General features: G+C 33.1%; 2 protein-coding genes and 1 long non-coding RNA gene across 8 annotated transcripts; 2 read left to right on the top strand and 1 right to left on the bottom strand.

Annotated features, from left to right (window-relative positions):
• The first annotated feature begins 19,631 nt into the window (after positions 1 to 19,631).
• On the top strand, positions 19,632 to 77,846 carry LOC118183297 (carbonic anhydrase 7-like). Its single transcript, XM_035352783.2, has 7 exons — positions 19,632 to 19,773; positions 35,405 to 35,476; positions 44,198 to 44,365; positions 56,865 to 57,019; positions 62,795 to 62,887; positions 68,857 to 69,081; positions 75,082 to 77,846. The coding sequence occupies exons 1-7, from the start codon at positions 19,716 to 19,718 to the stop codon at positions 75,268 to 75,270; spliced, it is 960 nt and encodes a 319-aa protein (XP_035208674.1). The 5' UTR covers positions 19,632 to 19,715; the 3' UTR covers positions 75,271 to 77,846.
• A 12,230-nt stretch (positions 77,847 to 90,076) lies between these two features.
• Positions 90,077 to 122,193, bottom strand: holn1 (CD2 antigen cytoplasmic tail-binding protein 2 homolog holn1). Of its 6 annotated transcripts, none has more exons than XM_035352737.2 (6): positions 122,133 to 122,193; positions 113,960 to 114,097; positions 113,512 to 113,723; positions 100,800 to 100,966; positions 94,251 to 94,761; positions 90,077 to 92,081 (listed from the first exon to the last, which is right to left on the bottom strand). In XM_035352737.2, exons 3-6 carry the CDS (start codon positions 113,705 to 113,707, stop codon positions 91,873 to 91,875), a joined length of 1,083 nt encoding a protein of 360 aa, XP_035208628.1. In that variant the 5' UTR covers positions 113,708 to 113,723; positions 113,960 to 114,097; positions 122,133 to 122,193; the 3' UTR covers positions 90,077 to 91,872. The 6 variants fall into 6 exon arrangements, with proteins under 6 accessions (XP_035208628.1, XP_035208663.1, XP_035208643.1 ...); XM_035352772.2 differs by having other exon boundaries at positions 94,251 to 94,746; XM_035352752.2 differs by lacking the exon at positions 122,133 to 122,193 and adding an exon at positions 122,029 to 122,047.
• LOC146997744 (uncharacterized) lies at positions 114,038 to 118,631 on the top strand. The gene is made up of 2 exons (XR_015040819.1): positions 114,038 to 114,175; positions 118,247 to 118,631. It is a non-coding gene; the product is annotated as an uncharacterized LOC146997744 (long non-coding RNA).
• Positions 122,194 to 132,882: the final 10,689 nt, after the last annotated feature.

The raw sequence follows: 132,882 nt of genomic DNA, 5'->3' as shown, positions 1-132,882 counted from the left end.
GCAAATCATAAGAGTTCTTTTACAAGAGTTCTAATTTGACCAGAGCGGTCACATGATATGTACATTAAATAAAATCTTGAATAACATAAAATAAGCTTGAGTAATTGAATTCTAGGATAAAATAGAAAATATATACACTATTTACAAAGTTAAAATCACCATCTTGGATTATGATGAATAGAACGTGGTCGTTTGACCGTGTATTCAATAGTAGGATCGTAATTTATAATGTTCTGGATAGCCTGATATTCACTATTTCTAATTTTTTCAAAGAAGTTGTGTGAAAGTATAAGAATATGATCCATGAGATCAGGGATTTTAAGGTCTTTTTGAATGTCTCTATTCCTGACAAACCAAGGCGCATTTGTGATAGATCGTAAAATTTTGTTTTGTAGAATCCCAATCTTCTTTCTTTCGTTCTTATTTCCGATAGCCCATGCAGGGGCGGCATATGTGAGGATCGGACGGATGAGAGAAGTATAAAGCACCTTTTTGGTGTGCAAATTTAATTTAGAGTTTCGCCCAATAAGTGGGTAAATAGCCATATATGCAGCATTCCCCTTATTTGCTATGTACTGAAGATGGTTTTTGAAATTAAGTTGTTTATCGATATAAACACCCAGATATTTATATGCGTCAACATGCAGGATAGGGATGTTATTGATTTTGATTTCTGTGTTAACATTTTGCAATTTCTTATATCTTCTATAAAGAACAGTGTTGCATTTATGAGCATTGAGATTGATTTTCCAAACAGAACACCAGTGTGCAATATTATTTACGTACATCTGCAGATTATTTATGGCAAGTTGGGGTTTTATTGATTCCGAGAGGATTACTGCATTGTCGGCATATTTAAGCACTTTGGCATTAAGTGGTTGTGGTAAATCATTTATATAGATGTTGAAAAGTTTTGGGCTCAAAACACTACCTTGAGCGACGCCGCAAAACATCCTTTTCTTTTTTGAGAGAGTATTACCAATGCGGACTTGGAAGGTTCTGTTTTGCATGAAAGAGAAAATACTTTTGACCAAATTTTTGGGTATTTCAAGATTAATGAGCTTATGAATTAGCCCAGCATGCCACACTCGATCAAAGGCTTTCTCAAAATCGAGGTAGCATGCAGCAACTGCGCTTTTTTTCTGAAAAGCAAGAGCAATAATTTCAACTAAGTTAAGGATTTGGTGGGTAGTCAAATGACCTTTCCTGAATCCAAATTGCATACTATTTATAATGTCACTGTTTTCGAGAAAGTCATTTAGTCTATTGTTAAGAAATTTTTCATAGATTTTTCCCATAGCAGGCAGAAGGCTGATGGGACGGTAACTATTGACATTCTTAGGATTTTTGCCAGGTTTGAGAATAAAGATGACAATAGAATGTTTCCATTGTTGTGGGAAGTAAGAAAGTCTGATGCATCCATTAATGATGTTACAGAGATTAATTATACATTTATTAGGCAGGGCTTTTAGTGCTTCGTTATTTATTTGATCAAAACCTTTCGCTTTCTTCGGCTTAAGTGTCTTGATTATGCTTTTAATTTCCTTCGGGGAAGTGAACTGGATGTGCCTTTGTGGAGTAAAGTTACGTATAAAGTTGATTGCTTCGTTTGCTTCATCTTCAGTGTCCAAATTGGTAGAAGGAAGGGGTTGATAGATTTTTTCTTGCTCTTCGGCCGTGAGGTCGGCAATGTCTTGATCAGAATAGTAATTAATTCCGGAGTGTTCTATTGCATGTTGAGTATAGGTGTTGTTGTTTTTGATAGAGCGTGCAATTTTCCAGACGTTTTCATGATTTGGCTCCAAATTTTCAAGGAGGTGATCCCATTTTTGAGTTCTGTACTCTTGGATATCCGACTTAATTTTGCGATTAAGATAATTAAGATGTCTTTTATCAGTGGGATTTCTTGACTGATGCCAAGTCTTGATAGCTTCATTTCTAAGTTTGATTGTGTTTCTAATCTGAGTAGAAAGAGTTTGAGAATTTGTTTCTTTAACAGAGTAAGAAGCGTTGGAAATAGCGTTTTGTATATTAGTTGTGAATTTATGAATTTCCTTTTCAATTGCATAGCTGTGCGGGTAATGGTTATTGCAGTTGTAATTTTGAAGTAAATTGTTAACCAAGGTCCAATTGGTCTTGATGAGGTGTTTTTTAATGGATGATAAAATCCGTTGAAGTCAAAAGTGACTGGCAGGTGATCAGAGTTTAAATCGTGTGTAACTTCCAAATGTGGTGTTTGATCAATATTTTTGAGTAGTAACACATCCAGGATGTCTCCGGTGCCATCGTGGTGAATTCTAGTAGGGGTAAATGGAGCGACTATTTTAAGGTCTTGATTTAAGAGGTAATTATTAAGAAAATTTCCGTTGGTATTATTAAATCTGGAGTTCCATGCTTGATTTTTAGCATTGAGGTCACCCGCAATTATAGTTGGGAAATTGGCAGCAGTGAGGTTGTTTAAATCAGTATCGTTAGGTCTATTGCCGGGGGGGTTGTAAACAGAAATGAATAGATATGCTTCGTTCAGTCCACTATAGATAATGGCAGCAGTTTTTTCAATATTGCCAGTGTTAGGGATTTCAAATTTAGCAAAACGGAGGTAATTTTTAATTATGATTGCAGTGCCGCCGCCTCTGTTATGATTTCTGTCATCGCGGATAGTCTTATACCCGGGAAAGTTGATTCGATGAGATTTTCTTAGATGGGTTTCATTGAGTAGCATTATGTCTATATTATTAGTAATAAGAAAGTTTTTAATTTCTTCTTTTTGTTTTTGCACTCCATTTGCATTGAAGAATGTAATTTTAAGGAAGCACTTGCTTGTGGCGATTACTTTATGGGCATTTTTGTATGGATCAGAAGTCATAATCTAATGATGAGAAGTATTCGATAGCTGCCATGACAACTTCAATTTTGTTCATTATATTTTTTGCTTGCTGCAATATCTGCCAGTTCACTTCCTTTTATACTCATATGTCCGGGAACTCGGCAGTAAAAGATGTCACACCTTGGCTCTTTAATTTTAGATGTAAACTTAAGATATCACTAATGACGGGCTTCTGAGCATTAGAATTGATGCATTTGAGTTTTATTTCAAATTTTGGGGAAGTTTTGGAGCTATTAACCATAAATTCTTCAAATAAACGTTATGCTTGGGCTTCTAGTATCAGTTTCTGATTTGTTGTTTTGTAAGCAGGTGCTATCTGTAGGTTTGAAATCATATTTATGCTAAACGTAATTTTTTATGTCACGAAGTTACATGTTTGCTTACTGTTGTGTCACGAAGCTACATGCTTGCTGACTGTTAGCGCGTGAGTCCAAATCTTAACTCATCTGTTTCTTGGAATAATGATCGTTATTGCTGAGAGTAAACCAAGGGTTTACCTCTTGCACTTCTGATTGGAGGAGAAATTATATTATCTTGACAATGAGGCGGTTTCTGTCGTAATATCAGAGTTGTTCGATCGCATATCCTCTATTTGTGTTGCGACATTTGCAGCATTCACAAATATTCAGAATGCTCGAAAGTTCGTTAAAATCTTAAGCCACATTAAGCTTAATTCACTATAAGAAATACATTTTCAAAAATTCAGTAAACAGTGAAAATTAAAAAATTAAGTGAAAATAAAATGTTGTTGATAGTTCCTTGATTACAATTCAAAACACGGCGAAAAAACAACTCATAAAACAATACACAAAAGAAGTAATTTTACCTTTGAAGCGAAACAGTCTTACCAATACAAACGTAAACAAATATTGTGAGAAATCAAGCAACATTAGAGAGCGTATTGTTGCGTGCGTACGGGTTCGCAACAAATTGAATGCACAAGTCCGATAAAAGGTTAATAGAAATTATTCTTATTAAAAGAAATATAACAGGACACTGGAATTTTTCTCAGAAATATTTGTACAAGTGTTCACAATATCACGCATTAATAATAAGTATTTATACTTTAAACTACTAAAAACGTAAAATAGAACGCAAAGCACAGCACAGAGAAAGCTAATCTGATCAGCAATAACAACAGCAGCTAACTAAACAACTGAGATGTCTCTCTCCGTCTTTTTGAAGTTTCAGTCGGTCGCGAGAGAGTTCTAGTAATTTTATTGCTTCTCGAGATATCGGGAAACCAACAAGAGGATTGAATTACAGTTACAGCTAACACAGTAGTCAAATACATTTAATCAATTTCAATACAAATAAAAGAGATATCCATTTGCCTCAATGTTAAATGCACGTGCTCTTATATTTTTACTTTTTCGGCGTAGCTTTCTCTTAAACTTTGTCACGCGCTGCATTGCACGGAGAAATAAAACAATTACAATTCTACTAACATAAGGTATCTAAATACGAAATTCGTAGCACTGCCCCCTTTCCAAGGACTGCACGTCCCGGGCAGCACAACCCCCGGACAAAAAACAACTAAAATATCGATGATAATAATAAACATTACATTACAATAACAAACAACATAAACAATATTTGCAATAGGTAACTTAAAACAAATCAAATACAAATCAAATGAGTGCATAAATTTTACAAATTCAGAGACAAAAAGGACCATGGTCTCATACTATTTACATTATATACACTACGTACTATGGCCATAGTAAGGAGCTAGCCTGTCGTAATGAACGACTTTTAGGCTTAGAGTTTGATGACACACGGATCCGAACTACGACGTCGTTCAGCCTCTTTCGGACTGTGTATGGACTATCCGAAGGTGACTGTAGTTTAGGACAAAGTACTTTCCGTCGGAATCGAAATTACACAGCCACACCTTGTCTCCTTCGTTGAATCAATGTCCTGTAGCTCTCGTGTCGTATTAGGTCTTCATCTTCTCTGTCGCCTGGTTGACTAGCTCTCGTGCAAAATTGTGCATCACTTCAAGCCGGGCCTGGAGATCTTGAATGTACTTCTCAGGAGATGAAGGCGCATCCAAACAAGAGATCACAAAGCAGACGAAGGTCACGATCGAAGAGCATCTGAGATGAATAGCCGGTAGTCTCGTGGACAGCGCTGCGGTAATCCAGTAAAAACAGTTGTAACTTCTTGTCCCAGTTCTGGTGGTTTCTGAAAATCACCAGTGAGAGGTTATTAACAATGATTCGATTGAACCTCTCTACCAGGCCATCTGACTGAGGATGTAAAGGTGTCGTTTGGGTTTTGTCAATGTCAAGTAGCTTGCAGAGTTCTTTAATTACAGCCGATGCAAAATTTCTTCTTTGATTGGAATGTAACTGAAGAGGTACTCCGAACCTGGATATCCAGTGCTGTATCATTGTCTCTACTACTGTGACAGCCTCTTGATCAGGAGTACGATATGCTTCAGGCCACTTGGTGAAGTAGTCTATGACAACGAGGATGTATTTGTTGCCATCATCAGTTCATGGCAGAGGTCTCAGAATGTCAAGAGCGATACGTTCGAAAGGCGCTCCTACATTGCAACATTGCCTTGGCTGCGTTTCGTTGGTCCTTTCCGACCTGCACAGGCATCTCAAGATCGGCACCACTTTTACACGTCATTCTTTGCGTTACTTCTGTAGAAGCGCTCTCAAATTCTCTGCAAGGTCATCATTATTCCGAAGTGGCTTCCCGTAGGACTGCTATGTAATTCTTTAAGGACGTCAGGGATCTGACATCTTGGAAGTATCAGCTACCATCGGAAAGTCTTTCCATCATCCGATTCGAATTTTCAGTACAAGATGTTTCGAATTTGGAGTGAGTTCCATAGAGCCCAATATTGTTTTGTCGCAGGACTATAGATCATTATGTCATGCCAAATAGGTTTTCTGTTTGAGGACTTCATTAAATCAATTATGGTTATAATGTCGCCGTCTCACAGCTGGTCTTTCCTGACTTCTTTGTCACGTCATGGGTCTCGATCAGCCGATGTTGACGTTGTAATCTGTCGTGCGACCGGATTAAGCAGCTCGTGTTTATCTTCGATCCTGGTACGATATCGGTAGCTTTCTGAGCAGGGGGTCTTCCAGATAAGGTGTCGGCTTTTCCAGGGGAAGATCCCTTCTTACGATGGATAGTTTCGTCCTCAGAGGCTAAACGTAGTTCATTATTTTTAAAGTCCAAGGAAAAATTGTATTTTCTTCAAAAGTTCAATCCGAGTATGCAAGGATCTTTAATATTCGCTACATATGCCGAATGATAGTAGGCGGCACTTCAAGATACAATGTTTACGTTTAACTTTCCATCAGTGTCGGTTTTATCGCCAGACACAGTCTGAAGAGGGACGCAAGATGGCGTCCAAATGAGTTTATCTTTAAATTATTGAGCTAAATCTTTCCGAATATTTGTAACATTGACTCCTGTGCCGATGGTCATATTGCAAGGAACTCCATCGATATGCTCGTTGATGAATAGTCCATTACTGTTGCCATTACTGTCGTTGATGAATAATCCATTACTGCAGAAATCCTGAGCGCTTTAAAATTGTATTTTTCATTATCCTTCAAACTCCGCTCTGCGACATGGCCACTAATTTGTTTAGCGCGTCGTTGCTGGGAAATGGTCTCACTTTCCATACCCTGAGGTATTCTGCATTTCCTCTGTATGTGGCCTTCACCATCGGAGTTTCAGCAGTTTAGAGATAGTTTCTTGTCACTTCTATTTCCTCTCAAGTCATTGAGTTGTCTGTTTAAATCATGTGTCTTATTTTCCGTGCCCTGGAGTATTCTGCAGTTCCGTCGTATGTGACCTTCAGCACCACGGTGCCAACACTTTAGGGTCCGTTTCTTGTTACTAATATTCTGTCTCAAAGCATTCAGTTGTCTGGTTAAATCGTCTAGACGAGCAAACACGTGATCCATTGGTTCCTGGACTTGAGCAGCGCTGATTATCTGGCGGTCTCTACGAGTTGCTTGCTGGGCTGCCTCGAATTTCATGGCGTATACTAGAGAACTTTTTAAATCTTTGACATCCGCCATTCCTAGAACTTTCTTCGGGATCCCGGATGCCATCGATGCAGAGACAGGGTTTTTCTTGTTTCTGGGGGGCATTCTGGAAAGGCGAAATGAAACAGCCTTTCATTATCCGTGGCAAGTTCCTGGAGAGTTTCCAATTGCTTCTGTTGACGGGATTTTAATAGAAGCCTGCTGTGGTCTTTTAAAACCATCAGAATTGCTCCTTGTCGTTGCTACGAATTTCTTTAACGTATCAACTTCTTTGGCGACTGCAGAAACTCTGTCATCATTTTGTTGTTCCACGACAGAAACTGTCTCTTCTATTTGTTCTTTGACAGAAGAAACTTTTACTCCAGTTTGTCCAACTTTATTTTCAGTCAGGTCTATTATGTTTCCCATAGCCTCAAATTTGTTTTCTATTATGCGGTTAATTTCCCTTTTCACTTCTTCTTGATCTGTTTTAATCTTTTCTTCACCAACTTCAATCTTTCTTGCATAGCTTTCATCTTCGCTTTAGTGGTTACTTGGCTAGCTTTCACTCTTCTTTGAACGCAACGTTCATCTATTCTTTAACTGATCTTGACTCGCTTTCATCTATTCTTTAAAGGGTGTTTGGACTGCTTCTACCTTTTCTTGGAATGCACAATAGGCAATCACGAGCTGTGTTCAATTGCGCTTGTCACTGGCATTCAATCACACTTCTGACACTAAAAGGTTTTGCATGCGTACGAGTTCGCAACAGATTGAATGCACAAGTCCGATAAGAGGTTTATAAAATTTATTCTTATCAAAAGAAATATAAGAGAACGCTGGAAATTTCTCAGAAATACATGTACAAGTGTTCACAGTATCACGCAATAATAATCGGTAGTTATACTTTAAACTACTAAAAGCGTTAAATAGGACGCAAAGCACACCACAGAGAAAGCTAATTCAAACAAGAAATAACAGCAGCTAACTAAACGATTGAGCTGAGATGTCTCTCTTCGGCTTTTTAAACTTTTCAATGGGTCGCAAAAGCGTTCCAGTAATTTCTTTGCTTCTCGAGATACCTGAAAACCAACAAGAGGACAGAATTACGGTTACAGCTAACAAAATAGTCAATTACTTTTATTCAATTTCAATGCAAATAAAAGAGATATCCATTTATTTCAATGCTAAATGCACGTGCTGTTATATTTTTACTTTTTCGGCGTAGATTTCTCTTAGAATTTATCACGCGCTGCATTGCACGAGGAAATAAAACAATTAACACTTTTAATTATAATTCTACTAACATTAGGTATCTAAGTACAAAATTCATAACAGTATCTACAAAAGAGTTTGAACAAAGCCGTTAAGCTCAAAATCACATAAAAGAATCGATCAGAACTTTAAGTTTTTTAAAGTACTAGCTGCTTGCTTGACCAGCCGCTAATATAAAAGTATGCATAATGATTTAAATAAATCAAGCTGGTGCAGTTCCACAGTTTCAATTAATAATTAATAAAAATAGAGATGAAGAACTCAATTTATTGCTTTTATATCGCTTGGTTTGTTAATAGCATATTAAATTTGAAAGAAAAATAAAATATCTTACGCTTTGTCAAATGACAACATACTAGGGCATAGAAGATAAAAATATTTATTTCTGGGAGGGGGTGTTTCTTTTTCGAGTGGACGACAATGTGTGTTCACAATTTAGTGATTCTAAATGCCTCCATTTTTCCACAATGCGAGGAAATCAAATTTCGAACTGATTTGGATAAATACAACTGGAGTATAGTATTGTTGCGTGCGTACGGGTTCGTTATGAAATGAATGCACAAGTCCGATGAAAAATGAACCAAAAATTTATTATTATCACAACAAAAATACTTAAATTTTCTCAAATAATCGTGCAGTATCACAATATGTCACAGTAGTTATCTTCTAACTACTCAAACGTTCAAAAGAACTTAATTCAAAGCAGCTAAAGAAAGCTAATCCGCTAATTCGCTACAATCAACAAGAGCAGTTTTCTAAACAACAACAAACTAAGCAACTAACTATGAACTGAGAGGTTTTCCTCCTTTTATAAGATTTTTAAATCGCGTGCGAGAATTTTCTAGTACTTTCTAGAAATCAAAAAGAGATATTTATTAAATGTTTAATGCACGCGCTCTTGTATTTTCAATTTTCCGGCTTAGCTTTCTTTTAATATTCATCACGCGCTGCACTGCGCGGGAAATAAAACCATTTAATTTATAATTGAACTACCACTAGCTTTTTAAATACCAAATTCCTAACACTATGACATCAATCTGCTATCACAAATGTTATCCCATCATTTGCTATCACTACTGTTATCCTACTGCTGATGACCTTATTTTATTTCCCTTTATGTACTTTCCATGAATAGTTTTGTTTCACGCAGACAATTAGTGACAGTAATTTTTATAAATAATTAAAAGAATCTGTGCTGAATATGGGAGAGTGACTTTATTTCAATTTACAAAGTTATTACTGCACTACCAGTTAAATGTTTTTAATTTTATTTCCCTTTATGTACTTTCCATGAATAGTTTTGTTTCACGCAGGCAATTAGTGACAGTAATTTATATAAATAATTAAAAAAATCTGTGCTGAATATGGGAGAGTGACTTTATTTCAATTTACAAAGTTATTACTGCAATACCAGTTAAAATTTTTTTTTAAAAAAAGATATATAATTTTATGAAAAACTTTCAACACTATGGGTGGAAGATTCTGCAAAAACAAAATATTTACAGCGCTTGACAGCTGCTAAAGAAAGACATTTTACGGAATAGCCAATAACGGATATTATTTCAGGAAACAAAATATAGCAAATCTACAGTAGGAAAACTGCTGCATCTTAAACCAATTGAAATGGTGCGGATATCAGACAGAAGAACACAAAACCAAAAGAAAAGGAAAAGCCGAAAGTAAGCAAATGAAAATGTTATCCTGATGTAGTAATTGCAGAATATTTCACTTGGATGTCAACAGATTATAGGTGGGCAGTATGAGCACTTCGAGCTCCAAAGAGCGTTCTGCACTGGTTTTGCGTTCTTACCACAAGGTTGTTCAGGTACACTATTCAGCTATTTTCCGATTCGTCTTAATGAAGTTCCTACATATTTTGAGGCGGTTGTTTTGCGAAATGCGTTAAGTAAGAGCGTCCTAGACATATCCAATCGGATTGATGCCAGGAGAACATGTAAGGCCATACCGCACGAGTAATAACGTCCCTGCTCAATACTTCACTCATCAAGCATGATCCTTTTTCGCACATTATTTCAACCTAAGGGAACAATTTCTTGTATGTACCTTTCTGTGATTACATGTTCTCTGTTCATGCCATATTACTTAATGTAATCATAATGTAATCACTTTTCGCAATGAAACAGAATTTATTTGAGAATACCATACTGAACGTTTCCGAAGGTTTCATAAATAATGCTTCTTGCAACACTGTAATTTCGTTTGATGATGACATAATGATAGAAAAGTAGATCTGACTGACTTTTCTGCACATAACACGATAAGTTAAGTAGGTTACTTGAATATGACAAAGCACACAAAGTGTATCTGCCTAAGCAAAGGGATGCTTTTGCAGAAAACTATTTAAAAATTTATATATGTATAATTTTTGGAAATTGACTCTAATTCAAAATTGACTCGTTCACATTAAACATGAGAGAAAACCACGAAAAACAACACTATAGTCAACCCGTTCGCCTGGATTCAAACCTAGGTCGAGTAACATTATGCAGCGATCTGTAAACACTCGGCCACTGGTAAACCCATAACATAAGCAAATTCAATCGATGGGGAATAATTCGGATGGAAGTGTGAGTGCCTGTTGCTATCCTAAAGGTGTGCAACAAATTGTGAAAATGCAGTCGTTCAAATTATCTTCATTAAAAATTAAGTTTACTGTTCATGCTTCGCTAATGTGCTCTTACGGCAGTTACCTTGATGCATACGTAAAAAAATTTCTCTAAATTTGTCTACTTTTATTAAGTGCTATGTGGCACTCTTTCAGACCCACAGCTGTACTAATACGGTTTTCCCATCTCAAAGCATACAGTTGACTCGTTCACTATCATACTTATTCAGATTATGTCCTGGAGGGATTTTGCAGTTAATATTCGCTGTAAATGGTACCATCATCACTGAAATTTCAGTTACGAGTGGTGAAATCAGATTTTATTTTTCAAAGAGCCTACTCACTCACACTGATGAGAATGTTTTCATAACATTTCTTGTTTGATTTGAGAAATTATGTATTTGGAAGTGCACGCCTGATATCAACAAAACAATAAAGCCGGACATTTTCGAATAGCCTCTAGAAGAAAATATTTTTGAATATTTATAATAATTATGTTACAGTCGCATACACAAGCACGCCCAAGTATATAATATACGGATTTATAATTTTTTATTATTTTTTTACTACAAAGAGTTAGATGCATTATTAAAAATTTTAAAATTATTCAGACGTGCGCTAATTGTCATGAAATCGCTTAATTTATTAAGAATTACCATTACGATTTGAAAGTTGAACTATCTTATGAAACGTCGAACAAATAACACTTTAAAAAACTGGTCATTTGCCTAGCCGAGTAAAAAGATGAAATAAAAAATCTTAATAGCTCACGCAAATGAAGTACTTCCAAGGTCATGAGAGGCACAATTGCCTTTTTCGATTAAACGTGAAAGCTGGGAAAAATTGGAGCTATTCCGCTGTAGATGTTGATGTCTAAATTAAAACATTTAAATATATAAATTAGTTGTATTACAGTAATTAATAATCAGCAGTGCCATTAAAAATTTAAATAGAAAAGCAAATTATTAAAGATATATGTATATTTTCAATAAATCGTTACTTTTATTTATTAAGAAATATAATTTTTTTTTTTTTTTTGGAATGGCAACGTATGCCAAAACTCGGGATTTGTCCGGCAGCGTGGATGGAAAATTAAACATCTTATGCTGAATGGAATTGCAACGCATTTCGCTTCACTTACGACTTATAAATGCCGTAGTTCGTAACACTGTAAAGTGAAGCAAAAATTAGAAAGAATTAAACTCTTGCTTCAAAACTTGAAATTAATCAACAATATCAATTTTACTTAATTATGAAGGAGAACAAGTGGTCCGAATAATTGCAAATTCCGAAATTTATAGTGCGGATAATTGGAAATCCAATATCTAGAATCCGGATAATTGAAAAACTCGATGTCTAGAATCCAAATAATTGAAAAACTCGATATTTATTTAACCCAGATAAATGAAGATCATGATATTTCTATTTCGGATACTTGTAATGCCTGACATCAAGGGTACACATATTCAGAAATCTAGAGCTCTAGATATTTGGAAATCGGATGTTAATAACCCAAATAATTGGAATTCCTCATATCTTAAAGTTCAAATAATTTGAAATCCCGATATCTAGAATCAGAATAATTGGAAATCTCACTATCTAGAATCGGGATAACTGGAAATCTCGACATGTAGAATTCGGGTACTTAGAATTTCAATGTACGTCTTTAAATGGAGGGGAGAAAAAGGCATTCGAAATTAAAATCGCAGATATAAATCATCTTATATACCATAGCATTACCTTGTCACGTGACTTGTTACTACAATCTCGACAATACTTCGAAAAGTCTGCGAAGAGACCTTGAGCTTTAAAACAACAAAAGTACTGACGGACATTACTTCACGAGATCTTCCTACTGATGACCGCTCTCTTTTATCGTCATCTGTCGAATTTTCCACACAGAAATGCTGAAAATAATTGCAATAATCTCTGTATTATCTTCGGTATACTCTCAAATATAAATATTTATCTTGTGGCGATCTTAAAGTGACGTAAGAGAGCGTGGATTACGGGCTTGGGCAACGAATTCGGGTCGCAGGGCTCACAGATCAAGTGGTTCCTCAAAAGTCCATCGGTGAAACAAATGGCGATAAGAATAAGAAACGGGGGACTTATTATTGATTCCCTCCTCCTTCTCATTCAAGATTAGTAGCTACAATCTGTAGCTGACATAAACTTAAGCTGTTTGCAATATGGCGCGCTCAAATTGAAATTTAAAAAGAAAGAAAGGAAAAGAACTGATTTGGAAATTGAAATTGATATTTCGTTTTACTGAACAATATTTATTCTCACATGCATATGTTATGGAAACTTAAGAAGAATGAAAAAAAGATAGATCCAAGACTTACGAAATGTGTATCGGCAACGGCTTATAACTGGTTAGCTTAAAAGTTTCTAATTATTAACACTAAAATCGCATGGCTACTAAATACTATAGCATGAGGTTTGACAGCATTTTCTATTTCGAAAGGAAAAGATTTTCTTTGCGTAGTGAGAAAAAGAAAAACGCCTCTTTTAAGATTTAAAAATTATAATTTGATTTTTCAATTCTAGACTAATTCTTGAAAGCAGGCAAAATATTTTAGGAAATTTAGATCAACTGTTGTAGGATTTTATATTAGTTAATCAGTTATTACAATTTGAATCTTTACTATAAATTCTGCTTTCCGTAGTTCTTACTAGAGTTCAAATTAGTTGATCAATACTTAAGACTATGATTTGAATATTTTAGAGTTAGAAATTCTGGCAGCGACACACTGCAGTTACGTACAATCACCAGCTCTGCCCACCTTTATTCCGGCTTTATCCATTTTGCTAGCCAACGTTTAAATACGTGACATTAATTACTTGAGCCAGCTTAAGTAGGCTATTCTGCTCGCATTCTCAAACTACATTTATTCAGTTTCAATTTCATCTTATAAGCATTGCGCTCTGTTAATTTCAAGATTGAAATGAAAGTGTTATTTTAACCTTCTTAAGACGTTGTCAGCCTAATTCAGACTAAAGCGATAATTCGCTTGTCAGTCTGTCTAGGAGGTCTGAAAGACAGAGTATACTTTCAGACAGAGCAGAAACCTACATCTGACATCCAACTTTTCCATGCACTATTGTTGGCGACAACGCAACTTTTTGTCTGACCCTCACAACATTCCAAAATTCTACAGAAGAAACAAGCCTAATGAAAGAATTAGAATTTATTGTGGACCTCACTCACGTATCAATAAAATCATCCACTACTTTACATAGCAAAAGTTTGGTTTTGTCTTTTTATCAAAGATTTGTTTTTCCTCAGTATATTATTCGGAGCAGTTTGCAGTTTTTTCTGCTTGTTTTGCAAGCTCAGACTGGATAGCATGGGGCACGAAATCGATTTATAAATAAATAACTTATAATCAGTAGATATAATGTTATTTCGAAAGGTTAAGGGGTAGAGGAAATTGGCTATTTGCCCAGGAAGGCTAGAAATGAATTATTGAAGGCTAGGAAGAATGGTGTTTTCTTCAACTTTTGATTTTGTTCGAACTTACTCCTAAGACACTGTAAATGCATTTTTGAGTGCAGAAGAGTGCAGAATTTAAAGAACGTGCATTTAGAAACGTTGTAATTTATTTTTGATATAATGAAAATATATTGTTAAATTCTGGATTAGAAATTCATTTTATCTAGGGTTATATTTCTTAACAATTTTTTGTTATTTTATACAAATTATTTTCCTCCCTCATTATAAAAGATATGGAGACTCCCTATAATAGATCAATAATTTTCTATTTCTACTTCTGTATACTATCGACTGCATTAAATCTACTAATTATTAACTTTTTAGTAACATATGAAATGAAATGTTTCTTTATGTATATAAAATACCAGGCCTTTTTTACACATTCTTTTTTAAAATGTTATTGAATGTATTGTTTTAAACATTTGTGTATTTATCTATTTTATACCATTTTACGTTTAAAACGAGAAGCGCGAAATAAGGGCCGGAGCTTTTAAAAAAATGAAATACTTTTTAATTGACTTTCAGTTTCATTTAACAGTAAACTTTTGTTTCTTAAAATCGTAAAAGGTATTATCGTTATTTAAAAAGAGAAGAGAAATACAGCAAACTTCTCATTAATTGTGCGACGGATTAAACAGGTTGCGGTTTAACCAGGCCCTGCCTAACAGAAAAATTAAGTTTGTTTATTGCGGATTGAAGGAAAATTTACTATCATAGTGTTACGTTATTTTCTTCCTCTTGTTGTTCGTACGTACGGGTTCGTGCGGATTTCGAGTGAATAATGACAACAGCACTCGATGAAGTATCGAAACGCACTTCATTGGGCAGTCTTATTCAAGACAGCTCCAATAACATGTTTACAGTCACCAACTACTATACGCACGCTGTAACGATCAGCAACACAGCCTTCAGGCAATCAGGCTATAACGGTGAAAACAGCTTCACTGCAAAGCACCATGTGGTAAAGTTTATTTCGTTGGTTGTGGTGGCAAAAGCATATGTCACATGTTATGATAAACAGGAATATAGTAGCAACTTAACCCAGGACAAGATCCAGGTCTATAGCCCGCCGTGACGAGAAAGTGACAAACACGTGAACACAGATTTAATTCTTGCTTTATTGAATGCTAACAATGCTGAAGAGATATTCTTTTTTGAATCCGTTGTGTCACATGGCGATATGAGGCCTCCTCACTCAGAAAAAAGATAGATCAATTCTTCCACAGAGCCCTTCGAAGACTTGGTATATTTCAGCTGAATCACATGCAGGTACTCTTCATCGGGATGCCGGGCGAAAATGCCAAGCCCGGGAAAAAAAAAAGATTAGCTTAAATTTTGCAGCTACAGCATCAATGAGAAAGAAACTCGCTTCCTTCATACACACTGGGAGGCCAAGAAAGCTTGCAAGATAAATTCTCAAAAGTTTGCATTTTACCCCACTCTTACCGTCTTTCTCTATGCAGCATCTCCATCTCGCCCCTTCACAATCTCTTCCTTCTCCTCACTCCTGTTAGACAAAAATTACCGCCTTTTATAAAGTTCCACAGTTAAGTTTTGCCGCCAATGAAAAAAATCCAGCGTCAGAAGGCAACCAATCGCAAAATACCTTCAGCTACCCAGGCAAACAGAAGTGAAGACTTACAACAGTTGTCTGATGAAATCTGTTCCTTCCCTTACAACACAAGTTGGCGAAAAAAGGAATCTGTCACCAATGGAATCTGATGCAAATATCTAAATATTGCCATAACGTAGTAAATAACTAATTCAGTGTGACCTCGTCACACAGCAGAGTACTGCTCCCGACTCTGCTCGGTCGTTCTCGGAACTTCACGTACTCTCGAGACTCTCCCCGCTCCAACTGGCGATGCACTCGACGATACACTAGAGTACAGCTCCCGATGCCTCGGTGCAGTCGTTCCCGGAGCTGAAAACACTCTCTCGACGATGCACTAACCGCGATACACTAAGAGATTCTTTCGGTGCATTCGACGACCATCTCAGCACTCACTGATTGTCTATCAGCTCGATAGACTTTCACTAACTAACTAAATTCTCCACAGATCACAGATCATCATTAGTGTAAGAGGCATGCGGTCTGTTGAGGCCTTTACCAGTCTATATTTCTTAAGTTCTTAATGACATAAAGATGAGGAAAAAAATCCGAACAAGTGGAAAGTCTTAAAGCACTGGGTGCGGGTCTCATAAGAGAAAGAAGTACGACGCCATCTGCTGACTTTAGAAGCTTCAATAATGGCATATCGTTGGAGTGACGTTCATGTGGCGCCATCTGATGCCATGGGATAAAGCAATTGCATAACTTTGAAGAAGTAGATTTTCCTTGAGGTGTAATTTTGGCGTAAATATAGTGAAGAGCATAAAAATAAGTTGCAAAAAAGAGGAAAAATTTTGTACAGGTATATGTGCGTAAACAATTATATCGGGACTCGAACCCATCATGGAAAAGCTTCCAATTGTTTGTCTTATCCTACTACGCCATAGAGCTGTCGCATACAGAATATAATACAATATATACAAATACAGTCCACAAAACCTGCTATATCAGGTACAAAAATCTTCTTTGCAAGGTGCGAAATAAAAACTTGGTTACATATGAATAAAAAATAAAACTTGTTTAAATGAAGTAAATGAAAAATATTAGATGATATAAACAAGCCCTACCATTTAGAATTATGATGGATAGTGGGAGGTCTTTTATGCTGTTGCTCTATGACGTAGTCATAATTGCCTAATTTCTTAATGATTTCCTTGTTGTGTTGATCACATTTGAGAAAGAATTTATGAGATAACTTTAGAATTTCTGAGTCTGTACGTTTAATCCTAAGGTCATTATGCAGAGTGGAGTTTCTTACGAACCAGGGAGCATGGAGCATTGGCTCAGCTTCGCTGCCAGCCTTCGTCTTTCTTTTAAATGTACCGGAAAAATGGCTGAAGGGAACACCAAACGTTAAATTTAAAAACTGCTTAGAATTTTACTCTGCAGAACAACTTCATAGACAAAATTATAATTAAATAAGCAATATCCCTTAATACAAATATTAATTATCCTAATAAATAAATTAACCAACTTCCCTTTGCAAAATCTTAAGAACTCAAATCGTATAAAGGATGTTAAGAACTTTGTTTCCTAAAAAAACACTCAAAACTTTTCAATTTCTTAAAAACAGTGAACTGAGCGATAAATAACAGAAAAGAATACAGAAAACAAATAATTCTGAAAAGCAAAGTATAATTAATGATATTTTATCTTATATTTTCAAGACAAAAAAAATTACAATGAAATAAGCTCTATCCCTTAATACAAATATTAATTATACTAATAAAAAATTAACCAACTTTCCGTTGATGAAAAAAAATCATGCAAAACTTTTCATTATCTTACAAATAGTGAAATAAGCAAAAAGTAACATGAAAGAAATTTTTTAAAAAAATTCCGCTCAGAATTTTACTCTGCGGAACAACTTTATCAAAAAAGTCAATAAAAATGTATTATATATATATATAAAAAGAGCAATGAAATATGCCAATCTCTTAAAAACAGTGATATAAGAAATACGATGAAAAATTGTTGCCAAACCCATATTTCTAAAAAAATGAAACTATTCAAAATGATGTGATTTCATCAAAAATCTATCAACAATGAGAAAGGAAAATTTTTGCCAAAATCACATTTTTAAAGATGTGAGATGTGAGAAGTGTACTGGGAAGCTTCATTTAAAAATACAAAATATTACCATTTTCCTTTTTTTTTTTTTTTTTTTTCTTTCTTTCTTTTTTTGTAAAAGCAGTCGCAAGGATAAAAGTTTAACGTGTCCAAAAATCAAAGAAAAATAAAGTGTACATTTTTAAAAATAAACTTTTTCAGAAAAAATCCCGTTGAAAAGGTGTTAAGCTCACTTTGTTAAATAAATTCATATTTAATCGATTTATTGAAACACGAAATTTATTTTAAGTTCGTAAAATAGCTAAGTGCCTACGTAAAATAGCTAAGTGCCATGACGATGTGAAAATGGAGTGCGTAGAGTAAAATCTCGCTTTTCTATAGCCCATTATGACTAAAAATGACGCAATTTCCTCCCAAAACATAAAATAAAAAAATTCCAATTCGAATTTCGAAAAAATCCCTTCGAGGTGCACTGGCTCTTGTCTAGATGCACATATGTACCAAATTTCGTAGCCGTGCGTCTATTAGCTTACGCGTAGCGCGAACGAAAGACACACACACACAGACAGACTCTTTCTTTTATTATATGTAGAGATTCTTTGAATTTTCAATCTGTACGTAGGAGCGGTAGCCGCCCAGGCTGGAGAAGCATAGAGTAGTATAAATCTTATGGCTTGTAAATATAAAATTCTTTTAGTAGCGATGCTAAGAGTTGAGTGTCTTCCTATTAATGCATAAGCACTTCCAATAGCTTGGTTTGATATGTACCAGCAGGGTTTATATAACTTTTGGCTTGTGTTCGAGAACATCCTGGGCTAAACCGGTAATAAATTTGTTCCAGAAGGTTTTCCATCCGTCCGTGACATATCGCCAATTTCATCGTCAAATGTCGCCAAATGGGCAATTTCTTGCCAAATGTCGCAACCTTGCCTTCTTTTGCCATTTTCTGGCAACCCTAAACTTGCTTTGCGGAAAAGCTATCTTACAGCGCCTGGACATTTCGTTAACAATAGGTCATTCGTTGGCATTATTTGAGTTATCTTGTAAATGTTATTCTTTACAGTCATTTAAATTGAATTTCTTCATTTCTATTCTTCCATTATTTTCGCTATTTACTTTCCTTTTTTTTTTTTTTTTTTTTTTTTTTTTTTGGTTACAAATTTAAATTACGTAATCAAATGATCATATGTTCCAGATTAAACTGCCTATGAATGCAGATAAAGAGTTAACAGTATTTTTCTGTTATTTATAACATACATTATTCCTCTTTCTTGAGTCTATTTTAATTTCCCTGGGATAATCGTAATTTTGAGTTGATCATGGAATCGTCATTGGTATTGTTCAGGTTAATTGAGAGTTAATTACGTGTACATATTTTATTTTAATGCATGACATTTTCTAATTTTTAAGAACATTCAAAATAATTTTTTAGAAGAAGAATAGAGTATTACACTCTTAAAATGACAAACATAAAAGCACGTAAATGAGTTAAGAAACACAATATTTATTTGCTTACAAAAGAAAGATATGAAAATTAAATAACGGGAAATTCAGGCATCTGGAATCCTAAAACAGGAATTTTAGGGTCTGTCAAAAGATGAGTAAAGAAAAAAATAAAATTGAAATGATAAAGGTTATGATAAGAGATAACACTTCCAGGAATTTTGAGTGGAGGAGAAATTGAGTAAAAAGCAAAAGGAACGAGAGAGGCAGAAGCAATTCAAGAGTCACAGAGAGGGACGACAATGCTGCGTGTTATGGCGCTATTTAGTTTTCTTCTCTTGTTACCATTGGCCAGTCATGGTGAGTACTCAGTATGCTTAGCTCACTCACGGTTCCTCCTTAACGCAGACGAAAAAATAGCTTCACTATAATAGATCAATTATAAAATTATAACTATTATAGTTATAACTTACTAACTACATAGTTATAATCTCACTGATTGATCTATTATAGTGAAGTTATAACTTCACTATAAGTCATTTATCTATTATAGCGAAGTTATAACTATTCACTATAATAGATCAATCAGTGGGAAGCATGCTGTATAAAATTATCAATCTTATTTCTCTTTTTTTTTTTTTTTTTAATTTTGAGTATCGTTTCTTAAATGCTTATTATGTATGCAGTCTGTTTTTAGTTTCCAAGTTTGCTAAAATATTACAAAATAAAATATGGCAACATAAATAATTTAATAAATTAAATCATCAACATTGTTGCTATTCTGTGTTGTAAGCAAACTGCATGTCGTTATGCAATAAAGAAGCTCGTTTAAACATAAATTAAAGTGACATTCAGCCTTCTCTTTTCAGCCTAGAAAACGGACTGATGTCTGTATTATAGGTGGGAAAACACATGCATTTTGAGATAACAATAAAAACGCTTCTCTTCTTCAAAAAAAAAAAAAAACAGAAAAAACTTCTGCAAATTTAAATATATCAGCTACATAAAAACTCGATTCTGCAAGAATCTTTACCTCTTTTATAAAAACTAGGAGATTCTAAACGTGCGGAGTTCATCACATTATGAATAAACCCAGAACTATGAAATTTAGAATACATAAATGTCTGACAAAATGTACCTCTCTGAGGGACTTTCTTCAAAATTCGATTTACCCTTTTATTTTATTTATTTGATGCTGAAACTACTTTTAGTCAATTTTCCGCACGTATTTCCATTTAATGAGCAAGTCTCTTAGAATTTTATTGTTTGCATCACCCATAGAGTGGATACCCATAGAGCGGATCTTTTAATAAAGTTTATGCTGAAATTTTAATTTAATGCAATGATTTTTTAAAAATCGCTAGATTTTATTTTACTATTTCAATATTTTAAATTTTAAAGTTTAATATTCAAAAATATATTTGTTATAAAGTTTTGAAATTTTTACACGCTATAAAAGGACTTACGCTCTTTTTTCAAAAAAAAAAAAATGTGATAAAAAAAGTCTGATATCACCACATAACTTCTTCTTTGTATAATAAAATTAAACAAATTTTTTGCTGCATTTCATTTAAACTTGTTTTCTTGAATTATTCTAAATAAACCGATTCCTAAGGGCGAGCTGAAAGTGACATCAAAATTTGCAAATTTTGAAATTAAATAGTACGGTCAATTTTTATCATACAGGAATCAAATTTCATGTTTTATTTTTCCATAAAGCGTATAAAATGTTCCCAAATATAAGTGTAGGAACCGGGAGACCACATTAAAAATTAGATTTCGTTATATGCTCAAAATTAGTTTTGTTTTAAATTTGACATTCCAAAACATGAGTATTTTCATCATTTAAAACATTTCTGTAATTTTGCTGACTTCATTTAAATATGTTCCTTTGAATTATTCTAACTCAATTAACCAGTCCCTCAAGGCAAGTTGAAAATAACGTCAAAAGTTGCGAATTTTTCAAATAAAATATCCCGTCAATTTCGTCATTTCTGTAATGGGAAGTATATGATTACGGCCAACGATTGCGAAAATAAAGGACTTTGCATGTAAGGGGGTTTATATATATACGTTTGGTGCTGCCGACTGCAATTAAAAAGTGAGATGGATAACTAGATGTTATAACAGTAACATACACAAAATTTAAACGCTTTACAACTAATAGTTATGCGAGATACATGCATACGTACGTATTTGAGTACGTCCCAAAAAGACGTCCCAAAAAGTCCTTTTAAATCCATTTTACAATCCGTTTTAGAGAAAAGAGTCCTTTATTCTGTCCGTACGTACAGACGTCATGTAAAATAACCCGTCGAATGGGTTCGGGAACGGTCAAAATAGATACTTATGTTGAAATATGATACCCGAAATTTTTCACGTCATACTTTCTTTTTACTTCGTAGTTTCTTTTTACTTTCGATTTTCTAGAATTCTTTTAAAAAATCACGGTCAGGCTTTGATCTCGTACTCAGTCCAAAAGCTGAAAAAAGTGATGAAATATATAGCGGTTAATTAAGCGGTTTTCTAAAATTGCTTTTATAAAACTAGCCGCTAGCTACAAAAGCACGTTCTTGTTTGAGAGAAAAATCGAATTATGATTTCCTCACAATAATTCTCACATATTTATACTGAAATAAGTATTTCTCAAATTTACTGCAGTTTGAAACATCACAAAGCGATGTTAAATACACCTATGACTGAGAAGCGCAAAAAATGCAGATTTATGAATTTAGCTTGCTACCGAAGGCATAAATTAAAAATCTTACGTCTAATCAAATAGCAAAGTACTGCTTATTTGGATAAATAAAGAATTTTAGGATATTAATGTTTCGCGCAGTCGTAATATTTGCCAAGTAGCGGGGATAGAAACTACGTCGTAGCCTTATGTGACGTAGCAATTCAAAAAATTATTCCAGAAAGGATGTTTCCTACTTAAAAAGTTATCTACTTATTACGTGCACTGAGCTGTCTACTTCAAAATAAACGAAATAACGTGAAAAGCAAAATAATGTAAAAAATTATAAATGGATTGTTTGCGATTGAACATTTATTTATTATTCATTACTAACTGAACAGATGGAAAACGAAAACATTAACATAAACAGTCAGAAATTGGATTAATAATTCAAAAAACGATTTATAACCGTCAAATCAAACCTGCCTAAATAATTACACTATGATGAGAAAGACTAAACTTAAAAACTGTGATGTACTTAATTACTCTTTTGTATCAGAATTAATTTTTTATTTCTGATACAAAAGTTGTTTATTGTTATCATAAAAACTAGAAATGTAACTCCTTGATTTGGTAATTACCTAAAGCATTCAAGTTTAAGAGCGGAATTAGACATTTTGGCTGTCACCTTTAATGTTGAGACCAGTAGCACTACTTGACGATCTCGCTGGCATTAGGCATTCCAGTAGGAAAATCGGTGAACACTGTTTGAACCGGTTTCAAACTCCGGCAAAAAGGCCGATTGCATGGTGATTTTATCGTGAGTTTCCTCATATTTAACGTGAATACAAGCAAAGTTCCCTTAAAACGTTCTCCGCAAAGGCATCCCTCTTCCTCAAGTAGATAGTTACATTCATTACATTCATTGCTGTAATCTGAATAATCCAATCTTGTTGAATTAGGAAATGGTAGTCTTTAAAAAAATATTGAAGAATTAATATCGATTTTATATTCTTAGAAACTCTGGGCCCTTTTAGAAGCCGTAGTCTTAATGATGAGATGAGAAGGATGAGTTTAATTGTTTTCGTACTAATGATTATAGTTTATAAATTCTGCGTACTTTGTTGTTGTTTTGTTTTTGTTATATCGATCTAGTTGTTAAATTAAAAAAATTCTTAAATATATATCGATAGATAAATAGGTATATTTTAGATAAACACCTCTTTTTTTTTTTTTTTTTTTTTTTTTTTTTTTTTTGAATGAGACGTCCTCAAATATTTTCAATAGTCAATCCCTTTGAGAATTTCTCAACAATTCTACTTCAATATTGATACTCTCTACTTCCCTATTGCATAATTATGATAGGATCATAAGAAAAAATGGCTAATACCGCTTCTATATTGTTTATTTTATAGTATTTATTACTTTTCAAACTGAGGTTATCTACTATATTTATCTATAATAATAAAAGCAAGTGTAATGTGTCTGTCTGTCTGTCTGACCGAGCTCTCCAGCCAAATCTATCGCACGCAGGGACCTGGAATTTTTTATACGGAAGCACAAAGGGGCTGGCCACCAGACCTCGAAGCCCGATTTTCGATTTTTGAATTAGAAAAATTTTAAAAAAATTATTTATAATTAATTAATCACGGTTTTTTTGACTCACTGATATTATTATTTGTTTTCAAATAACGTTCGATTGTAACAATTGATTTCTTTATTCTAGCGTTAGTTTGCTGTTTTGACGACACATTAAATCAATTAATTACAATTCATTTCTTTTTTGTAGCTTATTATTTATAATTAATTAATCACGGTTTTTTTGACTCACTGATATTATTATTTGTTTTCAAATAACGTTCGATTGTAACAATTGATTTCTTTATTCTAGCGTTAGTTTGCTGTTTTGACGATACATTAAATCGATTAATTACAATTCATTTCTTTTTTGTAGCTTATTATTTATAATTAATTAATCACGGTTTTTTTGACTCACTGATATTATTATTTGTTTTCAAATAACGTTCGATTGTAACAATTGATTTCTTTATTCTAGCGTTAGTTTGCTGTTTTGACGATACATTAAATCGATTAATTACAATTCATTTCTTTTTTGTAGCTTGTGGGGGGGGGAAGAGAGAGAGACAGTCTACATGTCCTACACTACTATTCCTGCGCTATTCACTTATCTGCATTTTCTAAATGCACGGGCAACGCCGGGCGGGTACAGCTAGTACCTAATAAAAACATTCCGACTTCAGTAATAAATTTGGCCAGAACTTCATTACATGGAAATAATTAATCAATAATTCCTATAGCTCAAAATTTCGAAAGAAATAGAGAAATTTACCACTAAAGTAAATCTGTAATTCTTCTTCAAAATTTGTGCATCATTTACATGTAAAAAACCTTGAAAAATGATGAACACATTATTAGTTATTATAGCTTTTAAAAAGCAATTCAGGTTTTAATTTGGTAACACCGCATCGTTTCAGTTACATTTTTACAATAAGCATCAAATTAAATAAAGCATTTTTCTGCTTTTCATACATTTCCCACAAAAGTTATTTTACTCGGCCTTTATCTTCGCAACTGTTGGTCATAGACATATACTTACAATTATAAAAATGATGCAAATATTCATGTTTTGGTATTCTGGTAAAGAATTAAATTTTATAAAAGTTTCAAAATCTAACCTTTTATACGTACTCCCGATTTATATACTCATGTTTAGGAAAATGCTGTACGCCTCATTAAAAATACAATACAAAAATCTTTGATTTCCGTACGAGAAACATGGGCCGATATTCAGTTTTAAAGTTGGACATCATATTTAGAATCCGTACACAAACTCAAGAACATAGTTTTGCATTTGTACTTTACTAAAAATGAAATGTCACTTTAGAAAAGGCTTCTGAAATATTAGATTAAGTGGTGAGCATTTCTGCATTTTTGTGTAGATTATCGCGAAAAGTGTTGTTCAATATAATATACTATATAGATAGATAGATAGACAGATAAATAGATATAATATATGCAAGTTTTGAATATTACATCAGACATTAATTAAATTATATTATAATTCATAAAATAATTAGATACCTTTCAGTAAGCTATATTATATATCTATTTTATGGTTTAAATGTTTTACAGACTTAGTTTTTAATAATTAGTATTATATGCTCGGCAATTTCGTCAATTTTCTTTGTATCAGATTGCTTCGGGAAATTCTTATCGTGTGTTTGAAAATAAACTGATTTAAAATAAAATTGAAATAACGTATCACTTTTTAACTGGATTTCATTCAAATATACGAAAGAGATGGAAACGCAACTGTATCTCCTAATCAGTGGTGATTTTATCATAAACAGAGAAATCGGCCTTTTTCCTTGGAATCAACAAAAATTAATTTTATTTTATATAATGATGAATATGTTATCTGCCTCGGCTGCCAAGTTGTTTTTCATTATGGATCAACGTTTCACGCCATGAATATTTCTACATCACTTTACTTCTAAATTTGCTTTCATTGCAATGAGTTGATAGAATCACGGGGAAACTCGGAAACTCATTTTGATGCAAGTCTGTGCCATGTTAATTTCTACGTTCATAATCAAAGTTCTGAGTTTCTAAATTTCTACATTTATAGTTTTGATGCAATTCTACACCATGTCTATTTTTCATTTCAGTGTTCATAAACAAAACCTCGCTCTTAGGTAGGCTGTCTGAAAAGTTTCCTACCTAACAAAGAAAAAAGATATTTTTCTCCTAAATTACTTTTATTTGTTAGCATAGTCTCCTTTTAAATCTATACATTTCTTCCAGTGATGCTCCCATCCTTTTAACCCCCCCCCCAAATAATATGTGGAATCTTTCTCTGTAATGTCTCCTCATTTGAGGAAAATCTTTTGTCCTCCAAGTTCTTCTTTTAGCTTAGGGAACAAAGAAAAGTCACTTGGTGCCGGGTCTGCAAATAGGGCGGGTGGTCAAGCAGTGCAAATCGTAATTCATGGATTTTCGCTATTGCAACCGCTGAGGTGTGAGATGGAGCACTGTCTTGGTGAACCAAAAATGTTTTTTCTCTGCAAATGTGGCCGTTTTTCCGTAATTTTTGCCTTTATCTTGTCGAATAACGTTGCATAGTATACTCCAGTAATGGTTTACTGTTTTCATGATTATCTATTGAGACAATCCCATGGCTGTCCCAGAAAACTGTTGCCGTCACTTTCCCAGCAAAAAGAACAGTTTTTGCCATTTTTGGAGCCGATTCCGCATTTACAGGCCTCTACTTTGACTGTGTTTTTGTTTCTGGGCTGTAATGATGAATCCACGTTTCATCTATAGTGATTAATAGTAGAAAAACTCCGATTAACGCCAATATAACGTTGCAAATGTTCATTCGGTCATGTTCTCGGTCCAAAGTGAGCAAACGCGGCACCCAACGCACAGCCAGCTTCAGCATATCTAAATATTGGTTCCATATGTGGCAAACACCTTCTTTGGACATGCTAATGGCCTCTGCTGTCTCTCTAACCTTGTTTCGGTGGTCTTCAGCCCCATTTGGCGGATTTTAGCGATTTCTTTTTCAGTGGGGACAGTTTTTGACCTTCCTGAAAGTTCATAGTCATCCAAGCTGGTACGCCTCATTTAAATTTAGCTGCTCAAAATTCCACAATGGTAAATGATGGTGCAGAGTTCCCGTACACTGTATCCAACTCCTCCTTAATTTGAATAGGCGCATTACCTTTCAAAAACAAGTATCTACTGACAGCACGATACTCGGTTTTTTTTTCATTTTTGCAAAAACGGTCACACCAACTCACAAAAGTAATTGTCAAACAAAACATTTGCGTTCAAAATAACTGAAATTTTGATTGGTAATTACCAAGCGGTGCCCAAACAATTCCCCCCCCACACACACACTTCGGTTGATTTGAATTGCCACCTACATTTTGAGGTCGGAAATTTTTCAGACAGCCCTCGTATTTTGCTCGGTATCTACGAAAAGGGACAAAAAAATTTGCGGGGTCATCTGTGATTTAATCAGAGCTTCAAACTCAATAGGTGCGCTTAAAACCAACTACAGGATAATTTAACGTTCTAGTCATCAGTCTCTACTTAACTGTTTTCAGCTACTCTACGTGAGATACTTTCTTATACATATGCATCGAAAATTAACTTTGTGTTATTTACTTCGCAGCTTTTGAACTGCTTCTGATTGCATTTTTAATATGAATAAATGGCACTGAAAGGAAAAAATTAGCCTCAAATTATTCGAATTTATTTATTGACAGAGCTCTCAAGGCAAGATGAAAATATATCAAAGTTTTGAAATTAAGTATCTCGTTTTGTAGCACGTGAGTCAAACTTTTTGTGTGTCAGTTTTCATAATGATTATAAAATTTTCATTAATAGTACTTTCATAAGTATAGTACCAGAGTACTTTCATAAGTATAGGACCAGAGTACTTTCATAAGTATAGGACCAGAGTACTTTCATAAGTATAGGACCAGAGTACTTTCATAAATATAGGACCAGAGTACTTTCATAAATATAGGACCAGAAGCTTGGATAAAAGCTTAGGTTTCATATCAAAACAATAATATTTGTTTTATTTAAAATATTTTTGTAACTGGAAATATATTTCTACAACAGAAGCTGCATAAGAGTACGCAATAATATACAATAGCATACGTAATAACAGAGCTTATATATAACAGCATCAAATTAGTTTTAAAATTAAAAAATCGTTTAGTTATTTATTATAGTGATTTTTAGTTGACCTTTTTATCAAATTCTGTGAATGTCATGCAAGTTGTAAAAATTAATTACAACCTTGATTTTATTGTCTTAAAAAAGTAAGTATGAAAGAATAGCAGAAAGAGTAAGCTTGGACAACTGGAGACTTTTTCGACGCTAACTCTCGAAACGCTGCTTTTCAAAAACAACGCTGCACATGCATTAGATCAAGAGGATGATTGATTTCTCCATGAAGTGAATTAATGTAATGGATTCCGCGGCGTAGGATGAGAAACTGCGTAGGGAATTTATATTTCCTTTTGTAGAAAGTTCCCATCATATCTTAGGTCGAAGAACGCACGCAACAGCTTTTCAAAGTCGAATCGTTATTGTAAGTCAGGTTTTCTTTAACAAGAGAAAACTGTTTTGGAGATTAAATTTTTTCCTTTATGTTATCCGAACCCAACTCATATCTCTCATATTTAACCTGAATTATACTGAGAAATCGAAAGGACACATCAAAGAAGCTGGTGTACAGTAGAATTCCGATATATTGAATTTTTCCTTTTTCTCCAATAAAAATTAAACAAATATTCCTTATTTATTGAATATTTTAATCTCATTTAACAAGTCGTGAAAATGTTTTTAAGAAAAGTAATGGAATCAAACTGGTTGAAAATTTTAAATGTTTGAAAGAAAACCGGTTTAGGAATTTTATTTTATAGTGTTCATACTTTATTTTAGTTCGATAACCTTAAATTTTCTCGCACAGTAAATTTTACTTTAGAGAAGACCGCACTAATCTTTGAAGAAATTCCTTATTCTTTGGAAAACAAATACTTTCCTTATCTTTAAATACATTCTTATTGTGTTCACTTATTTCCCTAGTTTGAACTACGTAGAAACGGAAGTCATCATTCGCTGAAGGCATTTCTAGGGTCAAAACTAGAGTTAAAACTCATTTGCCTATTGAAATCTCTGCCACTTTTTTTTTTTTTTTTTTTCGTGTTTCTTTACATAACGTAAATGAGAATGAATAGAAAAATAATATATGTTAAGAAGCACTGGTTTGAAAAGGAATACCGCATGAATCCAGTTTACAAAGAAATGTACTGAGAAGTTTGCAATCTATACAACACTTCGCGTTTTCATAAGTTTAACCTTAAAATTCTTACTCTACATCCAAATTTAAATTTTAAGTTTTAAATTTTACTTGAAAAACTCTGAGTTTAAGATTCTTATCTGAACAATCAAATTTAAGATTCAAATTTAAGATATTTAAGAGCTAATTTTTATAATAACAGGCTAAGTGTAATTTATCACTAAAATATTTTACAATCTTCTTTTCTGGAACATACATCATTTTCTTGAAAGATTTCTGATTCCTTTCAATGCATTTGGAAGGAAAATATATTAGTGATTGTGTTCAATAGTTCTTCTTTAACCACATTTTTCAACAACAGTTTAACTTTTCACAACATTTACTTGGCTTTCATTCAATTTTCCTTCACTCACAAATTTAATCAAATTCCCCGAAAGCTTTCCATAAGTTGGTTCTGTAAAATTTTCGAGCGTATTTCTGTAATGTACTCTCACAACAAACTACCACCTGAATATCTTCCTAAATGTTAAATCTAACTCGACTTCCGAGGCCTCGATAACACTTTACATTCACAACTATATCTAATGTGGTAACCGCGAAAGTGTATTAAACTTTCGTGTTAACTGGAAAGCCTGAATTAAATTCCATTCGTGCTTTTCACTTCCTTGCAAATAAATCATTAAAATTCATCAAAAACGGTTAAAATTTCAAGCCTATTTTCAAAGTTTTCAGTGCAAAGTTTCCTCCTTAAAAATAGTTTCGCGGGGATATTTTGTGTTGTGTCATATTTCGCCGTTCTCAGCGCAAAAACTAATTCATTGACACAGCCATCCCAGCAATGATGGTAAATCTTTATGTAACTTCGAATAATTTTAACTGTATTTTTATTTCTGTTCCGCTGTATTAAACTGCGGACAATACAGAACCATCTTTAAATGCCGTATGCCAAGCTCTGCGCATAAGTTTTCAAAGCACAGATTTACGAACTGTTTTCCGTTATCCAAAATTACTTTTAGAGGAGTTTAACATATGTTTATTTAAAAATGAGTCAGAAAAGATTTTCGCGGAGGCTCTTTTGAGGGGAACTATCCCTACCCGTTTGGAAAAATGGTCCACGATAATCAAGAGATAACTATTTTTGTTTTTCTAACTACAAGGGTAAGCACTCAACAAGTCGATACGTACCAATTCGTTAGGAAAGATAATTTTAATACTGTTTAGGTACCCCTATGGGCTGTAGTTAATATCGTTAATTAATTGACACATGGCATGACCTGACATGCGCAATTAGGATTTTCTGCAATTGAGGAAAATATACCGCCTCGCGGACATTTTGACCCGTTTTTTTTTTTTTTTTTTAGTCCAAAGGGACTTGAGTCCCGAAGGACTATTGCTTTCGTTTTGGCATTTTGCGTCGGACTCATAAATGTCGGTTCACTTTTCAAACTGTTGCCACAAAATGTTAGAGTCCTGCATTATATTTGAAGAAATTAAATAATGAAAAATCTGCATAAATGTATGTATATTTCTCGTATTGTGATAAAACAATGGTACATAGAACAATCGAATTTTGAATGACGTAATCCTACTACGAATATGGGCATCTGGAATACCAAATTTGAAATTTGGAATTTGTTTTATTATCGATTTCATATTTTGTAAAACTTTAACGAATTTTTGAGTAACAAACTCAACTATTTAAAAGCGAGCAATGGCAACGTTGTGCAGAAAAAACATATCTCCAGCGCGTGAGTCTCTGTATCGGAAATTCTAAAGATATGCTCGTTTTAAAACTATTTTGCGATATTGCTGTTGCACTGGATCTTATGGTTTAAGTGCGAAGAACATGATATTTAATAAAGAAAGGTAACACACAAAATGTTAAAAAACGCCCCTTTGGACGTAATTTAAAATCTGAAACATTTCAGATTTTTTTTTTTTTTTTTTTTTTTTATTATTATTATTTTTTTTTTTTAAATTCCAAGATAGCCTAAAATAGGTGAATTATGTAACTCATGTAGAATACTTAAACGTAAGCTAGCTGGGATAACTGCTGTGAATTCGTAATTTTCATTAGTTACTTTAGTGTAGAATAATAATTTATCGATGATCTCGTAGGGCGCTCCTCTGTTTCTAATTGCATTAATGTCCGCATGTTCAAAAGGCTCTGAGTCTTCAAGATAAGTATAAATAGTATTTTTAAACTCGAGATACTGCTTTCAATTCAAAAATAACTGTGTCTCGTTAGCTGTGAATCATTTATTTTCGAGATTAACATAGCACATTTAACCGTGTTCTCCTCCTCATCTAACTTAGTTCTAGATAGGGCAACAGCAACGACCTTCTCTTTTCCTGGCGTATTTAATAATAAGATTATATTTTTGCAGTTTAAGAATCCATCGTATGAGCCTCGGTGATAAATTTCTTTGCCTAAATACATACGTCATACAGTATGGACTGCGTAAACTGTTGCTGGCGCATTTCCAAAATGTAATAGTCGGAATTTTTGAAGTCCATGTAAAACTTCCCCCCCCCCGTTTTTTTTTTTTTTTTTTTTCAAAACCAGTAAAGGTTCAACAATTTTTGCAACGTCTTTTATAAACGAAAGACAATATATGCTAAATAAATTTAATCAACTTGCAACAGCACAGGATCAAAGTCGTATATTTGGCCCTTAATTAAGTTTTAACTAACAACAGCAACGTGACCGAAGGGTGGAACACGCTCTCCTCTTGAAGTAACTTAGATCTCAGCTTAAATACTAGTTTATATCTTATTTGCATAAAGCGTAATACTGAAAACGCATTCTGGTAAGAAGATGCAGGTGAGAAATTAAGAAGGTAAAAGAAAGGGTTGTTCAAAAATAAAAACAACTTCAGCAAAATAAAATAAAACTCCTACAATGTTATCTGATATATTTGCTTGTTTGAATACATATATTTTGGATTTGAAGGTCCTTCGCACTATAGTCCGCTTCAAACATTTGTCGCCGTTCGACGATTTTCAACAATGTAACATCCCACCGATTTTTCTCCTGGATGGTAAAATTTTGCTAATAGTATCAGTTTACCAAAAAAAAAAAAAAAAAAAAAAAAAAAGAAAGAAAGAAAGAAAGAAAAAGGAAGGTGGGAAAAATCGTGCTTTTTTTAAGGCGCTAATTACCTTTCAGCATATACCTATGGCATAATTATGAGTATAACTACTTTATTTATCGAAACTGCCGCCTAACTGGGATAACGTTAGTGACTCTGACTGCCATACCAAATGACCTAGGTCCGAATCTCGGAGAAGGCATGGATGTTTGTAAATTTATAGTGTCTGTGCGGCATAGGGTACTCTAATTATGTAGTGAGCCGAAAGTCCTTTCGAAAAGTTGCTGATAAGGGAATAGGGATGAGATAGCTTCGAATCCGTGCTTCCGGGATGCTGTCTTTCAAAAGAGGGTGGTCACCTATAAGGTGCTCAAGATTTTTGCCAACGCTGGCATTAGCAAGAGCCTTGAGCCATTTGATTCATAGCCACGATGAATATCATGAGCTTGTGCTGACCATTGTCAGACAAATGACATTGGTAACAACCCCATTTATCAAATTTAATTTTTCATTTTCTGTACTACTGAAGGTTCTAAAGTTTTTTCCTAACAGTATGCCATCTTTAAATTTAGATTATGTTTAAGCAAAACCTTTTAACCTGCGATTTCTAACATCCTCCTTACTGTATTATATGCGAAAAAAAGAAAACAAAATAGCATAAAAATTTTGAAAAACAGTTATTCTGTACTGAGATACATTATGTTAGAGACATAAATTAGTGTTCACAATGACTCTTGGTAATAGTAATTAATCGCATACATTACAAATCAAGTGTGTTTTAAATAACACTATTTAAAAGATCATTAAAAAATAAAATAAAGATAGAATCTAATAAGAAGTACTTTTATTGCATTTAAATATTAATTATTTAAACCATAAACAGTTATAAGCTGAAATCCATACATTTAAGCCATAAGCAGTTACATTCTAAAAGATAAATTATAGATTTTAAACTACTTCGACTAGCAATACTTTGAAAAATGGCTATTTCTCAGGCTGCATCGAAGATAAAGATTTTATATCTCAAGCATTGACATTCTTGACAGGTTGTACTGTAAAGTACTATTCATTATGTAGGGCGACTTTCATTATGTAAGGTACACCCAGCGCAAAAATAGGGGGGGGGCAGTCTTATATTTCCTGTTTTACTGAGCCGATTAAAGAAATTCAACTTGCGTTTTTCATGTTTCGAAAGTGGGACTTAGGATATATATTAGATTTATACATAGCCATTATTCTAACAGGTATTCTGATACAAAATCGGACTTGATCTGAAATGGCACCGAGTTTTTTCCATATTTCGGCTCTACGACTCAAATAGTGCCTAAATATTAAATTTTGTAAAATTTAATAAGAAACCTGCCGAGACATCTAAAAATTTATCTTGGCGAACTTTCTTCAATTTGCGATAAGAACAATTAATTTGGCGAAATCCTTAATAACCTATTTTTCTTTCCCTTTCATTGTGCACTAGCGGTAAAAAAAAAAGGATGAATCGTTCATTTTTAACAAAACATTTTTAACAAAGTGCAGTCAAAATTTGGCATTATTTTCGGTTATAACAAATATGCCAAAAGGCCCACCAGCGGCCGAGCGGTAAAGTCGCTGAACACTGGTAGTTCGGTCCGAGGTTCGAATCCCGCGAACGGGCTGGCTGCATGGGCGTTTTCGTGGTTTTCCCCATGTGTAACGTGTATACGAGCCAGTTTCCCTTAGAAAGTCATCCACGAAGGCATCCCTCCTCTTAGGCAGATAGCCCTCGAGGCTTTGCCATAATCACACACACACACACACACACACACACACACAAATATGCCAAATTTCAAAACGGGGCTAATGTAAAAATATGTATATCTTCTGAAATTTTGAATAAAAAACTCTAATTTTCTTCAGGTATGCGTAGAAATGCATCTACTTAAAAGTGATTGTAAAAATGTTATAGGTAATTCAAAAATGTTTTCGGAAAATTATAAAAATTATTTAAAAATAAGTTTTAAAAAAATCAGAAAATATCTGGGAATTTTATTTGGATTGAATCTAAATTTCAAACTGTGAAAGAAGGAATAAAGTAAGTTTAATTTAAAAAAGAGAGCTTTGTAAATATATATCGAATTCAAGTAATACTGAGGAGCTAAAATTTTGCGAACGTTCTAAAATCTCCTCGCGCAACTTTTACGAAACTTGACACTTTGGGCATAATTTCAGTCATAGATCGAAATAAGGAAAAAAATCGGTATGTCATTCCGGAAAAAGTTCGATTTTGTATCAAAATACCTACGTTTGAACAATACCATATGAAAATTTATTATATGTTCTATATCGCACTTTTAAGATATGAAAAACCCAAGTAAATGCAAGTTTGCACAATTACATGCTGAGCACAAAGAGTACATGCTGAGCGCATTTACTGCATGTAGGGGCAGAGAGTTCTTACCAAATATATGAAGAGAACATTTTGTATGTAAATTATTTTTAGGAAATTTTGAATGACCTTACCAGAATGCACGTACGCATGCATGGGATACCTACATCCATGGAGAATTGATTCAGGCAATTACTATACCATGGACCGTTGCGCGATGCAGTTACGATTTCCGATAGTGAAAGCTTCATTCAAAAAGACTCGTTGGATGTCATGGTTGAACAATGAAGATCGTTTGAACTTAGGCAAGGGAGTTGAGGGTAATTTGGCTCCAATAGGGCGATGTAACAACAACCACATGTATGGTTGTTCATTTCAAAGCATCTGGTTTTCCGCTTTGACAATATGGCTTTGACATCGCGCTTCCCAGATTTTAGCTACCACTATGAGAAAATCTTTCCATATAATTTGAAGACGATTGAAGAATTTAAGATTGACATCAGCCGTAAAGTACGTGCTGTGAAGTACGATTATTTTTCTTGAAGGTCATCAAAATATTTTGTGTCAGAAAATTTTGATGCAAAGCGTGAACTGCTAAAGCAAGATCGTTATGTGACTTGCCGTGAGACTGAGGCATCTTTGGGCATTAGTATGACAAGCATCAACGTTTACATGAACGTTTGGCAGTACAAAAAGATTTGTTCGCGTTGGATCCCATATAAAACTCTCAAAGAAGGTTCGTGCCGATCGGTGAAAGGAAATGTTGGAAAAATACGTTCAAGGTGCATCAAAGGCTTTTCATTATTAGGCCAGAAATATAAATAGCAACCCTCGTATGTATACCATGATTTCACGATCAAATAAAATTGCTTTTAAATACTTATCCTTTTTCAGTTATTATTTAAAGTTAGCAAATTCTAAAGCTACATTCCACCCCGTACATACACACTTTTATGCAATAAAGTATAATATTGGTCTGCAAATGCTTAAACATTCTTTCTACAATTTTCTCTTTATAGGGTTCCACCTGCACGAGATTGTGAGAAGGGACGCTAAAGACCATCATTCGTGGAGCTATGAAGGACCTTCTGGTCAGTATTTACTTTTTATTATTTTGCTTACGGTAATATGACGGATATAAACATATAGGTTGCCTATAAATTATAAGAGCTTTCTTTTTTATATGCCAGAGCATATGAGAGCTGTCTGCCTTAGAGAAAGGAGGCTTTCACAGAAAACTGCTAAGAAAATCTACCGTATCAATGATATGCATAGAAGCACCCATGTAACCAGCCTATTTACCAGTATTCGAACCCGAATCAAACTACTAGGTTCAGTGGTCTTATCTATTCGGTCACTTCCGAGTCTGAAAATAGAAATTAAATGCGCACTGTTTTTGATCAGTGCGCATTTAATTTCTATTTTCAGACTGTTTCTGTGATTCCACCACTGTTTTTGATCAGCAGAACAAACATTTACACGTTTGAAAACTACATTTAGAAACTAATTAGAAAAGTGATTATAATATAACTGCACTAGAAAGCTACTCCCGTATGAAATTTTCTCCGTATTGTGCGCCAGCAAAAGAATACCCAAGCTAAATAGACGGACGGTAACACAGCACTGGCGATAAGTATAGAACAAATAACACTAAGAAACTAGAAGGGTGAGAAACAGTCCTGTATAGATTCTGCACATTTGGTTTCCATTGCCCGTACGAAAGTCAGTAAGCTGGATGATTTGCAGCCATTTTTGGCTTTGGCTCCAGCCATTTTTGGCATCCAGCTGCCATATGCAGCCATCGTGTGTCACCACGATGGCTTGCATATGGCAGCTGAATGCAACCAATCAGAATTTACTCATTAGAAATATGTAAATTAGGAACTACTCTGATATGCGCCCTCAAGTCGCAAATTTCTCGCCAAATACGTTTGGCGAGAAACTCCACGCTGCCATATTGCTATCTAAATTTTTTGTCTACATTTCGAACTTTAAGCCTAAAATGTCTCCAAAAACACGGTTTTCGCGAATGCAAAAACCACGTTTTGAACACACAATTTAAGCTAAAAATCCGAAACAAAAACAAAACATTTAGATAGCAAAACCGTAAAGTTTCTAACCAAAATTATGACCAAAATTTGACAAGAGTCCATGTACACAGCGATATGTTTTAACTTAAAAAAACATCTACGAATGACACAATCTAGGCAACGAACGAATCTACGAACTACGCACACCTCGCTTTAATAAATTAACATAACAACAATAAATTTCAAAGAATACCATGTACACAGCATCCTGTTTAAACTTAAAAAAACATCTACGAGTTGCACAAGTTAGGCAACAAACGAATCTACGAATTGCGCACACCTGACTTTAATAAATTAACATAACAATAAATTTTAAAGAATACCATGTACACAGCATCCTGTTTCAACTTAAAAAAACATCTACGAATTGCACAATTTAGACAACAAACGAATTTACGAACTACGTACACCTCACTGTAATAAATTAACACAACAACAATAAATTTCAAAGAATACCATGTATACAGCGTTCTGTTCCAACTTAAAAAAAAATCTATGAATTGCACAATTTAGACGATACGCACTAATCAACAAAATAACTAAAATTTCAAACAATTCAATAAAAGAACAATAACGACAGAAATTCATACTAAAAAAACAATGAACATAACATTCTACAAAATAAGAACAAGAATAAAATAAAATGCAGTTACCAGAAATAAAGGCTTTTTCGAACAGCAGAAATACCAAATTCATACCACCTAACATGCCGCCACGTAATCACCTCCAGAAAATTCATACTATGGTTCACAAATAAAAAGAATAACAAATAATCACAAATCCCTACTTCTATCATGCACAGCCACTAAAAATAATCTCCCAGACCCTCTTTCCACACCTCCAAAAACCCACTGTCTCTCAACAGTATGGACACGACGATATTTCCTTTTGCCAAACTTCAATTCAACAACTTCCACCATTTTACCTTTCCCCCCTAGCTTCTCATACACAGAGTTGAGTTGAGTTGAGAGCAGAATCTGAACACCCGCGCGGCTTACTAAGACTATTCGGGTCTAGTCCAGGTTCTGCAACTATCCCGGGCAACACCTCATTGGGCCTATAAGGGCATACATTGGTCCTGTATACATGCTTACATAGTTCATAACATATGCTTATAGTTACATAGTTCATAATGTATGCTTACATAGTTACATAGTACATGCTTATATACAAGTAGTTCATAATACATAGATCTTTCATAATACTTGTTTACATAGTTCATACATATACATGCTTACATAGTTCATACATATACATGCTTACGTAGTTCATACATATACATGCTTACATAGTTCATAGTTGCTTACATAGTTCATTCTTGCTTACATTGTTCATAATATATTGAGCCTGTTACATAATACATACATAGTGGCCGTAATACATACATGTTACATAATATATACAATAATAAAAAAAATTTTAAAAAAAGATAAAAACTAAAATTAAAAAAATTTAAAAAAAATTTTAAAAAAAGATAGAAAGAGAGAGAGGAGAGATTGACAGGGAACTATTCCACACTGCACAAATCTGTTCCCAATTCCTCCAGTTTCTGCATTATCTTGCATATTTTGATGCGAAATGCTGGCTGTTTGATCAGATAACGCTTATGAGAAATTGCCTGTTCTGGAAGCTGCACATACCACTGTGCGGTTAGAGGGCATTGAGTCAAGTAATGGTCTGATTTACTAATGCCTCCACAGACACAACTTTCGGTATTTGCAATTCCTCTCTCATAGTAATAGGAGGGAAAAGGCCCGTGCCCCGTCACAAATCTCGTTATTTGTGTGGATGACTCGAGACGATCGAGCGAAACTTTATGGTAATATTCATAGGTCTTCCTGCTTTGTTCGGTAGAGTCCCATTCCCATTGCCACTGGTGCTGAGCTGCTGTCCTTGTCACTTTTTTAAGGTGAGACCACGGGAGTTTGGTAATTACGCATTGTGCATCAATATTGTGAGCTGCTTCTTTTGCTAGCCTGTCGGCTTCCTCATTACCTTGAATGCCGCCATGCGCCTTTATCCAAGATACGAGGATATTCACTGTCGACGAACGCTCCTTCAGCGTGTCCTGAATCTCCGCTATGATAGGAGAAGGATGTCTGGGATTTCGTAAGGCATATATGACCGAGAGGCTGTCTGTAAGAATATTAATAGTGGATCCTACTGGGGGGCTTGTTAACTCGATAGCTTTGCGAATCGCAATTGCTTCAGCCTGGAAAACTGAATTATTCTGTCCAATATGACCTTTCCATGTTATCAGCGTTTCCTTGTTCTTAGTTACTATAAGGCCACAACCTACTTGTCTGTCAACTTTTGAACCATCCGTATAAACATACGAATTTCAACGTCAACAGGGTTGCCATACAACACGCAATCGCGCCAAACACCAGCGCAGAACACATATCGCCACATTTGGTGAAATTAGGGCGTATATCAGAGTTGTACCTTAAAGTAAAGACTGGCTGAACGCTCAGCCTTTCTGAAGTCTTTAGGCAGATGAGTTCAGTTGTTCATAGAAAACTTTTCAGAGATTACTCGGGTTTTTGTAGCGGTCAACGGATTACATTTCGAAAAGGCCCGCCTCACATGAAGACAGAGGAGAAGAGGTGAAGCCAGCTCAAGCGTTGGAGTTCATGGCACTTTTTGACTTGATGTGTGAGGTATGCCGCTCAGAGCTCTTGTTATTTCGTTTTTGAAAATGGTGTAGTAGTATTTTTCAGCGTGCATAAGTAACTTGTGAAAATAAATCCTGATATTAATATGAATAATGCTGTATCCATCATTATGAAATTTTACCAGTCTTTCTAACATGGACAAGGCATATGTTGCAACTTTTCATCGTAAGATGACGCTATTGCGCTGAAAGAGAATATTCAATGTGTTTATGTTATGCGACAGTTGTAGCGCCGTTGCTGTATTAATGTGTTGTATCTTGTTGATGTTTTTCATTAAAATATAAAAGAGCAATGTAGTCGCTAAAATTTTCAGGCCAAAATAAGATCAAATTGTTAATAACCAACGATGTCAAGTCGCCTTTCGTATCCGAAACAGTATAAAATCTTAAATTGTTTTTTGTTCTGTTAAGATCAAATATGACTCAAAAAAACATGATTGATTCAATCACAATACTTTTGCACTATCGGTTGCTTTTAAATTTCTAACTGAAAGGCAAATGACTATGTACTAGTTTAAATCAACTAAGGCGTCGCAAGAACAGGCATATCACTAATGCAGTTCGAATTAATATAAATACGGCAGGGTTCCACAAACTCCAGTGAAAAACTGCTATCTATGTTACGGAATTTTTTATCGACAGTGGAGAATATATATGGAGATCTGCTTCCATCTTTAGCCACATTCCCAGGAGAGCTGCCATTTTGGGTAAAAAGATTATTAAATTATTTTTTTGAGAAATGATGAGTTAAGAAAGTAGGGATTTCTAGTATAGTCTACATCTAGCAATATAGATTTTCCCAATAGTTACAGGGCACATTTGACATAATTAGGCTGATTAAATTGTTTTAAAAATGAAACACGTATTTTAAATTCAGAAACAACTCATATAAAATGTGCTGAAAAGGTAGGTATACAGAGTGCGTCATAAATTCGTGCAAACCTCAAAAATTCATAGTAAAAGAAGTATTACTTAGAAAAAATTTCAATTTGAGCGAATGTGATCACAAGGACATTGGAATTTTTTTCATGTATAAACAAATGGTTCCAAAAGTAACCGAAAGAGGGCGTTCAAACGTCATGCTGAGATGTTTTCCAAATCAGGCAAACACAAACAGAAAAATGAAAGAGATCATAATAGCATGTCACTATGCATTTATTTTAAAGTAAAAGATGTTCGCCATGACCACCAGCATAAGGTATTAGGCAAGTGAGGCGTGTCACTATGCCTATTACAGCTGTTGGCGTCGATGTCACCGACGGTCCGTCGAATGGCACCTTGCAGTTCCACCAAAGTAGCTGGGGAGCCCCAGTACACACAACACTCGTCAGCGTCAAGTATGGTGACCCTGATGGCCTCTTAAACTTACAACCTCGACTTATGACTCGGTCTTCAGTGAAAGTTTTCAACAGGAAATTCTTGACTTCACGTGCAACGTGCGGCGGGGCACCACCCCGCATGGAGGTGAAGACAGATAACGAATGTCTTTCTGCAATACATGCGCCAAACTAAAGCATAATATACCGTTCGGCAGTGACTGTGCATGTGTTCCAGTTAGATACAGGAAAAAGCTGTTCGATAAAAGAACCCAGAATGAAAGACACAGTGAAACCACACCTAACAATCACTTGAGGAGAATGCAGAGGTTTGATCAGTCTCTAGGGTTTCACGTCGGCCTGGTGCGATTGTTTTGCGTATTGACGTCACCGTGCAGTAAAAAGTGGACTTTATCCGTTCGCATGACAATCAGAAATCATTTGGTTTAAGTTCCATTTGTGCCAGGCTCATGTAGCAATGTTTTATCTTTCATCTGTATCTCCCGGTAATAACTGGTGAAGTGCCTATAATCTGTATGGTTACAGATTCTCAAGATTCGTGCAGAATACCTTGAATTGACGATTTTGGAATCCGTGTTATTCTCTCAGCTTCACAAGCACTGCTACTCCCGTTGATGTCTCGGCGGCCAATTCTTCTATGATACTTTGTACAACATAGTCGCGGTTCGCGCTCAAGGATGGTCTTCCACTTTGTGGACAATCCCCCAAACTCCCTGTTTCTCAAAATATCATATTAAATTCAGTATCGCATTCGATTATGGCTTTTATGTCATTTTTGCACCTGCAGTCCTTTTCTGTGCGCAACTTTCGCAGTGCTATACTTGTGGAGTCATCATTCTAGTAAAACCACCAACGCTCCACCAACGTTCGATCTGTTAATGACAGCTTGCTGTCGGCATTGAATTTGGAATCCATTTTCAGTTTAATTTCTCGCCTGACTTACATTAAACATCTCAGTACGACGTATGAGCATCTTATTGCGGTTATTTTGGAATCTTTTTTTTATATATGGAAAAATAATCCAGTGTCTCTCTGACCATATTCACACAAACAGACAATTTTTCCTGAACATTACTTCATTTATTATTCATTTTTGAAGTTTTCCGGAATTTATGACGCATCCTATATTCTGGGTACTCATTTCACTGAGTAAATTAAACGAAACTGAAAGGAAAAGGTTCCTTTGTCGATTGCACATTGCCGTAGATTGTTAATAATTGTTCCTTTTTCATCTCAGTGACTATTAAAAATCCAATTTAGTAAAACAGTGACGTCCCATTTAGAATATTCATCGTTTAATGATATCCAAAAGTCAGCTCTGCGCTATCAAATTTGCCCACCAGCTGCCGAGCGGTAAAGTCGCTGAACACTGGTAGTTCGGTCTGAGGTTCGAGTCCCGCAAACGGGCTGGCTGCATGGGTGTTTTCGTGGTTTTCCATATGTGTAACGTGTATACGAGCCAGTTTCCCTTAGAAAGTCATCCACAAAGGCATACCTCCCCTTAGGCAGATAGCCCTAGTGTGCTTTGCCATAATTAAATACACCACACCCCACCGCTATCAAATTTTGTCTTCTGCAAGACTGTGTGATAAGCTTTCCTTCTACAGAAGTAAATTTAAATGCTTGGAAGGGTCTTGAATCCACGTGAATTTTTCGACATTATTCCCTCGAAAATATTTTTCAAACCAATTGATAAGCTGATAGTGTTTTTCAAAAACGGTGGTTTGTGCAGTATCTAGAAGGTTTTTGCTCGTATAATTCATTCACGCGACACAAAGTTTGGAAATTTTTGGGTCTTACAGCATTAAATGAATAATACTGTTGTAAATTTTTGTGACTATTTCTGTTTATTTGTTTGTAATTTAGCTTCTATATATTTTTCTTTATTCAACTCAATTTACATAATAATTCGTTTGTACATTTTAATTTCGTTGAATTTGGGCTCATTTATTGTATTTGTAAACGTTTCGTGCATTATGTTACAGATCTTTGAATTCTGATTCGATCTATGTTTGAATATGAGAGAAGATAAAGCAAAAACCTTCGTATTGGTCTTCAGAGACCAATTTGGTCACCGAGTGTGAAACATTTGCGATTTCTCGCCAACTTAGAAACATTCTGAAGGCTTTTAGAAAAGCGTTCTTGAAGCTCTAAAAGCAATTCTTCTCGAAGTTTCCAGATGTGCTAATAACCTTTCCTGTGCAACCTTAAAAATATCGACTGCGCGAAGACTTGAGCCTGAAGTTAAATTGTTTAGCGTAGTACCACTGTGCGCAGCTTCTGTATGGTGAGAGATTTTGATGAACTACTCTGTTCCTTAACAGTTGAGGAGAATTTGCCTTGTCCATGTCTTTTCTCCTTCCGTTGGTTATATTTCATTACCTTGCTATTCTTTGGATTGTTGTTCATTTCATAAAAATTCCAATTTCTTCCGTAGCAACACAAGATTCCAATACATTTCCTTCAAGACACTTGTATGCCCATGTAACTCAACAACAAATGTTTAAATAATGTCGCTTGTCCTCCCGGACCTTTGTCGGGGTGCACAGATAGTAGATTCTTCTCCTCCAGAAGAGACATAATAATAGCCTAAGCATAGTAGCAGGCCTGTTGTCTTCATTGGGTGCAGAGTGCTGAGAGACAGTCCATCTGGTATAGTTATTATGGAGAACTCTACGAACTTATAGCACGTAACAACGCACTTAAAAAAAAAAAAAAAAAAAAAAAAAAAAGACTAGTCTCGTCTGCTTAAAAGAGTATGTGCAGAATAAATCTGAGAATTTGGAATGCTTAAAATTACAGATACAGCCAGCATGCTGATTAAAGAATGTTTACCAGTATTTCAGCTTTGGTGTTAGAAAACAACAACAAAAATTACATGGCAAAGAATTTAATTAACATTTTTAAGTATCATAAAATTAACATTCGCATGATCATGAAGGAATTCTACATTATTAATTTTTTAAGGAAAGTAACAAGTAATTTGTCGCCGCAATATAATCGTTGAAAAACATTAACTGATAATTAACCAGAGAGAAGGACATCCGTGACACAGACCATCGAGTAGCCTATACATGCTGATTAGTCCAACTCCCCAGATTTTATCTAAAACGAAAAATCTAGCTATCACACACCCCGAGACAGACTTCACAGTATTTCTACAATCCCTGCCAAGCCTGCATGGACCACCGTAGAAATGCTGGTTCTAGTCCTGCGAAAGCAGTTAATCCTTCTCATACTGTCCACTTTCACCAAATGGACAACGCGAGTGACCAGCTCAGGAGAATAGGGCTCGATCAGCCACATAAGCAGGACAGTCAATTCACGCGTTGCCGCCCATGCCCAGGGTCCATAGAGGACCCACGGAGGAGAATATTAGCGAACAATCAATTGATTGTGATCCGTTTGTTGGTATGCTTGCAACAAACTCCATCAATGGCCAGGTGATTAAGACCGCTAAGTACTGGCAGTTCAACCTGGACTTGGTTTTCTCTACGTGTAACGTGAATACGCGCCAGTTTCTCTTACAATGTTTTCCACAAAGTTCTGCCCCGTCACAGATAGCGCTCGCGTGTTTTTCCGTATTCAAATAAATTAACCTAATTGAAACCTGCTACGTATCATAGCTTTTTTCATGCAATGTGTTGTTAACATCCTGTTTACGCAGCATTTCTACTAATGGCGCCTGTGGAATAAAATTTTGTGTTTCAGGTCCGGAGCATTGGCCTGTCATATTCAAGAAGTGCGGAGGGTCGAGACAATCTCCCATCAATATAGTCACAAGCGAAGCCCTTTATAACGAGAATTTAGACGAATTTGAATTTGACAACTATGAAGCTTCGCTTCAAGAAGCAAAGATGGAGAATAATGGACACACAAGTAAATAAATTTTGCTTTTAGTAAGAGACATTGCATTTTTAATTCTTGAATTTGTTACTTTCACATTACAGTAAGTGACCAGAATACAACTACAGAATCTGTTGTTGAACAGCTGATTCAATAGGCTTGAATTAGTAATGTTCAGAATTGACAACAAACTGTTTGTTGTCAATTGTGGTGTATATTCTTCTTTTCTAATATCATTTACCTTTTTGAATACACCTAAATCACTGAGACCAAAACAGACTTTTTATACTTAATAATATATATATATAAGTACTTTTTAAGTTGCACGGTTGGTTTAAAATCTGTAAAAAGCGTAAAACACGTAGTTTTTTTTTTTTTTTTTTTTTAGCTAACGTAACGTTTTTGATCATATGGAATTGAAAATAAAATTATGAGATTGTAAGGTTTATTTTAACTAGCGCGTTGTGCCTTACATTGCCTCTTTCTTATACTCCTATAGTTTCGCTTGCTATATTGAAATATGTAATTCATGTGCGTTTTAAAAAAGGAACAAGAACCAAAGTTTAGAAGAGTGAATTAAAAATCTATATCCACCCATGGTGGAACTCCTTTCTTATCTCTGCCTTTATCTCTGTTGTTACCAGCTAATGAATTTACTTCTGATTGAAAATTAAGTTAATAGTTGTTGAATAGCAAAGCGAGGTTGTCAGGCTTCAAATTTAAGCTTTGATTTCTGTGTTGAATCGTTATTGCCTGTCTACCTCTCATGAAAAGGACTTAATTTTGTTAATTTTTTTAGTTCTGTAACTTTAAAATGAAGTTTAAGTAAATATTTTATTTATTTTACTTTGTTTTATTTATTTAGTGCTGCGAATTTGAAAGGTAAACATGAGACTATAATTCGCGCGGTATTCTAGAGGACTAGATTTGTTAACTTATAAGACACCTAAAACAGAACTAGATAGAGATTAGATGAGAATATATATTATTTAACAAAGAACAATGTTAAATATCTTTTGAAAGGAAATTAATGTAAGCGTTTTAGTCAGCAATATTTCGTGTATATGTACACTACGTTAAAAAAAAATGGAGCAGTTCTATATCTCCCTTTCTACTGGGCCGATTGACGAAATTCAAATTGCGTTTTTCATGTCTCGAAAGCGCGACTTAGATAAGTATTAGATTTATATATAGCGTTGTTCTAATATAGGTATTTTGATACAAAACCGGACTTTTTCTGAAATGACATGCCAATGTAAAAATCGTACTACTAGTTTTTAAAAACATAGTTCTAAAATATGTGGCACCTCGGTGTTAATTGAATTTGATATATATTTCTCAATATCTCTTTTTTTACTAAACTTAATTCATTCCTTCTTCCAGAATTCGAAATTTAGGCTTAAATCAAATATAATTCGCACATTTTTTATGATTTATTTTTAAATATATTTTATAAATTTTTCGAAAAAACTTTTATCATAACCTATAAAATTTTTAACTTCATCTTAAAGTAGATGTATTTCTAGGCGCACCTGCAAAAAACTAGAGTTTTTTATTCAAAGTTTTCAAAGATATACATGAATTTACATATTGAAGCGTTTTAAAATTTGACATCTCTTTTTTGAGCGATAATAACGCCAAACGATAATACGTACACTGGAAAAAAAAAAAAAAAAAAAAAAAAAAAAAAAGGACAGTTCGATATCTCCCGTTCTACAGGGCTGATTGACAAAATTCAAATTGCGTTCTTCATGTCTCGAAAGCGCGACTTAGGATATATATTAGATTTATATATAGCACTATTCTAACATAGGTATTTTGACACAAAATCGCACTTTTTCTGAAATAACATACCAATTTTTTTACATATTTCGATTCTACGACTCAAATTACGCCTAAATATGAAATTTTGTAAAATTTGGAGCGAAATTTACGGAGAAATTCACAAATTTATGTTGGCACTTTTTTTTCAGTTTGCGCCAAGAATAGTACACTTGGCGAACTTCTTGATATATGGCAACCTAGTTTCCTTTCCCGTGAGAGGAAAAAAGGTTCACCATTGTTCCTTTTTTCCAAATAATATTCTTCATATTATATTTTTAATTATAACTTATTATTTTAAGTAATTTTTTCTTTTTCGAACTTCATTTTAATTGTTTAAGTCGCATGTTTTTTTTTTTTTTTTTTTTTTTTTTTTTTCGAATAACTGTTTTAAAAATTTGTATTTACCTATTCGAACTGCGTAAATAAAGGTGCAAAGTTTATTTTTTAACAAATAGTTTTCTTCATCATCGCAGACAATTAAGCAAAATGCATATATATGTGGGGAAAGGCAACGACCATAGTTGATAACACACATTTATTACTATTTACAAATATAGATTATATTAGGATTACAATTAATGAAAATGATATACGAGTGATCGAGCGACGTCTGCTCCGCTCGCCAGCTAATCCTCGTCTTCTTCCGAAGGCGGGAAACACATGCTGACGCAATGCATACGTCATACAGTAGGGGATTAGGGAATATCATGACATAACGTTTCCCACATATATATTTTTTGTCATAGTTATTATTTTAGGTAATTTTTAAATTTTTATAATTTTATTTTAATTGTTTGTGTTGCATTGTCTCTTCAGATAATTGTTTTAAAATTTTCTATTTATTCCCTCGAACTGATCATTTTAAATATATTTATTAATACAAATTTTCCAGAATTTGATTTTATTTATTTGAATTGCGTTTCTTCCGGAAGAATACTTTGTAACCCAGACTACGATGTGTTTGAAAACTGCATATATTAAAAGGGAAAATACAGTAAAGCACAGTTAACAAGCCTTTCAATGTTCCGTTCAGAAAAGATATATGTAAATAAGAGAGATATATAACCGACATTTTAACTTAGGATGACTTGCATACACTGCTTTAAACAGTTTTATCATTGTGCCCATTGCTTTATACAATTTTATCCTACATGTGGTTTCTTAAAATGTTATTCATATTTTAGTCAAATATTTTATTTCTGAAATCGCAAGAATCAAATATCATAATATTAAAAGGTTTTAAATTTAAAAAAAAAAATACTAATACTAAATTTTACGCAAAAATTTATTTTTTTCTTCTCTTTTTCTTCAGGCATTATACTTTAGTCTTGGTCTTTTTCTTTAGGCATTCTGCAAGTATATTAAAAAGCATCCAACTTTTCGAAATATCTTGATATTTCTGAAAATCATTTTCAATAACGTTATCGCCTTCCATTTCATAAAGGCCCACAAACGGCCGAGCGGTAAAGTCGTTGAACACTGGTAGTTAACTCCAGCGTTCGAATCCCGGTAAACGGGCTGGTTGCATGGGCGTTTTCGTGGATTTTCTCCTGTGTACCGTGTATGACAGCTGGTTTCCCTTAGAAAGTTCTTCACGAAGTATTTCGTCAGAGCCTTTAACAGTCTTAAGTGGCTAAACATTTTGAAGATATGAGATGAAAGGAAAGACTGGTTTCATCAAGAGGGTTTCGTTTATTTAATTATGACAAAGCACACTAGGCCTATCTTCCTAAGGGGAGGGATGCCTTCGTGGAGGACTTTCTAGGGGAACTGGCTCGCATACACGTTACACATGGGAAAAACCACGAAGACGCCCATGCAGCCAGCCCGTTCGCGGAATTCGAACCTCGGACCGAACTACCAGTGTTCAGCGACTTTACCGCTCGGCCGCTGTTTCATCAGAAGGGGGAAAAAACGCCTTTGGGTGTCATCCCCATACAATACTGGATAAACTCCTGAATCTTCAAATAATTCGACTGAGAAAATCATGGGTTTCTCCATTTATGATACAATATGATGTTCTATAACGTAATTTAAATTTATACAACCATATAGTTTAAAACCAGTTCCTCTTCACTTTAATCTGCAATGATATCGTTTTTGTCTTTTCTGTTAACACAAGCTCAATGGATGATATTTGCTGGTGTACACGTCCAAGTGTTTTCTCTTTGAAAGCCTAAATTCTTTGAAGTATCCTGAAAGTATATTCAAAAGCGTCCAACATTTTGAAACATCTTGGTATGTCTGACAGCCAAATTTTCCCTGCATAATTTTGCTTACTTTTCTCCCTAATTTTCTGCTTTCCTTCTACAGTAATTTTCAGTACTCACACAAGAAAATTAAGATTTTTCGATTGCTAGACTTCCATAAATTTTGCATTCTTGTCAATTTTTTAAAATATCAATTACATAAATTGCGTTTCAGATGAAGACAGCTTTTCATTTTCTAGTCATTTGTACTATAAATAAAGTTTAAAGCGAAGTCTAAAGGATAAATATTTTAATTAAAAGATTTTTGCTAAATGACAAAGAAATAAAATAGTCCAGCAGGGTTTATTCTGTACCACCGAGTGACCAGATTCTTTTATCGGCTGAAACAATCTAAATCATATTAAAGATCATATTTTTTTTAATACAATCTATAACGCGAGAGAAAAATTAGCTTCTTAAAACATTCTTTCTAAGACGATTAATATAAAAGATATTATATATATATATATATATATATATATATATATATATTTAAAGCTGGGACTTGAACCAAACTGTCAAACTTTTAAAGTTTAATTTACATGGTGGTTATAATTAAAGTTCCAAATTGAAATGGTCATAAAAGGAAAACTACCGGACCAAATGTTATCAAACTTGGGAATCGTGTAAAGGAGGTTATGGGAATTTATTTTTCGCGGAAAAAAAGAGTTCAAAAACTCACCACCAGGGGGAAAATGGCGCTGTATATAATATTGTTAAATGAAATAAGACACGAAAACATCTGTTTAAAATGTGTATAATATTTTCCGAAACGTGTTACAAAGCATGTTCAATGTAGCGTCCAGCATTTTCCGAAAGCGAGTTAAATCCTGTTACTGCATTCTCAACAGCAGCTCTTAGAATATCAGGAGGAATGTTATCAGTGTATCACATTTTTCATTTCTGCCAAATTGTTTAGATTATCACCATAAACAGTGCTTTTGAGATAACCCCATAGCCAAAATTCACAGAGGTTGAGGTCTGGTGGGAAGAGGGGAAGTGTTGGCCTATAAGACGTTCATTCGTGAAATGTTTCCTAAGTAACTGTGCGACACTCGTGAGGTGGGGCCCAGCCCTGCATAAAAATCGTACTATCTAAAATGCTACACGTTACTGCAGTTCATGTATCACGAAACATTTTAATATTGACTCTAAGTGAGCTGCAATCACAGTGGTCCAGCTGTCGACTGCTCTTCAGAGAAAAATGGTTCAGTTATAAAACTAGCTGTCATTCAACACTAAACGGTGTGGAATGACTGCTATGCAATCGAATGCAATGGAACTAGATAGATAACATGAGGGATTTCTTTGGCCCAAATCGATTAAACGCGTTTTGAATCAGTATCTTCATGTTTTAGTGCCGAATTCAGGCTACAAAAATTACAAATTAGCGATCTGTAAGAAAACGATTCCCAGATTGTGCACTTGTGCGAGTGATTTGCGATCTCACATTTTCTAATCGCTAATTCGTGGTTTTCACGGACGAATTTCTCCCTTACACGGATGGCGCACTCGACTTTTATCGAATTTAACGCTTTTAAATGGTAATTTGCCTACTTCAAAGTGTCTTAAGGGTATACAACATATTAAACCCGTGTAACAAAAAGTTAAGTTAGATTCCGACCAATAATTTCGTTTAACAATATTGCATACAGCGCCTTTTCCGCAGAGGTGGTGAGATTTCGAACTTCCTTTTTTTCGCGGAAAATAAATTCCCATGACCTCCTTTACACGATTACCAAATTTGATAACATTTGATCCGGTAGTTTTCCTTTTATGACCGTTTCCATGTGGAACTTTAATTATAACCACTCTGATATTATTAAATTTTAATTTGAAGCTATGCGTTATATGTATAACATGCGTAAATTTTTCGCTTTTATGTAAAAATAAAGAATCGAAGCAAATATACTTAGGCTAATGGACCAAAACTGAATTTCCCCTCCCTCCGAAAATAAAATATTGAAACTTCGACCCTGAATTTATTGGGTTATCGAAATATTTAATTTGACTATCTTCTAAGTTTTAGTTTCAATAACAATTCCGTCAAAAATTCCGAATTATTTAAGTTGAAGTAAAAGATTTAGTATATATTCACTGTATGTTAATAAAGTAATCAGAGTGTAATAAAAATAGATTATAGAATTTACGCTGATGCAACTTTTTGTCTGACTACACAACATGTAATGGAAGGGAAGGCTTGTAGAGATCTGTTTTTGACATGCCTCTAAAAGTAGATGTCATACTCCTTTTGTCTCTTCAATGTCAAAAAACTTTCCTTTGAGAGACAACTTTAGTTTTTGGGAAAGAAAAAAAATCACAAGAAGACAAATTTGAAGAACATGCAGACGATTGAGTACATATACTTATTTTCGGAACACAAGCGGTTCTCCGACTGTTTATTGAATAATGAAAAGATGCATTGCCATGCAATACAAAACATTTGGAATACGTATTCTGACTGTAAACGTAAAAGTCATCTGCTTAATTCACGGCCATTTACAAGTCAACTACTCGGGCAATTACAGAATCGTTTTGATCCTAAGCTTGTAAGGCAAACCTAATATCACTGGATTTAAACACTTCTTTAATCTTCCGAGAACGTTTTTTCTATAGCTCATATTCCAAGAATATTAAGTGAATACAATTATTGCAAAAGAAATTGAACATTCTTTTGCACTACGGCTTGGTAGTTTACTAACGAGTTAAAACTTAAATTCTGCTTTTTGTATCTAAGAATACAACAATATTTTAAATATTTACAAATAAAATATTAAATTGGAGATTTAATCGGAGCCTCACCTGTTGCCTAGCATTTGAAGATTGTTAAATACTAATTGTTTGTTGCGAAGTGTAACCCAGGCTGCATGGTTGGTTTTCGTAGTTTCCTAGGTTCTCTTTAGTAAGGTTCTCTATGAAAGCATCTTAATCAAATAGCTCCCATGTTCTTTCTATGTTCAAATAACCAACTAACCTAGTTTAAGCGCGATTTCCAAGTAAAGTTACTAGCAAAACCCGAATACTCATTAAAAATCATGTAGCTCTCCTATCGGGAGTAACATGAAAGTTACGGCCCAATAATTAAATTGCTGTTACGGTACGCTGTTTCTAAACTCAGATAGTCATTCCTTAATTAAATAGCCTACCAGCGACCGAGCGGTAAAGACGCTGAACACTGGTAGTTCGGTCCGAGGTTCGAATCCCGCGAACGGGCTGGCCGCATGGACGTTTTCGTGGTTTTTCCCGTGTGTAACGTATATACGAGCCAGTTTACCTTAGAAAGTCCTCCACGAAGGCATCCCTCCCTTTAGGCAGATAGCCCTCGTGTGCTTTGCCATAATTAAATAATCCAATCCAATCCTTAATTAAATATAATTGATTTGTAACTTCTACTAGAACTGACGGTAAGAATTGAAGTGCAAATAAATAATATCGTGTGCAATCTTGATTAATATAAAATTAAAAGTATTTGCATAGAAAAATATTTGCATTCAGACAGAAAGTTTTTTGAAATATTTGCAATTGCTTTATAAGAAGGATTTATTAATAACCGTAATAATTACTTATTATATTACTGATGATTAGGATTCAGTTCTTGACAATTACATTCTAAATGAGAATTTTAAGGATATAATGAAAATAAGCTACGCACAAAAATACATTTTAGCATAAAAAATGAGTTGATTTTTTATGTTTTAAAACTTCTTAAATTTATTTAATAAACATCGTATCCTCGTTGTTAATTAAATCCAGAATGTTGGGTGTCGTTTATATAATTATTCTTACTTGTCTACAATAGAATAAATGCGTTCTTTAAAATTCACTCTATTTGTTTACCATAGCGACACTCTGGCGCTAGGTTCACTTAACAGTATTATATTTCGTTCATAATATAACTCAGAATGCACAAAATTTATATCATTTAAAGAACTATCTAAAGATTGAATAGAACTGCCACATGTTCTATTCAAATACTATAATAAAGCTAGAACGATGTATAAAATAAATTAAGCAAACAAAACAAAAAAAAAGAAACAGTTTTTCACAGACGATTGAGTATTTCTCATTCAATTAATTCAGTTCTCACTTCGCGACAAGGCAAAAATACATAAAAACTCAAAATATCTGCATTAAAAATTACGAAGTAAATATTACACTTATTTCCTCTAAAAAATTCCAGAAAGGATTAAGCATCATTTAAATAATAAATGAAGGCGTTATCTTTGTTGTTGCGAAGCTAAGTTTTCTAAATTGGCAAAAAATCCACTATTCTGCTGTTTCAAATGTAAACAAGCAATGTCCGCCATCAAAAAAAATTATTAGGCTTAGCGGCACTTAAACAACTTTAAAATTGTTTATAATTTTAAAAATACTGCATACAGATTTACTAAAGGCATAAAAACTTTAACGGGAAGATAAAAACAACATAATTCAATCATTTTTAAAGCAAAAAAATGTACAATTTACAAACATATAAGAGTAAAGAAACTGAGATCCCTGAGCCGGGTAACAGAGTGGATATATATATAAATATATTTATATACGTTTGGTGCGGCCGATTGCAACCAAAATACGAGGTGCACATCTCCATGTTATAGTAGTCCTATATACAAAATTTCAACGTTCTAAGGCTACTCGTTTTTGAGTTATGCGAGATACGTACGTACGTACTTACATACGTTCGTACGGACGCCACGAAAAATTCTCTTCAGAATTCATTTTTAAAGCAGTTTTATAATTTTTTTGGAGGAAAAAAGTCTTTTATTCTGTCCTTACGTATAGATATCACGCAAAAACATCGTTAAATTGCATTCGAAATTCGTACAAGGAAGTAAAAAGGAAAAGGAAAATACGTTGCTTTAAATTACGAAGTTCGCCAAGTAAATTATTCTTGGCGAAAAAAAAAAAAAAAAAAAAACGCCGAGATAAATTTTTTAATTTGTCCGTAAATTTTACAAAATTTAATATTTAGCCATAATATGAGTCGTAGAATCGAAATATGGAAAAAAATGACCTATTATTTCAGACAACGTCTGATTTTGTGTCAAAATACATATGTTAGAATGATGCTATATATAAATCTAATATATATCCTAAGTTGCGCTTTCGAGACATGGAAAACGCAATTTGGATTTCGTCGATTGGCCCAGTAGAACGGGAGATATAAAACCGTACCCCTTTTATTTTCGCACTGTACATATCGTTTAGTTATATGTAAAATGTTTATTATTAACCCTTTTCTTAGAAAATGATCAGATTAAAAATTTAATTGAATAAAGAAAAACATTTATTTATGTTACGTGATCTTTAAGGTAGTGAACTAATCTTTAAACCAAGACATTCAGAACAGTTCATTATACTTGCGTAGGCCATCGGTCAAAATGTACCTACACTCGTCAACAGACCAGTATCAATAACGGTGAAATTTGAATTTTAGTTTCATATAACCAAGAATGATGTTATTGCTAAAAAGAATTATATTTTATTTTTAGTCCGAAGGGGCAATTTGTCCAGAAGGACTATTAATTTCGTTTTGGCATTTTGAGTTCGTTCACTATAAATGTCGGTTCACTTTTCAAATTGTTACCACTAAATATTATCGTCCTGTATTATATTTAAAGAAATTAAATAATGAAGAATTTTCATAAATATATGTATGTTTCTCGCATTGTGATAAAACAACGGTACCTAGATCCATCAAACTTTGAATAACGTTCGTTTCCAACCGAACATGGGCATCTGGAAGCCCAAATTTGGAATTTCTTTTATTATATATATCATATTTTGTAAAACTGTTAAGAATTTTAGTTTAACGAACTCAATGATTTCAAACCGAGCAATGGCAAAACTGTACAAAAAAAAAAAAAAAAAAAAAAAAAAAAAAAAAAACATTTTGTATCTCTAGCGCGCGAGACTGCGAGTCAGAAATTCTAAAGGATATGCTCATTTTAAAATTATTTTATGATATTGCTGTTGAACTGAATTTTATGGTTTAAGTGCGAAGAACATGATATTTAATAAATAAAGGTAATACACAAAACGTTAACAAAGTCTCTTTGGGCGTAATGTAAAATGTGAAAGCTTTCAGATTTATTTATTTATTTTACTGTACCAAATAACTTACAATATACAGAGTAAGCACTCCGCAGCAGCCATCTTTAAAAATGACCGATATTTCTCAGAACATATAGAAGTATATAAAATGCACATCACTTCTCTAAGCCGACTATTTCTATACAGCAGCCAAAATCATCTGCAACTGTGGGTAGTTTTAAGGGGTATCAGAAACCCCTATACCGACAATGTTAAATTGGCCATTTTCGATGTACCTTTTCTCAAAATCTGCTGTAGATACAAGCTTGAATTTTTTTTCTGTAATTAAAGTATACCTATCTGATTATACTGAAATGAACTTTTGAAGCATTTTGAATTTTAGAGTAAATTACAGAATATTTTGTTAGGCATAGTAAAATTTAGCACTTTTCTCACACAAAAAAATTAAATTTTTTTTTCTAAGTTTATTACAAAAAGCTCATTTCAGTAAATATTAGGGAACCTAATAAAGCCATAAAAAGTTTAGATACTTGTGTGTGTTCCTGAGAAAAGGTACATTGAGTATAAAAAAATCACATTTGGAGAAAAACGCGTTTTTATGTAAAAATCCTCATTGATCAAAGCAGTAGATGACAAATTAAAACTAGATTTTTTTTACAGTTACAAAATATAACTTTTTAATCTGTACTTATATTTAGTAAAATTTTATGCTAATTATAAAAAATAAAACACAAGAAATCTGACTGTAGTACGGCGAAATTTGACAATAATATTTTATTTAAAAATTTGAGATCATTTTCTCAAAATCCAGAGATCGTACACAAACTGAAGAATATCTAAATTTATATACAACTGAAAATAAAATATCTATTCATGAAAAAGTATCTGATGATAAGAGCTTTAAGTCACAAATATAGATATGCAAATGGTCATCAGACGTTTTGATCAATGTAAATTTTTCAAAAGGTCTTATTCCAAGATTCTTTCAGAATTCGTGTTCTAGAAAACGGCGGCAGGTTTGGACTACTGGCATAAATTGAAAATATATCCATAAATTAAAAATGAAAATTATTTCTAGTTCAATGAATTTTTAAATGACTTTAAATTATGATCCTAAAGTGATAAAACTGCAAGTAAATATCACTAACGTATTTTTAGCATTTGGAAACTTACAAATTACTTATGCGAAAACGCTTTCGGATTAACATACGTAACAAAATTATAAGTTAAAGAATATTACACAATAGTAAATCACAATGCAACATCACTGAATAAATTTTTAAAGAATTAACCCGGAATATCTTAATTTCTCTTTTAATTGATCCCTTCAGGAAAATGATAAATTTGGTTTTCCACCTGAAAAATCTCTAAAAGTTCCAAATTTTAAAACAAAATCTCGATCAATTTTTATCCTACGGAAGTCAAATGTTTTGTTTTTATTATGAGTATAAAATATTTTCAAAATATAACCAAAAACACCGGGAAACTTTATAAAAAGGTTAGATTTCGTAACTTTTACAAAACTGATTTTGTTTTTAATTAAAATGAATATCTGTGTCATTCAAGGCATTTTGTAACTAGAAATACATGTCTGTGACCAACGGTTGGGAAAACAAGGTTCGTGTAAGGAAATTAATAGACGCGATGTTGATAGTCTTAAATGAAAGTTTGGTTTGTATTTTAATCTACACCTTCACGTTGGACATGAAACAGGAACAAACTCTCAACTTTACTCACTAAATCGTTTCCAGTGGTATCCGTACTGCTGGCGTTTTCTGGGACGCCAGCAGTACGGATGTAAAAATATGGGACTGGAAAACTGGGTTGTTGCTCAATGCAATTTGATTTCTATCTTCTAGATATTTTCATAGATACCTATATTGTTTTGGTCGCCTGCTAGTGTACAGTTTCGATGGAAAGTCTACTACTACGAGTGATGAAATATGGTATTATCATCTAAAATGCGCATGTGTGCAAAATTTCAAGAAAAAACTCTGCAGAAATAGGTCAAATATTGATTTTCAAATTTGGTCCATACAAACAAACAGAGAAAATCAGGCTAAATAAAACTGTATGGGAAAAGACTATTTCAAGTAAAAATATTTATCATAGCAATAACTGCATTAACTAAATAGAAATTTATTTTTGTCGAGCTCTAAGCATTTAATTTTGATATTAAATATAGAATTTGCGCCAAAATGAAGAGGAGAAAGAATATGATATTGTGATATAATTTCTTTCAAAAAAATTATTCATTTCCTTCAGAAACCTAATCTCATGTGATTTTTTTTTTGGGGGGGGAAGATGGGAAAGAATAATATACGCGCAACTATTATGCGGATGTAGCGTTTACGGTATCTTCTTCCAAAATGATTGTTTTAAAAAAAGTTTCTTTTTTTCCCCAGTTCAGGTTAGTCCGGGATACAATGAAGCAGCTCGATTTGTCGACGGAGGAGGCTTGGACAGCAGGTACCGATTTCTACAAGTGCACTTTCATTGGGGCTCCGATAGCAAAAAAGGATCGGAACACACTATCGATGGCCAGCGTTTTCCTTTGGAGGTAAAGTATATGTCAAAGTATCAGATATATAACATATTTATTATAAGATTAACGGTACTTGAACACTAGCCGGCACCGCCAACCTTTTTTTTTTTTTTTTTTCCTGAAAAGTTATTCTCGTGACAATGCTTTTCCTCACACATTTTGAACATTTGCATTAGTTTTTTTACGCACTTTTTAAAAAGACAGCCTCGAGGAAAGTGCATTTTAGTTTCTTTGGAAAATACAAAAAAATGTATACATTCTTCGTTTTATTCAAGCCCATGAACAGAAACAGAATTCCTAGAACTTGTAATATTCATGTTTTCTTTAAGCAAGACGATATGTGTTCAAAATGAAATCTCATTTATTGCATTTAGAATAAGCTGATTTATAAGAAAACTGAATGATTTGATACAAAACCAATCAATAAAGATCCATCGACGGGCTGAAGAGATAAGCATGCTAAACCTCAAATGTGCCACCCTGTCATCAGCGCAAAAGGCACCATGAAGCTGATTTTTACTTCTTTCCCTTTTTTCAGTGTCAACTTACCACCAATTAGACTAACCACGTATCTGCATTGCGTCATTTTTGATGAGCCTTTCACAGGCAAAGTTCTCGAGACAACGTCTGTTTATCTCGTGCAAATTTTTACAGCCTTTTGCATCCCGCGTCCACAAAATTTTCGGAGAAATGAAGCAGAACCAATTCATTACTTTCAGGGATATATTTTGCCAAAAGATAGACAATGATCCATATTTAACGCAATAACATGACGGAGGCGGATGATGAAAATGTGATGTTAGCAAAATTGCTAACAAAATGTTACAGTAAGAGTTAACTCTTGCATTGAGAGATGTCATTTGCCTTCTTATTTAGCAGGATATATAGAGAAGCAGAGATAACCTGCTGAGAGTAAAAAATCTGCTTGATGCGATATGGAATCCGTTTGCTAAACAGCACCCGCCGGATATTAAAAAAAATATATCCTCGATCTGATGACGTCGAAAATATATTTCATCGCCAACAGACGCCAGCATATTTTTGGCAGGATATCGGTGGGTGCCAGCTAATAACCCAAGTATCAAATTCTCTTTTGGAATCTTATCAAAATCAGTCGTTGGCTATACGGAAAGCAGGTTATATAGCATTTTGGCTAAGCGGGATTTTACTTTATTGAATAGGAAGGCAAAATATGACAAACGGCGGAATAAATTATCTCTTATGAATATGACTTTTACCAAAACAAAAGCAATATAAAAAAATGAAAGAGAAAAGAACTCCAATCTGATCATTTCAGATACTTAATACCAAGTACCATAGCAAATAAGCTCCAACTCAGCTGCTTCCAACCTCATTTCTCTCGCGTACTCCTTGATAAGACTCCGTAATTATAGAGAGTTCTTATCTACGTCTTCCAAACTTATGACCCTCTCACTCCATCTCATAGAATATCTTACTATTGTATTATTTAATTACAATAAAATTAATTGGATGTAAAGAATAAAGTTATAAAAATATAATCAAACAAAAAGTGGGTGTTGCATTATTTATTTCAAATAAATCATATCACATATACATATTTAAAGCAAAACGTAACATTACCAATGTACTTAAACATATCCAAAAGTTTCCGGCCTTACAATATAAAAAATTGTTTAGCAATAAATTCCATTTAATACATTTATGGTAATACTATATGAACAAATCTAAAAGTTTTGTTGGAGAAATCCAGTGCGTTCGTTTTTGATTGTTTATTAAAGAAGTGATCCGTTAGTTTTTCCTGAAATGCTTAAAACTGAGCCATATTCTGATTACATTTTTGACTAAAGAAGGCGTGAATCCCAAAGAAATACAATAACGTTTGGATATCATGCGTGCGGTGCTTGTCTTTTTCATATTCTACTGTCAAAGAACGGGCAAAACAATTTCTCATGGGATAAGAATCTGTAGATCAGAGGCGGTTAACATTTGTATTATAAATCTTTTTCTTCAAAATGTGTCGCGATCTACTTGCTAAAATTTTGCTATTTAATCTAAGGAGGGGTTATTAAACCAGTACGGTATTTTATTAATAATACGTATTTATTAATTGAAAAGTAGCAACTAAAAATATAGATTAAATTTTATCTTATTATTTTATCCTTAATGTGAAGTCAGCATCTGCATGTCTCCACCCAAGTGTTCAAAATTTGATGTGTATTCTTACAGAATTAATGAATTTTCAGTGTGGCAGTCAGTAAGTAGGGAATGATGCTTACCCTTCGTGAACATAAAATATGAAAAAGCCGATTAACACAAGTATGTAAATACAAAACAAGAATAGACATATTCGTTATATTTGGTGATGTTCAAGATTAGGTCATCAGTTTGTGGATTTGTAATTTCATTTTCTAATGCGTTTTTTCCTTATTAAATGTATTAGAAATTTTTCGGCAATATGTTTTACATTCAAATCCTTGTTAAAACGAAAAAGATAGATATTGCACAATAACTTTCATTTTTTCAAAACGATGAAATCTGATCTCAGAGTCTTCAATCACCTCTTCAGTTTCTGCAACGTGTTTTTCAATGTTATAATTACAATTTTGATGTAGGTGATCAGATATATTTGGAAAAAACTGATTCAAACTGCTTTGTTGAAGATCATCTATTAGCACAATAAATTTTGTTTTGCATTAATGCTGCTGATCATTTTCTTTTTTCTTTCCATTCCAAATTTAAATTGCTTAATTTGGATGTAAAATCTGTAAGGAACCCTAAATTACTGAGCAAAGTTTCATCATTTTAATTTGCACTTTCTTGGTCTCTTTCTTCGAGAAATTTTTTTATCTCAGTTAATAAATCTCAAAATCTTTGCAGAAATTTACTTCTATTTACCCACCTTACATTAGTATGTAATATCAACTCTGATTATCGTACATCAAGTTGCAGTTAGAAAAGACGCCATTTGTGAGAACTCCCTCGAATAGAATTAAAAATTACGAATGCTGTGTTCATTATTTCTTTTGTATTCAATTCTTTATTGTCTAGTATTTTAATTACATTTAGTTGACTATTAGTATTTTTTTTATTTTTGATGCAATGCTAGATCAAAACACTTGAAAAACCAACATCAGTTTGGCTCAGAGTTAGGAATTCATTTAAGCGCCTTATCGTTCCTCTTGCGGCCCACCAGCGGCCGAGCGGTAAAGAAGCTGAACACTGGTAGTTCGGTCCGAGGTTCGAATCCGGAGAACGGGCTGGCTACATGGGCGTTTTCGTGGTTTTCCCCATGTGTAACGTTTATACGAGCCAGTTTCCCTTAGAAAGTCCTCCGCGAAGGCATCCATCCCTTTAGACAGATAGCCCTCGTGTGCTTTGCCATAATTGAGTAATCCATCCATCCAATCCGTTCCTCTTGCGCCATCTGTTCTTACTGAAACTAATTTAAAATTTGGAAGTTTCAAATTGCAGAAGAAACATTTAAAACAGGTGAATATATCTACACCTCTAGCTTTTTCTTTTAATTAAATTATAGCTATCAACTCTTTTTACATGTATAATCTCCAAATACCATACGAATGAAAATAAATAATTGTGCTGTGTCACTGTCATTTTATCTAATTAAAAGGAAAAGCAAGAACATCTGTAAATGTCGTTTTGGTATAAGTGTTTTCTGATATAATCACTTAATTTTCTCAACCCACAGCACCACAGTATTTCGAGACAGTTTTAGATCTTTATTTGCAGCAATAATTTCAGTCTTGTTCTTAAAATTATGAAAAATTGAATCTGACAGTTCCGAGAAAGTTTCCTTTCAAAATTCCCCGTTTACGCTTTTGTTAACATAGGGCTTACTTTGAATGATGCAGTAGTCCAATGCGCGTGATTTCAACGCGGGCTTTTTAAAAACATTTTGTTAAGCTCATCATTGAGTCTTATTCTTTATAATTTTGTTTCAATTCAAGTCACTTATTTGTAGATAAATTGGACTGCGTTTGACTGTTGAAATCATCTGCTCTCGGCTGTGATCAACTATAAATCGCTTCGAGATAGATCGGTTGATGCCGTTCGGCTTGTTAGCAAATCCTGCAGTAAATGCAGTAATTCATTTTCTTGTGAAAATCGACCATAGTAGTAACTGACAACAGAAAATGTTGCACATATTCAGGAAGAAATATGGAGTGATAAGAGATTAAAAGTCAAGCAGATACTAGCAAAACTGGATTTGCCTCAAACAACTGGTTTGCGCATTCTAACATGAAAAAAATCTGAGCAAAATGAGTACAACGAACTATTTTCAGAAATTCAAAAACAACAACGGATCAATGCAATTCAAAAACAGCAACATGGTTTAAGGAGCTTGACCGCCCTTAAACCACTAACAGCATACATATTTTTAAATGAATGCTTGATAAAATGCACTAACAGCATATATATATATATATTTAATTTAACGACGTATAAATGCTTTTTCGGATTAACCGAGTATTCATTAATCTAGTAGTTGCATATCGCATAGAGGTCGGCTAAGGTTATTCGGATATGACAAAGCTTTGAAGATCCATCTGCCCAAGAGGTAAGATGTCGTTGTGGAAGATTTTCAAATGGAAACTGGATCATATTCACGTTACACGCGGGCAAAACTATGAAAATGAAGCATGTAGTTAGCCTGTTCACTTGGAATCGAATCCGTAATTATAAAGACCCCTAGTTATTTATAATTCAATTTTTAATTATAATAATGCACTAATGTGATAATAAATAATTTGTGAGAGGCTTGAACTACTTCGAGGGAAATACAATAATGTTTCATTAAAACCTGAAATGAAGTATTATTGTTTTCATTATATGAAGGGCCCACCAGCGGCCGAGCGGTAAAGTCGTTGAACACTAGTAGTTCGGTCCGAGGTTCGAATACTGCGAACGGGCTGGCTGCATGGGCGTTTTCGTGGTTTTCCCCATGTGTAACGTGTATACGAGCCAGTTTCCCTTAGAAAGTCCTCCACGAAGGGATCCCTCCCCTTAGGCAGATAGCCCTAATGTGCTTTGCCATAATCTCAATAAACCAAACCAAACCAATCATTATATGAAGAAAAGAGAATCGATGAAATTTTGTCCTCTCAAAATAAAAGCCTATGCTAGCTTATGCTCCATGATCTAAAGAGACCTGTTTAAGGAAAAAAGGGGGAGCTGATTGATTATCATCTTAATGTTCCAAAATTGTACACATATTTTAGGTTTGAATTTGGCATTTATTCCAAACATTAACCTACTTACTTGCAGGCTTTTGTTATAATTATTCTGGTGAAAATGTCGCGGCTATCGCTTTAAGAATAGATACAAAGCATCGTTTTCTTTAGCGAATTAGCGGTAAAATTCATATTCCTGAAGAAAGTTTATTGCAGTTTCTTCAACTGCAGACAAATTCCACAAATCCATATTTTAAAATAGAATGTAAGGCAAAAACTCTCACTATCCATGTATAAAAGTCACTGAAACTTGGAAGCGAAGAAAAAGATCGCATACAAAAATAACAGACTAGCTTATTAAAACTCAAGAGTTATTCTGCGCGTGATTGCTAGAGTTTGGCGTATTCTGAAAAATCTGGTGACAGTGCTAATACGCAAATATCCAAGGGACTTTTGCCAACCCACGTACAGCTTCTGATATTTTACTTTCGCTTCCTTTCGTTTTACTAATGTACTATGTATTTCTTACCATTAAAACAATTAAAAATAAAATTAATTCAAACACTTATGTTTTTATGTAACCAAGTCCTAATAACTGCTAAGCATTAAATTCTTTCAGATGCACTTAGTTCATATCAATACGAAATATAAGACGAAAGAACAGGCTGTTCATGAAAAGGACGGAATTGCTGTACTTGGAATTCTCTTTAAGGTAACTATTTATTTATTTATTGTCACTTGGTTTGTTTTCATAACTGCTTCTTAGTGTTGGTCTTGTTATTAAGATTTAGTATTTAACATCAACATTAAATATAGTCGTAAATTTTCATAAATAGTTAGGATGCATTTCATTGTCTTTCAGTAGTTCATGCTTTTATTCCTGTACTATGATTCTCAACCTATCAACCTCAGTTTAAATTCGAAATAAGGGCTTAAACATTCCAGATTTTATGTGATAAATTTACAATATATTATTCATAAAAATATTTGGTATTTTGATTATTCACATTATCGCTTTCAGCATTCAATAAAATTCCCGTGTTTTGGCGTATTTTCAATATTACACTTGACAACACCCAGCTCATGCAAGTGCTCATACACTTGAGTACACGTGGATTTATATGTTTTATAGTTAAGCATCTTTTCGCTTAACAGTATCCTTGGATCATACAAATTTTTATTTATGATTTCCCTGGTGCAGATAATCAAAGTACCAAATATTATAATAAAAATAAAGGAATTTATTTATTCCGACGAAGATTTTGCAACTTAAACTAAAATATACAATTAAAAATAATAATATTTCCACCTTTGTTTGCTTTTAAGCGATCTGGATCTCGTATATCTGAAAAATAAAGTTCAACTGCGGTTAACAGAATTTTTGTTACGACCCTTTGGAGATTTATGCGAATTTTTATGGTTACAGCCGCAAAAGATTTCTTTAAACATTAAGAAAAGTCACTCTTAAAATCTTCAGTTCCACATTTTAATATTTATATATTTGAAAAATAAATATATATATAAATCCATTTGAAGCAAATTTAATAAAAATAATTAATCACAGAACCTTAGAATAATCCGAAACCACTTATTGTCCAACTTAATATATTCGATATTCAGACTTTAAAAATGATGCATTTTAAAAATGATGCAAATGATGCACCTGCAAAAAATTCTTAACAGATTGTTTGTCGCATCTGAGTCGAACTGTTGCCAAAGGTGTGTACAGAGACTTAATAAATAAAATAAATATATGTTTTCCATATATATGTTTTCCATACAGTTTTCAATGAAATTCGCGGCCTGAGAACCATTGTTTTTAAACATGGATAAAATTTCTTTTTATTCTGAAGTACTGAGTAATTTTTAAATTTATTTCTTTTCTTTATTCCTTCCCCCCTTTTTTGCCAATCAGAACACGAACTGAGAACTTAAAAGTATGATACGTATATCTCCGCTGGATATTACGAAACATTTTAATTGTGAGCATGTGGTTTAATTATCATGCATATGACTGCGGACTAGATCTTAAGTGTAAATACAGCTTCAAATAGCTCCGTTTCAGGTTATTCTCAGCCGAAAAAGGCCTTTTAAGCCGAAAACGTCTTGGGTAAAGTCTTACTATCACCACGAGAAATCAAGATCGATAACCAAGTACAGAAACCTATGCATTCACGCATGATTAATAACGAGGCCTGAATATGAAGCTAATTCAAAATAAGTAACACGAATATTTATACAATGCTGTTTAAAATATATTGTTACGAAATTTTTGTATATGTAAATAATATTAGTGAAATTATATATAAAATTGTACTATCTCTTGTTTAATGTAATAGAAAAGCCTCAAAATAGTGAAGCATCGCCGGAAAAATAAGATTACACAGGCAAGTCCATTTATCATTACTCTAAATGGCACTGGCAATATAGCACCAAACTGCCGATAGTTTTGGCGAGAAACCATCGAAAGTCGCCAAACATTTGGCGATATTTTATAATAAATATAATCTCTATAATCGCCGATTCCTGTATAACTGTATTGGTTTAATCCCTATATGTAACTATATATGCCTTCCAGCAATTAGAAATCGAAGGTACTGAAAATTTCTCAGCGGACGGGGGGAAACTATTTAAGACCGAAGAGAGCATCAGTTCTCAATTTTAGTTCAGAGTTTAGCTTAGATTATTGAGAGAATGTGCTTATTTACACTCTTAAACAAAAAAAAAAAAAAAAAAAAAAAGGACGCACCAAGGAATTATCCGAATGGGACGAAAATTGGTAGAAGTGATGTACATGTACAGAAAAACAAATGATTACAGTTTGAGAAAAATTGCATATTTGTTCAAGCGATAGAGCTTTACAATGTCAAAAACTCAGTAACGCCGGCTTGGCATCGATTGATAGAGGTTGCGGATGTATTCTTGAGGGATATCGTGCCAAATTCTGTCCAACTGACGCGTTAGATCGTCAGCATCCGCATGGTTGGAGGGCCCTGCCCATAATGCTCCAAACGTGCTCAATAAGAGAAAGATCCGGCGACCTTGCTGACCAAGGTAATGTTCGGCAAGCAGGAGAAACATGTGCAGTGTAAGGGCGGGCATTATCTTGCTGAAATGTAAGCCCAGGAGGGGCGTGACATGAAGGGCAACACAACGGGCCTTAGAACTTTGTCGACGAACCGCTGTGCTGTAAAGTTGCGAGGGATGACAACCAAAGAGGTCCTACTATGTAATGACATGGCACCCCAGACCATCACTCCTGGTTGTCGGCCTGTCTGCCGGAAGACACTCAGGTTGGTATCACACCGCTGTCCGGCGAGTCTCCAGACTCGCCTTCGCTGGTCATCGGGGCTCAGTTCAAAGCGGGTATCATCACTAAAGATTATTCTACTCCAGTCAGTGGCATCCAGTATGAATGAGCCAGACATCACTGCAAACGGGCTTGACTTTGTACAGTGGTCAATGATAGTCGGCACAAGTGCCGCCGTGACCTCAGCCCCCTTTCTGTGAGCCGTGTATGAATGGTCCTTGCGGTCACTGAAGCACTAGTTGCACGTACAATCGATGATAATGATGCATCTGGGGCTGTGAGTGCCGCTCTGACGATTGCTCGGTCTTCACGTTCTGTCGTTTCTCTAGGCCTACCGCATCGTTCTTGACGCCGTGTGCGGCCATGGTTCACCCATTCCTGCCAACATCGTCTAATAGTGGCATCACTCTTGCTCAAATATCCAGCTATTCGCCGATAAGACCAACGGGCTTCTTCGCACCCAACTACACGACCTCTCTCAAATTCTGACATCTGCGCATATCGTTTGTGCCCCTGTATGCAAGGCATAGTTACTGTCTACCAGAGTACACGGAATGAAATTCGTGAATAATTTATGACCTGGAATCGTAATTTCTCCTCTTCAATATCCTGCCAGTTGCGCAAATCAGATGCGATGTAGCGACAACCGTTCATTCATTGGCAAACAAAATGTAAAATTTTGTATTTTTAGTCGAAATCTGTATGCAATATCAATTTGTGTCCAATTTTCTTTATATCTTCTCGGTGCGTCTTTTTTTTGTGTGTGTGTGTGTGTGTGTGTGTGTGTGTGTGTGTGTGTGTGTCTGTCTCTCTAAGAGTGTATATGAATGTGCTAGCCTACTGTTGCTACTGTTGCTTTGGTTGCGTATTCTAAATAATAATGGAACAAGTTTCAATACTAAATCTAAACTCTTTTTGTAATTGCTTATAATATAAGGAAAGCTTAAGTAAGCATAAACAGCATCATGAAGTATATTAATAATATACAGGGTGGTTATAATTAAAGTTCCACTTTGAAATGGTCATAAAAGGAAAATTACTAGACCAAATGTTATCAAACTTGGTAATCGTGTAAAGGAGATCATGGGAATTTATCTTCCGCGAAATAAAATAAAGTTCAAAAACTCACTATCAGGTGGGAAATGGCGCTGTATGCAATATTGTTAAGCGAAATAAGACATGGAGACACGTCTTTAATCGTTTCTGAAACATGTTACGAAGCATGTTCAATGTGGCGTCTACCATTTTCCAAAAGCAAGTTAAATTGTACTACTGCAGTCTCAACAGCAGCTCTTAGCATATCAGGAGGAACATGTCGGGGTATCGCATCTTTCAATTCCGCCAAATTGTTTCGATTATCACCATAAACAGTGCTTTTGAGATAACACCATAGCCAAAAGTCACAGGGGTTGAGGTTGACCGGCGCGATCAAGAAGTGGAGAGGTGTCGACCTATAATCCGTTCATTCGTGAAATGTTACCTAAATAACTGTCTGACCGATGTGCGGTGGGCCTTGTCCTGTATAAAAATCGTGGAATCTAAAATGACACGTTGCTGCAGTTCAGGTATCACGAAACGTCTTAACATTGACGCTAAGCGAACTGCGGTCACAATGCATGTAACTGGTCCAGCTGTCAACGACTCTTCAAAGAAAATGGTCCAATTATGAAACTAGCTGTCACACCACACCAAACGCTGACTTTAGGAGAATGCAATGGAACTGAGCGATTTGTAAGAAAACGATTTCCAGAATGCGCACACTTTTGAGAGTGATTTGCGATCTCACATTTTCTAATCTCTAATTTGCGGTTTTCAAAGACAGATTTTTCCGTTACACGGATGGCGCACTCCACTTTTATCACCTTTAAATGGTAGTTTTATTTAGTTCAATGTTTCTTAAGGGTATACAAAATGTGAAACCGATGTAACAAAAGGTTAAGTTAGATTCCGAGCCTTATTTCGTTTAACAATATTGCATACAGCGCCATTTCCCCCCGCTAGTAATGAGTTTTGAGCTTTACATTTTTTTTTTTTTTTTTTTTTCAGAAAATAAATTCGCAAGACCTTTATACAATTACCAAGTTTCATAATACTTGGCCCAGCAGTTTTATGACCATTTCAGAGTCGAACTTTAATTATAACCACCCTGTAAATTAACAATCTGGTATTATATGTATTATGAGTTAGCTAGTGAGGTTTGAAAAGTAAGCGTATGAGTAGTTCCTTATGTTAGTCGTCCAAATACAGAGCTCTTACTTTTAGAATTCATTCGAGAGCTTCAGAGAGTTCTCAGTATTTATTCTGTGTGGTACATTTTGCAAACTGGATTAGACAAATTCTAAATTTTCTGTTATATTTTAAATTATCTGATTTTGCCATTATTGCAAGCGATGTCAATAGAATTGTGGAATTATTGTTCGATGATCCTCCTGAAATTACTCATTTCTGGAGATATATTGCATATCATTGCTCCTTCGACAGCAGTTCTTTCCTTGCAACTACATCACATATCCTGTAATAGACTGTTCACGGACTATTATTGCAACAAGGGCATCTTAGAGATAATGAAGCAAGTGAATGAAAATAATTATATCCAAGAAACTTAAGATTAATGTAAAATGTAGAAAGGCGCCCTAACCGTCAGATTGCTAGCAATGACTAGGATGACTTCCTAACCCTATAGTGCCATTAATTTAGTTTGGCGGAACAGGTTAAGTAAAGTGACCATATCATTGCTCAAGTCTGGCACTGGACGAAGAATTACGATTTTTGTAATGTCAAGTGGAAACATTACTGAAGAAATTATTAATTCTGTTCTATCACAACATATTGTCTCCCATCTTTTAATAGCTGGACTGTTTGACTTAGAGATTTTAGCCTGAATGGTGAACTCATAGAATATTCTTATCTTCATGTGGATGGCAGCAATATATAAAAAAAAAACCAATACTGGTTGTTAAGCAGCGCGCGAAGGTTAATTTTTTAACACAATATATGGCATTAGAGAAGTATGTTTGGACAATTATAATATTTATTTAAATGTTTTATAAAAAATATTAATTATGTATAATATAAACCACATGAACCATATATATTTTTAAAACCGAAATGAAAGACATAAATCATTAGCAAGTACATATATACATAACTTTCAAATAACTTAGTAAAGCAACGTGAGCTTGAATCTTAAAGATTTAAAAAAAAATTCCCATAAACAGTTCTTATCGAATCCTCTCTAATAAGCAGATAGCTTTTATGTGCTATACCATAATTATAAATCTAATTCCCTTATGCGATACGACTCTAACAAAAAAAATTATTGTTTGTGACTGCCAAGAATTATATGTACAGCTTGTTATTAATTTGCGTAGGTATCTGAGGAGGACAATCCAGCTCTGGTACCTATCATTGATAAGCTAAATGAAGTTCGAAAGAAAAGTGCCAAAGCCAAACTCGATGACTTTAATCTAGAATCCCTGCTACCAGAAGAGCGCATGCCGTACTACAGGTACGAAGGATCTTTGACCACGCCTCCGTGCTACGAAATCGTCACTTGGACTGTCTTCAAACATCACGTACCCATCAGTGAGAAACAGGTAATATTTTTTTAGCCTTTTATTTCCAGAGTTCTACACCGAAATTTTAGACCTTAATAAAACGGTCTGTGGGCTTATGAATGAATTTCTCTCACACGTAACTGTCACCACACAAACAAAGCTCACGCTGATGTAAAATAAACTAAAAGAAGGGGGAAAGCATTCAGCTTATATTATGTAAAATCTACGTATATTACATAATTTTATTTTTAACTTCATATAAAATCTACGTTAATCTGAAGATTTTTAACATCTCGAAAAGAGATATAATTCTTTTCACTTGAGAATTTCAAGTTCTGGCAAAACTAAAATTCTTGCCCCTCGAGAAAAATACGCTTTATAAAAAAAAATCGTTGCACCAAGGAGAATATTATCACCTACGACAGAAATTGTTATTTTTTCTGAATATGTAGAGAAGCGGAAACGATTCTAAATATACAGCGATCTGATACATCCATTATACCCAAACATGCTTAATCGGTAAAATGTCTGTCGTTTGGGATGAGCATGGAAGTGCACACATGCACGTTGATACTCCATTATGATACATATCAGGCATCACCGAGAATTATCGTACTTATAAATCACCTAACGGGCTACAGTAGATAATGCAACACTATAAGGCATAAGATAACGTCAATGAAGTGCTGCGTAGAGAAGGTGATTGGGAAGAACACCAAATGAAATGGCCGTGCCACACCATAACACCAAACTCAGAGACGGTGCGGTGTGCAGTACTAGAAACTTCATCCAGTCACTGAGTGCTCCGTCTCTATGCAAGTATCCATTGGTCGAACTGGCGTTCATCAAGACAGTCACCGGTCGCATTCTGTCCATACTGCTCTCACAGCACCTCCAAAATGACTAATGACAGAGTCAGAACACAATGAACGCAGTGTGCGAGGATTCCGTATCCAAAGGCATTAGGTAGTCATTTGAGACCTTGTCATCCAATCGGATTGGTTATCAGCAAGGTATCTGGTGTGATGGCCATGTGTTATGCATCTTATAGGATTCATTCGTACCAGTATCATCTTAAACCACATCTCTTCGACCACGGTAATCACCAGCAGAACTGTCGTTTCAAATCTAACGCTTCTTATATCTATATTTTTACTGATGTGTCTGAATACAGCATAGAAGATGGTAATAAAAAAATTTCCAGAATGGTAATAAAAAAATTTCCAGAATGGTAATAAAAAAATTTCCAGAATGGTAATAAAAAAATTTCCAGAATGGTAATAAAAAATTTTCCAAAAATCCAGAATTTATGTAACACTAGCGGAAAATTCTAGTGTTACATCAATTCTGGAAGGCGCGACATGATGTGAAGCCTATTCTAGAGTAAAGCATTTTAAGGAAACATGCGAAACTGATCACAAAATGCACCCACAAGGCATTCGTGCTGGGAATTAGTTCTAGGGTTCCCGGCTACCATCTCTCAAAGTATTAAGGTTTATTTCTTTTTCACTTTTGCGCAGAACTCCTTTCCATTAAATAGTGTTAGAAGCAGTTAAAAATATAGAGAGAGCAACTGTTGATTAGAATGCTTTTGCTGCCTGCATAATGTGTCAGTCCAGTCGAAAATCAACTTGGTCGATAACTCATGAAGATGATAACTTTCATTCACGGTAGCCACTGTAACACTGTAATGTTTGAAATGCACTGAATCTTAGAAATATCTAAGAACTATACTGATATGATATGTTTTGAATACTGAAATCTATACATTTCGAACGCTTAAATGTGAAAATGATGAAATTTATTGCAACGTATAAATTATAAGCCTCTATAGATAAATATATATTTTTTCCATTCAAACAACCACCTTTTCTCAAATGATAATTTGCTTTTTTTATTAACTTGATATTTTCCTATTACTAGCATTTTATATTAAAAAAGCGCAATATAATATATCGAAAGTTTGAAATTGAAATCCTTCTTTAAATTTGAGTTTAAATATTACTGAAGAGTACAGATTGAATTTTATCAAAGGCAAGCAGTAAATATTATTCGTATTTATTATAATAATAAAATCCTCTTTAAGCCTCCACTGCAATTTCAAGTTTTCAGAATGTAAGTTCTCTCTCTTTTTTTTTTTTTTTTTTTTTTTTTAATAGAGAGAGAAATAAAAGTAAAACAAAACATGTTTCATTTTTTAGAACCAACATACATAAAATTAATCTCATCATGAAAATAGAAAAGATATATCCCTCTAGGAAAACAAAAATGCAATTAGTTAATTTTGCCATAAAAGTAAAATTATTTGTACTTTCTTTTAAGCAAATTTTTTTAAGTTAATTTATTTATAAGTGTAATACCTTTATTTATATATTATTCACTTAACCATAAAAGGTAAAAAGTTATGTAATTTATTCAACAGAAAACAACACTGAACAAACATTCGGAATTAGGGAAAATTCGGATGGGTTACAGTCTCGGTTACGTGAATAGTTCAAGTTCCACAATATTTTTTATTTATTAACATCCCCAAGAGTTGTATTATTTGCAACAACGATGGAAGTCCAGCCCGTTTCAAATTAACATCAAAAACACAAAACTGTTATTAATCAACGATAACTAACACCTTACCTTCAATATTATAAAAGTGCATCGCTCAATAAAGTTAATCATTTCAAAGTCATTTTATCAGGTTTCCTTAACAGCATTCCGCAATAAGTAATATTTTATACAATGAAGTGCCACTGTTTTAAGCATACTTGATTAGTAACGAGGTGCTGCTCCCAGAGGCGTAGCTAAGGTTTTCAGCGTCCGAAGACAACTGGAGATTTTGCGCCCGTTTCTGTTTCCCACGAATGAAAAAAAAAAAAAAAAAAACACTTTATTCTAAAATTTCGTACCATCAATTTGGCGCCCCCTGGATCCCCCCTTGCCTCACCCTAGCTACACCACTGGTTGCTCCTTCGGCTTCGTTCCACGAAGAGGCATGGATTCAAAAATATACGGAAGTGTTTCAGAGGCATGGCCTGCTAAACGGCTTCTACAATTTTCTATAAATCATTTAAAGGCGCTGGCGATAGATCATGTACTTCACTTTTTCCCAGAATATTCCAAAGGTTTTCAATGGTATTTAAGTTTGAGCTTCTCGTTAGTTATATAGGGAGATAAAATTCGGCGAAATGCTCCTGAAAAGAGGAGACAGAAAACTGGGATCAGTGACAGGGGCAGTTTAAAAGTTTGAATCTGCATTTGGACAGTCACGGCCGTTCAGTATATCTAGTCACAGAGAGTAGAAGCACCTACTACGTTTCGTCATTGCGGATAAGAAAGGCGCCTCTTTGAAAATAATGCAAAAGTATAATTAAATTGTAAGTTATACTTCAAAGGAACCATATCGAAATAGTTGAAATCTTACAGTATGCATAAGATGATTAAACATTTAGCTGTGCCTCAGCTTTTCAATGAAGGAGGCAAAATACGAGTAAATAGCAAAACAGGTTCTAAAACCCTGTAGTTACATATCTCAACACTGAACACTCAGTACAGACAGTAACTTATGTCTCGAAAACCATCTGCGGAAAACCCTGGAGGAAGAAAGAATTTTCTCAAGAAAGAGTGGTTTTGCTCCAGCTCCCAATTGAATGTTGCTACTGTGAAACTGACATATTGCCTGAAATCGATCCGTCAACATTAAAATACTCTGTATATTGTCTAGACTCGGTGATATAGTGCACTTTTTTTACTAAGGGCTGTTTTGTTGTATATACTAATAGGTGGGTCGCGCGCTGCCATGAGTACTTGCGTCGTGTCCCGGCATCCCTTGGAAACAACTGTGCTTATTTGCAGCTGCGTTAAGTAACCTATAAAGTCTGTTCTGTGTCTTTAAAATGTTCAAGATTATCGAATTGCCCGCCACACGCGAGGTACGGTCAATGATACGTTTTTTGTCGGCAAAAAAACATGCCTGCTGCAGACATTCACCGGCAGATTTCTGAAGTTTACGGAGCTACTGCCATGACCAAAGGTAAAGTACGTAATTGGGTCAGAGACTTCAAAGCTATCCGCGACAACGCCCATGATGAGCCGCGCTCCGGTCGCCCATCTTTGATCACAGACGATAAGGTAGCTTCAGCTGAAGTGAAAATTCTTGAAAACAGAAGCTTCACCAAAAGCACTCTTTCAAACAAATTTCTTGAACTGTCTAACTCAGTGCTATACAAGATTGTTTCTGAAATGTTGAGATTTAGGAAACTGTGCTCCCGTTGGGACCCTAAACTCCTAACGAAGGACCACAAAAACAAAAGATTTGAGTGTTCGCTGAATTTTTTTTATCGTTATAACGAAGAAGATGACGCCATGTGGAGCTGTATCGTAACGGGAGACGAAACGTGGGTTTCACATGTCACGGCCGAATGGAAACAACAGAGCATGGGTTGGAGACACACACACTCTCCTGTATAGATCAAGTCCAAACAGACTCTGTCCCAGCGAAAGATCATGGCGTCCGTGTTTTGGGATAGAATAGACATGATGGTCGACTTCATGCAACGCGGAACCGCCATAAATGCGGTAGCCTACTGCCAAACCCTACGAAAGCTACGCAGAGCGATTCAAAACAAAAGACGCGGCATGTTGTCAGAGGAAAGTTTGCTGCTCTATGACGATGCAAGGCCTCACACCGCAGCTCAGACCCGAGTTTTATTGGAATCTTTTGGCTACAAAGTTTTGAACCACCTCCTACAGCCCAGACCTTATGCCGAGTGATTTTCATCTTTTCCGCTATCTCAAACATCATCTCGGCGACAACCATTACAACGATGACGAAGACGTGAAAACTGTCGTGACCTCTTGGTTATTGCAGCCGGCAGCAAGTTTCTATGAAGAGGGTATTCAGAATCTAGTTATTAGTAAGTGTTTAAACAAACTTGACAACTACGTTGAAAAATAGAGACACGTGTGTAGAATCTGGAAATAAATTTAGTTTTTGAAAATTTTCTTTCGTGTGGTTTTTATTCTCAAACGACCCTTACTTAAAAAACATCCCTCGTAGGGCGCGAGAAGGTCTCCACAGATGAGGAAGTGAAACACGCCACGGCCACAGTGCGAAAGTTGGCACAAAACAATGCATTTCATTCTTCTGAAACGTTTTTACAAACGTTAACGTTATAAAAGCAGCAATTGAACAATAATGATTCAGATTTGAAAAAAAAATAAAAGATATGACTAGTCAAATCCTCTGAAAAACAAAATCGGTCTTAAAACGTTTCGATTACTCTACGTAAAATTAAAATTAGGATGAAAAAATTTTGCAATATCATATGCTCTTCTTATATATTCATTTCTAAAATTTTATTTAAAGTGTAATAAACAACTCTAACATTTGATATATATGCGTGTGAGTGCACATGTTCCGCACAATGTGGGAAACGGCGGCACATATAAAGCCACCAAATTTTACACATAGATAGTCCTCCACCCGAATATGTGCGATTTGAAAACCGGATTTTGAATTTGCTTTCGATTTATGCGAATTCAATGAAACTCTGATTAAAAACACAGCGATTTAATAGTAATGTGCTGCCGCTTGGCAAAGCGTAATGTATTTATTTACATTTCATACAAAATCGGCAATTTAAATGAAATATATTGCCACTGCCCAAAATATATTTTTATCTTCCACATGCCAGTGTATTGCCATTTAGGAAATTTATTTCATTTTTCTTCAAATTTAATCTAACTCCTAGCATCTTTCATTGCTGAAACAACTAAGCGATTTAAAAGCATTAGATACGCTTCATCTCTATTATTATTAATTAATACTTAGTTGGAAGAGTAAAATTACACTAGAATTAAAAATCATTACACACTTTTTAACATAATATCTATTTTAGGGGGCTGGCCGTGCAAATATTATATAATTCTTACCAATTTTTAATGCAGAATTCTCATTTGAAGTATTATTTAAAGTTTTCAGATAGTAAGTACACTTTTTTTTTTAAAGCTTGATTCGTTCATTAATGTCAAACTGGTCCTTTTCAGCTACAACAGTTCCGTAATATTAAGGAAGGAGATGGAGATGAGGCAGGCGAAAATCTCGTGGATAACTTCCGACCGGTCCAAGAACTGCATAGTCGTACAGTACAAATATCCGGAGATGAAAGTAGCACTGGAGCTATTGAGGTTCCATCAATGATGATGGTCCTCTCTGCCATCTCATTTTTTCTCTGAAAATGATTTATACATACAGAAGTCACTTTGGCAGCAAAATTCAATACAGCAGAGCTCAGAGGGTTAATGCCATTGGACTTACCTAAATTCCTCTTACTGATTACTGAATGGTTGCAGTTACGGAATTATATATGGCATTCATGTTATTTTGTATTAATAAGTTACAATAATCCTATTTATCAGAGCTTCATACTACACACTTTCAATATGGCAAAGTTGTGATCTCTCACGATACAACTGAGTGTTCATCAAGCATTTTGTATGGCTTATTAAATATTCAAACTGGCTTCAATATTCAAAGCTAGACATTTATTTGGAAAATAAACTGCGTTTTCAGTTATGCATTTTATATATATATAGATACACGAGGGCATTTCGAAAAATAAAGATACAATGGCTCGCATTCCTTACAAAAAACATTTATTTAGAAAACGTCAGTTATATCTTATTAAATGTATTATTTATTATTTTTCGACATAATCACTCCCGTTATCCAAACATTTGTTAAGTCTGTGCACAAGCTTTTGTATTCCATAGTCATAGAAGGTTGCCGCCTGTTGGAACTCGGCGCGCACACAATTTCCTGTACCCTAACTTGACAGTCACAACTTCATAAAGAGTTGTCATTGACACTTCCGGTATGATCTGATGCAATTCTTTCAATTTGAGACGTCTATTCGCACGAATTGCTTCCTCTGTTCTCTGAAGAAGGGCATCAGAGATCACAGATGGCCAACCTGTTCTTTGTTCGTCATGGACATCAGTCCTACCTTCAGAGAAATGACGACACCATTTCGTTACATTTTATCGATTCATAATGTTCCCATAAACAGAAACAATTTCTTTGTGAATATCCCCTGGTCGCTGACCTTTTGCATGAAGAAAACGTATGACGGAGCGCACTTCGCATTTGGCGGGATTCTGAATCGGCGCAGCCATTTTGAACACGACCTACTCCAACCAGAATCAACGTTGAAATGCCGAACGACCGCGAGGAGAAAGCTAACGGTTCAAGGTTAACACCTGTGTTGCCAACTTGTTCACCAAAACTTTTCTTTTCCTCTGGCGTATGGTGTATCTTTACTTTTCGAAGTGTTCTAGTACATGTGTATATAAAGAACGTAATCTGAAAGTGTAAAATTCTTTTACTTTTTATAACACTTTAATCTTATGCATACAAAACTCGAAAACTCATGTACAAATTTTCCTTCGTACCAAACTGCGTTGTTGCCATAATTTAACGCACAGTTATGCCCAGCCTTCATTACTCGAAGCTAATGTGACAAAAACTGGATTTGTATAATCAAAATTCATGTGAAAAGAATTACTCCAAACAAAGCATTTATTCTTGAACATTGCATAATTCATTTTAATTAAATATATATTTATTTTCAAGCACTAAATTTCTTCCTCTATACTAATACATATTTTTTAACAAAGTACAAAATTTCTGAACCTCTTGTAATTTTGAAACAATTAACATTTGATTTTCCCAAATAATATTTTGCAGCTAGTGCACTAGGTATCTCAGGCTCCTTTTAAAAACTCATCATTTTTTGTCTTGCCTTTAACCAAAAGCACGGATTCCTTGATATTTAAACACCATAATTAAGAATAGTATACTCTTAAAACCATTCCTTTTTTTTTTAATCCAGCCCCTTGCCTTTAAACGAAAGCACAGACTCCTTCATATTTAAACACTATGATTAAGAATAGTGTATACACACAAAACCATTCCTTTTTTTAATCCAGCCCCGAAGCTCTTAAATTCTGTATTTGTTAGACTGCTTTGCATTAACCGTCTAAGCGGCAAGGCCGTAGTATATATACGGCCTAGAATATTTTTTGTGATATCTAAAAGAATGTACATATACGTGCATATTTAAAATATATCAAAGAAATTAAGACAATATATCAAAAGTACACAAATCCAGGTATGAAATACCAGGAGAGGTTTTACATTAAAATCAAAAAATAATTTGTTCTCATAGTAGTTTTGGGAAATTTGTACTTTCTTAGCTAAAACCCTGGCCGCTCAGAGGGTTAATGGCATATTTTATACTACTTACGTTAAGCCAAGTCTAGCAGAAGAACAAGAACTTAAAATACAAATGAAATCAAAGATAACTAAATTTTTGTTTTGTAAGGGCTTTATTTTATTCTAACCAATCATTTTTAGTTTTACTTTCCTTTTCCTCCTGATTTCAGTTTCCTGCCGGGATGTAAATTTTTAATGACGTATTATGCTAATCTAAGCGTGTTTCAGAAGCAGTATTTAGGCTATGTTTCAAGAGTTCGTAACGGAGTTAGTTCCAATGTTTATGCTGCGTGTTTGAAATTAGCTCTCTAATCGGTGTTAAACACCTTTCAGATTATACTGATATTTCTAAACTCGGCTTAGATGTGTGCAGCCAATTTAGCGGTAGTTAAGTTAAGGAGCCAGTCAAATTTATTAATGATTTGTCACATTTTTATTTTCTGTTAAATTTAAGTTAGCCGCAAGTGGTTGTGAATTGTTAGCACCAATTGCGTGCATCTGTTTATTTCAGTTCGAATAAAAAGGTTATTTAAAGCTTCTTCTGCAGTATTTACTCTTCAAAGATATAGCGACCATTTGCTTTCGTCTTTTACGTACAGTCCACATTGCTCCCAAAAAAGAACACAGAGACTCTATAGTTTGAACCATAGTAGGTGGTCAAACTTGGATTTCACCAACTTGTAATCACACAACACAACTACATCATCATTACTGCTCATCATTTACAATTATGAATTTCTCTAAATAAAATACCCAGCAATTGCTCAGCAGCACAATAGCTAAACAGTGATGATTCAATCTACATTTAAATCCTACCTAGCAAATGGGCTGGCAGCATGGGAATTTTTATGGTTTTCCCCACCTGTAAAGTGAATATCAGCTAGTTTCCCTTAAAACGTCTTCCTTAATGGCATCCCTTGCATGATTTGCTAAAATGCAAATAATTCTATCCAATCTCCAAATTAGATAAAAGCGAATGGCCGAGTGGTTAAGAGTGCTGAATGCTAGTAGTCTGATGTAGATTAAAATCTGGTGCAAGGGCTGGTTGTATGGGCAGTTTCGTGGTTTTTCTTTATGTAAATATGGCTTAAAAAGTAATGTAAATATGGTTTAAAATAATATCCTCTTAAAAAGTCTTCCATAAAGCATCCTGCCCCTTAGGCAGATGATCATCGTGAGCTTTTCCCCAACCAGTTCACCCTACTAACTCAACAACTGAACACTTGGAAGTCCAGCTTCCAAGGTATCGTTCAGTGAAATCATTCCTGGAGCAAGCGAGGAGGCATCAAAAACAATTCTCCACTTGGTTTCAGATTGTGTTTTCTTTTTTACAGCATGATGAGGAAGGTAATATACTGGCTTCTCATTGGATTCATCTATGGAACAAACTTCAACATGCTTTCTTTCAATGTAATTCAGCATGCATTTGTCATATTGTATCTTTAACACATCACTAGATGCAAGTCTTTTTTGAAGAGAATGAAATCTGTTTTCCGCTACAATTTTGTTTGTAGGCAAAGGTGTGACCAATAGTTTTCTAGGCAGAGACACAATTCTTCGATTGTTTTCAGTGCTGTAAGTTTTGTGAAATTCTGATAAAATTTCTCCATCTCGAGTAGTCATTCTTCATTTCTGCGCATCTTGTATCCCTATGGAGTCTAATTCCCAGAAGCGACGTACCTGATCATTTAAACAATCAGTTTTAACTTGCACACAAACTTGATGGACAGAAGTCTTCTCAGCGATTGTAGTATGTGTTCTTGTTCCATTAAGAACCCGTCCAAACACTGATGGTACCATAACAAGATTCTGAAAGCTTGATTGGAGCTTCTGCGGAAACTATTTGCCAATAATCATCACCACCAATAAGTATTTCTAGAGGCAGTGAAGAGTGATCCGGAGGATCAGAAATTCTCAATCTTTCTTCTGAGCAAAGTGAACTATTTCTGGTGGAGCAGTAGGATGTGTAGTATAGGAATTGGAGCATTCAAACGCGGAGATCTAAAATGCTTGGTTGCTCCACAAACTTGAAAGTGACAGTTGAACACATCTACGTTGTTTTTGTGAAGTAAAAGATTCAAATGCTTGAACTGAAAGTGTCGCAGAACTGACAACTTGAAGCTTAAGTTTTTAAATGAGGTTTGTGTGACAAAACTTGCTTGGCTACCACCATCTAAAATGCAGCGTGTTAATTTAGTAATACCTGTGGGGCCAGTAACATACACACGAGCAGTTTGCAAATGTGTGAAAATTTTTTTAGGAAAGGTTATGTGATTTACAGCACTGTTAGTTATCCGCAGTTGATTGTTTTCAACAGGAGGACAAATAGAAACATGATGCCTTTTCTTGCATTTAGTGCATCGTGCAGTATTTTTTCTTGGGCAGTTTGAAACTCTATGACCACGGTTAGTACACAGAAAGCAGCGATTTGAAGTTTTAAGTTTCTGAACACGAGTATCATAGTCTGTAACAGTTTCACAATATTGAGGCCAATGTCCTGTAGTATCACAAAATGAACAAAATAGTGAAATTTTCTTACGTTTGTTTACTGTTTTGGAATTGATATTAAAATTTTCTACAATGCACTTTACGGTGTGATCAGAAAAAGACGTACCTTAAACTCTTTGTGCTGGAACTACACCTTCCACTTCTTCTGCCAAGAACTGCATCAATCTAGTAATGTTACCTTCGTTTAGTTTTTCACGCTTGGCATAGATAATCCAGCGGCAACAAATATCATTGGGGAATGCACGAATAATTTTTGGCACTAGGATTCTACCGTACGCTTCAATATTTTCACCCAGAGCAGTTAAAGCTTGAATTCTTCTGTTACATTCTATGTAAAGATCATTTAGATGCGTAGGAGATGGGTCTTGAATAACATTTAAATGTTCTAAGTAATCTAAGTGTGATTGGATAATTCGATCTTTATTTCCATATCTTTCCTCCAACAATTTTTTTGTTGTTTCATAGGTGTCTACTATTACACTAATTCCATCAACAAGGCGTTTAGCTTAACCATCTAAATAACCTCTGAGGAAAACATGTTTATCAATAACAGAAAGATGTGGATTGGCATCTATAGAAGATTTAAACTGTTCCCAAAAACATTGCCAATGCTCCTGTAAATGATTGCAGTTTAATTGTTGGCAATTTAACTGTATATGGTTGAGTCATAGGCACTGTAGTAGGAGGGTCGCCAAATGTCATCGCTAAATCATTGGTATCTATATTCGAAGTAGTAACATTATTTGCAGTTGGCGATAATTTTTCGTGCTTTGAAAATCACGGATTCACCAGTATCTATGTAGTTTTCACACTGCAAATTACCATTTTCATATTCATCGTCAGAAAGGAAGTTGTGAATTTAGTTATCTATTAGTTTCATATCATTTAAAGCAGTTGTTAAGCGATGACAAATATATTCAACTTTCTCAATTGAGAAATCATCGTTCAAAGTATCAATTTCAGTAGAAAAGCAAGAAACATTACTTCGCACGGCTTTCCGCTTTCGTTTCAGTTGCGTCATTTTGTCTACAGCTTCACCGTTCGGCGCCATTGCCGAGTAGTAGAAAAGAAGAAAAACAAAACTAAGTTTTAATGTCGGAAGTAGAATAATTCAGCAAGAATAATCCAACAGTAGGAAGTATAAGTTCAAGGTCCTGTTTCGTAAATGGTTTTTTCGGCACCAGATATTAGGAGATAGTATTTTATACTTATTTATTTCTTAACATAAACATGAAGTATAGAACAAGCAAATGACATTTATAAATACAAAAACGTAAGTGATGCCATTCACAAAAAAAGTAATGTTATTTTTAATAGTTCGCTGGCTTTGCCGCAACAGAAGGTTCTGCTGAAGTTTTCTCTGTCATGAACTTAACTAAACCTACTATTCAGTTCACTTTTGAACTGATTCAAATCCCTTTACTTCATCAATGTCTTAGTTATATGAAATGAATCTAACTCCTACTTTATATCATTAAACTTAATCAACTCATTTGGAAAAGAAACAAATCAATGTAAAATTCAAAATTAGACAAGACTAACCTCAGGTTGCATAGATTTTGAATTCAACTTTTCTATCCGTTTTACCCTCTTCTTCAGCAAAAAGTTTTTTTTTTTTTTTTTTTCCCCCTTTCTTTCGTTCTAAAATTTTAGACAACTGTGTTGTGTTACCATATATTTATTATTTCTGTAACTTTGCACAAAATAAAAGACCTCGAGTTCTCTTCTTCACAAAGCAAAGATAAGATTTTTAATTCAAGTTTAAAATTTAATCAATTTGTTATTGTATAACCAACTGAACAATTTGAAAGAAAAAAAAATTGATAAGTTAAATCTCTATACTATATACGCTCACGTAATTACACAAGTCGTTAAAATTTCGCGCTTTTTCTCATGAATAATTTTGTGTGTAAATTTCATTTCAAACAGCCAAGTTAAGTTCTAAGTGGAAGAAAAGAGCATAAGTAATAAAAGTATCAAATTTAAAGTTGTCTAATAGCTACCTAAAATTTACAAACTCATTTTCTCCCATCCACATATATAATATAAATTACCCCGTTTACGTTATCAACACTCGGCATGTATAAGTTTGCACAGGAGCACAATATAGAAGCACAAATTAACCAACACTTGCAATTTTAATATTTACTTTTACACAAATAAACATTAATTCTTTTAATATCTTGCACACATTATTTTTCTAAAAAATCTGTTCTGATGCACTGCATGAAAATCATTTCGTTTCATCATTCGCCGCAACCAGCCTTTACTCACCTTGAATTGCGATGTAGGAATGTCTTTTTCTCATGCTGCAGCAAGCGCTTTTATTTGCCACATTTCCCGTGTTACTGCGTACCCTTGAGCACGCATATCACGAACATACACAACTACTTCTTTTTCTAAGTTCGGAACGCACGACTTGTTTTGTTTGTTTCCGCCAGTTGATCACACTGTTTGCTCCAACTGTGCACACAATTTTTGTCGACCTTATATTACTCTTGCTGCTGCTCTTTTCCATTTTCCTCCGCAAATTCTATGACTTTCAGTTTAAAAGCCGCTATATAGCGGCTGTATTTTCCCATTTCAAGCACGCTACTTGCTAACTACTACGAATTCTAAATGATACTATGATTGAAAAGAGAAAGCTTGAATATGTGAATGCTCCAAGGAGGTAGAAGGAGAAAGTAATTTCATTACAAAACAGTATTTCCTGGCAGCCAGTGTGGTGAAAATCTGTTTCGACTGCCTTCATTTATTATCGACTCAGCCGACTGGATTGCTGGCGCTGAAGTTATGACTGAATAACAGCTGCATCAGAATGAAAGGAAAGTCTCTGCTTTCCATCATAGCACCAACCAAAAACAAAACAAGTGCATATTCTTTCTTTAAAGATGCTTATTGACTAAAGGGGAAAAGGTGGCATTAAAAAATATATTTTAAAGTAAAAAATTCTTTAGTTTTCGGAGTGCGGACATTGTGTGGGTCACTTTTTTTTTTTTTTTTTTTACATAAATTTTATCTGTAAAGTTAGAATGCGGACATTACACAAGCATATACGGTATTATTTTTGTAATATAGTTAGTTTAGCAAGTTTAATTTATAAAACATATATTTAATAATTATAAATATTCACAGCATTATCTTAAGTAATAAGAGATATTTTTTTGCCCCATTTATTATGCACCTTGATACAGAATCATTTGGTTTTCTTCTGTATATCTTGCTGAAAAATACATACTAATTTAAAAATACAGTGGATGGACAAAAATATGGAAACACCTTGTGAAATGCATGTTTGAAAAGAAAGATTGATTTTAATTAAATATGTAGGTGGCGCTGGCGTTTTTGACTACTGACGCCACCTATACAACTTCGTAAATGTGCTAAACAGTTCAGTTGTTGTCGGAGTACTGTTATGTGAGGTTGTCATTGCATTATGTCAGAGTTAACAGACTTCGAATGTGGGCAAATTGTTGGAGCACGTATGATAGGTGCTTCCGTAAGCAAGATAGCCGAGGTGTTTAGTGTTTCAAGAGGTACTGTATCGAAGATTTATTCCGCATATTTGAAAAGCGGAAAAACAACATCTGCTAAATCACAGCGCGGACGAAAGTGTGTCCTGAGTGATCGTGATAGACGATCATAAGGGCAATTGTGACGAAAAATAAGAAGACCACAGCTGCAAAAGTTACTGCTGAAATGAATGTTGTGTTACCGAACCCTGTGAGTACCAAAACAATTAGAAGGGAGCTTCATAAACAGGGAATAGCTGGCCGTGCTGCAATTGAGAAGCCACTCAGTGATGCTAATGCCCGTAACAGGAAAAGGTAGTGTTTAAGTCATAAAGCCTGGACTACAGAGCAGAGGAAGCGAGTAATATGGTCAGACGAGTCTTCTTTCACATTGTTTCCCCACTTCTGGCCGCCTGGAGAACGCCATCTCAAGCCTATAATACAGGCTGCTTGTTGCCAAGAATGAAACATGGCGGGGTTTCTGTTATGGTTTGGGCAGCCATATCGTGGTTCTCTGCTAGCCCCATGATAAGTGTGTCAGGGCACATGACTGCCAAGACTTATGTGAACATTTTGGCCGATCAAGTTCATCCCACGGTACAAACTTTGTTCCCCGATGGTGATGGTGTCTTCCAAGACGACAAAGCCCCTGTTCACACAGCTCACATTGTCCAGGACTGGTTTTCTGAGCACGAGGATGAGTTGTCCCATCTTCCCTGGCCACCACAATCACCAGACCTGAATATTATCGAACCTTTGTGGTCTACATTGGAACGGAAAGTGCATTCTCGTTATCCACCGCCAACATCGTCATCTGAACTTGCCACCGTTTTGCAGGAAGAATGGTATAATATTCCCTTGGCAAACATACAGGAACTGTATTTATCCATTCCGAGAAGACTGCAAGCTGTCTTGGATGCCAACGGGTTTCCTACACCATATTAAGCAAAGAAACATGTTTTTTTAAAGGTGTTTCCATATTTTTGTCCAACCCCTGTATATACAGTCAAAAGTCTTTAATCCGGACTCGTCGGGACTTTGGCGATTCCGGATTATCGATTTTTCCGGATTATAGATCATCAGTTTAAATCTGGTAAGATGGCATGCAGAAATTATAAAATTAAAAATATGAAACCATAATTTATAAAATAATGAGCAATTATGATCTAAAGGGTATCAAAATTTACAAAAAAAGAAGCTTAATATTTATTTGTTTACTTTATTAAACATTTCTTTCAACGCGCGCATGCGTAAAGCATACATTACGCATAGCCGAAATTAGAAAATTGGAAAAAGAAAACTATTTGATTTGTATTCGTGATATTTATAATGACGAGGAATTTGATTTAAATCATATCAAAGACGGAGTACATCGAGATGAAATACTACATTTAGTAAGGAATTATAAGCTGAATAAAATAAAAACAACTGCCCTGAAGATAACGACAGAGCTGACAGATCAACTTCCAGTTCATTGCGCGCCCCGACATTACCCACCCACCCATTCCCCCCCGTGCGCGCAGAGCAGCATGAAATTGATAAACAGATTTCAGAACGGTTAGATAAACAAAGGATATGCCTTTATCCACTTTTTGTAGCAATTCCACTTTTTGTTTGATGGACATCGAAACATACTTTCGTTTTGTAGATCCTTTGGGAGCTCCAGCATCGGAAATTCTACTTGACATAATCGAAAGTTCAAGCTTACTTTTATAAAATTGCTCTTACAGTCTGCAAAAAATAATAAGCCGGATCCAATTCGAATATTAAGGAACAACGCAATCATCAACATTAACTGAAATAGATAATTAGATAATTTTAGCTTATACCGTCCGTTATAAATTAAACGTGCACGCAAAAACGTATTCTGCGCTTGCGCACACACATATGCGCAGTTGTAAAGGTTTTGCGCACACGCGTAAACGCCTATGTGCATGCGTCAACGCGCCGCGTGCGCAGAAAGATTTTAGCTTTGAGGTCCGGATTATGGGTGTCCGAATTAACGACTTTTGACTGTATATACATTAGTGCATGAAAATAAATCTGTCAGTGAAAATAAACAATGTGGAATATCAGTATACTTAAAGATGTATTTAAAATGCCTATTTTAAGCCCAAAATTTTCTATATCTGAGCTACTTATTAATACAGAAGAATGTTAATCACTATTCATTTTTTAATACCTTTGTTATTGTTTTTTCGGTTTGGAACAAAATATTTATGCATCACAAAGCTAAAAAGAATTTTATACAACCAAATTACAACTTTTGCATTTATTGCAATCTGAGTCCTTTATTATTAAAGGCACCCATCTTACTCAGAAAAGCTTTGCTGCTAGTTGCCAAAAAATGTAGTAAATAATGTTTTCAAGCAGAAAATGTCACCAAAAATGCCTTTGAAAATATAGCTGATGATCATGTGAATTTCAATTTTTGTTTAATATGGACAATTCAAAAAGATGTCAAATACTTGAATACATGAAATTTTTAACTTTAAATTTAAAAAGTATTAATGTGACTTAATTAATGTAATTCAAACGAATTGCATCAAATTAATACTTTTCAAATTATGAATTTAAGCATTTGGACTGCATCATACATGTGCTTGAACATGAAGGTTGGTTAATATTAAATTTAATATACATAATAGATGTTGAGATTTGTTATAAGGCTAAATATGTGTAAAAGCTGATAAATTAAGTCTTAAAATTTCTCAGATAAAAGAAATAAAAGTAAAATTATTAACAAACCATTCAGCATAACATTTTGGTGTCTTTCTGATGCATGCTAGTACTGCAAAAACAACAAGTAATCCACTACACCAAAGCTAAACATGAAATATATTTGTGAAGATCACTGCTGTACAATTTACTTTTCTTAATAAACCAATAATGAAATTTTTGAAATGTCATCAAATATTTCTCTACATAATGAGTACTTTTGGAATCCTCAGATAATAAGATAACACGTAAGCAACTCTAAGTATGAGTTAGTGATATTAAAGTATTTTTCATTTTTACTTTTCTGGTCACTAAAATATATTTGGCTATGCTATTATTGCTTTTGTCAACACAGTTATGGAGTTTATATTCATCCTAGAGATTTACTAACAAAATCAATTTCAATATATACAATTCATGCTATAATGACCATCTGAGGAGCTAATGAAAAAGCGTACTGTAATAAATGATTGCTGTTTGGAATGTTTGAGTTTCAAAATGGTGCAAAACAAACTTAATCTTTCATGCAAAAAAAATATATTTTTGCATCAAAGTACAATCTTATAATTTAAAGTATTCTATACAGAATTATTCTACCTCTTTTCTCATTCTCTGGAGCTCAAGTGGCTAAGATCACTAAACATGTGTAATTTGTCCGAGATTCAAATTCGATGAACAGGCTTGTTGCATAGGCATGTTCATGGTTTTCTCCAATATCTAACATAAATATGAACTAGTTTTCCTTCTAATATAAGTGTTTTAAAAACCTTTTACTGCTTTCCTTTAACAACAGAACTAACATACCTACTAAGGAAGACAGATTTTGGATTCCCTGTTATGTTGTCTTTCACCAAATTAAGAAAGATAATTACAGAACTTTGATTGTCTAACATAGAAAGGAGTGATTAGCAATCAGATTACCTAAAACTACTGAAAGTTGTTAATTAAATAGGATTATACTTTTATTGCAAAATGAAAGTTGGTAAAAAGCATAACATTTGCCCATTTAAAATCAGTGTAGTAAAATTATTTCAGTGAAAAACAAATAACAAATCCATCATGATCATGATACATAATGCATTATACAAGATATTTAAAAAAAAAAAAAAAAACTCTGCGAAACCAAATATTTCTTGAACAGTTGGCCACAGACTATCAAGGTCAGAAAACTTATCTTACTTGATTAATTTTACAGCTATGAATCAAGGGTCTATAACCAACCATTCAAGAGAGATTTAATCTCTTTTAAGCACTTTGTATATGAAAATTAATCTGGCATTTATTATTCTGATTTTGATGATCTGCATATGGCACACAAATAAATCAAAATTCATCAAAATGATGGACTTAATAAAATTTCATTATAAACCATATTACATTACGAGATTCATTACAAGCTGTTTAATAATATTTGCATTCATTTACCTTTTCAAATAATCTGCATCATATATAAAAAAATATTTGCTGTCATATTACTACTACTAACTCTATACTATAGATTTTCGACATCAGTTTTATAAATAAAGTGGCATGGTTGAGCATTCTGATAGCTTAATACTCTGATAAATCAGAAATATTTTATTTTCAGTGAAGCACATCAACTAACACAAACCTATGACAAGTTACAGTTATTTAATACTCTGTGTCTTCTTTACTAAAAAAGCAATCATACTGATCTAATATGCAGTGGATTCTCTTAACCAACAGCAATGAGAGCATACTGATTCTTGATAAGAGATTTTTCCTGATAATTGAATATATATTTCTGAAATTTCGAGTTCTGTTTTGCCTTCTGTAGAAATTGCAGCATGCAAGTCTACTTATTTTCGATCTATCAGCCACTATTAAATAAATAATATCCAAAATCATACAAATTATTTAAAATTGAAACATGTACACAGAATTTTATTCTTCATACAAATAAACATTTTAAAATTATCATACATGAAAGTTGTCAATTTCTTAATGATGACATATAAACTTTGAATGTCTGCTTGCTCATGAAATGATTACCGAAATTTTAAAAATTCAGTGAAACTTCATAACATCATATATTGACATAAATGAACATTGCTCAGCAAATTTGGCAGCTTTCTTCCACCTAACTCTTATTCTGCATGTCATCTTCCTCTTCATCATCTCTTCTCCAAACTTGTAACTAAATCAGAAATGTCAAATGTGGGTGCCAGATATGTTTTAAAACCAACAGAATCTGTATTACTCAACTCATAATCTATGAACATGATAGGGTACAATTTACAAGGACAATGAAATAAAATAATATTCTTTACAGCTCTTCAGGCTAGATTTTTTTTGGAGGGGGGGCTTATTTGATTATGCAAAACACTCAAGGGCTTATCTGCCTAAGAGAAGAGATATCTTCATAGAAGACTTTCTAAGGGAAACTGACTCATATGCACGTTACACATAGGAAAAACAGTGAAAATGTACATGCAGCCAGATTATTCGCCGAGGTTTGAACTCCAGATGGAACTACATATGCTGTCTTTCATTCTGATTTCTTTCTAAAAAATATCGGTTTCAAATTTCATACATGAATGCATAAAAATGGACTGGTAGCTCTTCTTTACATTCGGAATAATTCATTGAATCGATGAGGTGGCAGAAACATAAACAAATATTTTCCACATTTAAATCTTTCAGACTTTTAGCCCATACTTTGTTTCTTATCTTATGTACCTAAATTTCTAATTTATATTTACCTTTAAAAGTGGCTTTACTTTGATGTTGCCAGTTAACTGGATGCTAATTTCAAGGGATTTTATTAGACACTAAATTTTATTTTAAAAATGTAATTAAAATTCCTAGAATAAGATAATAATTTAAAAGTTTTGGGTTTCTTCAGAAAATTCAATTTATTTTCTATACAATAAACTGCATTAGACAGAAATAGTTCCAAGAAGCATTCAGTTACACCATTTTGCAGTCAAATAATTCATGCAAAACTTATGAGTATTCTATATAATTTAAAACTTAAATACACTGAAAATGGAGTATCGCACACCATTTTTGACAATACAACATTTTGGGTAAAAAAAATAGTACTTTTAAGCAGAAAAAGTGCTTTTGTTGAAGCAAATATTTTCACCAGTGACTATTTCACAATTACTAATTTATCATAACAATTAGCTGCACAGGGAACATAAATCACAATATATAGAAAGTCAATGAAAATTTTAAATTTCATAATTGAAAATATTATTGTCATGATAGTCAATGATGGATAACTGAACTTGTGCTGTCATTTGAATGGAGAACTATACATTTTTCAACCATTGCCCTACAATAAATTTAAAGATAGTTTCACAATCTAACATGACTGAACTTTCATCGCTGTAAAACAAATGAAATAATAGACAATTTCATGCATTATTTTAAAATATACATAAATAAGGCCATCACTGTTAATTAACAGATTGTCTGAATGAGAAATAATCACTACATCATTAAAAAATATTATTTCTACCTAGAAATATTAAAACACTAGTTGATAAAGATAATTTACCTTAACACTTTAAGATTTAGTCTCACTGAACTGTTAACTAAAAGTTATAGACTTACAGATTCTGAAAAATATTTTTAAATGTCAATATCCAGTTTTTCCTATTTTCAGCATTTGAAGTCTGAAGGTATACTAGGTATATATTATGCAGACTAAGTAATTACTGTTGCTGAATACTGCTGATTTTTCAGTGATATTAATACCTATAAAGCTCTTCCCCAACCCCACTAAGCTACAAAAATGCACCAAGATGCATTAATTTTCAGAATACATAGATTTCTTAAAATTTTAAATTCTTTCTCTCTCTCGCTTTCTCTCTCTCTCTATATATATATATATTAGAAAATGCAGTAAAAGTATTTAACCATTAATCAAAGGATTAGAACAGCTATTAAGTTGCACTTGAAACTAATTCATAATTTTCAGCATATTGTTCAACAAGAAAATAATAATTATATTATTTGGCAGAAAGAATTTCTTCAATAAATAAATGCTCCATTAAAAAAATTAGCTTATATATATATACATTTATTTATTCATTTCAAAAGTAAATTTACATACAGTGCATCTCTGATATTTTAGAATTTACAAGCGGCAGAATAAAAGTTTTTATCATGAATGAAACTTTACAGATGACAGTTATTCAGAGTATTTAAAAAGGATTCCATCCTTTGATTCACAGACCATTATTCCAGATTAAAAAACGAATCAATAAGACAGGTTTCAGATTACATCAACTTTAGTCATGTTGCATCTTTTAATAAAACCACAAGACTTAACCCTTTGACTATAAATTAAAACAATATAAAAAAAATTTAAGTCAATTCCTACTTAGGTAACCAAAGAAAAATTTTAAAAATACAAAAAAAAAATTTTTTTTTGATATAAAAAAAATTTTAATACAAGAAAAAAATGTATTAACATTAAGTGTCATCCACTACAAGTTAAAAAACTTATTTGAACTTAAGTGGATGAATAAAAAGTATTTTATTAACGATTGAAAATTTGAACAATATATAATGAGAGTGTGAACTAATAGTAGGAATTTTAAAAAAGATTTCTGCATTTTCTATCCAAGTGAACAAAATATGTCATAAATAAGGTAATTTTAGCATCTGAGATTTTTTTGAGAAACAGTTTTCAAGAGAAAGGTTGGGACGCGTATGTCCCAGCCGTAGTTAATGGTGGGATATATATACGTCCCACACGCAGCAATTAACTTACTAGAAGCACACATATTATTCTGGAAAACTTTATTATATGAAATAGACTTTACATCATCTGGTACAGGGTAAAGCATTCTCTACATAACCCAACATTATACAGCACCCAGCAGAATATTAACCCAGCAGTAATTTTTACACCTTTAGTGGGTCATATATGTCCTGTTAATAGGCAAAGGGTTTAATTTTTAAGCAGGCCTCTATGAAGAAAGTTCGGTAAGCAAGTTATTCCTTATTGTATAAAAAGTAGTTTAAGAAAAGAAATCAGTCAACTATATATGCAAAATTACTCCTGAAAAAAAAAAAAACTGCCAACTTGTAAGAGTTAACCATTTTCCTCAACTGAAAATAATTAATTCCAAGAACCATGTATTAAATTTCATTTAATTCCAAATTGTAGCACTTTTACAAATAGTAATTTGAACCTAGTACTCCTAAATTAATGATTCTCTAACATAAAATGCATCACTTAGAAGTTTGCATTCAAGAACTCAAACACATAGAATTTTTTTTTTTTTTTTTTTTTTTTTTTTTTTTTTTTTTACATACACTTGTTCAGTGTCATTAGTTGGAATTGGCCCTTTAACTATCTCGTCGCAGAAAATGTTCCCTAGGGTGCATCACAGAGAGTAGACCGACAATAATACCCAAGAGAAAAAAGGATACACATGAACAACCATGCTTTACATGAATGTTGAACCCACATCTAGGAAATCTAGAAATGAGCTTTTGCTAACTACTGTACTGTCTAGGGTGACATATGCATGGTACTTACCTCTTCAAAGAATCTATCAAACTTCATATATTTTTACTATAAGACTGTATATACATAATCTTATATGGCATGAATGTTTGATTATTCGAAACAATTTTTAAAATGGAATAATAGGCCTGTAACTAGCCATTCAAGAGCTATTCAATCATGCAGTCCTTTTTAAACACCCTGTCTTACACAGTGAAGATGTTTGAATTGTTATAATATTAATTTTTTAAAAAAAAAGTTATTTTGCTTATCATAATCAGGTGCCATTTATAAATCACTTTGCCTTCGCATATCAGTCTGAATGACAAGTGACAGCTTTATAAATACAATTCAAAATCAATTCTTTTGGATGAGTAAAATTCTGAATCCTGTTTGCCAACTTGCCTCACAAGAACTCCATCATCGAAGTATTTTTCTTGGGTCCAGTGTAACATCTGAGATGTTGGATAAGGTCCATATATTTTAGCATCCTCTGATGCATCCCATTTGAATTCCCACATGACTTCAGAATTAGGATCAACAGCTTCTAAAAGGGAAAATAAAATTACAAATTGTGAACAGGTAACCTTTTAAAAAATATAAAACACAGAAGTACCCTGAATATTCAGTTGAAATAATCATTCAGTTGAAAGAGTATCCACACGAATACACGGTAAAATATAAAAAGTTGCACACAGAAAAACATATGACAAATGGAGATGAGAAAATGCTTTGATGCTATTTAAAAGTAATCATGGAAACATGGTTTATGATTAATTTCCTTAATGAAAATAAAACTACTTTACTTTTTCAAGTGTATAACTTAGCTAAAATAAAATAAGATAAACAAAAAAGTAAAAGCCTCTCATATGGTTACAGAAAAAAAAGGGGGGAAAGACAATTATTCAGATTCTTTAAATATCTGAATGATTTAGTTATACTCTAAGTTAAACTGATTACTTTAAATTCTGTTTTAATAGCATTTTGAATTAGTAAAATAACGTCAAGAAGGCAAAATATGCCATGTTAAAAGAATTTTTGAACAATCATTATTTATATATATCTTGTTGTCTCTGAGGGCTTTCTTACAATATGCTAGTAAAAAATAATTTAATACTTTTATTTACACATACAAAAATATTCATTTTTCATCATAGCCTGCACTTTTTAACTACACAATCTTCATGTTTCAACTATGTTGCATTTATTAGTGATTACATTCATGCACAGATATGCTATTCTAAATATATTATTTCTCATTAAAAATGGGTCTACTTCCCTGTTATTCTTAATAATTTTAAATAGCCAAACACTTATTCCTCAAGCATTGGTAAGGAATGGCAGAACCAACCAATCATTTAGCTGTCTTATCGCTGAAAATTTTCCAGTGGCCCAAGTCTACTGCACGGAATAGACTAAACACTTCATAATTAAAAATGTATTAATTCATTATAAAATTGCGTATTTTAAATATCTATCTATCTATATACATATATATACAAATTTTAAATTCATTTAGTTCGAAATCAAGTTATTCTAATACTTGCGCAATAGCTGCAAAGTAAGATAATAATAATTTATTTACTAAAATATTGATTATATTATCTCCTAATATTAATTTTAGTAGAAGTATCTAAAAAGAGTGAACCCATAGGTAGTAAGTTCGGAATTTACCCATAGGTAGTAAATTCCGAAAATTGTTTTAAAGTAACATGAATGTAAATTGCTAAAAATGTTTTACGGGGACTTGAATTAAATCATGAATCACAAAATTTCAATGGGAAAAAGAAATTAAATTAAAAGCAAGTAATCATTGCCACTGATCAGAAATTTATTGACTTTTCAAGGGGAACAAACCAACTCCCGTTCAATGAACAATAATTAATAAATAAATATGAAGGTGTTTCGTCCTTTACTCAAGTAATAAGGTGATGCCAAACTGACAAATTAAGTTAGGCCAAATATTTCCGTGAAGTGAAGGGATCCAGAACCAATGCAGAGCACCAAAGAACTCATTCTGATTAAGCATTTTCGCTAATACAATTTTGAGTGAAAAGCAATTTATGCAGTAAAATTGATAAATTACTTGAGTAAACGTCTCCCTGACACCCTCGTATTTATGCATATATATATATAACAACCTTGTATTTTTAGCGTACATATATTAAAACATTCTGTTCGCGCCTGCGCATCTGTAATGTAATCCACGCATGCGCATCTGTAATGTGATGATCTAACGAGTTTGAGAATCGCCATCGACGGTGTAAGAGGGCTGGTCACAGCTATGAGTTAATTGTAATTAATTATGAGAATTAATAAAGAATCGAACCAGCGAATTTATTTAGTGTGTGTTATTTGGGACGAGACCCAAACATATCCAATCGATTTCGAGGGCAGCTAAAAGTCCCTCCTCATCAGGAGAATGAAATTAACAAGGTTGTTATTACTATTTTGATTGTCACATTGGCTCTTTTCTCTTTTAGTCTATATACATTCAAGGTTTTGTTTATCCATTTACACATAAAAATTGTTAGAAATAATGAAAAAAGTTTCGTTAATATTTTCTTCTGAATAGTAACAACATTTGATGATTATTCTCAGTAAAGCACAAAATATTTTTGAAGCAGTTTTACTAAATGTAAGCACTACATTTTTCATAAATTATTGGATATCATGAGGGGGAAGACATTTCATTTAAAAATTAATTTGCACATACCATGAGGTGGTGAGTTTTCAGAAGGTTGTGCAGGAGTTTTAGATGGATCAACGTTTTCATCAAAGTCCTCACCAAACATATCTAATGCCTCTTCTGTATCTCCTGTACTACTTGGATCTGTTTTTTCACTATTTCTTTTAGAATCTACATAATAAGATAACTTTTCATATGTCTGTTGATAAATATCCATGTCTCCAGAGTGTATAATATCATCAGCCAGACTGGTAAGACGCTGGAGTTTTTCATAATCTTCATCTGTTTCATTGTCTGTCAACGAAGAAACAGCATCTTTCTTCTTTTTCCAACGGCTGCTGGCATTTCTGGAAGATGAACTTTTACCACCCAAACGGCAGATAGCCTTCTGGACTGTTTCTTTTGGTTGCATTAGTTTTAACATTTCAGTATAATGTTCTACAAGATTTATCTGTGGTGGTTCTTCATCACTGTCATCAGTGTCGTCATCTAGTTTTCTCTTAGAACCCTCTGTAGCTTTTACCTGTAAAATTACATTCTGTGAATAAATAAATACATAAATCAGCACATGAAGTATTACAAAGAGACTCTGCATGACTAAATAGCTCTTGAATGACATAATTTTTTAATAGTTTTAGTTCAATTAATAAAGTAAATTTTCAGACTATGCGAATTATCATAAAGTATTTTTTCATAAAACTATAGAAGGGACTCAATTTAAAAAAAAAAAAAGATCCAAAGATTCTATGATAAAGATTTATATTTCTCAAAAATATTTACCATTAATTTTAGACATTTACCCCAGCAAGTTACCAAAGGTACACTCTCATAAATGCAATAGCATTCTCTCTTAGTTTTTCTCAGAATTATTTTCAAACTCTCTCCTTCATGTTACAATCCATTAGAATGATTTTTCTATCTTTTTTTTTTTTGATGAAATAAAGTTTTCTTCAAAAACTGTGAAATTGCAGGATGAAAGCTCAGGACTGGGTGGTGAGCGGGTACAGAAATTCCCAGTTCAATTTTTTCAGGAGATCTTTGGCTGCATTCACTGTATTGAGTCAGTTGATTTCAAGACGGAGATGAATGCTGTTGAAAAGCTTTCTATTTCTTTTTGACTTTATTGACTGTTGCAGTGAAGTCAATGTGTCTGCATGACATCATACATTCAGCGCAACTTAGAGTTTCCTAAAATCAATAACGAATGATTCTTCTCGGTCAAAGAATATCAGGTACAGGTAAAAGTGAAAATGACAATAGAATTTCACCATTGTTTGTACAGGTATTACAGTCTTACTTCAATAACTAGCAGTTCCTACCTAATTCTGAGGGATGACACCCCAAGGGCCAGTCTGAGTATCTCCTACTTCTCTTCCCTAAAATCATGCTCTCGAGAGGAATTTTGGCTTGCTATATATATTTTGAGTGCTCTCGTGTTGCACAGGCACTTTATGCTCACAAACATCCATGCCTTTTTCATGATTTGACCCCAGGCTTATTGGTATCACATGGCTGGGCTGCTATTAAAGAATATCAGTATCACCTTCCTCATATTTTTCTCACTGCTATTCAAAAGCATTGGCATTTTTTTGATTGGGGAGGGGGAATTTTTCCACTGAAGAAACTGGCTCTTTGGCTCAAAAGGATGACATCCTGTCTCTTGTCTACATCTATACATGATAGAAAGTCATTCCTTTCTATGGCATACTGCGGCAAAGTCATAACCACATGATATGCCTCTTGGTCACCAAACAATTTGTGAAACATCGATCATGCAAACTCAATACAACTTCAAATTATCCATAACAAGTACATGCACAATTTCAACACTTGAGCAGACAATGTCAGCTATTTTCTCGACTGTTGCAGGTGAGTTTTGTTGCATAAGTTTATTTACTTTTGCAAAATGGATTCTATGATTTATTTCAATACACCATATCACTCATTACCTCTACCAAAGAGGATCATTCTTAAAGGACTTGTACCATTACTTTCAAGAAACAAGGTCATCAGCTCTCTGTCACATCATCATGAAAAACAAACTTATCCCATTTACTATCACCATCAATGGTTCACTCACTTGCAGCAAATTGGACAGATTTCTTCACATTCTTCATGTTGATGTTATGAGAGAGTTGGACGGCCTTGTTTCTCGAAGGTCGTTTATTAGTACCATTCCTTTACCTATGAAAGTGATATGCAGTATTCCTCATATCCAACAGTCCTACATATGAATTCCAGTACTGCCTACATTTTCTGCTGTAAAAATAAACATTACCACTCAAGTGTTCTTCTTTTGATGTCTCTGTAACTTATCTCTATGTATCCGAGCTTGCATGAAGTGTAATGATTGTGTGAGCAGTGCACACAGTTAATTCATTACACCTGCATATGTTGATGTACAACTAGCTCCTTATCACATTGCATGAGTGTGGTATTCCCCATTAAACTGAAACTATTCTTCAGACATTTAAATAGCACTTCCTAAAATGCTGATTTCTCAAACCAGCATGCATCATTATTTATTTTATGCTCATTATGTCTAAATTAAACTTTTATATCGGCCACCAAAAATTTTGATGAAAAACTGTTTTTCATAGCTCAATTTACTAAAAAATATGCAACTTCATAAAATCAAGATAAGCAGAGATATCCTAACCAAACCATTTGGGAAACCACATACACAATGTTTCAAACACAAACTTCTGAAAGATGGCTTTGACATTAGAAGGAAAAAATTAAAAACATGGCTTTCAAATTTCTTATAGTAGAAATGTTAAACAATTAAAATCTTGTGTCTACTGCAATTTAATTTTTATGTACTACCTAAGATTGGTGTCTGTAAAAAACATTGTGGAGAAAAAACACAAATGGAAAATGTTATCATATGAAACATTGTGGCAAACAAGAAAGCAAGAAATAAACTTCACAGTTTTAAAACATCATCATATAAATATCGTGATAAAAAATAAATCACAAAAAAATCAGTGCACAATTACAATATCGTAGATATCAGTGTACAGTTATAATATCGTACATTGTATCTGGTTGTAGCAAAAGTTTTCCACCAAAAAACATTCTAGATAAAGTTAAGAAAAAAAAAAAAAACATGAAACAGGATCTTTCGTGCAGGTAGTAATCACCGCCCAAATGATTTTCTGCCAATGTTTTGGTAGTTTTTTAAAAGCCTTTGGCCCAGAAACTTGGTGGTTACAAGTCCAAAAATCAACCTCATTTCGGATGCCCTGTGCAGAATGGAAGATAGCACCTACAAGATGGAACTGCAGGCGTGAAAACAGGTAGAAGACCGAAGGAGCAATGGCTGGGCTATATGGTGGATATAGAAAAAGATCCCGTTCGACTTTGTACAGAGTCCAGCCAGTGAATTTCAGACACATGTGGTCTTGCATTATCCTGAGGGAACATTACATTTTTATGCTGCAACTCAGTTCGATGTTTTCTCTTGATAGTAGCGCCAACACAGACTAGCATCTCACTGTACACCATACTATCAAGGGTTTTACCTTTTCCCAGATACTCTTTGTGGATAATACCCCGACAATCCAACCAAATAGAAAGCATGATCTTCTTGTTAGTCAAATTGTACTTGGCGATGCTCTCAATGAGCTCACCGTAAGCACACCAACTCCCTTTATGGCCTGAGGTGTTGAAGTAAATCCACTTTTTACCACAAGTGATGATCAGGTCCAAAATGTTGCCCTTGCATTGATATTCGAGCAGATTAGTGCAAACCTGAACACTTCTGCCCTTAGCTGCTTGAATCACCTCATGCAGCACCCTGCGATTGAACTGGTAAGTCAAGTTTACACGAGGCATAGTGCAACTAATGGGCAAGGCACTAACATCTAACTCCTTAGCAAGCTCTTGAGTGGTTGCATACTTATTTTCTTCCACAAGTTCTTGCAGGTGGGCCTCAACAACATCAGTAAGCTGGCCAGAGCACTCTGCTTCTAGATTGTCTTCAGTCTTCGATTTTGAACTTTCAATACGAAAACTTGACAGTGTCATATGCTACAACATTTGTACCTAAAGCTGTACGCATGATTTGGTGACATTCTGTAGCTGACTTTTTGCAACAGAACTAGAAGTAAATGATGGTTCTAATCTGGTAGTGTGATAGTTCCATTTGAGACACCTTGAACTTTAATGATAATATTTTTTTACAAATTTCACAACATAGTATTCTGAAGCAAGTCTCTTTCTTTCAAATGCCAAAAATCGTTTGATAAAATATAATTAAACATGGCAGGGCAAACTGTTTGCGCAGACAATATTTGCAGTGACAGGAAACTTTTGTTAAAACCTGATACAGTCAGTGCACAGTTATATCGCAGATACGTTTTATGGCTGAAAATATTTTAAGTTGATATTTCTTACTATGATTTGAATAAGGAAATGGGGAATTTTATCCTTAATATTTTATACTTTTGAAATTAACTATAACATTTATTGAAATTTCAGTCTTATTTAAGCAATCAAAATCTGAAAGCTAGGAGAAATTAATGCTATGCGTAGCAGTTAATAAACTTTTAAATTTATCTTGTTAACTGCTAAAAGTTATTAATGCTCCGAGCATTACGGGTTTAGCCCTGAAATTTCAAAGTTCATCAAAATGTCATGAATAAGTGATATTTTCTTGATTTTAATTAAATAATGACTATCTTATTTTGTACCTTTTGTACATAAAATTCCTTTTCTTCCAATATACATCCAAACCAAAATCAAATACATTTAAAAGCATGTAAAAATTTTCATGTATAATGAATATAGAAAATAGTCTTCTGTAGGGAATTTTCCGGCCGTAATGCAGAGAGGGTTAATTAATTAACATCGAATTTATAAAGACTTATAGCATAACATCCAAGATTCAGAATATTCAGTACTTCAGAAAGATTAAGCTCGTGGTCCAGAGGTCTGGATATAAGATTACTCTGAATACTGGCACCAGAATTTCAGACTTTGCACTGTAGATTTTTATGAAAAAAATATTAGGGAAAAAAAGGGACAATACATAAGTTTAAAATTCTATTAACTGCTATTTAATGTATTCTATTAACTGCTATATCAATTTTTACTAATTTACATATTTTTAATACTTCTTGCTGTTCCAGTCAAAATGTATAAGGTAGTTTGAGAAATATGAAATATAGAAGAAACATATTTATTTTTTCTTATGTTTGCAAAACATTACACAGAAAATTCATTTAAAAGGTTTTCAGTCAAGAAATGCAAGTCTGCAGCGATTTGTAGGTGCTTAATTTCTTAACACAGTATTTTGTATAACAAACACAATAATTTTGCACTGCTTTTACCACAATGTTTTGTATGGCAATGGTTTACTCTTGGATTGTTTTCACCTGTAAATTTAAACTGACTTCCCCTTCCTATCTTGTAAAAGTTATTAACTTTTCTTTTCTTATTAACCAGCATAAAAGTTTTAACTTTGCATTTTCAATACAGGATCTCATGTGACCAAAAATTATTTAAATCATTTCTTAAACAAACTGGAAACCTTTATGCATTAGAGCAAATATACAAATCATTTTATCTATCAAAAGCCTTGTAAATTTGATTTCATTTAAATTCATATCATTATCACCTATTTTTCTGCAGTTTTTAGCATTGTCCAAATACCTGCAACAACTAGACTTCATGAAATATCATTGTTTAAAAAACATACAATTAATTCATCCATTTTCTTTAAAATGTAGCCATATTCCAGTTGAGCTGAGGGTAGCCATATTCCAGTTGAGCTGAGGGCATCTCCTCTTCCTTCACATCACTTTGCATCACTTCACATCACTTTGTACATTATCCATATTAGAATTACTTTTGGTAATAAATCCAGCTTCCGGGAAATGACAGCAAATTATAAAACAAATTGGTAAAATATATTTATGGGTGCCCCTTGGTGATAACTGGCGATTGTTTAACTGGCAAACATGGACACCGAGTTTGTGCAATTCTTTGATTTGTTATTGTGGCTTCGTATAGCGGCTATTTTCGTGCCAAAAATTGCCCTTCTATCTACTCTAACCAATAAATTATATACAGGAATAAAATACGCTAATGTATACAGGAATAACTTATTAGTTAAGGAAAAGAGGGAAATATTTTACCATGCACAATCAACAAAAGGAATTCAGACTATTATTTGAATCAAACTACATTTACCTAATTATTCATAAAGTTTTAAAACTCTTGTGCTATGCCCATTATTTTTCATCCCCTCCCAGTGAAATAATTAATAAAGAATGGGGAATATAAAATACACATTTTGGGATATAAATAAAAAAATGAGCATTGTAAGATTAGAGTGCACAATTATTAATTTTTCATCAGTTAATAAAAAAAAACAAAGAAAAAGTTGAGCTTTCTTATCTTTTTTCATATATGTTTAACCCTTTGAGACCAACAAAGAAGTGCCCGATGTAACAAAATGGATAGTCCATAACATGCTGTTCACAGCTAGTTAAGTAAAATATTATTCATACACATACATGCAAATTATACACCATTTTAAAGCCATGACAAATAAATAAACTTATTAAATACCTTAATCCAATCAATATCTTCCAACCACTGATCTTTAATAACATCTGCCTCTTTGTTAAAGATGTAAGTACCTTCTTTGTCAAAAAAACCTTCTTCTAGTTCTTCCCTCATATTGAAAGGAGTAATTTTTATTTCCCCATCATAATCGATGGTTCCCTCTTCTTGGCCTGACAAAAATATATTTGAATGTGAGTACATGTATACTTTCAATGTGACATATTTAAATTTCAACTTAAAATATTGGATACTTTGATATTAGTCTATGCCCAATGATGCACTACCGATAAGCTCTATTAGTGATTTTTAGCAATGAAATATATTTTCAATTCCAATAGACTAACTAAATGTATTTTCCATTTCTAGATGATAATGTTTGGAAATCTCATTTAAAATTACACCATCAGATTGTTATTCTTTATTATGTAATACTTATATTATTATCCCTTCAAACTTGAAACTCATCAAACAGTGTAATTTATGGTCAATTATGGATAGGCATGATGTCATAACATCTGCACTTTCGTTTAATATCACCCTGATTGATTCTTGATAAGTCACCTTTCCTTTCTTAAAATTTATTGTTATTGCTGTGTTTATTTTTTGCATTTTGAAAACATGACTCTAAAGGCCGAAGAATCACATTTGTGACTGCATTCCAGTTCATTTACAGTTGGCTAAAAGAGCTAACGTCTGTTGAATGGGGAAAAGAATAGCAATCACCTGCACAAAGTTTGCATTCAGAGGATCGTAAACAGAGTTTCTAGTAAAATTGGAGGCCCTAGAAATAGTAGAAATTGATGAAAGCCTTTTTATGAACAAAACAAATTGAATACATCTGTAGTAGAGGCTATTTGAAGGATTAAACACAGAGACTGATGAAAAAATTTTTTTAAGAGTCACAGACAAAAAGGTGGCTCAAAATTTTCCAGGAATGATAAGCACAACACTCGCAGGATCTCTTTTAATTTTCACAGATAATTCGATAATATAATATGTACGCACTTATGCCAAATAAGCAACAATAAGAACTTTCCTCAAACCAAATCCAAATTTTGTAAACAGCTGTTAATGTTACACATCTACTGCATATCTTGCATCACATAAAACCATTATTAGATATACTATCTACCTTCAACAATGTGTCAAAAGAAACACTTCATGGAATCTTCGCTTCCAGGAGAGTTACCTGTTCGAGCTGCAAGGAAACCAGCTCTTTGGCTACGATGCGAAATAGCACAACACTTTTGCACTATAGAATGTTCCATACACTACTCGGAACAAAGCATCCAGTACAAATGCTTTGGATAGCAGCCCTTCCATTTAAACTAGTGCAGGGAGAAATTAGTTTCTCAGAAAAGTTTCTTCTAGCATAATGCATCACCAGATGCAATAATCCATAAGTTTCATAGAGTAAGAACTGTAACACTCCTGATTTTCTTTTCTGAAGAAATACTACAAGCTTGTAAATAACATATTGCTTCCCTTCTCAGCAAATCCAGTAAACACATGATTCAAAATGCATTAAAATTAAAATAAAAGGAACATATATTGTCCTAAGATCTTTCTGCAGGAAAAGGATTACACAAAGAAAGGACAAGTAGCAGGTAGAAGTTAACTGTAACTGAAGTCAAGTTAATATTGAAATTTAGAAAAACAAAGCAAGTTTTAATCTGCCTTATTCCAGAAAAAAAAAATCTGATGCAGACACCAAATGACTTCCTTGTACGGAATATTAAATTGTACGCATTTTTTCCTGCATTTCATTTAAACTTATTTCCTTGAATTTTATTAGACATGGATTTCTCATTCAATTAATTCAGTTCTTGCTTCACAGCAAGGCAAAAATACATAAAACCTGAAAATATCTTCATTAAAAATTGAAAGATATAGAAAAACATAAAACACCAAATACAGTTGAAACAATTTAATTTTTTTATATAATGAAAATTAAGAATTTCTACACAAAAACACGCAATTTGTCCAGCAGGCAAGAAGGCAGATTTTTCCGTGAACAAAATTAAAAGTTTCCTTTTGGTTCCACTTGGCAAAAAGACACTGAAGATTCAAAAACTGAATTCACTATTCTGTTAAGTTTCAAATATAAACAAATATGGCTGCTATGGTAAAAAAAAATAGGCTTAGCTACACTTAAACAACTTTTAAATTGTTGATAATTCTATAACTATTTTGTGCAGATTAACTAAAGGCATAGAAACCTTAACCAGAAGATAACAACATAATTCAATCATTTTAAACGCAAAAAATGCACAATTTACAAACATAAAAAAATTTAAAAACTCAGCTCTCTGAGCCGAGTAACAGAGTAGATTGTGCAGCCAATTGCAAACAAAAAGGGGAAGTGCACAACTACATGTTATAGCAGTCCTATATCTAAAATTTCAATGCTCTGAGGCTACTCATTTTTGAGTTATGTGACATATGTACTTTGTACGCACAGGCACCATGAAAAAAAATCTTTTATGAATCCATTTTATATCAGTTTTACAATTTGTTTGGGGGAAAAGAGCCCTTTATTCTGTCCTTACATATAGATGTCACACAAAAAACATCGTCAAATTGCATTCCATAGTGGTCAAAATGGATATTATCATTGAAATAAGATACCCAGATTTTTTCATGATTACAATATTTCCTTTACTTCATACAAGGAAGGAAAAATACAGCACAAAGTCTGAAATCCGGATTCTTCAGGGCTTTAGTGATTCCTAATTATGGAATTTTTCAGATTTTAGATTATAAGTTTAAATCTTTTGAAATGAAATGAAAAATTATAAAATAAAAAATATCAAATAATAAAACATTTATGACCTTAAGGAAATCAAAATTTACAAAAGAATCTTAATATTTGTTTGCTTTATTAAAAATGTCTTTCAATGTAAGATAGTTCCTTCAGTTTTTGTACTAATACTTTCTCTTAGATTTTAGAGAGACATAATGTTTTATTCAAAGTTCCATTATTGAAATCCTGTAATTACCATGATGAGAATTCCCACTAAACTGTCAATCAACTTTTTTTTTTTTTTTTTTTTTTTGTTCTAAGCAACCTTTCTCACTTTCTTCAGTATTAGTAATAATACTTTCTGTATTTAGAACCATATTACATATTTTATCATTAGTTAGTTAACTGACAATTAGGGCACTGCCATCAAAACAGAAAACGTTTACTATACCATCTTCATTAATTACCACTTCTCCACATTTTTTCACAAATTTCATTAATTGGAAAATTTAGCTTTTTGTTTGTGATTTCTGAAAAACCTTCAAATTTGCAGCTATTGTTATAAAGCTTAGCTAGCATCCACTATATACTATTGGCATTGTATTATGAGATTTTGTCCCACTAAATTTTGTTGTGCTTCTATCATTACTGAGAAAGTTTCTGAATTATATTAGTTATTTATTATACTCATGTTTACTTCCCACATATATGTTTAAGGCTTATCTGAATCATGAAAAATAAATTCTCACACATACTTAAAGCACATATGAACAAAAAATCAGTTATTTCAAACAGCACTAAATGTAATCTTCTGACCAATGAATATCAAATACAGAATTTAATTTCTTTCCTTGCACATGGATAGAAATTACTGCAAAATTTCTCCCTCTTAACCCTTTGAAGAGCACCGGTATAGAATATATACCGGTTGTTTGTCAATTTTTTAACCTCCGAAAAAATGCTAAATTTTCTACACCAAAAGCTATAATCGTAAGTGTCTAGTATTTTCTTTCGATTCTAAATGGCAACATCACCCTATGAATGCTCAATATTTTACAGTTATGAAATTAATATACGTCGTTCCAAGGTATCATGTTGGAGGATTGATAAATTCTATTGGAGGGAAAGAAAAAATTCAAAATCTGCAAATATATGACGTACACATGCTGAATCTTATATATTTACTTCATTTCAGTCAGAAGTGATAATTAACAGCAGATTATTTATACGATTTTAAAACCGGTATATAGCCCACACTGAGGGTACCACGCCAATAGACGGCAGCACCAGTCTTCTCCTTTTCTACTCTGTGACGTGACAGAATTTCTTTATTATTATAACAGTTTATGATGTAATAATATTTCATGATTAACTTATAAGTCGTTTAGGATTAAATATTATGTTCATGGAGGAACGGGGAGTTTTCTGACTCCCTGTTCTTTGTGTACTCAGCTCAAGTTTCATTCGTCTGTATTTAGCTAAAATTTTTATTTCAGCACTTATCTCTTTCCCAAGAGAAAGACTCATCGATTTCAAAATTGGCGTCTGGGGTCAAAACTTCACACAATTGTGGGGGTTAAATGTGGCATGCTAGCCCCCAAAAGACACCTGTTGCTTCCTGTTTTCCAAAATCCTAGAATGTAAGAATATGAAAAGAGGTGATTGACAACTAATTTGTTTTTCGGGAGCCAGGCCTTCTTCCCTTTGTGAAGTGTGATCTTATCACACTTCACAAAGGGAAAGCTCACTTAAAATGGAAATGTATTTAAGGTCTATCTCATAGTGTAATCACAAAAACTGCTGATTTGAAAGCATGCTTTTATTCTTTAGGGAAATTCTTTTTAATTCTTTGTTAATTTCAGATGAAAGACTAGAGAACACAAGAGAAATTTGCGCTCTGGTTGATACAAATAGGTTGTTTTGGAAATAAATTTTCACAGTTGGTGAAAGGAGGAAAAATATTTCTAAGCCCCGTTTTAGATGCAAAATAAATTTATCCAAAAGTTGAAAAGGATCCCCTATGAAGCCAAAGGGGTTGAAAATCAGAATAAGAGCTTTGAGGTGTATCAAATAATAAAATTGTTTAACGGTGTTTCTTCCTGAACAAAAAGATATATTACAACCTATATTTACAAAAAATAAAAAAGTCACCCTTTCGGTCCTCCGTAATCTAAAGTGTGTGTGCGTGGAGGGGGGGGGGGCAATTCTTCGTATCATAGTATGTAGCATGGTTTTTTTCACATATTATCTAAAGCATAAAATACAACTTCAAAAATGCAACATACTTTCTCAGCTGAGTCGGTCGTAGTGCTTCATTTTTCAATTTTTTTAAAATTTTCGGCTGAGTTACATCTGCTTGTAATATTATACTAGTTCAGTAACAGCATGATACGATTTACACATGCAGTGTTATATTTGCTAATTTTTTTTTATAAAATAATATTGAATTTAAATCAAGTTGAAGACCTTTTTACCCATAAGTATGTTCAGCTGGGTTGCATCATCAAAGGGCATAAAAACATAAATTTTATTTTTAAAATTTTAAATTTCTGCCGAAATTTAAGAAAATTTTGTCTTTAGACTTACATAACTATATTCAAGCACTCATCACTACAGACGCACATCAAAAATGCCCAAAATTAATTTTAAAAACAAAGATTAACAGTTGGCAACTACCTGGAAAAAAATGTCCTAGAGGGGCGCCGGTATAAAATATATACCGGCTCTCAAAATTCAGGATTTTGCTCTAGAATTTTTTTAAGTCTCAATTTTGTGTCCTTAGGGTCCATAAGTTATAGTTTATGCAAAATTTTACCACAGTTTAAATTATTTTATATACCGCCCCTCAAAGGGTTAATATACAAAACACTTCTTAGCACAGTTGGCTGAAGTCAGTAATCGTTACTAAGCATAATCTCAACATAAAAGGTTATTATGCTGTTTAGTATTCAGTTACTAAAATTTAAAAAATAATTTCAGACATCACTGCAAGAGTCATTCCTCAAGCTGCCATGAGTTGATTGATAGTCATGTGATGATGAAAGCAAAGAATGATTTGCCAGGTTGGCATCAGGGATATAAGTTATTCAGTCGGCTTCTAGAACTTTTACACAGATTCTACATTAAATTATACAGCATAGGATAAAATTTTAGGTTAGGTTAAGTGATTAAGGCAAAGCAACTCGACAGCTATCTGGCACAATAAAAGGTACTATTATTTTCACCTGCAATATATATTCTATTGGCTTTAATGCTAGATACTTTTTTATGATATTTTGCCAGTGACCATAGTGTCTTTTATACAGCTGCATGGTTTTGATTTTTCAGCTAATTGTTTAATTTATTATTTTGATTATTGCTTATGAGGATGAAATTCAGCAGCTTAAGAAGCTGAGTGACTTAAAAGCAATAAATACATGCCTGCAAATATTTATTTTTAATAATTTGTCACTGTTTTAGCATGTGCTTTTAACTCTACACATTAAATAATACAGCACTGATTAAAATGTGAACTGATATAATACAGTGTACAATAAAAAGTTACGTTGTGTTAAATAATTAATGCCAAAAACAACTCAGCTATCTGGGAATATAAAAGTTATTGTTCTGTTCACCTATAGCTCATATTCTATCAGCTTTAATGGTTGGTACTTTGCTTTCATGTTTTATTTTCTATCAATGACCATTAATATCTTACATAGAACTGGGTGGTTTTGGTGGTTAAGTTAAATGTTTAGCATTTTAATTATTGCTTAAAAGGATCAAATTGAACTGCTCAAAGAACTTTACTGTAATGAGGTATCGCATACAGATACTGTAATCAGATTTCTAGCTCATAATAATTCAAAGAATTAAAAAAAAAGTACCACCACTAAACAGCTAAAGGAAACAAAATCATATAGATGAATTTACATCGTACAAAAAATAAGCATTTAAAGCAATATACGAAAAAAAAATGTGAAGGAAACACAATCAGTTGCAAGTGATAATTCATTCCTTTTTCATTACACAGATTTGTAAGGAATTTTCTCCCTCCTTATTGCATGCCTTTTAGATATCAGTCAAAAGTCATTAATCCGGACTCGTCGGGACTTTGGCTATTCCGGATTATAAATCATCAGTTTAAATCTGGTAAGATGGCATGCAGAAAATATATAATTAAAAATATGAAACCGTAATTTATGAAATAAAGAATAATTATGATCTAAAGGGTATCAAAATTTACAAAAAAAAAAGCTTAATATTTATTTGTTTACTTTATTAAACATTTCTTTCAATGTAAGTTGTTTAAGTTGCTTCGTTTTATGTGATAATACTTTCTCTTTAATTCTATAAACAGACATAATTTCTTGTTGTTACAAACTTCCGCTGTTCAAGTCCTATAATTGCTGTGTCGAGAAAACCGCCTAATTTGTCAATCGAAATTTTTTCGTTTTCAATAACCTCTGTGTCACTTTCTTCACTATCGGAAGCGAATTATAATAACGAGGAATATGATTTTAATCATATCAAAGATGGAGTACAACGAGATGAAATACTACATTTAGTAAGGAATTATAAGCCGAATAAATTAAAAACATCTGCCCTGAAGATAAGGATAGTGCTGACAAATCAATTTCCAATCCATTGCGCGCCGCAGCATTTCCCTCCGCCGCAGAGCAGCGTGAAATTGATAAACAGATTTCGGAATGGTTAGAAAAACAAAGGATATGCCTTTATCCATTTTTTGCAGCAATTCCACTTTTTGTTTAATGGACTTCAAAACATACTTTCGCTTTGTAGATCCTTTCCCTATTAGTAAATATATATCGGAAATTATATTTGACATAATCGAAAGTTCAAGCTTACTTTTATAAAGTTGCTCTAACAGTCTGCAAAAAATAATAAGCCGGATCCAATTCGAAGATTAAGGAACAACGCAATCTGCAACATTAACTGAATTAGATAATTTTAGCTTCGCTTATACCGTCCGTTATACATTAAATGCACATGTGTAAACGTATTATGTGCATGCGCACATGCGTATTTGCAGCGTAAAGGTCTTACATACATGTATAAACGCATGCGCAGAAAGTTTTTAGCTTTGAGGTCCGGATTATGGGTGTCCGAATTAACGACTTTTGACTGTAGTTGAAAGAGCGTGTACCTAACAACAAATGGAAGGTCTGAAGTTTGAATCCTAGGGAGGGCATGCCTCATTTTTCACATTTCATGCTCCAAAATAAGCCTACTGACTCTACAAGTGGAGCCCAAACTAAAATGTGGCAGACAATGGTTCATCACCACTGGGATTTAACAAACTGGATTACCTCTTCTCCAGTGGCCTTTTAAGCGGGAAAGAGTGCAAGAAATTTTTTGCCTACTTCATTGTGTACTTGGAAGTAGATCTGGTTAGCAATCAGGAGGCCCAGAGTTCAATATTTTATGATGAAAACAAATTTTTTCAGAATAAGGCGTGAAAAATAAAATAAATGCAAATGATATCCTTGTCTAAGACTTAAATTGCTGACAGATTATACCAATTAAAAGCTATGTTGCACGAGAATAGTTACTCAAAATTTAACTAAAAATGAAAACATCAAATTTTATTAATATTCATTACATATTCAACACCAGATTATTTTCATCATACATAAACATGATAGTATCATAAAGAGCAAATGGCAGCCTGGGACACTCAGCTAACATGCACCAAAGTGAAAAATTTATTTAAATAATTTGTTTTCAAATACGTTATAAAAGAGTGCCAATGACACTTTCTGTTTGGGACACAAAACTATGTCACTCCATTCTATCAATGAGATATTGGTTTAAGTTTTATAATTATAATGAAAAGTATTACATTTTATAATTAAAACAAATAAGAAGGTACTAGTTTTTCTATTTACAGGTACACATCATTTCAACTAAAAAAATTCCAAGGAGAAATTATGAAGCATATTTTATGGAAAATATATTAGAAGTATATATGTTACTGTAAAAGCTCCAAGCCTAGTGAATCCTAGGTTTTAACGGTAAAACAAAGCTTTTACCAAATGGCTTGGTAAAAGTCCAAAGTATGCTTTAATATCAAGCCTTTGTGGTAAAACCTAAGAATTATAAATGCCTTACGGTAAAAGCCTGAAACAAGGGATTTAAATAGACTCTGAATAAACGTGAGCCCGCAAATTCCATTGTGACATATTGCTGTTCCTGCTCCTTCTTATTTATGCCATTTGCAGTCTAGCTTCAAACGAATTGAAACAAGTGTAAGCAGCTACGATGTAAAATAGAAACAGCTTGTTCCCATTTCAACACATCTTGCATTTTTTATTTTGTTGATAGGAAATGAGTGATGTTATGCAGAAAATGTTTTATGACATTTTGCCTGAATCCGTAAACAGTAACATGTTTTATTTAACAAATGAGAAATACACTTCTTTAATAAATGAAGTAAAAGAAGCAAAATGACAAAATTCAGACATTTTGTCTCAATCTGTAAAAAATAAGCACAGTAACACATTTTATTTAACAAATGAGAAATACACTTCATTAATAAATGAAATAAAAGAAGCAAAATGTATGAATCCAAAACAATCGGTTCATTACAGAAGGCTGAAATGCTATGGTATTCCAAATATTCGAGGAGAGGACAAACTTATAGCATCACTGTCTGCAGAAAAAGCAGAAAATACTGTATTATGTTACAACTGATGAAATCTTCAATGTCATACACAATGCTCATATCGCAGTTGGCCATGGTGGAAGACCCCGTATGATTAAGAAACTGAATCGCAAGTACAAGAATGTAATAGTAGAATCTATTGTCACATATTTGAGACTATGTGAACCATGTCAGAAAAAGCAAAAAACTGTGAAAAGGAGACTGTAATCAAACCAGTTTTGCAAAGTGAAATGGATTCTTAAAGCCAAGACAACATAATAGATATGTAGGCCAATCCTGATTGTGATATGAAATTCATTTTGGTGTATAAAGATCATCTTACAAAATTTGTCCTATTCCGAAATCAGTGCAGTAAAAGAACTGATGACGTAACATATCACCTTCTGGATATTTTGACAACTTTTGGAGTCCCAGACATTTATGTGAAATGTGGAGTGATATAAAAATAGTTCACCATAAGCCAAGACACAGTCAATCGCAAGGTTCTCTCAGTTGAGGAAAACATGGCACATGGATGGAAACAAATAAGATGGAAAAGTGGTCGGAAGAATTAAAATTTCCTCAGCAATGAAAAACAAGGCAAATCACAAAGGAATCAAAGTTGTTCTACGAAGATGGGACTTGCTCAGTTTTTCCACGTAATTTGATTAGTAACGTGGTGACTGAAGAGGATTTAGAAAAAAATTATAAATATTAATAATGAATGTGTGGTTAATACAGAATATGAACGCACTAATCTCAAATGAACAGTTGATTTAGAATCACAAGATAATAATACATATGAAAAAGAACCATGCATAATGACGGAGGCAGATACTGAAGTTCAAATTGGGGGGGGGTGAAATCCAGTTGTATGCTCTGGCACAGTGGACGAAATTATTAACAAAATTCAATTGTGAAAGTGTTTTGAAAGACTGCTACGAAAGGACTTGAGAAGCATGCAAAGAAAATGAAGATTGTGTCTACTAAAAACTTTCTGAAACATAGTGTTAAAAACCAAAATGTTAAAATAAATGTACCTGATATTGATAGATGAAAAATAGATTCAAAATCAGTAACAGCCACCATTACAGACATTAAAGATGATGAGTTTTATGTTCTTGGTACTAAATTTGGTACATAAAAATCAATGTAAACAAGATAACAAGTTACTTTTTGAAAAGAAAAGTGTTTAAACATCAAACAAATTGGTACAGGAGAAATAAGTGTACGCGAAGTAGTACAATTTTTTTTTTTTTATTTTTATTTTGGGGACAAGGACTCAGAAAATGCAACTGTTCAAAGAAGTGTACTACAAAGATGTGTTTTGTTAAATTTTATAATTTATATTAATTCTTTTCTGAGCAATCAATTTAATTTTTTAAACTGTGTTTTGTTAAATTTTATAATTTCTATTAATTCTTTTCTGAGCAATCAATTTAATTTTTTAAACTATTGCCAAAATTATTTTTAAAAATTACTGAAATCTCTTTAGTTATCGAGAGAATTGAGCATTAATTCAGCTTTTTCACATGGGATCTTATTTGTGAAATGGCATAACTATTGCATTTTTTCTTTTTTATTTCTTCTCTTTCAAAAATAATCATAAGACAGTTTTATCAACATAATCTTAGATCATACATTATTTTATACATGATTACTTTCACAATTTATATTATCAATTAAAAAGTTAAAGTGTGTTTTAACTTTTTGGGGGACACACTGTATACAGTATATCTGTGAATGGAAAATTCTATCATAAGTAATCCCTTGTTTCGGGCTTTTATCGGAAGGCCTTCGTAACTCCTAGGCTTTACCGCAAAGGCTTGGTAAAAGTCCGAAATGGAATCATATTAAAGCATACTTTACCAAGCCACTTTGGTAAAAGCTAGGATTTACCAGACTTTGGGCTTTTATAATACCATATACACAAGATTCAGCCAGTTTCCTTTGAGAAAGGGATTAGTGTGCACGTGTGAATGAATGTTTGGCAAAAAAAGTAAGTCTGACATAACATATCAGGGCATTCCATGCTGCATGTACATGCTATACTGCATTTAATAGATGAAGCACATGACAGGAATTGCAATAGTGAAAGTGAACAACTACATTATAGTAAATAATAGTCCTTTCATAATAAATTCTTCCATAATGATATTTCCTTTTCAATAATGCATCACTAAATGGGAAATATTTTATTATTCCACTAAGCAAGTATTTAAAAGATTATTTAAGAGCATTTGTCTTTCATAGTGGCCTTGATGAGAGAAAATAGCACTAGCATAATTTGTGCTTACGAAAATGCACTTTTTTATCAAATGTTATAAATATCTGCAAAGACAAAACTGAACATGGTAAACAACAAATCGCCAATTCATTCAATATATATATATATAACTTGTGTTGTGTATATATATATATATATATACACAACACAAGTTACTTGATACGATACAAAATCTGAGGTCTGGACTTGTAGGGACTTGTAGGTGTTTCTGGCTTTGAGAATTTTTTTGGATTTTAGATCATCAATTTAAATCTAGTAAAATGACATGTAAAAATTATAAAATTAAAAATATAAAATAGTTTCTTATAAAAGAATGAATATTAAGGAAATAAAAATTTTAAAAAAAGCACGATATTTATTTATTTGCTTTATTAAACATTTCCTTCAAAGTAAGTTGTTCAAGTTATTTCACATAATTTCTTGTTCACTTGTAGAGATCCACTGTTCAAGTTCTGTAATTGCACAGTTGAGAGTTGGCACTAAATTTTCGGTCAAAAGTTTTTTGTCCTCAGCAACCTTTCTGTCACATTCTTCACTATTAGTAGATTTTATTTTCTGAATTTAGATCCATCATTAGATTTGCATGTAGAAACGTCCTACAGATTTTGAGTAATATCTCATTTTAGCTTAGCTTATTGCTTACCTAGCATAGACTATAGAAGACAAGTATCAATTTAAGTAATGCCAATTTCAATGTTTCTTTTTTATTCTTAATAAATAATAATTCAAGTTTCTTTTTTATTCTTAATAAGAAAATTTTTTCATGCTAACAAATTAGTATTTTATTTAAATAACATACAGTTTAAATGAGAAATATTTCATTATACTGCTGCAGATATACTTAATTAAATTTGAACTACTAAATTTAATATTTAAATCCTACCAGTTTCAATTATAAGATTATGTTATCTTGTTCATGTTAAGTACCTTGCCATTGGAAATTTTAAAAAAAAATTCAATTGCATGAAGCCAAGTTCATGATAAGAAAATTTTTCTAGTTAGCAAATGAGAAAGTAGGAAATCACAAAAATGAAAATAATACCTTCCAGTTCACTAGGATCCATAACATTGTACTTTTTAGACAATTCCTCCTCATCATCATCTTCATCACTATCTAGTGAATGTTTCGATTTCTTAAAGTTAGCCGCTTCATTAAATTCTTCTGTTTCACGAACTCTCCGAATTTCAGCTTCCAGCTCTTCATGATTATAGATCTGAGATTTATTTCTTTCCGACATCTTTCGAAAAAAATCTCTGAAAATGAAAATAATATATAATACATAAGTTATTTATAAGAACAAACCATTCAAGTATCTAAGGTTATGGTTTTATATGAAGATGTTTTGCCAAAAGTTGTTCTAAGACAGCAAAGAAATTCTTTTATTCTTTTCTTTTTAATTACAGCCCTTAATAATGACTAAAAATATAATGTAACCTTTCCATACTAAAACTTCCCCAAACAACATATTTTCAATATTTTTAATGATCACCTTGCAAGTTACTGATCCAGTTTGTAGTCCAGTATAGAAATATGTATATCGTAATCACTCAACTGTTTTCACTCCATTCCCTTCTCTTCACACAAGATAGAATCAAGATTCCTTTGCTTCCAGAAGAAAGTGGAAAAACTGGAAGATATGAAAAATGGTGTACCAGTGGTGAAGGCAACATAATAAAAGCAATTTAACTTATTCAAAAATAAAAATGTAAGTTAAAAATTACTGTTTTATTATTTCTACAATAAGTGTACAGTAATTAAATGATTTCTTCCAAAAAAATCTAGTGAAAAGAGTAGTAGGATTCTTATTTATTGATCAATGTGATATTTCATTGAAGTTTTTCCTTTCAAACATGTTGGCTACCTAGAAAATAATCCTTAAGTTTTTATAAATGAGTTAATTATTTTTTAATTTGTATACTGAAACAAAAAAAGTTTTAAAAAATATTTCATTGTTTTAAAAACATGTCCTAATTTATACAAAATATATCTTTTTTAGCCCAGAAGGGCTATTAATTTCGTTTTGGCATTTTGCATTGATTCACTATAAATGTCAGTTCACTTTTCAAATTGTTGCCACCAAACATTAGAGCCCTGCATTATATTTAAAGAAATTAAATAATGAAGAATTTGCATAAATGTATGTATGTTTCTCACACTGTGAATGAACAACAGTACCTAGACACGTCAAATTTTCAATAAATTGTCCTCCACTAGAATATGGGCATCTTGAAGACCGAATTTGGAATTTGTTTTATTATCTATTTCATATTTATTTTGTAAAACTTTAACAAATTTTTGATTAACTAACTCATTGATTTTAAAGCGAGCAATGACAGTCACTATATGGAAAAAAAAAAAAATTTATCTCCAGTGCATGAGATTGTGTATCAGAAATTCTAATTATACGCTCTTTTTAATTTTATGATATAGCTGTTGAAATGAATTTTACGATTTAACAGTGAAGAACATGATATTTAATAAATTAAAGTAATACACTAAACGTTAAAAAAACACCCCTTTAGACATAATAGAAAATCTGAAAGTTTTCTATTATGTTCTTGTTGTTCAGTTGCTCCTCTTTTTTTTTTTTTTTTTTTTTTTTTTTTTTTTTTTTTACCAGTAATTAGTAACTCATGCCAAAAGAAGCTCCACCCAATGCAAAAGCAGATCTTACTACAGCAGCAAAAAAAAATGCGTAGATATATACATGGATACATATTACCATAGAAGGCTATTGAAGCATACTAATAAGGCTAAATATTTCAAATGATTAATAATACAGTAGTGTTGTATATGAATAAAATATAACTATAATATTAATAGGACATAATTAAAATATTAAAGCAATATTAAAGTGAAGAAATGATTATATACACTAAATGGTCAGGTAAAAAATCTGATCTGTTTTAAAGAATTAAAATATAAATTAGAAAATGCTCCTTCACTTAGCACATAAAAATAAAATGAAAAAAAAGGGGGGGGAGGGAAATATACAAAATTTAATCACTGAAGAAATAATAAACTATGCTAAAAGTGTAGAGTGCACACAGAAATTATATTATTACAGAAGATATTAAAATTTAAATATTAAATTATGATATTGAGAGAAGTTTTCGTTTTTCAAACAACGTTAAACAAGAGAAAGGAATATAATATGCAGGAATGCTAATGATTCATATTGCTTTAACTGTAAATCTGTAATATAGAATAAAATCACACATATATTTCTAAAGCATTTCTAACAATGAGAACAAACATCATAAACTAAGAAGCCTGACTTGGATACCAATTCTTTTGTTAATATAAAATTCACAAAGTAAAATAATTAAGATTTTTTTTTTTTAAAGTAAAAAGTCAGTTTAAATAACAGGTAAAAAGTTATTTTTGCAAACATTTTTTGTACTATAAAATTAGACTTTTTTTTTTTTTTTTTTTTTTTTTAAATGCAACTATGCATTACTTTCTAAAAAGTTAATTACTCATCAAGCTTATTTTTTGTTTTTTATATAATACTTAAGGCTCACATCAAACCACTACCAGAACTAACAGATTCTAGAGCACCGACAGTTTATATAGCATGAAATGTTCATACTTTACAAAATTTAGCATGAAATCTAAATTATGCTACTTTTACTTTGTTTCATAATTAATTATTGATAAAAAATTTTATTTTTTATAAGATCTGAGTTTTATGGAAGAGACTTATTTACATTTTATTTAAGTTTTATTTACATTAGCATTTTTCTTAATACATCTTGCTATGTTATCACATTAGTTATCTGCAAAAAATATAGCATTAATATCCAGTGTCTTACATATAAAATACTACAATATAAAGTCTAAAACAGAGTGTGATATCCAAACCTCTAGATAATGAGTAAATTGGTTTTTACCTTTTTCAGATTCCCCCCACCATTACAAAGTCTAGAAATAGATTATATAATATTCAAATGCAGGTGTGCCATAAAAGCAATTTTTTGCTGAACTAAATGAGATCCCTGCTCATTGTCAAACAGCTGCTGATAAGGGAATTACACTGTGGCCAAAGACAATACATTGATTGACAATGATCCCGACTACACCTTTTGGCTTTAACTGGTTGGAGTTTTCTGTCGGACCTAAACAAATGAAGCTCCAATACATATTTGTTTGAAGTGAGAATGTTGCTGATAATGTTTTTCATTTGGTGACACAGCAGCAGGGAAGAAAAGGAGAAAGAAATAGGTTCCAAGGAACAGAAGTTCAGTATTAGCATAGCAAACTGCATTCTTCTTTAACTTTCTAATTTGATCTAGCTTATTATTATTTTGCATATTATCATTACAGCTATATTATCAAAATTAAAGTTTGAATTTTTGACTATGTTGAAAAGAATTTCTAATTCTGGCTTTGCAACATGATTTACAAATCTAAAGAATATTTCTATGTCACTCAAGCAGTAAGGTTAATAGCTGTAAAAAATAGATAAGGCATATTCGTACCCAAATTATGCTAGGTGTATGACACTGGAAAGTCAGCAGGATATGACATAAAAATTATTCATCGGATGAAACAGTGTTGCAGCAAGAGCATGACATCATGGGCATTCCATCCAATACTAACAGCTGAAGCAAAATATTTCATAAGGAAATACACTTAAAAACTATGTGCACATATTCGACAGGTTGGTTAATCAAATTTTAAAAAGTCACCATGTTACTAGAAAGCTAAAATTTCAGGCTAAAAAGCTTCAACTTATACTAAAGCAACTGAACAATATGCAAAAGAACTCATCGAACTCATTAACTGCAGAAAGTTATCTCTAGGAAAATTTTAAATGGTACTCTTCTGATTATATGTGCCATGAAATCCTAGGCAATGTTTGCAGAAAAAGCCTCAAATGGTATCAAAGATTTCATAGATAAACTAACAATTTTTGCAAGCTCAAATGCTGCAGATATGCACTAATGTCAGCATTTTATAATTGGAGAAAATGCACAATCAGAAATGCACTAATGTCAGCTTTTTATAATTGGAGAAAATGCACAATCTCAGACACTTAAAGAAGTAAAGATTTTACCTTTTTTTTTAACATTCAAATAAAGAGAATGGATCACACAAACATTAATGAATGATTGGTTTGAAAATCGTTTCATGCTCAGTAACATTTGAAATCGTCTGGCTAATTGGGTGATGCAAAAATTTTCCTGATTAAAGACAATTGTTTGGTTCATACTTCATTAAAGAAGTCTATTTAATCTTTGTCTTATTCTGTGCTCCCAACTGTACATTCATCATTCAACCAATGCATATTGGAGTGCTGCATGTACTAAAATGCCGATATACAGTAACCTTTTTAAAATTGCATGCTAAATTTTCTAAACACTTGGAACACAATTTAAGAATTTTTTAAATACTTTAACATAAAATCTGTCCTGTGTAGTACTGCAAAGTTAGGATGTGTCAGCAGATATCTTTTTAAATGTTTGATAAAATTTATGGCCAGCTACCTTTCATCATTATTATGATGATAACTGCAAATATGGGTCGCTGCTGAGAAACACTCTCAGCAGTTTTCTTCCCTAACGAACTGAAGTGAATTGAAGACTGAAATAAACTAGAGAGACAGTAGAGTCAATACCAAAATAGAAGCAGAAAAAAGCACTGCTTACCATAATTAACCTCCTTCTATCATTTAAATTATTTATAAATATGAAATTGAAAAATAAATATGTTGGTTTTTATCTAAAGGAAGCCTTCTACTGGATTAATGAGTTTATCCTAATTTCTCTTTCAGCTACCCACCATGAAGAATACTATTGATCTTCTAAAAATATGAATGCTTTTGAACATCATGACAAAAGGTGACATTTTCCAAGATACTTAATTGTTTTCCTGTTGATCGGGAAGGTGAAAGAGATCCGACCAAACCTGGGCCAATGATTCTGGTAGAAGTTTGAAGGAATAAATTGCAGTCTACTTAGTTAGACAATATGGAATTTCTTTAGATTTAATTAGATATCCAGATGTCAGATGTGAATATTACATATGGAACTTTGAAAACTACGAGCTCAAGTTTTGAAATTATCTGACAAAGCAATTTGTTGAAACTAATGCCAGATCTTCTGGTGCTCAAATATCCTTCATGAAATATAAAAAAAAAAAAAAAAAAAAAAATTAAACTATTGTTTTCTTTACATGGTCAAAACAGCATAAATTTACTAAAATGCAAATCTATATGGCATCGGGCTCTTTTGCAATGTCTTTCATTAACATATTTTGGTAAATTCGCAATCTTTATTGTTTCGAGTATGTGCATCAGTATAACCAGTTCCACACGTCTAAAACTTCTTGCTGTTCTGTAGGAGGCAAGTCATAAATTTTAATCATTTTAGCCCAAAGGGCATTAGCCCAGAAGGGATCTTAATTTCATTTTAGCATTTACGTCGATTCACTTTTCAAACTGTTGCCACCAAATAGTCCTGTATTATATTATATTTAAAGAAATTAAATAACGAAGATTCTGCATAAATGTATGAATGTTTTTCGCATTGCGACGAAACAATGGTACCTGGAGCCATCAAATTTTAAATAACATAATCCTCCACCGAATATGGGCATCTGGAAGCCCTAATTTGGAATTTGTTTTATTATCTATTTCATATTTTTTAGACATTGAGGACTTTTTGATTAACAAACTCAATGATTTCAAAGCGAGGAATGGCAACACTGTACAAAAAACAAAACAAAAAAAACTTGTATCTCCAGCGTGCACTACTGTGTATCAGAAATTCTAAAGATATGCTTATTTTAAAATTATTTTGTGATATTGCTGTTGAATTGAATTTTATGGTTTAAGTGCGAAAAACATGATATTTAATTTTTTTTTTTGGCATTTTACTTTGATTTACTGCAAGCATTGTTTCACTTTTCAAATTGTCGCCACAAAATATGGCCCTGTATTATATTTAAAGAAATTAAATAGTGAAAAATCTGCATAAATGTATGTACATTTCTCGCATTGTGATAAAAGAACAGAACTTTGGACATAATTTAAAATCTGAACCCTCTCAGTTTTTTTTTTTTTTTTTTTTTTTTTTTTTTTGAAAGAAAGGAAGAACAGTACATACATAACTTCATTACAATATCTAGCCTGGCTTACTGAATACAGTCAAAAGTCGTTAATCCGGACTCGTCGGGACTTCGGCGATTCTGGATTATCAATTTTTCCGGATTAGAGATCATCAGTTTAAATCTGGTAAGATGGCATGCAGAAATTATAAAATTAAAAATATGAAAACGTAATTTATGAAATAAAGAATAATTATGATCTAAAGGGTATCAAAATTGACAAAAAAAAGCTTAATATTTATTTGTTTACTTAATTAAACATTTCTTTCAATGTAAGTTGTTTAAATTGCTTCGTTTTATGTGATAATACTTTCTCTTTAATTCTATAAACAGACATAATTTCTTGTTCAGTTACAAAGTTCCGCTCTTTAAGTCCTATAATTGCTGTGTTGAGACTACCGACTAATTTGTCAATCGAATTTTTTTTTGTTTTCAATAACCTCTGTGTCACTTTCTTCACTATCGGAAACAAATTATAATGATGAGGAATTTGATTTAAATCATATCAAAGACGGAGTACATCGAAATGAAATACTACATTTAGTAAGGAATTATAAGCCGAATAAAACAAAAACATCTGCCTTGAAGATAAGGATAGTGCTGACAGATCAACTTCCAATTCATTGCACGCCGTGGTGTTTCCAAAAATGAAGCGTAACACAAAAAAATAATAAATTATAAAGCATAAATATAAAACAAGTACTTGAAAAATTACCCGAAAATAAATAACAACATTTTTTTTATTACAAAGTTGCAATACTGACCATGCATTTTTATTCAAAAATAAATAAATAAAAATTATAACAATTTCAAGGACATTTTAATAAGTTTAGCAATGCCAACCCATAATTCAAAATATCAACTTTGCCATTTTGTCCACATTTGTTCAGCTTATAAATGCGAGCAAATACTTTTACAAAGTTTATTTTAAATAAGGGCAGGAGCAGCTTAACTGTTGAAAATTCAGATGCTTGTATTCATCTTAGTACAACTAATTATAAGTCAGACTTCAGTAAAATGACATCACAAGTACAGCATAAGGAAAAACAATTATTTGATATTGATGATAAAAATAAAGTTCATTCAGTTACATTTGTTTCGTAATAATTACAATTAAAATTTTTAAAGTTTATTGTAATTATTTTTTCAATAAAGTGTATCTTATTATTCACCAAAACAGACTGTTCTAAAATAGAAATATCACTGATACAAAACTGTTCTTAAAATACACATTTCGGTTTTAACTCACATCAAAAAATGTTGCCTATGCCTGATTTAGCATAATTCTGCTGCTGATAAGAGTGTATATGATGGCAAGCACTGGCTGCTCCCTTACAAAGACTTCATTTCTTAGGAATTTGTTGTGATGTCCACTTATCCATTATCAGTAATAAACTGAACTATTTGGGAACAATGTCGGAAATGGTCGACTTTCCCATTAATGAAATTTGTGAAGAAAAGTGAAATGATAATCAATCCACGAAGATGATGTAATCGAATTTCTCTATTCTGATGACAATTTCTCAATCTGTCATATGATTTTAAATCCAAGAAATATTGCTACTGATATGAAGAAAATGGCAAAGGTTGTTGAGGATGAAATGATTTCGATTGATAGTTTAACAGGAATTCTTGAGCCAACGATTTCAAAACTTGAATAATGGAACATTTTAACTGAACAAGAAAGAAAAGAATTGAAAAGAAAGCATAGAACACACACCCAAAAGAAAAAGAAAAAAAAAGGGGGGGAGGGAAGAAAAGATCTTAAAACAACTTACACTGAAAGAAATACTTCATAAAACAACCAAATAATTATTGTGCTTTATTTGTAAATTTTGATTCCACGTTCAGAAATGCTTCATTATTTCCTATACAACTATTCCATATTTTTAATTTCATAATTTCTGCATGGCATCATTTTACATTTAAACTGATGATTTAAAATCGAGAACTGTAGAAGTCCCAAAGGTTCCGGATCTTGGACTTTTATTCAAAAATTACTAGCAATTTTAATAAATTTATAACTACTGCACAGAAAACTAGTCATACATATTTGCAACTAATTGTTTGAAAAAGAAATAATAAATGCCCAAGTCTTACGATTAAAAAAGTATCTAAAGCTTTAAACCTTTTCTTCTTGCTTTTTTCGAGTTTATTCAACATTAAACACAACTGTCATTTCTGAAATTTCGAATCTCTCACTTTACAAAAAAAGGTTGGTTTGATGATATTAAAATAATACTCAATGCCCCACGTCAGATTTGTTTTTAACAAAAGCAAATTAGAGACACTTCAAGAAAATATCCTTAATTGTAAATAAGTACCTTTTATTGATGTAAATAACTTCAAAAGTGACAGTTAAAATGAAAGAAAGTTTCCAGTTACTAACAGATTTCCGGACATCACAATAATAAAGTCCGAAAAAACACAGCAGATGCAAATACGTACACGAAAAAAATTACATAGGATCCATTGCGAATTTCAGTTATGTTAAATCAAGAGAATCCAACCTCAAAAAATGTTATATTAAAATAAGAGCAAGAAAAACATACATCACCGAGAAATCGTCATGAGCGCAAATGTTTTGTAATCAAAGTCGAAGTTATAGTCATTAAGATAAGAGATCTTTGAAGTTGATTAGTGCATTCAAAATAATCTGTAAAAAAAATATTCAGAACTTTTTTTACCTTCTTGTGTGGGAAAAGCTTTTAGCATAACTAAAGGTGATTATAATAAATGCAATGAACATGACCTCACAAAAGTGAAGTCAAGAAAATGTCAACAGCAACTTAATCATAACTAACTGGTGTATATTACACTAAAGTTCTCAACATCACGCATTACACCAAACCTACAGTACATTCAGGAAATGAGTCAGATGAATTAATGCCTCCAAAGTAAGTTATTTAAGTTTAGAATTTAAGTAAGTTCTGTAGCCTTTTTGTCAATACACTAAAGATTTTTTAACTAATTACGCGTCCTCGCTTGCAATTAGAATCATCATTAAATAACTATTTTATCTAGTCCTTTCCTGAACATTATCATCCATATAGATTGACCTCGTCTTTGTAACTGATAATTATTATTTTCAAATTATTCTCTTGCTGGTGGATTATTAACAACCCTTTCTATTACTGAGTTATGGTGAGCAACCTTCGTTCTCGCTACCGCCTGCCTTAAGGAAATCGACGTAAAACAAGGCCAACTAGATATCTACAGGCCTGCTCCACCGATTTGTGACGTCACAATCGAAGGCGATCGTTCCCACGGTAGACGCAGCCGACTGTTTCATTTATGTAGTGCGCAGCGTTTTATTTCCAACACAAAAGTCAAGTCAAATTAATTTTTACAACTAATATTTCGAATTTTAGGAATAATAACGTACTATGTTATATCGTAATGATATTTAAATACTAAATACCGATTTATTAAACAGAAAATAAAAATAAGATTTGAGTGATATTGTAAATTTAGCAGAGCTGATTTAAATTAAACTGAAACATACGGAAATAAAATGGACACAAAAATTATTTATAAAAATTATACGGTATGATAATATCAATGAAAATATAACATATGTAATGAACTAAACATGAGATGTTTTCATTTTGTAATAAAAAGAAAAAATATGTTAAAGCTCTCAGATGATTTTATATTGCTTAAATTATGAAGACTGATTTATACTGCTTAAATAGTAAACAAACATATATAGTATTTCATAATAAAATTAATATCAATTCATTAATTCTAATATAATATTGCTTTATAATTGTTTTTGGTGCAATGATATTGAAGCAAAATGAACTCTTTCTTTTCTTTATTCCCATAAAGATTTTTCAAGATTCAATCAGAGATCCTAAGATGCCTTTTAATAATAAATACACATGTGGATATTAAGTGAAATACATAAATCTTATTAATACATTAATATATTAAAAGTATATCTGAAGTTTAGTCTACATATTGAAAAAAGATTCATTCTAAAGATGTTTTATAGCAAAAACATTACACAGAATATTCAAAAATATATTTCAAGTTCTCTTAAAAAAAGCAAGATCATAACTATGCAATCAATCCCAATGAGCATCATATCATGCTCCGCTCCAAAAAATTCTTATGAAAGAAAATCTTATTAAAAATACACTCTTAATACATCTCATTAAAAATACACAATATTAAGCAATGAAAAATCCTGCGAGTCATTAAGATAGTATAAGATACTGATTAGCCAGTTGAAATTATCATTTCACGTCTGCAATAAGTTGTCATTTGAATTTTTTAAATATTAATAATGGAACATTATTATTGCAGACTCTGATGCGAGGTCCACAAAAATAAACTTCATAAACTTGAATAAGTTTCTACGACTCACTGATATTACAATATATCATGTATATCATTCTATATACCAAAATGGATATAGTTTACAGATGCTTAGTATTCAATTAATTTAGACATTCTTTTTTTTTCTTTTAAAAATATTTAAACTCTTTATACACCACATACTACTACATTAATTTGTATTGCTTAAATTAATTAGATTGATTTATACTGCTTAAATATTAAAAAGATATGTGATATTTCATAACAAAATTCATAAACATATTAATTTAAATAAAATTTTGATTTACATTTATAATTTTACATGCAATTCTATTGAAGCAAAAGCCTTTTTTTTTTTTTCTTTTTTTTTTTTTTTTCTTTCTCATAAAAACATTTCAACATTTTTAATCCAATATCTTAAGGTACTTTTTAATTATAAACATACAAGTGAACATTTTGGGAAATATATGACAAAAAAGTTTTATTTTAAAGATGTTTTAAAGCATGAACATTATACGAGAAATCTTGTAGCATATCCAAAAATATATTATAAAATTCCCTGAAAACAAAGTGAGATCATAACTATGCAATCTACCCCAAAGAGCACCATATCATGCTATAAAAAATTCTTATGAAAGAACATCTGATTAAATATACACTGTAAATTTATTTAATAATAGACAAATAGTAAAAGATGCATGTAGTATTAAGCAATGAAAAATCCAGCATATCATTACAATGTTATAAGATATTAATTATTAAGTTAAACATCATTAATTCACATCAACAAAAAGTTTGCCATTCAAATTTTTGAAATATGAATGCCAAAACAGGCTTATCATTGTAGCCCCTGATTTGAGGTCTACAAAAATAAACATGATTTAGCTAGTTGATTTGGCTTACGGCAAAGGATTTCGATTAATGTGCCTTGAACTACTACTTTTTTTTTTATCCAATCTATTAATGCTTGACAGTCTGAATCTGATTTAAATCCAGGTGGTTGTTCCATATAAATTGGTTTATTCAAGTATCCATTTAAATATGCAGTTTTTACATCAAAAATCTTATTTTGTAGTTTTCGTAAACATCGTAATTTTCTTATTCATAGATCTTTCAACTAATTTCCAGACTTCATGAGCCTCCATTGAACTTAGTTCTTCTATCATTTCATACATCATACTACATAATCTTTTTTCATTGTTGTCGCTTGTCTTTTCTTCTGCTTTAGTTTTGGTAAAATTTGCTTTTAAATCATGACCTACAATTTGTTTATCTTAAAGCTTGTATAATTGAAGCTATATCTTTCTCTTTATTACTTTTGATAATTTTAACAATAATCAACTTTAACGTCCTTCTAGTATGAGGTAAATTAATTTTTTATCTCTTATTTCATCCCAACTTGAATGCTTTTACTTTTCAGAATTACAGCTGTATTCATGTAAGCATCTACAGATTCGTTTTGACTCATTTTCAGCTGAGCTAATTCTTTCTACATTTGATATGAATATCTTCTGTTCTTGCCGCCATTTCATTTTTTATTTTCTCCCATCATTTCTTTGTATTCTGTTCATTCACATATTTTAACGCTTATGGAGCTGTCACAGTCTAATTCATTAGATTTCTTGCTATCGCATTATCATCCCATATTTCCCAAGTTTTTATTTCACTTTTAAAATTAACATCTTCCTTTTTGTTGGTTCAGCAGCTTCTATCACACTTGTCAATATTTTCAAACTTAATTAACTTTTGATTCTATTTGATCATATAAGGTAATTATCAATTCTATTTGCCCGTATAAGGTAATTATCAGCCAGCCCGTTTGCCGAGATTGGAATTCCAGACCAAACTATCAGTTTTCAGCTATTTTACCACTCAGCCACTAGTAGGCAGCAGCAAGTTTCTATGGCTCAGTTATGCACAGTTTGCAAATACTAATTATTTAACTTTAAAATTACATAAAAAATTCACCTAAATTCCAGAATTATTTAATTTACCCATTTTTCTTTTTTGGTCATTGGTTTCCTTTAAATTGTTATTTTTAACCTTACAGTAAATATTCTGCAATATATTGGAAATGCATGTGACACAACTTTTCAACAAATCATGCAATGATTTGCCACATTCACAAATACTATCATTCCAAATAATCCTGTTTTCAACTTTCTCTGTGATGAGACTTATTAATACAGAATGTTGATTTTTTGATAAAATATATAATTTCTCATACATTTCAGATATTAGGATTAAAAATATTTTAAATGCTGAGGTATTAATGAAAAGCACGAATTCTGTTGGCCAAAATAAACCACCTCAATCAATAGCAGCTAAGTACGCAAAATCTTCCCAATATTCAACTATTATTTCTTTGTCAAGAATTAATTTTTTCCTGGAGAGATTACAATTTATATGCTTCAATACAGATCTACAAACATATCCAGAAATGTAAATTAGACACATTGTATCTTTTTCTGTAACATTAACATCGTTGGATTGATGCAAAACATCACCAAATTCCTTATCAATAAGTTGATCATCATTAAAATCTTCAATATCATTACAAGAAAAATGTTGTAAAATAAATGAACCTTTCTCAGAAATTGCATTTTAAGCAAACTAATTAATTTTAGTTTTTTTTCCGACTCTATAATCTGCTGTAAGGATACATTATAATTACAGCTACTCATTTGTTGAAATTGACCAAAACATCCCTCAAGGTCATCTGTCTGAAATTTTCCTGAAGGAATAAAAGGTAATTTAAATTCTTTTAACAAATACTTTGAAAGTTCATTCAATGTTGCTGTTGTATGGAGAAGAGCAACTTGGGCTTCTTTTGACAGTTTCCCCAATTTGTGACTTACAATTTTTTGTTGTTGGACAAAAATCGTTCCATGATATAAGCCACGAACAAAACTGTGATAAACATTCTAAGCTTTTATCTTCTGTTGTCCTTATAGGCTGCATAAATACATCTTGAAACTGTAAGGCCTCTTTAGAGTGTTTAACATTCACAATTTTCCACCACTTTAAAATTACATCAATAAAATGTTTAGTTCTTGAGACATCTTTTCCATACCGAGTTCTATTATTCTGCGATTCAATTTGCAGAGCAGCTAAAGTCTTTTCATCAAAAAGTTTAATAGCAGTACTTACATTCTGTTCCTCTATAGAAGACGGAAATAAAACTTTCCTTGATAAAGTTGGAGCCATTTTAATATTATCGTTTTTTTCTATTTTATACAATTTTTTTAAATGTAGAACACTGGAATTGTAAACAATATTTGAGTTTTCAAATGACGGTATAAAAAATGTTTGGTTTGAATCGTTCTGATTGAACCAGTTGTTTCGTATAGATTTTGATAAATGAACTGGCTTTAGTGTAGAATTGGGTGCCCCTTCAATTGGCGACATTTTTTTAAAAATTTTGGCAATGAAACCTCACTTCTGGTTACCACAATAGTTTTAAATTTGTTTTAGCTTCCTGATTTTATTTAAATGAAAATAGATTGATGTGTACATGGACACATTTAAGGCGCAATGTCTAGTTTGTGCAATTCTAGGATGTTTTTTAAGTAAAAACAGATCGATGTGTACATGGACACAGATCTTATGCAATTCTTCGACTTCTTATTTTGGTTTTGTGTAGCGGCCATCTTGAAATTGTGACTTCCTGGCGCCGATCTTGGCGTCAAGAAAGAATCGCCAATAAACGAGGGGCACCCAATTGTAAACTTTTACCAATGAACTGTATCAAATAATGTAAATATTAGAAGATTATGCATGGTAGGGTTTATAAATGAGGATTTTAATGCACCACCACAAAGCATTTTGAACATATTTCTGTTAATTCTATTATTGTCTTATATTAGAGTTATGATTCGATAGCCACAAGACTGTACATGGTCAATTACTTGTTTTGTAAATATTAATAATTGATGTGATGATAAGTTTTTTTGCGGGAAACATTGCTACAATATCTCTGTATTTGCTAATATAGCTTATCATAAATGTTTGCAGAATTGTGGCCTCCATCTGCGAATTATCCGAAAAACCTAAAACACGACCACTTTTATACGAAACTTGTGATTTTATATATATCACATCTAATAATAAATTGACAATTTTTTCAGAATCATTTAAAATTTCACATTTTTTTTTTTCAAATACATCCAGTGACTTGTTTGTAATCCAGAATCTGCTTGGCCAATTTTCAGAGATAACTTCCTTAAGTATGACGGATGAGGCAATATAAAATACTTACTGTTACGTATAATATTGTAGCTGTTTGGATTACAATAAAATATATAACAAGACCAGGCAAAGAATTCTGCACTATACGAATGCTGTTTCATTTGCATTAATTGAATCTGTTCATACAAAAACTTAAATTTCTCAGAATGTGGATTATTTTCTGTTTCTGCACATTTCAACAATAGTTCTGATATTTTATCTAAATTTAAATTGCAGTCATCATGAATATCAGAAGCAGAAAAACCATCAAAATGGCTAATCACTGTCTCAAGTTTAAACCATTTATCACATAGTTTTTCTTCTCCAAATATCCATTTGAACTTTTCAATGGGAATTTCATTTTCATTGAAAAAAACTCTTACATTTAAATCGTCCAATATTTTTAAAGATACAAGCACTTTTGAACAGTTTAAAAATTCTAATTTCGATAGCCAAAAGGTCTTACCTTTGGTTATGAATATCCATGAAGAGGGAAGATCTATTTTTCTTGCAAAACCATTACTAATGCCGTTCCATCATCACGAACAGCTTTATCTTCTCGAAAGACAAATTTTTTCTTCAAAATGCTTAATGCATACACTACTGTGTTTGCCCGCTACAAAATCTTTGCGATTAATATTTTTTATCCATTTCTGAGAGAGTACAGGATACGAAGGAAATTTGAAAGTCGTTGAACATGTTCGACACATGTTCATTACTGCTATCGTAATTTGATCGGCATTTAGGTACACTACACTTTCTTGGCATTCTAAAACACACTTTTTCTTATAAATTCAAATTCACAATATAATATTTTACTTTCCGGTAAAATACAAAATTTTTCAGAAGAAAAAACACATGTAAACAATTATCCCACTAGCACTAGTCCTACGGCGAAGCAATGTCAACTTACAAAATTGAAGGACTAAGATTATGACGTCAGATCATGTGATCATCAGATTGGAGCAGGCCTGTAGATATCTAGTTGGCCTTGCGTAAAACCGCTGGTAGCTGGGCTGATTGGTAGCTGGGCATGCGCGAACGTAGGTGGTGTAGCAGTGGCTAATCGCACCGACGGTGCGAATAGCCAAGGAGGCCTCCTTGCGAATAGCTAACAGACTATTCACACCGTCTACGTTCGCGCATGCGCACGAGCAGCCCAGATACCAGCAGTTTTACGCCATTTCCGTCAAGGTCCGTAGAAAGAACAGGTTAGCTCACTTGGGGTAGACAAACGAAAATGCGTTCTCGCTGTCTATTGGCTGTGACGTCACTGAAGTTTTCTCTCCTCAGATCAACATAGATTTTTGCATTGATTTAAGCTGAATGTAAGCTTGTGCGCGACTGTGGAAACTCATTCGTTTTTTTTTTTCCCTCTCAAATATAATTAAATTTATGTAGTATAATGGTTGGTACGCACTGCGCGATTGCATTATGCACCAATAATGCAGGCAAAATAAAAAATAATCAGCAAAATGTATTATTTCATAGGTATAGAAACTTATAGTGTTTTTTGATTTGATGCAAGTTATTTTGAATTTTCGGGTTACTTAAATTAATTTATTCATTAATATATATAGAAATTTCTATGCATTTTATTAGGTGTATTTAAATGCCAACGGTTTTGAATATTGTTGTGAATTGTGACAGATGCATATAAACATACTTAAATAGTTTTAAATTATGTGTATCTAGCTCACTGCATTAATTAACTCGTTTTACACATGGAAAAATGGCCATGCAACCAGCCTTTTCTCCAGGAATTGAAGTCAAACCACCAGTGTTCAGCTGATGGGCCTTGTCAATTATTTAGAATTTGAGCCTGTTGTACTGTTAATATGGTACATGCCAGAAATACAATATCATTAATACACGGGGTACATATAAGCAATAAGAAGGACTAACAACACCGCAGAGTACAGAAGGCAACATATTAGAAGTCCACAATTCATTTGGCGAGCAAATTAAGTTGTATTTTTATACTTAAGGCTATCAGTTCTGGATAATTTAGTTACAGTAATTTTGCAAAGATAGTAAAGCAGTTCCTTCAGCAATATTAATTTTCTAATTATTAAGGCTTTTTTCTTTCATACTATTTGAAAACAAAGTAATGCACAGCATGCATTTAAATGCAATCAAAATTTAGGAAATGTATGATTTAAGAATACAGAAACGTTTAAAAAACAGATATGCTAAAATTCTTGTAAAATATAAAATTTCATTTTCTATCTGTACTTATAATTTGTTATGATTTGTATTATGAATGAATAATGTAACTTAAGCAAATATTTTATTTATTATAGTTTTAAAATTTACATTCCTTTACTATACAGTGCACCATGATATATTTCTTATAAAATTAAGATCCATATTTACTAAGATTTTGTTGAATGTAGTGTTTAAAATTTAGTACCAATTTTGACTTTTGCATCTAATTATATAAATTTACCTGCAGAATTATATTTTGCTAGTATCTACGAATGTAATCATTATGTCTGTGGGGATATTGTACACAGGTCATCATATTAAATAAACATCCACCCTTTTTCCATGTGTTCACAGAAAGTACGATGACAGTCAAATGACGTTAAGATAAACTGCATAATGTTTTTATGAGTGCATTTATCTGTGCATGAATAATATTTTCCCCCAAATAAACTGATAACTCTAATTTTTTTTATTCATAGAACAGTTAAACTGAATATGCTAAATGAAATGTGATATTTAAGTTATTATATAAACATATTTCTTTTTTGATACCAAAACAAACACATACAGCATTCAGTCCTATTAATACCTGCCAACCAGCTGCCGAGCGGTAAAGCCACTAAACACTGGTAGTTCGGTCCGAGGTTCGAATCCCGCGAACGGACTGGCTGCATTGGCGTTTTCGTGGTTTTCCTCATGTGTAACGAGTATTCGAGCCAGTTTCTCTTAGAAAGTCCTCCACGAAGGCATCCCTCCCTTCAGGCGCATAGCCCTCGAGGCTTTGCCATAATCACACACACCACACCACCTATTAATATCTAGGATTTACTTCTCTGAAATAAAAAAATGAGGATGACAATCCAGAAAATGACTACATGTTTCATTTCGTATTATTTTTATAAATTAAACAATACATAAGTGAAATAAATATAGAAACCTAAAAGATAAAGTGTATAGAATTAACAAAATTAATAACACAATTAAACAAATTCAAGTATTTACCGAAATTTGCAAAAACAATTTAGGGAAAGGAAAACATAATCTAATCTGAAAAGTTTAAAAGATCCTTTATATATATATATAACCTTTGTCTGATGAGAAGACAGGTATACCATTCTTGGACACAGCAGGATTGGCACCGTGCTCTCTTTAACCGATGAATCAAATTTTATTACACAGAGTGATTCTCGATACGCCTTCATCTAGAGAGAGACCGGACTCTCAATAGTCCTCAAACATGATGAAAATCGACCACTTGTGTGGAAACGGAATCTTTTTGTACAGAAGTATCGTGTTGGACCGCTTATCTTCGATGCGGCCGTAAAAGAAATCATGCTTTGCCCAATCAGCCAACTCTTTTCTATATTGCATGATCTAATCACGGTTTTCAAGGGCTACTTCAGTTGAAGTGTTGATGCTGGACTAATAAAGGTACATGAAAAAGGGTACTCTTCCGCTATAAGGACCGGATTCAGAAGTATATGTATGTTATATGTGCATATAGATGATATGTGTACACAAACATATACATATGTACATACACATATACATGAAAACATACATCCATACATTTCTAGACCCGATCCCGATAACAGAACAGTACTCGAAAAAGACAGCTATTGCAAAATCCGATGAACCATGGGCTCATATATAGGGAATTGTACATAGACCTGCGTTGTAGTTAACTGTTAGATGAGCTGCCAGCAGCCGCTTCTTTGCCTTCACCAAACAGAACAGTTGTTGATCAATCATAGACGTCCAATGCTTCAGTGCCTACCATGAGGTTCATTGTCTTTCTTCCATTTTTCAAAGATACTAACAGTGATATCTAGCGAACATCTGAAGGGGAATACCGTTTCAGATACCCAACTCTACCTTTTGGAACACCATAATCTGGCCTTTTATCAAAGTTACTCAAAATTAGCAGCCTGTTCTCTAACATACATATATAGTCGATAAAATGCTGCCTCAATACATTTAACAGGCCATTAAAAATATTTTCACACTGTTATATGAAATCTATGTCACTGAATTAGTACTATCCTGTACTGTGGAGTCGGTAGGAAAAATGACCGACTCCTGGAGGAATTTTAGACTCCCTCATATATATATATATACACATGAGTTACAGCTTATTTTTTTAATATAAAAGAAGTAATAGATGCTGCAGGAAAAAAATTGACGTCACAGCAAATTATTTACATTAATTAACATTTATTAGGAAATGGAAAAACTAGCATTAGTTATTTCTAAGAAACAGTATAGCTTCGGCAAGACCTTTGTTGGAGGGGCTAGAGATCCGATTTGATAAACTTCAGAGAAGTCTTTCCACACTAACTTGAGTAGGAGGAAGAGCTCTTACTGTTAGGGCTACTTCTTTTAAGTTTTCAGGATAGATTTTTATAAGTTCTAAAAGAGGTGTCTTGCAAGGGCAATCATATTTCTCAATTTCTTGAAAGGCCATGCAGAAATCTTGTTTGTATTTTTTCATTTTTATACCTAAATGCGCCTGGGTCTTTATTTTCATTCGCTTTGCCTTAGCCT

This window comes from Stegodyphus dumicola, chromosome 4 (assembly GCF_044657685.1).
Source record: "Stegodyphus dumicola isolate Sdum_Otavi_A_Nest chromosome 4, ASM4465768v1".
NCBI classification, from domain to species: Eukaryota; Metazoa; Arthropoda; class Arachnida; order Araneae; family Eresidae; genus Stegodyphus; species Stegodyphus dumicola.
Note: the sequence above shows the minus strand (reverse complement) of the source record. Positions and strands in the feature narration are given on the sequence as shown.

Excerpts from the sequence above, each read along its gene's own strand:
- LOC118183297 (XM_035352783.2), top strand. The coding sequence starts at position 19,716 with ATGCTGCGTGTTATGGCGCTATTTAGTTTTCTTCTCTTGTTACCATTG. Across the intron at positions 19,774-35,404 it reads GTTACCATTGGCCAGTCATG|GGTTCCACCTGCACGAGATT; the intron begins GTGAGTACTCAG and ends TTCTCTTTATAG. Across the intron at positions 57,020-62,794 it reads GCCAGCGTTTTCCTTTGGAG|ATGCACTTAGTTCATATCAA; the intron begins GTAAAGTATATG and ends AAATTCTTTCAG.
- holn1 (XM_035352737.2), bottom strand. The coding sequence starts at position 113,707 with ATGTCGGAAAGAAATAAATCTCAGATCTATAATCATGAAGAGCTGGAA. Across the intron at positions 100,967-113,511 it reads GGATCCTAGTGAACTGGAAG|GCCAAGAAGAGGGAACCATC; the intron begins GTATTATTTTCA and ends TATTTTTGTCAG. Across the intron at positions 94,762-100,799 it reads AAGATATTGATTGGATTAAG|AATGTAATTTTACAGGTAAA; the intron begins GTATTTAATAAG and ends ATTTATTCACAG.